This window comes from Phycodurus eques, chromosome 7 (genome assembly GCF_024500275.1).
Source record: "Phycodurus eques isolate BA_2022a chromosome 7, UOR_Pequ_1.1, whole genome shotgun sequence".
NCBI classification, from domain to species: Eukaryota; Metazoa; Chordata; class Actinopteri; order Syngnathiformes; family Syngnathidae; genus Phycodurus; species Phycodurus eques.
In genome coordinates, this window is record NC_084531.1 from 29,802,833 (window position 1) to 29,924,690 (window position 121,858).

At 43.4% G+C, this 121,858-nt stretch overlaps 8 protein-coding genes across 12 annotated transcripts; 5 read left to right on the forward strand and 3 right to left on the reverse strand.

Annotated features, from left to right (window-relative positions):
• Positions 1–1,208: 1,208 nt before the first annotated feature.
• LOC133405426 (dehydrogenase/reductase SDR family member 11-like) lies at positions 1,209–6,715 on the forward strand. 2 transcript variants are annotated; one of them, XM_061682346.1, is made up of 7 exons: positions 1,209–1,428; positions 2,986–3,195; positions 3,258–3,352; positions 4,519–4,648; positions 5,369–5,461; positions 6,338–6,403; positions 6,507–6,715. In XM_061682346.1, the coding sequence occupies exons 1-7, from the start codon at positions 1,297–1,299 to the stop codon at positions 6,546–6,548; spliced, it is 768 nt and encodes a 255-aa protein (XP_061538330.1). In that variant the 5' UTR covers positions 1,209–1,296; the 3' UTR covers positions 6,549–6,715. The 2 variants fall into 2 exon arrangements, with proteins under 2 accessions (XP_061538330.1, XP_061538331.1); XM_061682347.1 differs by lacking the exon at positions 5,369–5,461.
• Positions 6,716–10,231: 3,516 nt separating this feature from the next.
• proca1 (protein interacting with cyclin A1) lies at positions 10,232–15,890 on the reverse strand. Its single transcript, XM_061681745.1, has 4 exons — positions 15,461–15,890; positions 13,626–13,758; positions 12,553–12,687; positions 10,232–12,465 (listed from the first exon to the last, which is right to left on the reverse strand). Exons 1-4 carry the CDS (start codon positions 15,726–15,728, stop codon positions 10,401–10,403), a joined length of 2,601 nt encoding a protein of 866 aa, XP_061537729.1. The 5' UTR covers positions 15,729–15,890; the 3' UTR covers positions 10,232–10,400.
• A 2,511-nt stretch (positions 15,891–18,401) lies between these two features.
• zgc:174895 (uncharacterized protein LOC100126024 homolog) lies at positions 18,402–19,182 on the forward strand. The gene is made up of 2 exons (XM_061682240.1): positions 18,402–18,455; positions 18,562–19,182. The coding sequence occupies exons 1-2, from the start codon at positions 18,402–18,404 to the stop codon at positions 18,901–18,903; spliced, it is 396 nt and encodes a 131-aa protein (XP_061538224.1). The 3' UTR covers positions 18,904–19,182.
• A 1,034-nt stretch (positions 19,183–20,216) lies between these two features.
• Positions 20,217–27,007, reverse strand: rab34a (RAB34, member RAS oncogene family a). Its single transcript, XM_061682101.1, has 11 exons — positions 26,743–27,007; positions 25,461–25,540; positions 25,152–25,243; positions 25,008–25,073; positions 24,270–24,371; positions 24,101–24,165; positions 23,932–23,983; positions 23,287–23,368; positions 22,963–23,053; positions 21,808–21,915; positions 20,217–21,703 (listed from the first exon to the last, which is right to left on the reverse strand). The coding sequence occupies exons 2-11, from the start codon at positions 25,533–25,535 to the stop codon at positions 21,633–21,635; spliced, it is 804 nt and encodes a 267-aa protein (XP_061538085.1). The 5' UTR covers positions 25,536–25,540; positions 26,743–27,007; the 3' UTR covers positions 20,217–21,632.
• An 814-nt stretch (positions 27,008–27,821) lies between these two features.
• Positions 27,822–35,040, reverse strand: tlcd1 (TLC domain containing 1). Of its 2 annotated transcripts, none has more exons than XM_061682478.1 (4): positions 34,620–35,040; positions 32,414–32,496; positions 30,047–30,129; positions 27,822–29,873 (listed from the first exon to the last, which is right to left on the reverse strand). In XM_061682478.1, the coding sequence occupies exons 1-4, from the start codon at positions 34,920–34,922 to the stop codon at positions 29,431–29,433; spliced, it is 912 nt and encodes a 303-aa protein (XP_061538462.1). In that variant the 5' UTR covers positions 34,923–35,040; the 3' UTR covers positions 27,822–29,430. The 2 variants fall into 2 exon arrangements, with proteins under 2 accessions (XP_061538462.1, XP_061538463.1); XM_061682479.1 differs by having other exon boundaries at positions 27,822–29,826; positions 34,620–34,907.
• Positions 35,041–38,059: 3,019 nt separating this feature from the next.
• On the forward strand, positions 38,060–46,506 carry nek8 (NIMA-related kinase 8). 2 transcript variants are annotated; one of them, XM_061681262.1, is made up of 15 exons: positions 38,061–38,182; positions 38,836–39,041; positions 39,299–39,531; positions 40,719–40,850; positions 40,928–41,136; positions 41,587–41,666; positions 41,761–41,936; positions 42,073–42,220; positions 42,358–42,434; positions 42,939–43,056; positions 43,129–43,279; positions 43,580–43,743; positions 44,624–44,776; positions 45,479–45,637; positions 46,419–46,506. In XM_061681262.1, exons 1-15 carry the CDS (start codon positions 38,136–38,138, stop codon positions 46,445–46,447), a joined length of 2,082 nt encoding a protein of 693 aa, XP_061537246.1. In that variant the 5' UTR covers positions 38,061–38,135; the 3' UTR covers positions 46,448–46,506. The 2 variants fall into 2 exon arrangements, with proteins under 2 accessions (XP_061537247.1, XP_061537246.1); XM_061681263.1 differs by lacking the exons at positions 45,479–45,637; positions 46,419–46,506 and having other exon boundaries at positions 38,060–38,182; positions 44,514–44,715.
• A 5,303-nt stretch (positions 46,507–51,809) lies between these two features.
• On the forward strand, positions 51,810–85,154 carry traf4a (tnf receptor-associated factor 4a). Its single transcript, XM_061681264.1, has 7 exons — positions 51,810–51,952; positions 73,722–73,773; positions 75,688–75,792; positions 77,222–77,383; positions 80,138–80,299; positions 81,675–81,830; positions 82,152–85,154. The coding sequence occupies exons 1-7, from the start codon at positions 51,810–51,812 to the stop codon at positions 82,782–82,784; spliced, it is 1,413 nt and encodes a 470-aa protein (XP_061537248.1). The 3' UTR covers positions 82,785–85,154.
• A 451-nt stretch (positions 85,155–85,605) lies between these two features.
• On the forward strand, positions 85,606–118,963 carry tada2a (transcriptional adaptor 2A). Of its 2 annotated transcripts, none has more exons than XM_061681572.1 (15): positions 85,606–85,793; positions 111,763–111,869; positions 111,945–112,004; positions 112,505–112,596; positions 112,688–112,845; positions 113,387–113,475; positions 113,700–113,772; positions 113,848–113,911; positions 114,951–114,994; positions 116,701–116,811; positions 117,845–117,916; positions 117,992–118,124; positions 118,237–118,280; positions 118,397–118,476; positions 118,775–118,963. In XM_061681572.1, exons 1-15 carry the CDS (start codon positions 85,751–85,753, stop codon positions 118,958–118,960), a joined length of 1,356 nt encoding a protein of 451 aa, XP_061537556.1. In that variant the 5' UTR covers positions 85,606–85,750; the 3' UTR covers positions 118,961–118,963. The 2 variants fall into 2 exon arrangements, with proteins under 2 accessions (XP_061537556.1, XP_061537557.1); XM_061681573.1 differs by lacking the exon at positions 85,606–85,793 and adding an exon at positions 109,901–110,037.
• The last annotated feature ends 2,895 nt before the right edge of the window (positions 118,964–121,858 follow it).

A 121,858-nucleotide genomic window follows, 5' to 3' on the forward strand; every position in this document is an offset into this window, starting at 1 on the left:
AATAAAAGAAAAAAAAAAAAAATGGTGCCTTTTTGTCAAGAAAATATTGAACTTTTTTTGAATGTATTTGAGAAAAGAACCTTTTTATTGTTGTCTTTAATTATTTTGTTGAAAAACATTGTAGCATAATAATATATACAACTTTAAAACATGTGATCTTACTTGTTTTTTTTGTTTTCTTTCCTTCACATTTGTCACAGTCTGCTATTTCCGTCATGACAGCCAAAGCCAGCTAATCACAGTTTGTCGACCACAATCAGCTACACTCCCCTAGTTAAGGTTTTGTCAACGGTGCAATCGGTGTCAGAGTGTTGGACTGTCACGCGTGCAAGGCACGACGACACGACCCCGTGAGAGTTCTGCCTTGACGCATTTGCCTGTTTTCCAAAGTCAATGAAGTGTGAGTTTCCCCTTTCTGCTCTCTGTGAATCGTGAATTAAGACAAGAGTGAAATCTGAGTCTTTTGTGACTTGCTATCTGTGGGTTACGGAGCATTGCATCACTTTGGCACAAGACAAATTCCCAATCTTTAAAGCCTCACCCGCTCGACCGTGAAGTTGACTGCTCTGTATCCTGGCTGTGAATTGAGATGTGTTACAGTTGACTTTAAGTCTTTATTAAAATCCTTTCCAACTATTCAGGGGGTTTGGTGTACTGCATTTGGGTCCGCCAATCACGTTCGCTTTGTGTCAATATTATGACATAAGATACAAACTCACAATTTGCAAGTGGCTCATAATGGAGGCCAGTCGCACTGAAAATGAACATCCATCCATTTCTCGTCACGCGGGTCGCTGGCGTGCTGGAGCCTATCCCAGCAGTTCAGGACCTCGGGCAAGAGGTCCTGAACTGGTCGCCAGCCAATCGCAGGGCACACATAAACAAAAAAAAACATTCGCACTCACATTCACACCTACGGGCAATTTAGAGTCTTCAATTAATTGGTTTTGGGATGTGGGAGGAAACCGGAGTGCCGGAGAAAGCCCACGCAGGCACGGGGAGAACATGCAAACTCCACACAGGCGGGAAAAGCTGAATGTCTGTGAAGTTTATGTTCATTACCTTTAAGCAAATGAACAAGTGAGGAAAGGTAAAAGTGATAAAGTAGAAGTACGTATAATAATCCTGTAGAATTCGTACTGTTCATGAATGCATCACAGTCACATAAAAGAAAATGGGCGTGGCTACTCGCGCGCTGCCTTCACTTGTTTACGACAGTAGTAAAAAGTCGGAAAGTTGGCCTTTGCTTAACCGCAGTCTATAGACCGTGTCTCGGCGAAAAACACGCCGAGTGTGATGGAGCGTTGGCGGGGAAGAGTGGCTCTGGTCACCGGAGCCTCGGTCGGTATCGGGGCGGCCATTGCCAAAGAGTTGGTCCGCTTCGGAATGACAGTGGTGGGCTGCGCGAGGGACGTGGACAAAATAAAGGTTTTCTTTCATCTATTTTCTTTTCAACTCGAACAATTCGACCCAAAAGTGGCAATTTTGGAGTTTTCCGAGAAAACGTCTAAAGTCGTGGTACGTGAGCTTGCTAGTATATGCTAGCTTGCTAGTACATGCTAGCTAGCTCACAGTTGGAATTGCTTCAAAACGACCGAAAGAAAAAGTGGCATAAGGTCTAAATATGAAATACTCTAGAAAGTAAATTCACGGTTGTTTGTCATGGTGCGTTCAAGTTCTGTTCACTTTAATTCAATTATTAACATCTGGTTAAAAATAAAACGCAGAACATGGATGACCCTTGTTAATTAGTTACCAGTGTAAGCAAAAAAATAAAGGGACCAGGATTGTAAAAACATTTCTTCTTTCCTCATAATGTTGTGTCTCCAGAAACGCAACTTTTTCGCGTAGTTTGCCGATTTCTATTTTGAAAAAAAATGTTTATTCACAATAATATTCCAACGATTTTCTCCTGAAAATTAAATTCATTTCAAACTGCATTTCTCAATGGGGGAAAAAAATTCGTTTTTTGTAACCCAAATAGGATTTTTCTTTTCTTATAACGTATTATACGTTTTAAAAAGGAGAAAATGTTCACTTGAGAAAATGTTATGTCAAGACTGTATCAAATTTACATGTTTTTATATAAAACATACAATTAAGTAAATACATATCATTTTGTACAATTCTTAAATTTTCATTAGAACATTTTTACATCATATTTTCGGTTGTTAAATATTAGCATCCGTTTTGTGACAAAATGTTAATTTTGTAATATGATTTTCTTTTAGAAAATGCAAAATTGCTTGAAAAAAGTTTTTATTTTTTCCCCCAATAATCTAGGTGAATTTTGTTGTACCTGTTACGATGACAATTTAGACATTCTTATTCTAAAATTAAACTTTTTGTCATACGTAATGTAGGGCTTGAACGATATGGATTTTTTATTTTTTTTGTTAGGCCGATGCCGATTCCAATATTTGGCAGAAACAAATTCTGCTTAGCAATTAATCGTTTCATAATACAATAATTCAAAAAGCTTAAATCAAATAACTTTCTCCTGTTTGCCGTTTGGTTGTATACGTGGTGGATTTAAGAAGTTTTTACGGACTGCTCAAAGCGATATCATGCTCAGGAGCGTCTGCAGCATGAACGGAACGCGTCGAGCCGCCGTTGTTGTTGAATAACGACCGGCGATAAACGGACGTCATTGTCTCAGGAAAGATGGGAATTGACTGAATTGAGTCAGAGTTCCATCTAGTGGACAAGCGGCACAGGGATCATCATTCTGAGTGACTCCCGACACTGAACAGCATTTACTGTTTCATCAGAAAGTAAGCGTATATCTGCGCGTAATTGGCAAAACTCCGGCCGATTGTGATTATTTTGAAAAGGGTTAATATCATCCCCTAGTACAATTATTCTGTAGAAACTGTAACCATTTTGTAACTTGTGTTGACTTCTTTTTGGAAATCTACCGACTGGTTTGTTGTAACTTTACGATGGTGTCCGAACCACGTGCCCCGCGTCTCGCCCCGGCATCAGTCGGTGGAGGCCGAGTGTCGGCGCGAAGGCCTCGGGGGCGTCCTGGTGCCGCTCGGGTGCGACCTGAGCAGCGAGGAGGACGTGGTGTCCGTGTTCGCCGCGATCAAAGCGCAGCACAAGGGCGTGGACGTGTGCGTGAACAACGCGGGCGTGGCCCACCCGGAGCCGCTGCTGAGCGGCAAGAGCTCGGGCTGGAGGAACATGCTGGATGTAAGTTGACTCCGGGACATCCCGTCCGTGCGTTGGTGTCATCGCGGGTCGTTTCCATGCAGGTCAACGTGCTGGCCTTGTCTATATGCTCACGAGAGGCTTATCAGTCCATGAAGGAAAGAAATGTGGACGACGGACACATTATCAACATCAACAGGTACTGCTGCAATTGGCGCCATCACACACACACAAACACGCACGCGCGCGTCTGTGCTGGGATGCCAACTGAATTTGAAATCATTTTTATTTTAAGTTCATTCATTGCAATTGTTTCAAGGCATACTTGGAATGACATTTTGTTGTATTTAAATGAATCTTAATTAAAAAATGCAATATCTTTTAAAATATAGATTAATGAATATACAAACACCATTTAATTTATTATTTTAGTTTATTTATTTAAATTAAGTTTTAAAACATGTTTCACATGTTGATTGCCTTTTTTAGAAGGATTTTAAAATATTTTCCATTAAAGTTTGTTGTATTATGTTTTATTTCAATTATATTAAAAATATTTGTAATTAGCTTTTCTATTTTGTAATTTGAATTACATTTGATAATATTTTACAGTTGGAATTTTGTATTATCTTACTATTATTTATGTGTGTTCAAATGAAATTTCATATATTTGTGCCCTCTGGAATTCAGTTTTAAATTTTTAAATAAAAAAATGTAAAACAAACTAAAGCATTTTTCCTTTATAATCTTTTATTAATACAATTACATTTGTATTTTTTTCAATTGGAATTCAGTTTTAAAATTTTACATTTTTCAGTTTAAAATAAACTTTGAAATATGATTCTATCAGAATATATTATTATTATTTAAAATACGTGCCAGAACATTTCATGTGTTAAAATTTTTGTTTTACTTTAAATTAAAAATGTTTTCCCACTAGACTAAAAAAAATAAAATAATAATCTACAATTAATTTTGATTACATTGCGAAACATGTTCCCATTGTAATACGTTTTTTGTTCCTTCAAATTATTTACTTACATTTAAATTTGACATTATATTATAAAATGTTTTTTCCATGGTAGACATATTTTTTCTGAATGTAATTTTAGGTTTGAATTGAAATGATAGATTCTTGCAAAACATTTTTCAATGGTACGTTCATTTTGTTTTCATCCTTCATAATGCATCAATTGCGTGACTTTTATGTTTTGATTCCAACACATTGTCATAACCGTTTTTGTTATGAACTAATGAACTACCTACTTGTGATCTCCCTCCATCACCAAACCCGCATGTACTGCGTTTTGATGATGACGACATCCTCACGTGTTCGCGCCCACAAATGCGTCACTTGCGTTGCAGCATGGGCGGCCACCGTATGATTCACAGCGCCGACGTGCACTTCTACAGCGCCACCAAGTTTGCGGTGACGGCGCTGACGGAAGCCCTGAGGCGGGAACTGCGGGAGGCGCGCACCCACATCAGAGCCTCGGTAGGACACGAACGCGCTCGCGCGCGTTTTCCGCCACTTTTGGCCTCTTTGACTCAAAATTGGCCTGAAGAAAGAAACGCAGGAAAGGGAAGGAAGGAGCAAAGTGCACAACTACTTCCGCTAGCTAAATGGTAACACATTATCGGAACGGCTAAGACGGGCTAACGATTAGCATCTCTTATGTATCTATTCCGCTTCTCCTCACTAGGGTCGCGGGCGCGCTGGAGCCTATGCCAGCTATCTTCAGGGCGAGAGGCGGGGTATACACCCTGAAATGGTCGCCAGCCAATCGCAGGGCACACATAAACAAACAAGCATTCACGCCTACGGGCAATTTAGAGTCTTCAATTCACCTAGCACGCATGTTTTGGGGATGTGGGAGGAGACCAGGGTGCCCGGAGAAAAGCCACGCAGGCGCCGGGAGAACATGCAAACTCCACGCAGGCGGGGCCGGGGATTGAACCCGCGTCCTCAGAACTGTGAGGCAGATTTGCTAACCAGTCGTCCGCCGTCACTATACGTTTATTAAATTACAAAAACATTACAATATTATTTTTTTTGGGGGGGGGGGGCTGGAACGTATTAATGGCAAAACCAGTTTTTTTCAATGAGAGCCTGACAAAAGCTTTAAAAATAAGCAATAAGAATATTAACAATATAAAACGATTTGATTGTAATCGAATGTCGTCTGGGTGACAGTCGCTTGTTTCTCTTTTTCAGTGTATTTCTCCTGGTCTCGTAGAAACTGAATTTTCTCTTCGGCTCAACAACGGCGACACTGAAAAAGCAGCGGCCGCTTACTCCAAATATAAGGTAGCGTTGTTATTTACATGTTCAGGTGTGCCCCAAGTTTTCTTTTTCCCCACTTACGAGCTGGCGCTGTGATTTATTTTTCTGCTATGTGTTGCAAACCAAAAATGTGAAAAACCCGGTGAATGGAGGTCCCATTGAAATGAATGGAGCTGCCATTATTCTATTCCAGGCTCCTAAAAAAAAAAAAAAATACAAACACGTTTTGAAGTAAAAACAGAAATGACACTCTTATTGTATTTTACGTCATAAAAACAAACAGTAATGACATAACTGAATAGAATATAAATAAGCAGCTTTGGATGCATTTATTTTATTTATTTATTTTTTTGCTTCAATTCAATTGACCTTGGTGCTGCTGCTCCTGGTGTGGGCGGCTTGGCCAAATGGGGGCAATGTAATACGAACGTGCAGATGCGCTATACGCTCAGGCGGTCAAAACTCCTGAGGAAGCCATTCTTTGCCGAGGATAAAGAAATGTATACCTGTGAGTATTATCGTATTGCTTGTCTACATGTGTCGCGTCACCATTTGTGTTCAAATCTCCGTCGTTTGAAGGGTTGCAACGCCACGATGCCGATGCTGTTCGTTAGCGTGTCGATGCCGTTTTGCATTGTTTGTTAGCACAAAGCTAAATGGACTTATCGAAAGCAAAGCATATACATAACGTGGAATTTTCGTCGTCGTAAGTTCAGTTTGACAGTAAACCTCGGCTGTGTGTTGAGTTGAGTTCACTGCCACCGTACGGCACTCGTATCTCAAAGTTGTCGCTCGCAAGTCAAAGCAAAAAAAAAAAGTCCTGGGATACTCTGGGCCGTGGTATCTCAGGGGGACCTCTGGACCTTCATGTCGCATTTGACACGATTGTTCCTTTTACAGCCACTGGAGGCCAAAGATGTTGCTGATGCAGTCATTTACGTCCTCAGCGCCCCTCCACACGTGCAGGTGTGTGCGTGCGTGCGTGCGTGACCTTCACTCCTTTAAGCATCACGGAAGGAGATAAACCTTCACATATCTCATCTTTTTCTCTTGTTGTTGTTGTTTCCAGGTTGGAGATGTTCAGATGCGACCCGTGGAGCAGTTGATGTAGCCCACCCGAGGTCATCTCCAGCAACAAAAAAAAAAGGTCCTCATTTTTACACTTAATCGCATCATGAAGCTAAAAGTAAATATCATTTGCAGTTTGAAAAATGTCAAAAAGCAGAAATGTACTGACTGCTGAATAAAAACCACAGAAAATGTCAACATTGAGCAGAATGGTGCGTTCGATGTCTGTCGTTTTTTTCCCCCGTTGTTGTTATCTTTTCTGTCATGTAGATAAGTCACTTCCCTCCACTGATGAGCACAAAAAAGGCTGTCAAGCATGCTGTATCTTTGTTAATGACACACGTTGATAGCTTTATGAGGCCTCATTGGGGGGAGGGGGGGGGGAGTTGTAGATAAATAAAGTGCACGAAACGTACTGAAGGCACAGCACAATGACTTTGCTCCTTAGTTTTATTATTATGAATTAATACTATTGCTCTCACAAAAAGTGGTCACCGCAACGGACAGCTACTCAAACGGGTCTTTCTTTGATAGGCGTGATGTTGAAATAAGGCTCGAAATCGGTCAAAAGGTGTTTTCAAAACGCTCAAGTCTTGATGACAAAGTTTCCCAACAGCGCAGCAAGTCAAAATGATTTTCAATATGCGTCCGTCTTGATTCCAACTTTTGCATCAGTCGCTACGGTGGAAAGCGAGTCAAAAGCTTCTTTTCTCGAGTCTCGGCGTCAAAGTTGCTCATCAGCAACTCTTCAAAAAGTTCAAGTTAAGCATCAGTTACGACAGCGGACGCTTGCGTGCCGTCCCGTAGACTGCCACCTGCTGGTCAGCTGTCGTTGGTTAAAATAAATGTCGTGACTGCTGTGCAAATATGACATCAAGATTCACGCGTGAGTGTTCTAATATAGATGTTTTCGTGGTATGAATGTTCCGTTTTGTACGTGCCGCGGTCCTCCGAGTAGCAGTCCGGAGGGTTCACTGCGTTGACTCAACAGCGGGAAGTAGCGGGCGTTTATTTGAAAAGGAGTACAAATGCCTGCTCGAACGTCGTCTCTCCAAAGTCAGCCTTGAGGTCAGTTTGAAAATATTGACATCAAGTTCGATTCATTTAGCTTTTTTTTTTTTTTTTTTTTTTTTTCTGTCAGGAACTCAAATGTAGTTATTCCTTGTTTGTCCATTTCGTGCTTTCTTAAGTTTTATTCTTTTCCTGCATAAACACAACAAATCTGCTTTCCGTTGTGAATGGGATTCAAGTATACAAACACATTTGCCCTTGCCTTTATCTCATTAAAGTTGTTAATTGATTCATTGTAAATTATGAAATATCTTAAACAATTTGACATCTACATTTACCATGTTTTTTTTTTTAAATTGATTGGTTAATGAATTTAAGAAATGAGGACCGATCATTAAAATAAACCTTTTTATTTCTGGCATTTTTAAAATATGACTTTATTGTCAATATAAAATATTAATATTCTTAATGAGCATGAAATTAGAAATTCTAAATACATTTTGAATGTTATTTCTGAGATTTGTAGAATGAATTAATTTATTGATTTTTGTATAAATTGATCTCATTCATTTGTTGTAAATAGACAATTTTACACCTTTTTATTATTTAGTTTTTATTGAACTTGTTTTGTTGCTTTAATGTTAAACAGTTTGACATCCTTTGGTGCTTTTTATGCGTCGTTTCCAACTGGGGCTGTTTTTAAAGTTGAGTTGAGATGCTGACTACTAAGACGGTCATTGTATTCATTTCATCAAATGATTGTAATTAAAATCATGCCATCAAATAATTGTCGTGAATTGCAATCGACTATTTATATTCATGATGTGTAATTAAAGTGTATTCAAGTGATTCAAGTGTATTGCGCATAAGCATGAAATGACAATTGTACAAGAATACGTAACTGTTTAAAAACAAACGGTTATTAAAGATTCAATGCAAATGTTCGAAAAAGGTAAATACGACTGAACCGTGTGTGTCGTTGGTTGGGTGATTAATCGGTCGGTCGTCAGTTTGTTTGGTTACTTGGTCGGTTCGTTTGTTGGACGTTCAGTCAGTTCGTTGGTCAAGTATTTTACTAGTTGGTTACTACTAGTCAGTTGGGTACTTAGTCGATGTATTTTGGGGTCTGTCAGTCGGTGGGCCGCGCTGTAAAAAAAACAGAACTATGCTACGGAAACCGCAGTCTTAAGTTAAGGTTGGTCAGTTGGTTGATTGGCTGGTTGGTCGATCCGTTGTTTGTTTCATTGGGTTGTCAGTTTGCTGGTTAATTTATTGGTTGATCTGTCAGTCAGTTGGTTCCTTGATTGGTTGTTGGTCGGTCCGTTGTTTGTTTAGTTATTTGCCCGGTTGGTTTGTTGGTTGGTTAGTCTGTTGTTTTGTTGGACAGTTGGTTGTTTAGTTACTTGGGTGTTGCTTTGCTGTTTCTTTAGTTAGTTACTTGGTTGGTCTGTCATGTGGTTAGCTGGTTGGTTTTATTAGTTAGTTGTACAGTCAGTTTTTCAGTGAATTTGTCAGTTCGGTTAGTTAACCTAGGAAGAATCGCTTCAAGTTTGGTGCGAATCCAAATGAAGACCAAAAAAGTAGATTTCGCTTTTTGGGCGTTACAGTCCACTTGCATTGTGGCCAAGTGGGGCCAGTGACCCGGAATGGAACCAGCAAATGGCGCAGTGGTGGAAAAAAAGGCTGGCCGTGTTTGGCAGTTAGCACCCACTGGAATTGCAAATTAGCCCCTCCTACAGCATTGCACAGCATTTCAAATGAGTCAGACATTTTTCGGATCGTTGGCTGCTTATTTGCTTGCCTACCAAATTCTGGCACGATGTTGGAATAGAAATTCCTCTGCTCGCTCTTAAAAAAAAATAATAAATGCCTTTGTTCCTTTGTTGTGCCAAAGCTACTTTGAACGCTTGGGTGTCTCACAAAAAAAAAAAACACTCCAAAATTGATTATGAGAGACTTTTGCACAGAAGATCACCCCATGCTAAATCCGCTAGCCTCGCCTCACTGCTGCTAATTGCGGAGGTGACATGACAGACAGATGGTTCATGTGTGATAAGTCTTAGGCAGGCATGTGAGAGTCAGCTGAGCGGCTGGATTCGGTCGGGCGTCTTTGCCAGGATGTTAGAAGGAGAAAGTAAGACGCTAAATCTGTTTGGGGAATGTGACCTCTCCTCCAAATCACACGGAGGGTGGCGAGCGCAAGGTCAGGGTCCGGCTGGAACAAAAGAGCCCAGTTCATTAAAATGGTCTCGCCATCTCTGCGTGCATTTACTTGGGGGGAAAAAAAATGAGGTTAGAGGAAAGAGAGAGTAATGCGCCTTTTGAGGCCACAGCTGCCTTGCTCGGGTGTCGCGGGTATGCCCCAGCCCCAGTCCCAGTTTCCATGCTTTCGTGCCGTCGATTCCTCACACAATGAACTATAGACCCTTTCATTTGTAAACAGTACCATAAACGGCGCGGATAGCAGAAAGCGATTGGCTAACCGCCGACCTGACCTGAACTGAAAACGAAGATGAACACTTTTTGTGTTTGGGTTTGTCCTGCCAGAGATGCCCCAAAAGGTTTAGATTTGGATTTGCTTCAAAAAAAATCTCAATGAATCCAGTCGAATTTAGATGTTTCACTTCATTCAGTCTTTTTCTTTTCTTTTTTAAATTCATTACATCAAGTATGAAAGCAACAACGATAAAACCTAAACGGAAGCACCAGTTGTACTTACTGGTCAGCTTTATTCACAGCACGCACAAATACAATATATGAGCATCACAATACAATCAAATATGATTTGTTGTCCATTTCTTTGATTTTTCAATATTGACGCTTCAAAAGATGATCCCGTTGGCCTTAACGTCATCCATCAGCAAAGTCAGCTAAACGGCAAGTGTCAATGTGGTCTGATGACCAGAGCAGCTTTTCTTCCCTTCTTCCGGGCAAACTGCTCTCTCGCTCTCTCCATCGACCGCTGCATGGCGCTCATTTTCAGGGTGGGGGGCAAAGTGCTTCTCGACTGTCCGACTCTCTCCTTGGCAGGGGCGGGTGTCAACGTCAAACCCGGGACTTCTGAAATCGAAAGTCCACGTTGAATGTCGGTGGACGTAGCTTTCCTCCCCGGCTTCTTGGGCTTGGTTCTCCTCGTGTCGCCAGTTACTGGGTCAGGTGGTGTGGTTGTCGTGAGACTTTTCAACAGCGCATTTTCCGAAGTTGCTTTCGTCCTTTTATTCCTCCGACCCCCTTCTCTGGACCGTTGTCTCTTCGGAACGCTAACTTTCAGAACCCCGGCTGTAACGAAGTCCGGACTTTGAGCGAGATTAGCGGTGAGCCCCGGCGTTGTGCTTTGAGCGCCTGAATCCAGCCGCACTTTCCTCTTTTTCTTCCTGCCCTTCTTGTCTCCTTTCTCTTGCGATTGGTTTCTTGTGACGTTGGGGGTGCCTGGAGGGCCGAGGACAGGTCGTCCCTCAACAGGGCGTTGTTGTTTGCGTTGTGACGTCGGGATGGAAGTGGCGCTCAGGTTGCCGGTGGAGTCGACTACATGTTGAGAGATACCGATGGCGGGGATGGAAGTGGCGATGGACTCTATCACAGATTGCGGGATCTCCTCATCAGGGTGCTTTCGTCCGGGTTGGGATGCCAGGATTATTATACTGTTGGCGGCCGAGTCTACACTAGGTCGAAAGATCTCTCCAAGGCGTTGACGTTCGAGTTGCGAGGTCACAATGGCATGAAGGTTGTCGGTGGTGTTGACTGCGGGTCGAGGGATCTCCTTTGGAGAGGTCACAAGTTCTTTCTCCTTTCTCTTGCCCTGCCTCGGTCGCCTGTGTTTCGACGGAGACCCACCAGGAGGGCTTATTTCTTCTGGTGTCTGAGGTGTTGTGACACTGAGGTTGTCGATGAAATCCGGTGCAGGCTGAGGGATCTGTTTGTTAGGATGTTGTTGTGATGTCACTATGGTGGGGATCGAAGTGGCACTTGGGTTCTCTGCGGAGTCTGCCGCAAATTGAGGGATCTCCTCAGGGGATGTCGCAAGTGCCTTCTCCTTTCGTCTGCCCTTCCTTGGTGGCCGTGTTTTTGACAGAGACCCAGGAGTTGGACCAGTTTCTTCTGCTGCCATAGAAGTTGTGACACTGAGAGTGTCGATGTAGTCAACCACAGGTTGAAAGATCTTAGCAGTGCGTTTTAGCGACATTGGGGTGGGAATGACACTTAGGTTCTCCGTTGAATCAACGTCAGGTTGAGGGATCTCCTCAACAGGGTGTTGTTGTGACTTCAGTACACCAGGAAAGTTGTCAGTAGAGTCGACTGCAAGTTGGGAAATCTCCTCTGGGGAAGTCAAGGGTACCTTCTCCTTGTTCCTTCCCTTCCTTGGTGGAGACCGAGAAGGAGAACTGGTTTCTCCGGGTGTCAGAGTAGACTTGGCAGTCTCCGTCAGTGGTTCATCCTTCATGATGTCATTGGAAGGCCCTGTTTGACCCTCACTCAGTCTTTGTGTGCCCGTCTGGTGGTCGGTGATGAAGTTAGTCACAGGGACGTCTTCTCGTTGTGTTTTTCCTCCTGAAGGTGAAACTGTTCCTCTTTCTTGGACTTGAACTTCTTTCTGCTTTCTTTTCCACCCTTTTCCCCGTTTCTTCTTCTTCTTCTTCTTCTTCTTCTTGGCGTTGTCTTTCTTCTTCTTTTTCATCTCCGAGCTTTGCGAGTCTTTGTCGGAGTCGGCGGTGGATGTGGAGGAGACTGTGGCGAGCACCTTGATGAAGTCCTCGGCGGCGCTGACCATGTTACCGAGGGAAGGGCCCTCGGGGCCATACAAGGTGGCTTGCGTTGCGCTCTCCTGCTTGTTGTCATCCTTCCTCTCGGGAGGAGCTCTGGTCAACACGTCAATGACGGCGATGCCGCCGTAGTCGTACGGGATAGCCTCTTTTACCACGGCAACGGGCAGCTTCTCGTACCGTTTGCACCTGGTGCCGTTGGAAGGAAAGGCTACGTGAACGTGGAATGCGGGAAGAGCATGTGGTGGAAGTCCAATTCGAGCAAAATATACTTACAATCCGTACCAGTGGCGCTCTGCACACTGCTCCTCGAAGACGAAGTCAAAGCAAGGCGCGCCGATCACGTTGAAGAACGCCTGCCCGACCACCCTGGAGGACGTGTCGTTGACTCGGCGCAGGCAACCTCTCAACCTGTGGAGCGGGACACGGAAATGATGACTCGCAATCCGTTTTGGGTGTCGCGAGGAGCTGGAGCCTATCCCTGCTGACGTGAGGCGGACGACGTGCTTTCGGTTTCTTATCCTGTTCAGGGTTGCCAGGTCGCTGGTTGCTGGTTCGAGGCGGACAAATCTCATGAGAATAGACAGATTTATTTGTGCTTGAAGCAGACAATTGAAGTAGAAAAAAGTAAATGGCACTAAGTTGGGCTTAGACCCGAGGTGGGCAAATTACGGCCCGTAGATCAAATGCTGTGTCTAATTTGTTAAGAAACCATTGCGGTTTTAGGGGAATATGACATCAGCTGTCACTTTTCGACCACGCATGCTGATTATGCTCACCGCCAATCAACACAGGAACTGATGGCTACGGCTCAGCGGTTAAAATTGCAAAACATCTTTATCTGACAAACTGCCATCCAAGATTCAGTCACACAAGACCGTGAAGCAGCGCTACAGGAGCTGCAAATCCCAAATGCGATGCTGTCTTAAAAGAGAACTTCAACTCTCAAACCGGATGAGTACGGATCCCAGCTGAGCGATGAACACCTCGGATGACTTCTGAGAATTGCCACAACAAAACTATCACCAGACTTTTAGGCACTGGCAAAAGAGGTGATCAACAAAACAACACTGTTCCCATTCAAAGGAAATCAAACTATTAACACTACAATGCCTTGTTTGTTTGTTTTGTTTATTTTTGATATGTAAGCATCTGGTCCTGCTTTGGCCCGTCTGTCAAATTTTAAAAGTCAATGTGGACCCTGAGCCAAAAGGTTTTCCCACCCCTGCCTCGGTTAGACTATCGTGACATAACAACTGTGACGGTATGACTCCTCGTCATGCTTGATTTGATTTTATTTCATGCTTTTCGGTGCTGTAAGGTTTTTTTTTTTTTTCTTCTGGACTCACGCCTCGTCGCAGTCACAGTGACAGATGGAGTACCACTTGAAATTGGCGTAGCCGTATTTGGAGGAGAAGGCGTGGATGACGTGGGGACAGTGGTCGTGTGTGCGGCAGCAGCGGTCCGTCTCCTCAAATTCCCCTAAAAAGACGACAAGAAATGCAGCCAGAGTTGCAAAATACAGCTGATAATAATCATGAACTTAGACTTTTATGGCTGCAACACGTTCCCAAAAAAGACTGAGAAAGTGGAGGAATGCTCAACAAACACCCGTTTGGAACATCCCACAGGTGAACAGGCTCATTGGGAACAGGTGGGTGCCGTGATTGGGTGGAAAAGGAGCTTCCCTCAATTGCAAGGAAAGATGAGGCGAGGTTCACCTCTTTGTGAACAAGTGCGTGAGAAAATAGTCCAACAATAGTCAACGTACAATTGCAAGGAATTTAGGGATTTCATCATCTACGCTCCATAGTATCCTCAAAATGTTCAGAGAATCTGGAGAAATCACTGCATGTACGCGGCGAGGCCGAAAACCAACACGGAATGCCCGTGACCTTCGATCCCTCGGGCGGCTCTGCATCAAAAACCGACCTCAATGAGTGAAGGATCTCACCACGTCGCCTCAGGAACACTTCAGAAAACCAATGTCGGTAAATACAGTCGGGCGCTACATCCGTAAGTGCAACTTGAAACTCTACAATGCAAAGCAAAAGCCATTTCTCGACAACACCCAGAAACGCCGCCGGCTTCTCTGGGCCCGAGCTCATCTAAGATGGACCGAGGAAAAGTGTTCTGTGGTCCGACGAGTCCACATTCCTAATTGTTTTTGGAAATTGTGGACGTCGTGTCCTCCGGGCCAAAGAGGAAAAGAACCATCCGGACCGTTATGGACGCAAAGTTCAAAAGCCAGCATCTGTGATGGTATGGGGGTGTGTTAGTGCCAATGGCATGGGTAACTTACACATCAGTGAAGGCACCATTCATGCTCAAAGGTACATACAGGTTTTGGAGAAACACATGCTGCCATCCAAGCAACGGCTTTTTCATGGACGCCCCCGCTTACTTCAGCAAGACAATGCCACACCACATTCTGCACGTGTTACAACAGCGTGGCTTCGTCGTAAAAGAGTGCGGGTACTCGAATTATGCATTATGAAGCGTAAAATACGACAACGGAGACCCCGGACTCTTGAACAGCTGAAGCTGGACATCGAGCGAGAACGGGAAAGAATTCCACCTCCAAAGCTTCAAGAATGAATGTCCTCAGTTCCCAGACGTTTATTGGATGTTGTTCAAAGTAAAGGTGATGTAACACAGTGGTAAACATGACTCTGTCCCAGCTTTTTTGGAACGTGCTGCAGCCATAAAATTCTAAGGATTATTTGCTAAAACCAACCAGTTAAATATAGGTTGAACATGGTTTGCAAATCATTGAATTCTGTTTTTATTGGCTTAGCACAACGTCCCAACTTCATTGGAATTGGGGTTGTATTTAGGCCGGGTATGCTCCTGTATTTTAACGTTGTCATTACAGTGGTACTTGGGAGCCAATTATTTTTGGGGGGCTGGTTTTTGGAGTAAAAAGTTTGCGAACAGTTGTCTAAGGTAAAAGGAGTGGTGTAAGACGTAAAAAAAAAAAAAAAAATTAAAAAAAAAGAAATGCACTTCCACTTTTCTCTGACAAAGCATTAAGGAACCATTTATTAATGGCAGACAGGCTATCAATACATTTAGAAAAGATCCTTCGTTCATAATTTGATATTGAGAAATATGATGAGTTTATTTTTGTTGGAAGATATTATTTGTGTGTGTCAAATGTAAGTAAAGTAGTACGTGGTCTTACCTAACTGCTCGTCATGGTCAGCCATGTTTCCAGCGCCACACCACAGCGTCCCGGGATACGTGAAGCCTCTTTTGGATCTGGTCCTCGCCTCCGGGGGACCCCCGGGCCCCCTCCTCTCGGCCTCCGACTCCGCGCGCGCGAAAGGCGCGTCCCCCGCCGCCCCGCCGCGCCCGCGCTCCGGCGGCCTCCCTCGGCTCGGGCTGACGGCGGCGCGGACCGCCAGCTCTCTGTCCAGGTAAGACAGAACCACGAAGACGAGCCACCGCATGGCCGAGGGCGAGGGCAGGGGGCGGGCGACGCTCAGCCGGTCTGGGGGCTTTTTAGGGCTGTGGACGCCCTCCCACTTGTGGGGTGTGACGATTAATACTTTGACCACACTAGGAGGAGTTAGCTTCTTATCGTCTAGATTCAATGTGGAGCTGGATGTGAACACGGGTGAGGGGAAAGCATTGAATGCACTGACAGTTGACCGTGAGTAACCTACTAGCCCCCCCCCTTCTCCAACTACACGCCCCCCCCCCTCCTCACTACTAACCAGTATTTGGGACACTGAAAAGAAAAAAACATTACAAGTAGAGAATGCAATTTGTGTGGACGTAGCATGTGAATGCTGAAAAGTTGAATCGAAATGCTGCGGAATGAATTGAATTGTTAAAATGTAGAACGTGCGACGTGGAATGCTTTGAATAGGTCGAGAAAGGTGGGAGGGGGGGGGGGGGGAGGTCGATGCAGTATGGAAAAGATCTCAGAACGGTTTTGGGAAATTGGGGAGTCGGAATAGTTCTCAAGATGTCCTGAATCAGCGGAACAGTTTGACGTTGGAATCGGTGAGCAATGTAAAGATACCGTATCAAATATATCGGAATTTGCGAATTGTTAAAAAAAAAAAAAAAAAAAAAAATGTGCAGCGTTACGGGAATAACAATAATGGGGAAAAAACGTACACTTAAAGAATTATTTTTTTAAGGAAATGTAACTTTTTTTTTTTTTTCAAGAAAATAAGCTCCAATCTTCTGTAATTTAGTTATTTTTTGTTCAAGAAAATGAGCTTTTTTTTCAAGGCGTAAAAAAGTTGCAATCTTACGGAAAGTAGTTTTGTTTTTCTTTTTTCAATGTTTTTTTTTTTCCCAAGAGAAAAAAAAGTTATCTTTCAGACGGGTTTTCTTTCCCCCAAAAAAAAGTTGTAGTTTTTCTCTAAGAAATAAACTACTCTTACAGGAAATGTTATTTATTTTTAAATAATAATGTTATGCAAAGGAATTAAAAAAAATTCCAAGACGTTGTAGTCCTAAGACAATAGTTGTAGCCCCCGCCCCCCCACACACAAAATAAACTGTACTCTTTTTTTTTTTTTTTTTTTTTCAAGAAAGTTGAAATATTTTTTCCAAAGAAAAAAAAAAAAAAAAAGCTACAATTTTCTTTCTCCTAAAAGGACTTTATTGACATTGTATATTTTCCTTTTTTTTTTTCCTTTTCAGTCTGACCCTAGTATTAGCATTAGCACACATTAGCAAACCCCCCCTCCCTCCAAAGTGGAGATTTACTTTGGGAGCACTCACGGAGGTCCCCGCTTCGCCATGGAAACAAGCATGAATCGGCCATGAGCGCCATCACAATGCAGGACGGAAGAAAAAGTCTTTCTTTTCTCCTGTTGTGGAATGTGCGCGGGGCAAAAGCACAGCGAGTGTAAACATGCGGCGCGCAAGTGAAGCACAACTCTCAAAACGGCGCTGATCTTCAAGCACGTTTCACTTCGTGCGCTCAATGTTGGAGATGGAATTATTATTATTATTATTATTATTTTTCTGTTTCTGCTTCACATCTGTGTTGCATTGGAGTCCCACGTGGGAAGTGCTGTTCCCGACTCCGCCGCGCTCTTTTGGGCCTCGGCATTGCTGAGTGTGCGAGAAGGGAAACAAATCTCTTTCCTATCGTCATCTTTGTAATCCAGTGTGCGGGCACAGGATCAGGATCGGGCGCAGGCTCGGGCGTCAACCTCTCCTCCAGCCACAGGAATCCGATTGGCGGAAGGCGGAGGCAAGTGATGTCAAATCGACAGAGGCAACATTCGACTGGGGGCAAGTGTACGCCAATTGTACTAAAGTGATATGTACCGCCCCCTAGAGGACAACATTAGGCAGTGCATTTGTGCAACTCCCCGTGGGCAAAAAAAAGTGTTGTTTTTTGTTTGTTTTTTTAAATCTATGAGAATGAAGTCAGAATTGTTTAGATTGTTTTGGGAGAAACAAAAGGCATTTTCTTGGAGGGTAGTTTACATTCTATTATGCAATGCATAATTTCTGAGAATGAAGTTGGATTAAAAAAGTATTTTCTTTCTTTTTTTCAAAAGCCATTTTTTTTAAAGATTAAAACAATTATTGAACCTTTATGAAAGTAATATTTTACTGAAAAATCTGCATTAAAAAATATTTTTCATGAGAATAAAGTTGTATTTTTTTTCCAAGCGTCGTCGTTTAGAATTTCAAAATGTTGTTGCATTCTAAAGAAAACTGTAGTTGAAAACATTTTTCAGTTGTTCAGGTCTGTCTTTTGAAACTATCGATTTTTTTTTTTTGTCGTTTTGGAATTGATTGCAAATGGTCATTTATTTGTTTTTATTTTTCTAAAAGTGCAATGTATTTTTTTAAATTGGATTATATTTAGTTTTCATATTTTTTTTTGTCAAAACATTTTTGAAGCATTTCATTTTGAACACATCTTAAAAGAGAAGTCATATTTTCCAGGAAAATGTTCATTTTTAAAGACATTTAGAATGTCTTTTTTTAATTGTATTCGGTTTTGCCATTTTCAGACGGAAGGCGCCGCGCCTCTTTGAAGAATTTTTCCAATGCGAATGAAGTTGTACTCCCCCCCCCCCCCCCGCCCCCCCCCCGATATTTCTTGTTGATCACCGTTCCATTGACAGCTACTGAACTTGACAATGAATCGTCCCATCCGTCACCTGCGCCTTTTGATCGGCTACGAATTCAGACGGGTCTGAGCAAGTGACGACTCAAATGTGCGCTCTTGTATTTGTCGGACTCCTCGGCGAGCTGCGCGCCTCCCTCGTGACTGCAACGAGTCCGAGTTACTAATTTAAGCGTTGCGGGCAGCCCACCTCCGAATCCTTTCAGCGCCATGGACGTGTTGGAGCGTCCCAAAAGCCTGGTACCTCGCTCTCATGGCCCCCCGACGCCAAAGGAGCGGCGTTCGCCCGGCTGGACCCGTCCAGACTGCTACTGCAACTCGCAGGTAGTGTCACCGCTCGGCGGCGCGCAAACGACACGGGAACGCGCCGACTGAGCGTCTGTGACCCGTCCCAGGCCCTGGCAGACTGCGTGGAAGACATGCTGGGCCCCTTCCGCCACGACGCCATCGACCTGGTGGCCGGCATAGACGCCATGGGGATTCATTCTAGGTGTACCGACTTGACTTTAAAATAAAAACATACTCCGTTCCAATCTGGCGAACTGTGTGAAAGTGTGAAGCCCAAGATGCCGTTGATGCGTATTTGTTGCTTTCGGCTTTCGTTCGGTGGTGAAGATCGACACGTTCGGGTTCGGGTTTGGCCCGTGAAGTCTGTACTTCTGCTTGACGCCAAAAACAAACCTGTCAAGGGTTGGAAAAAAATAAGCAACATAAAAATAAATATAGAAGAATCAAACATTGACAATAATTTGTATTTTTTAAACAAACAAAACAAAACAAAATATTTTAGAAGAATCCAGTCAAAAAAAGTATATATATTTTTTTTTAATTAGTGAAATGTTTTTTTGTTTGTTTAAAAAAAAAAATACAAATGCTGTAATTTTATGAGGATATAGTTGTTGTTTTTCTTAGTTTTTTGGTTCTGTTTTTATTCCCCCCCCCACCCAGGAAAATGGGTCGTCTTATAACAATAAAATCACATTGAGCCAAGAAAAAGAATTGGAAAAGTTTTAATATTGCAGCATCACCATACCAACGTAGAGTTAAAACAAAAGTAGGATTTAAAAAATATATATATATCTTTTTGATTTTTAAATCAAAACAATGCATTTTTGAAAATAGTCAAATGTTTTGAGAAAGTTGTTTTCTTGAGATTTGTTTTAATCACATAAGTCATTATTGAGGGGTCCGTCAGTCAGCACAGCACAACTTTATTTCACTATTGCATTTTTATCAAATTATAATATTACCATTTTTTTTTAATTTGACAAATTTTGGAGGGGGAAAAAAAACCCTACTTTTTTCCTTGTAATTGAATGACTTTTCTTTTTGTCAAAGTCAAATGTTTTCTCATACTAGGGACACATTTATGATCCTAACATGACCATATTTTTTAAAAACAAAAAAATACATATTTTTGTCTCATACAATGACGACGACTATACCCTTGGGGAAAAAAAAAAGTTTCACCCTTGTAATTTCCTACCTTATTACCTTCTCTTCCTGAAAAAAAAAACCAAAACTTTTTCCTCACCATTTAACCACTTTCACTGCAATTTGGTTCATATATATAGTAATCATATATATGTATATATGTGAGTGGTCGGTGCCCGTTTTGTACGTTTGTTGGGCAGGCGTCGCCGCCGTGGCCACGGAGAACACCGAAAGAGGCAAGTGGATTAAAGACAATTACAAGTGCTCGCACTGCGTCCCTGAGGAGCTCCAAAGGCAAATCGATCAAAAACATTTGGACTCCTTCAAAAGCTTCACGCCACATTCATTCATTCATAGAATACATTGCAATGACTCGACCGCATGTCCCGCCGCATTCCTTTCAAAGAAAACATTTTATTGAACGTCATGTAATCATGCTATTAATACGTGGGAACATTTCAAAACGTGTTCCGTTTTTAACACTCATTGGCAACAAAAGAGCACGTTAGGTTTAGCTCACTCCATAAAGTTACCGCGTCCCTTTTACGACGTCATACGGCAAACCTTTCAAAAATAAAAATGGAGGAACAAAAAAAAGCAGGTAAATAGTGGCTTTACTTTGTATATGCGATATTTGTTCACGAGCCAGTCCCTCAATGATCATGTTGACTCTGTCTCAATTTCCACCTCGCATCGAGCCTCTCTCATGTGAACGCAAGCAAGCAGTGTATATTTCAAAAAGTACCCTTTTTCTACGCATTTTGTTCACATGTAAACTGTGATCTACGTCGTCACCCAAAAGGAACACTCGGGGGGAACAAATCTTGGATGGTCGACTTCAATTGTTGTTTGTGCCGGCAGAAGTTGTCAGCGTTATTTTGTGCATTTCCTTCGAATATTGTCTCGGGATGTCCGCGTTCGCACTGGTTTGGTTAGCGGGAAAATAAGACAATTCCATGGGTACCTGAATGCATCACAACAAACCAAACGAGTGACGTCCCCGCCTCTTACTGGTCATGATGAAATACTTTTTTTTTAATAAGTACATTTTTTGAGCATTTATATAAAAACAAAACAAAAAAAACAAATACACCAATAAAGTATTTTTCTTTTTAGAAAGTCTGTTTTTAAAGCAATCTACTAAATAGAAAAACTAAGTTTCTTTATCTTTTTTTTTTTTTTTTTTTGGGAAATAGTAGTAATGTTTTTCTTGAAAAAAGAAAATGTTCAACATTTAGGTTTTTTTTTTTCAAGGGAAAAAGTAGCACACAAGTATATTCAAGTTTTCGAGATGTGTTTTTTGGGGTTTGTATTTTTGTAGTATTATTTTTTTAGAAAAAAAAACTTGACACTTTAAATAATCAGGAAAAACACAGTACTCTTACAAGAATGGTCATGTTGTTCCACGTTTCGCAAACGAGTCAGGATAAACCTTTTCCTGTTGACTTCCTTGTGACCAATAAGAGAAGAGAAGAATGCCACTTGGTTCGTGTGCTGCATTTAGGCGCGCTCGGAATTTTTAACGTCAATCGAAACGGGGAACTCATTTTTCCCAATTTGGACCGGAGAAAGTCAACGACCGCTCCCGAGATCGCCTCACTCTATTGGGTTAAAGGCAGTTCTTGTTGCTTTTTCAGGCTTGCGATTGGCTAAAATGGCACTCGACGGGCTGAAAATATGATATTCAAACTCCCCACGCGCGCGTGAACTCGCGGCGTGAGGAAAAGGGGTCTTGGGGCCGGGAAAATGTGAGCGCGCCTCGCTCCTGCGTTCCCCGCAGCTTGCGAAGCGTCTGCCTTTGAACGCGGCGTCACTGACAGCAGGCCGGCTGCTGCTTCTTCTTGGACTTGGCGTACAGGTTGCTGCTGTTGCTCTGGATTTCTGCAAGGAGCACAAATTTGTGACAGGCTTGTACGCAGCTCACCCGACGGAGAAGATGTTTTATTTGTATTTTTTTTCGGGGGGGGGGGGGGGGGGGTACTCACTGATTATGTTGCCTATTTGCCTCGTTCCGCTCTTCTCCAGCTCGGCGAGAACGTTGATTTCGAATGCCAGCGACGCCACCCGGAAGAAGAACTCCTTCACGTTCTCCCCTGCAAGCGCAACAAGTGCGCGCGCACATATCGAGGGTGTGGTAATAAGGTCAGGGGTTATACCGCTTGCTTGGATGGCAGCATTCTATAAAGATGTCTTCAAGGCGCGGTGTATATTTTTGAAAGGCAAAAAAGTATCAAATACACAAAAAAACACGGACGGGCATTTGTTGAGAATAAAGTTATTATTATTCCCCCCCCCCGAAGATAAAGTAATAGTCATACAACAATTCTTGTCTTCGATCTCGAGAAAAAGCACCATTTTTTTTCAGCAATACAGCAGAACCTCAATTCACAAAGGCCTCAATTATCGAACGATTCCATTTACAAACCGCAGAGCGAACGTTTCACTTGTCCATTTTATGCCAGGCAGCGGCGCCATTTGGTGCCGACTTGTCGTCAAGGAAACAAGCTGCGAGCCAAGAAGTCCAGGTCAAGCGGATTTCACGTCTTTCCACGTTCTTCACGATTGTCGCAACCGCTTTGTTCAACTCGAGGGGTTTTGTCATTTCCGGCTGGCCGCGAAGAACCCGACGTGACGCTGTTTGGGCGCGTGCCGGTCGCGGCGCGGAAAGGACGGTTTGTCGCTGCACATCCAATCGCATCGGTTCCCGCGTGGCCTGAACCCGTACTGGCTTCAAAATGCGAGTCTCCGCTCTGGCGACGCACGGCGAGCGGCCAACGGTCGCCGTTACGACACGGCATCTCGCTTCCCCAAAACTTCAAAACCTTTCTTGTCGCTTGCCTGTACTTGATTTTTAATCGATTACCCTATTTCATGTTTGACATATAGTTTTGTACACCTTTATAAAGTGTGCAAACGTTTACTTTTGTTGGAGGCTGGAGACAATTTTCCCCGTTGACCTTGTTTCTACTGGGAAAATGATGGTCAATTTTTAAACCCCGTTGAAGAACCAATGACATTTGTTAATTGAGTTTCCACTGTACTTTTGCTTCTCCTCCAAATGCCACCCCTTATGAATTTCCATCTCGTGGCACGGTCGCTTTGATTTTGCGAACACTCGTCCACCCGTAAGTGGCATTCACCTGTGAGCGACGACAGCGTCCAATACTCTGCCCGCATCTCCTGCGCCACCTGGAGGGCGTCCTGTTCAATCAGAGAGTACTGGGCAGGAGACTGCAAGACAAACAACGTCCCGTCAGACCGGTCTCCAATTAGACGCCTTAAATAACGACTGCTGAGACTTTTGTCCAGGCAGGCAGGCAGCCAGAATATTCGGAGCGACACGGCTCCCAAAACAAAAGTCGAACAAGAAGGTGTCGCCGGAAGCTGCGCCACGCGGTGCCAGGAAAAGCTCGCAAATCCACAGAATCGCGTCCGGGACGGTGGCGAGAGCGCGGCGGACGTACGCTCATGTCTTTCTTGGTGCCGACCAGGAACAGCTGGACCGCCGTGGGGTCGTTCTCTCGCAGGGCGTCTTCGAGCCATTGCCTGAAAAGGAAAGCACACCGACGACAACTCCGCTAGTCGCCTCGTGTCGCGTCGCGCCGCGCCGCGCGCGCGCGAACCCTAACCCACCCGAACCGATCACAGCCGAACGCTAAGACGGGAGTAACCGAGCTTTTTGAAACCGAGAGCGAAATTCCCTTTCATCATGGCGCCGTTAATAATTCCTGACAAACATTTGCGTGAAGACAACGACCCACGTGAACGATTTCTCACGATAATTCGGACAGCGATCAATATATAATGATCACTTGTGCAAAAACGTCCCGAGATAATCACGACGTCCCGTCGCCGGTGAGGGCGCCGCATCGGCGACGCTTGCCCTAACCTAACCCGGCCCCATCCCGACTCGCAATCACGCTAAACGGCCCCAACCTAACCTCACCACAACTCACCCCCAACCCCATACTTTGGATTTTGTATCATTACCCTCGATTTAACCCCCCTTAACCAACCCCAAATCCAAACTGCAGCAATAAACCAACCCTAACGAACGCTAAGCCAAACTGCGAGAGAGAGAATGAGCGCAAAGTCAACGCAATAGTTACCTGCTGTGTTCCAAAGACTTCACGTCGGTAACGTCGAACACGATAATCACGACTGCAAGAAAAACATTGTGACATACACGACACACGTACGGACAGACCTTTTCAGAATCTTTGACACAATAGCATCGTAGTGAAAAGGTTGGATCGGTGAAGGTCGCCCTTCGCTCACCCTGAGCTCCTCTGTAGTACGTGGACGCGATACACTTGAACCTCTCCTGACCCGCCGTATCCCACCTTAAACGAACCGAGAGGGGGGGGGGAAACAAAAAAAACAAAAAAAACCCACGGAGTTACGGCGGGATGGCGCTCCGGCGATTCCTTTAGCGGCCGAGACTTACAGCTGCAGGCTGAAAGGAACACCGAGCACCTCGAAGCGCTCCATCTCAAAGTCCACGCCGATGGTGGCCTTGTAGTTCTTGTCAAACGCGTCCTTGCAAAACCTGAGCGGGACAACGTGCGCGCTGTTGGAAATCGTAGGCGAATGCAGAGTGCGCTATTGTTTGCAATTCGGACACCCAATCCAGAGGCGTCACAGTTAATCGATGAATCGAAATCTCTTTCACTTCCAATTGTCTGAATCCTCTGATTTCAGCCTCTCAACGGAAAATATTCCGACTTCTCAAGTTATTCGTGAAAGCTTATCGGATCATCTTTTGTTGGATCAAAATAAGACATTTGCAAACATCCGCCTTTACCTTGGACAACAACGATCGACGTTTTTTTGTAGATTTTCCGACATGTTATGGACCACGCCAGGAACTGAATCATAAACAATGTATGGAGAAAATAACATACCGTATTTTTCGCACAATTATCGACACCTTATGATATCGTTTCACCTTGTTTTCACAGTGACCGCCGCAAGAGGGCGCTCTAGGCCCGTGTATCTGTACCTGCTACTGCTGTACCTCTGAAAATGGATTAATTTCAACATTAGCGGCAGGCAACGTCGTGCAAAGTCAGCTGAATGTCGGGGAAAAAAAGATTTAGCAATAATCTTTGGCGCAAAAAGCATTTTTCCCCCCGATTAATCGATTCAGAAAGCACTCGATAGTGACAGCCCTGGCAAATCTCACCTGTTAATCAGACAGGTTTTGCCCACGGCCAAGTCGCCCACCACGATCACCTTGGAGATTTTAAACCTGCGGAAACCAAGAAAGGCGGCGTCAAGCAGCGAACGCCTCGTCGTCGTCGTCGTCTTTCGGTGTCCTCGAACGCACCCGACCGTGCCGGTGCGCCGCTCCTGGCACGCCGCCTTCACTTTGGGGTCGAAGTCGCGCTCGACGTGGAGCGCGGCGTCCTCGCAGAAGCACTACCGCAAGATGCGTGGATTAGGGGAATGTTTTAGCAATTATTTCATCATCCTTCCATAACGCTCACTGTCAAATTTGACAGCAATACAAATTCTTTCACCCTGAAATTTGGTGACTGTCTTTTTTGTTTTGTTTTTTGTGTGTCCCCCCCCTCCTCCCCCCTCCCCCCTCCCCCACTATCTTTTAAGAGCGGTGTTGAGGATGTAAGCGTTTTACGTGAGGCAGCTGCGGGATGACGCGGTCCTTGCGAACGGGCGGGAACACGCTCATGGTTGGACCTCGTGTCGACATCAAGCCTGGTGGTGAAAGTTTTTGGAAGAGAGGTGTTGAGTACGCCAGGTGTATTTTGTTTTGTTTTGTCACACCAAAAAGACTAAACCCTCCAAGTACCGCAATTATCACCAACTTGAAGATACGCAAGGCAAAGTCAAAATTGTATGCGACTAAATGTTTCAAAACAATGTTTCCAAGATGAAATGCAAATGTATCGAATTCAAAAGTTAAATACAACCGAACTGCACTTCGGCAATGATTCTTTCAAATACCACTAGAGGGAGCCCAATCTGCAGCAAGCCCGAAATGGTGTATTTTCTCAAATAGCGCCCTCTGCTCTTATAAAAATCATTGCCAGGTTCATTGTTCACGAGCAGACGTGGCATCTGTAAAGCTGACGTTCACGGTGGGGTTCAAATAGTTGCGGTAGTAATCATACAATCGCTAGTGATTTTTTTTTTCCCTGTCCAAAACACAGAAAATGAAGGTGTTTTTTTTCCATGATTAGATTAAAAATAAAATCCACATTGTGTATTTTATTTTTATTTTTTGGGGGGTTTTTTTAGGCAGTGATCATCAATTGTAAAAAATACACACAGCTCTGGAGAAAATTTAAGAGAACCAACTTTACAAAAACTTGGATTAATGGGGCATTCAGGTCCTACAGGGAAACAAAAGAGCAACAAAAATGAACCGATCAAGATTTGGTTCGGCTCCCAAAAGGCATCGAGACCACTAGCGTCGGTTGCCATGGTGACGCTAACAGACCAGCGGCGAGTCGCCCCTCTTCAAATTTTGCCTGGCTCCGAAAAGTTGCCAAATGTATCCGGCACAATACACGACGTGAATCAGTCGCAATATTGTCGAATTGTCATTTTGAAAAGACTTTCGATGTGTGTGGTCCTCGTCTCAAAGAATGCTGCGGTTGGGGGGCACGAAAACGCGTTATTTTGTTATCAACGACAGAAAAGCAGACAACTTTAATCGGTTTATCATCTTAACTTTTAAGCCTACTCCTCGTCGAATGTGCTGAAGAAGACTCATTTACGAAGTTAGTCCCTTCCAACTAACGGCTTTTAAAGGCAATATCGCCCCAAGTGTGTCTTTTTGTAGCGCTATCACACATTAAAAAAAAGAACACTCGTAGTTTAACACGTAAGTGAACGTAAAAAAAAGAGGAAAAAAAAACCCGAGTCTGGCAAAAAGAGAAAAAAAAAGACGATACCTCAGCGAGACGAGGTGGTGGTGGTGGGGGTGGGGGTCCCCCTCCTTTTTTCCTCTCTTTAAGCTCCAAATGTCATTCAATGCGCGGCCTGCACGGTCGTGCTCATAGCAGCAGTGGCAAATTGTGGCTTTTTATGGCGAATGTTGGCGACGAATGCTGAGGGGGGGAGAAGAAGCACGAATGGGACCGAAAATCTTCAATCCAAGATTCCATTTCGGCGCAGCATAGCGCGTCCCCTGCTGGACGAATTGAGAAATTACCGGAAGTGATGTTGAAATGAGGAAGTGCACCAGACGTGACGTCAAAGGAAATGTTATGGATGTTGACTGAAATATAAGTAATAAAAGTTAATTATTAATACATTTTAATTGTTCATCACGTATATTTATCATCTACAATGGCTCTAAAATGTATTTATATTCTTATATTTATTCCCCAAATTCGGCCGCGGGGGCTCTGTACTACGGCTCTGTTCGAGGGGCGAGGGGGACGCGACGTTCAAATCCTACAGGAAGAAAAAAAAAAATTCAGAATATACTTCACCATCCACTTTAAAAACGTTTGGTTATTGTTGTTACCATGTTTCCATTTAAACGTTAACGTCCGACATGTATATCGTATATCACAATACTGGCCAGTGTCCACTATCTTCATGAAGTGGACATTGGAAGTATTTGAATACACTAAATTACGACAATCGGCGATGCTAACCTAGCCAATCCGGCTCGCCCTCCACCGCTTTACCCCGTTTCAAGTTGTTTTTTTAAAAAAATATATAAAATAGTATAAACTATATAATGTATTTGATCGTTAGAAAGGCCCAAATACACGTACACGTAAGTCGTTTGTGAGCATACCTTTGAACGCTTCCATGTTTGTGCTGTTACCTTCAACTAGGTGTGTGTTCTAACCATATAAAGCCAAACCTCTTATGAAACATTATTTTCAAATCACTCCAATGTATGTGGGATTATAACTGCATCACACTGTGACTTCTCTGGAGCTGTATAAGGGTTCTAATTAATGGAATAATGACAATTATGTGTACAACAGCACCAGAAACACAATTAAAACGCAACATTTTTTTTATTAAGCAAGTTTAATTAGTAGTTTCACTCCGAATCAAAACACATTTGTCGTCACTTCATAGGAACACACATTATTGTCACAGTCGAGTGTTTAGTGATTAAACAACAAAATGGCATCAAAGCAATTTCTGCACTAACTCGAACTAATTTGTTGTGTTTTTAAAAGGCACTGCTGTACAGGTCAGCTATTCTATCTTCATTTCAGTCCGTGCACTTGTCATTGTTAACTTGCTTGAAATCAAATAACAATGTAATATTTGGGTGACGGCTGATTTATGGCATCATTTTGGGATAAGTGAAACGCGTCTTAGCTCGAATGTGCACTTGCGGACGTTCAGATCAACATTTGACAGACATCAAAAAGGTAAACATTGTAAAAATGTGGGAAAACAGGAACACTTATTGCAGACATTCCAGACTTACGACCTGCGGGTACCCTGAAAGACACAAAAGAGGAAAGCGCGGACTTTTCCATTTTGGAATTCTCAACTGGTGTCTGTGTGCTAAGCTAACAGCTAACAAAGAAGACAGAGGACATATCACAGAAAAAGGACTTTTTATGGCCTTTACGCAAACACTTGGGCCTGCAAAATGCCAAGTGTCATATCGGAAGCTCGGTGATGGATGAAGTGCTGCCGCCACGAGCGAAAACGCACTCAATGCTTTTATGAGTTTTGATGGAGGCTCGCATGCGCTTCGCCACTCCCAAATCAACTGGCTCCGCCCTTACTCATCACGGTTAACTGTAAAGCCGTTTTCACGTTGGCACACCCAGGTCATGGGAATTCGCAAAGGCACATATTGGGGGGGGGGGGGATAACCCCCAAAAAGTATTCAATAAGCGGGGATATACCGCCAATAAGCATTTTCGGGACAGGTTCCTCCCCCCCACGCCACAAAAAAAAACCTCACACCCACGGGCAATTTAGAGTCTTCAATTAACCTACCACGCATGTTTTTGGGATGTGGTAGGACACCGGAGTACCCGGAGAAAAGCCACGCAGGCACGGGGAGAACATGCGAACTCCACGCAGGCGGGGCCGCGATTTGTGCTAACCAGTCGCCCACCGTGCCAGCCACTCGATATGATTGATTTCAAATGTATAACATGCCGTACGTAAACATGAACATTGGATATGGTCGTCTTTGGTAGCTCTTGAAGACATCTTGTGTAAAACAAACGATAGCGTCTATGTTCAATATTTCCACAGGCACTTCGCCATTGGGCTCCGCCGCTCACCTGAACCGGAAGGAAGTGCTTCGGACTCTCTCTTTTGCCCAATGCGCAATTTGGTTGCACATAAGCTCTGTATGACATAGGCAACCGTTGCCTAGCCGTGTTTTGGGAGAAAGGCGGAAGAGCCGGCAAAACCCAAGGAGAGCCGGGGTTCGAACCCTGAACAATCTCGAGCGTACGGCTTGTGTGTGAACCGGTTGTAAATGGTGAAAGAAAAATGCATAAAATCTCATCTTTGAGGTTTCGAGTGTTACGCAAATATCAAAAGGATCCCAAGACGTATTCAAGCAAGCATCGCAACCACCGAATTCAGACTTTGCACCATCTCCAGAATGCTCCAAACAGCTACAACAAAGGCGTCGCTCAATCGGTGAGGAACTTCTTGGAGTCGCGCGTGCCGTTGCGGTCCGCGTGGCCGCCGCGCCAAAAGAAGTCGGAGCAGATGAGGCGGTAGAAGTAGACCAGGATCATGACGTTCATGACCATCATGGAGGCCAGGAAGAGGAAGGCGTTGTCCAGCCACGAGTAGTTGCTCCCGATGTACCAGGTGAGGTACAACTGCGGCGCCAGGCGGAAGGACACGAAGGTGCAAATGTTGAGCACCTTGTTGACGCGGTAGGCGGTCGAGGAGGCGGCGCCCGCCAGCTTGAGCATCAGCCGCAGGTGGAGCGTCACGCTGTTCACCTCCACGAACAGCGCCACCACCGCGCCGCCCACGTACAGCTGCGTGTAGAGTGCGTACAGGAAGCTCCAGATCACCTGACAACACAGCGGAGGACGGGCATGGGCGTCACCGGAAAGCGCCGCTTCATTGTCCGTACACATCGAAGCAGGTCAACAAGTACCCCCCAAAAAAAGTTCGCTATAGTTTACGCGAGCAACTTGAGCTACTCTAATTATATAAATCCATTTAAAAATGGCACTTTTGCCGAGCCTGGTCCAAATGTGAATTGTAACGTGTATTGTAATGTTTTCTTACAAGCGTGTGGTGGATGAGGAATTCCCAGGATTCTTTTCCGTGTCCCGTCAGGATGATGTCTGCCGCGTCTTGCACAAAATATCCTGAGAGGTGACAACGGACAAAAATAAGCGTGCATCATCAGCCGCGTGCTCTTCACATATATTTTCTTGACGTTTTACTCGTCGTATGTACGCCGATTATGGCTCCAGTTCAAAAAAATGAAACATTTATTTTCACGTTTTTTTCCCTATTCATTTTTTAAAAAATATATTCTGTTTTTCCTATTTTTTAACTGTACTGAATTTGATTTCCCCCCCATCAAAATCTGCACTATTTAGTACTTTATTATTTTCTTTTATATTAGTTTGGTTCTATTTTTAATGTTTGATTTTTCCGACTTTATATTTTCTTAAAAGTAATTGTAGTCAATTTGTTTAACTGTATTCACACTTTTAAAATGATTTTTTTTTTAATTTAATTCTGTTTTACTTTAGTTGTTCATACTGTCTAAATTGTTGTTCAAATGTCCTATTTGATTTTGTCAATTTATTTATGATTTATCTCTCTGCCAAATTTGTCTGTACTATATTAGTATTTTATTTTGATTTCCCCCCCCCCCCACTGTATACAGTTTACACAACAGTATATTAGCATTTGATGTATTTTAAACATTTTCCTTTATTCGTTATGCAATTGCGACTCTTTTATTCTAATGTTTTTGTATTGAACATATTTTTTTTTGCACTTCATTTTTAATTGCGGACGACAGCACTTATCTCGTGACGTCGGTATCTTGCTAATCTGGTGTTCAGGTTTAAATTGTTACATTTCGCAAGCGCTTCCACCGTGAATAATAACCCTTAATGCATTACTGCATGTTCAGAAGTAAACATTTGACAAAAATGACCAAACAGACTTCCTTCTGGAGCTAATGCTACTAGCGCTAATTGTGTCCTTTTGGTTATGTGCTTTGGCTGCAGCGGTTTGGAGTGACTGAGAGTCTTTTTGTGCCTGGGAGCGAGTGGCACGCCGCGACCAACACACACACACACACACACACACACACCAACAACAAGTGTGCCATTGCGTGTGTCTGCGTGTGTGTGTGTTAACGAACAACACAAGTGAGCGTTGTCAGGGGCCACACCTCCCCAGATTTGCATCTTCGTGCTTGCGCACAAGACGCACCGCGGCAACAAGCTCCTGTTGAGTCTTGGGAGGAATTATCGTTAGGTGATTTGAGTCGCCGCCACTTTGGTGGCGCTTGTGAAACAGGTGAGGGGGCGCCACCCGCCCGGGAGGGTGCCGGGAACGCCTACACGCCCGAGGATAACGACGCCTGCGTGCCATCATTTTGTTCTGACACAATAACGAATAGACGCAGATGCGACATAAACGACCGCGAAGCACCTTCGGTGTCCTCATCAGAATCGCTCCATGAAAATGGAGCAGAATCCGAAAACTCTTGAGGCCTTGTTAGAAGTGGCCAAACATTTGCACACATCCCACTACAATGATAAGTCTCCTAAAATGTGTTTCCTTCATTGTATACATTGTTTTCCCTATTCATCAGATGTACTGCTCTGCTAACTACAGTGTGTGTAGTAAGTGTTTTTTTTTTTTTTTTTTTTTTTTTTTTACATGGTTTTATTGTCCCACATTAAGTTATGTGACAAAACAAGTCATTCTATTTTCATAATCATATTGAACATTTGACTCGTCTTTGAAATTACTGTCCATCCTCGGATGGTTTCAGTGACATTTTGTCAATCTTCAATGGAGGCTGAAGCAGGAGGCGGTTGCAGGATAAATATGTATTTGTGGTACGTTCGAAACACCGGATGCCAAAGGAACTATTTGCGCGACGTCATTACGTAGAAAGTCAAAACAAGTAGGCAAAGAGGCGCAAATTCGTGCCGGGCAACACGTAAAACGCGTTTGACGTGATGCGAGGCGAACAGGGACGCTTGTAGGGAGGGCCGGGAGCCGGGGGCACTGCTTCATTTATAATATTTGCTTGATGTGTTTCTACATAATGCACAATTTGTAAAACAAACCTCTAAAATGAAACGTGTATATATTCTCAATAGAATACCACATTGACTTTTTATATTTCTAATTGTACAATCTTTGTACAGTCAGCGGAGGATGTCGCCACTTCTTAAAAATCTAAATTGCGGCATTCATTTGCCCTACTGGAATGCAATAAGGCTTTGAACGCCTCTTTCGGAACTAAGAATAAAATAATAAGAGCAACAGGTGGATCCGTCTGTGAGAAATGTGGTGGGAAAAAGCGTTCCCAGTTCTGGGAACGCTTTGCAAAATTCCCCCGTGAAAACTGGAAGGCTGAAGTCAGATGCGGGCAATGACGATGCGTTCACTGACCTGTTGAAACGCACACGAGCAGGTAGGACAGCGACGTGTGGTGAGAGTGGAGGTCGCTTATCGTCTCGGGCCAAACCAACGCACTGTGGGGGCGGAAAACACTGCTTTTAACACACAATAAATAATGAGTTTAATACATCTTGGACATAATAATGATAATAGAAAATGTATCGTAATAATAATGTTGCATTTTGGGGGAAAGTCTTTTTTTGTTTTAAATGTGATGCTACACGGAAAAAGTCTTAATTCTTCAAGGAAAAACAAATTATACATTTTTAAGAGAGAGAAAAAAAAGAGAAAAATCTGTCTTTGTAGTTGAAGGGAAAAAAGTCTTGATTTTTGTCAGCGTAAAAAAAGTTTTGCGAGTTTTGAAAGCTCAACTCTTCAAGAGAAAAAAACTGTCGAGCACAAAAAGGCCATTTTTTCAAGAATTCTTTTCATCATTGTTGGGGGGGTGGGGGGAGAAGCACACTCAAAAGTCCTATTTTTTTCAAAGAAAATCTTACATTTTTTATGAAAAAAAAGCTTACATGTTAAAGAAAAAAGTTGTCATTATTCAAGAAAAAAAGTATATATTTTTTTTTTTTAGATAAGTAGTAATAATTGTTTAAGGAAAAATGTAACTGGAGTGGTCTCAATTTTTCAAGGAAAATGTCATAATTTCTCCCAAAAAAACCAGTCTTAATCCTCAAGGAAATATTTCAGGGGGCAGTTTTGAATGTTTTTCTGTTAAAAATCCAATCTTCCTGGAGAATGTGAACACTCCTCCAGTGGTGAGTCACCGAAAAGTTTGTCTTTGGCAGCGGCGGCAGCAGCAGGTTTTTCCGGTCGCTGTCCGACCAGCACGAGTCGGACTTGTATTTCAACTGTTCCGCACTGCTTGCAAACTTGGAATGAGCTTTTTTTTTTTTTTTTTTTTTTTTTTTGGGGACTCGTGAACTCGACTAAACATGCCCGCTTTGACACATACAGCACATGACTGGACAATGGTGCCCCAGTGTCCCGGACGACGTACACGCGCGCGCGCACGCGCACACCCTCTATTTGAGCAGAAGTACAGATATTTTGCTGTGGTGGGAAGTAACAAAGTACAAATACTTTGTTACTTTACTTATGTAGATTTTTCAGGTGTCTGTACTTTGCTGAAGATTTTTTTTTTCTGAACCCTTAAAAACATCTACTTAAATATAACCAAACAAATAAATAAATAGGGGAAAGAAAGTATCGAGGTCTGTTTTCGAATAGGAACAGAAAAGTGCTTTGCGCTTTCTAATAGTCAAAGACTCCGACAAATGCTACATTCCCGTACAGTACGATCATTTCGCCACTTCTGCTGTGACAAAGTCTTCGCAAATGTAAGAAATATTCAAGACATTTTGGATGTTGAGGCTTCATTCTTGTTTGCGTCCACTCACAGATGACATTTGCATAAATGAATGACGTACACGTGTTTCACTTTTGTCTGAAGACAGCAGCCGTCAACAACAGAATATTTCAAACCGAGCTTGTCGTCATGCGCGTTAGCCTAGCATACACAGGAAGTCAGCTAACCTGTTTTCCGGGATTTTGGTCACGTGACACTCTGCTCCCAAATTCGTAATTTCCCCTTCTTCTTTTTTTTTTTTCCACGTCGAGCGATATTTCAATCCGATTGTTTGTGGCCACGTTTTAGCTGCTAGCTGTTCGTTAAACCAAGCTAGCTCGCGGCTAATGTGATTTTTGGACGTTTGGAACAAACTGGCCAGGGACAAATTGTGACGTTCAGGTCAAATCCATTTCGGAACAAAAAAAAAAATATATCCTACGTCATTTTCTTGGCTTTTATTTCTTCAGAATGTTACATTTCAGACCAAAGTATTTCCCAACTGACCCGGACGTAGCATGGAGTCCAATTGTAATATTTCACTTCTTGTATTCGCCTCCAATTGTGTTGCATTTTCAGTCATCGATTAGCAGACACGTGAAGACATTTATTTATTTTTATTTTTTATTTTTTTAAATATTATTTCCTCCCCCCCCCAGCTCGAACGCTCTATTTTAAAAGAGTTGAAATCTTTTGCCACCATTCTTTTGACAAAGTAAGTTTTCAAATGTAGCGAAAAACAGATTGTGGCTACTTTGCTGCTCTTTTTGACAAAGTAGCTAAGCGGACGTTTGTTCTCAAATGCAAAATCTATCGAAGTACTTGTAAGTGTTGTCGTCGTACCTCGAGACGGCCCAGGTCCCGGTCACGAGCGAGTGCACCATGGACACGGAGAGGTTCCTCCACTTCCACGCTCGGAAGTCGTCCCGGAGCACCGCCGCGGGCGGGGGGAGCTTCCGCACGAGCCCGTGGACCACCCTGAAGAGCGCCGAGAAGAGCACCACCGACGCTCCCGGGTGCCTCTTGAGCACCGCGACCAGGGCCTCCATCCTCGCTCGCGGGGTGGGGCGGGTGGTGCGCGGAGCTGGCTGCGAGCGGACTGGAGCCCGACTTTGTGTCGTCTTTTCTTTTCCACTCCAAATTCATAAAAAGATGAAGAAGAAGAAGAAGAAGAAGAAGATGCGGGCGGGGGCACTCGCCTGTTGCGCCCCGCGTCGTCGCTCTCCGCTCGGCTCCGAGTGAAGGAGGGTGTGGGCGGGGGGCGGGGAGGGGAGGGGGGCAGATGGAGCGTCTCGTCTTGCGTGCACACAAACGCAAGAGGGAGGCGCGAGACACGACGGACGACGTTCGCAACGCGCACAAGGACTGCCAAGTGGATCAAAGGCACGCGAAATCACTTTGAAGGTTCCACCTCGCAGGACTTGCTGCGCCGCTTTGCGTTTGAATGACAACGACTGACTTGTCAAACTGTTTTCGCACAAAGTAACATGGAAAGACCGCGCCTGGCTCTCCGCGTGAACCACAAAGACAGCAGCGTAGTCGGCCTAAAGGCCCGACCGAAGCGTCGCTTCGTGAGTCGCCCAACGGCACGGCGATTTGAAACGGGTCGCAGCCCATCGAAATGCACATTTCGCTCACCCTAAAAACACATCGCAGGTTTTCATGCGAGCGAGGGAATGGACATACAAGTACATTTCAAGTATCAAATGCTGTCTTTTACATCAAGACTTAACTATATGTATAGATAAGAATCTACTTGTGTGTGAAAAAGCAAAGCGTGCGGCCAAACTGGATAGCCGATCACCCGACGTTCTGGCGCAACGGTCGCCCTTTAATTCAAAATCGCACCTCAATAAATGTTGAAAACCAAAAATGTAAATGCCCAAAGTTCAACGCCATTGAACTGTACGCAGACAGTGGTTCTTTTGCATGCCACGAGGGGGAGCTCGCGTACGCCACGTGCTACCACACTTTTGAGAATCACTGCTGAACAAAACAACCCACGCAGGCACGGGGGGCGGGGGGGGGAGAACACGCAAACTCACCACAGGCGGGGTCGGGGATTGAACCCCGGAGCTCAGAACTGTGAGGCAGTAGTACACAGTGATAACACAATTAAATAGAATTGTAAACAATTAAACCGTTTTTTTTTTTTTTTTTTGGCATCATGATAATTCAATGGGCATTGTGCTGTTCCTTCTGGCGTGTGTGATTTGGCCACCAGGGTGCAGTATACTACATGCAGACAGAATACGCACTGTTGCATTGAGTATGGAAGAGTAGCAGATCGTCGCAAGTAAACTGCAAACATATGAATTGTGTTTTTCACAGCGGATAAAGAATATATGACTGCATGAGTTGGTTCAAAGTTTTACGACCACTTTAAAATGCTCGGTTCGATGCTAGGCTTGTTAGCGCATCTCTAGTGTTTTTTTTTTTTTTTAATGCACTTCAAATTAACTGTGCTAGTATCCCCAAATAATCGCATTTTATATTTTGCTTCACAAGGCAGTATGAGATCTTTTTGATGGGCTGAACAAAATAATCCACCAGATGTCAGCAAAAGCGCACGTTGAGAAAAGCTGGTTGCTCTAAAAGTGTGCGGTTCTCCACAAAACCGCTAGGTGGCACATGAAAACTGCAGAAAGGGCTTTTTGCTGGAACATTCTCACTCACTCAGTGATCGTCAACCCGGGTTAGGGGTTTTAAAGATATGCTTAGAGGTTCAAATTAGGGTTTCAAATCCGGGGTTAGGGTTTAAAATTGGGGGTTCTAAACAAGGATTACGGTTTCACATTGGGGTTTTAAAGACAGTGTTAGGGGTTTAAGCCTGGTTCAGGTCTCAAACTCAGGGTTAGGGTTTCAAATGAGGGTCTCGAGTCTGGGATAGGGTTTCATATTAGGCTTTGAAGTTTGAGTTAGGTTTTCACATTAGGATAGTATTCGGGTTTCATGTTGAGATTTCAAACTTGGTCAAAGGCTAGGGTTTCCATACCAGGGTTATGGTTTCAAACAAGGCCCAGGGTTTCGCATTGGGGTCCCAAGCCTGCGGGGCTATATGTTGCCTAACGCGAGAGGTGAAAAGTTGACACTGAGCATTTGTTATGATCACAAGCAACACCAAATAACCTTCAAACGTCCCGTGTGAGTTTCAGCGCGGCGCCTTCCCCGATACCGGCTGTCGCATTGTCGCGCGCTCAAATATGTCGCCGGGCCGGTCCCCGCGGGAGGCAATGTCGCAAACTTCCTCCAGGTGCTTTTTCTCGAGATGTTATATTCCTGAGAAAGAGGCGAGCCGGGCTTTCTCAAGCCGCCCCCGCTCGGCTATCTTCGGAAGCAAGAAGCTATAGCTGCGCTAAGCCGTCGTGGCGCGCTTTTCGATGGCGCGTAATAAGTCGTGTTCCTGCACAGACGTTTCTTTGTCACGGCACAAAGCGTTGATTGTCCAGCACGCTGTCTCCATTTCACATCACTTTCCTCCAGACGGCACCCAAGTAGGTGGCGGCCGTTTTGGGTTGCGTCCATCTCCATAACATGAAGCTTTATCAAAACGATGTCACATAGGATTCCATTTCCTCCAGACAGCACTGGAAGTGGAAGTCAGCCTTTTTGTTGGCGAGCGCTGTTTTTCAGTTAGCAAAATTGAAGTGATCTATGAATTATGCTGTGAAGGCGATCATTTTGCAAATTTTGGGCGGGTTTTGGGGGCGTCCCGTCTGGCGGGCCGTAAAATACAGATTTTCACTTTCATTATTTTTTTTCTTGAACAAACCCCTTTTCTTGGAAAAATAAAATTTGAATCTCTTATTATTTCCATTTCCTCCCAAAAAAAAGTTAATTTTTTTTTATGTTCCAACAAGTTGGACTTAAAACTTTTTTCCATCAAAATACAGATGTATTCCACAAAAATATGATGTAATTCTTGTAAGATTTTCCCTAAAAATAAGTAAGCTTAAGCGTAACATTTGTTCGAAAGAATCACTTTTTTACATATTATTTTTATATTATTATATAATAATAATATAAAAATAATATGTACTAATATCATTATATATTATTTTACACAATATTTGTATTGCAACAAAGCATGACATAATAATACTGAATTACAATTCATTATTTTTAAAACAATGTGAATATGCAAATACATGAGTGTGTCAACATAAGCGCGGAAAAGGGAAATGCAATTGTCTGTAGTATAACGATGTCAAATAAAAACAAACTACACACAATAAACCAGCCCCGAGAGGAATGAGCTTGTCTGCGCTTCGCCTGTTTTGATCCTCGACGCTTCCCGTGGCCACGGGCTCAGGTTGCCAAGGGAGACGGCGGAAGTGTTTGATCGCCGCCTCCGCCGAGATGGAGAAATATGAGAAAATCAAAGTTGTGGGAAGAGGAGCATTCGGGTGAACCGAACGGCGTTTAAAGCTACTATTCACGCTTGTCTTAGTCCTCACACTCTTTATTTGAGTATTCACAGAACGAGAGTAGACGTGTAAAAGTCCACGCAGTTGAGTCGAAAAGGCTCGGCTGCTAACTGCTAGCTTGTTTTGACGACATATGGATGAGAAACACTTCTTAATATGATTTACACGTCTTCTACATCGTTGAAAGCGTTTTTTTTTAAAACGGTGTTTGCCAACTTATTTTCACTCGTATTTTCATTAAGACTACAACTCGCCATCGAAACAAACGACACACTGGACGCAAAGCTAATCTCATCAGTGAACTTCTTTTTGTGATGTACTTCATATGTTATTGGAACATTAGAATATGGATGGATGGATGGATGGATGTTTCACATTATTTCATGTCATACACAGGGTTGACACCCGTCGGTTTACACAAAAAGAAATAATGTGGAAAAACGTTTTAAAATTACATATTTTTTCCTGGCATCCATCCCTTGCTGACTTTCTTCCTTCAGAACAGCCTTTTATTCTTGCATCTTTCCACGCTTTTCTGCCTTCCTTTCGGGCCTTCCTGCCAAATTCCCATCTGGACTTTTGACGACCGTCGCTTCAAAAGCTTGTTAATCGACACCCGAACTGTCCGTCAGGATCGTCCACCTGTGTCGCCGGCGCAGCGACGGCGGCTTGGTGATCCTGAAGGAGATCCCAGTGGAGCAGATGTCCCGGGACGAGCGCCTGGCCGCTCAGAACGAGTGTCAGGTGCTGAAGCTGCTCAACCACCCCAATATCATCGAGTACTACGAGAACTTTCTGGAGGACAAGGCGCTCATGATCGCCATGGAGTACGCGCCGGGTAAGCTAACGAGAAGTACGGCCGACACGGCGTTCCGTCGTGAGTGGATAGTCCCAAAAAGTCACAGGAGGGCTGCCGTTTTGGGTCGCAGCCGCCATTTTGGGGCTCGATGACTCTCGGCCGCGCCTACGAATTCGTCTTCAATTCTGCCCCCGAAGCCAGTTTGACTCGGGCGTGGGCGGAACTCGCCACCGAAGTCTTCTCGGCTTGACGTGACTCTTAATAGCTCTAAATAGGATTTTTATGTTGACATGCAGGCGGCACCCTGGCTGATTACATCCAGAAGCGCTGCAACTCTCTGCTGGATGAGGACACCATCCTTCACTTCTTTGTGCAGATCCTGCTGGCCCTGTACCACGTGCACAACAAGCTCATCCTGCACAGGGACCTCAAGACGCAGAATATTCTGCTGGACAAGCACCAGATGATCGTCAAGATCGGTGACTTCGGCATCTCCAAAATCCTCGTCAGCAAAAGCAAAGCGTACACAGTGAGTGAGCAGCAGTATGCGTGACGCCATTCTGCCAAGGAGTGGCAGGGCGGGGGGGAAAAAAGAAAAAAAACAACGAAATAAAAGTTGCAATCTTCTGAGAATTTTTAGAGATTTAAAAAAAAAAAAAAATCTTTCAAGAATAGACATAACTTTTCCCATATAAAGGTGATATTACTGCAAAAATCGTACGAGAATAGTCTTTTTCCAAAAAGTGATGATACGACAAGACGATTTTCTTCAGCAATAAATGTGTATTTTATTTATTTTTATTTTTTTAATGAAAATGTTAAAAATATTACCTTTGTGTATCGAAAAAACAAAGTTGTGTATTGTTGAGAAAAAAAGTCATCATTTTGTTGAACATTTTTGGGAAACAAGTTATGTTAAAAGAATTAAACAAAAATATATTAAATTGATATTATTGAGAGAATAAAGTTGTATTTTTATAATATTGATTTTCTTTCTTCTATTCATATTTTTTTTGCGAAAAAAGTTGTGCATTGTCATAATTTGTGTCAGTGAAATTTTTTGGGAAGAGAAGTTCAAGTGTTAAGAATAATTATTTTTCCAAGATAAGTGATAAAACGTTTTTTTTTCAAGAGAATTATGTTTTTTTTTGGTCTTATTTTTCTTAAAACGGACTTAGTTTTTGTTGTGTGTAAGTAGTTGTAATATTACGAGAATAAAGTTAACATTTCCTGTGAAAAAAAGATGTATAGTTTTGAAAAAAAAAAAGGATAGTTCTCAGTTGTAAAAATGACTTTTAATCCCGTCAATGCAAGCTCTTCCTCCAAAATTCAGACTTTATTCTTGAGAAAAAAAAAAAAAAAAAAAAAAAAAAAAAGGGGGCTTTATTCTCGTACTATTGCAACTGTTTTCATTAAAGAATTTAATTTCGTCTCAAGAAAAAAGTATTATATATTTTTTAAACTTCATTCTTGTCGTATTATCACTTTTTATCTCGGAAAACAAATAAGACTTTATTCTTGTGAGATTACTTTCTCCTTGAAAAAATATAAGATGCAAACTTGTTTCTTGACGGAAATCCAACTTCTGTGAATATTATTCTTGTGATAGTCTTCGAATGATCGTCGCTTCCTTTCAGTGTGGCGCGAATATGCCGCGGTCCAATTCCGTGCCATATATTTCCTCACGAAGTCATCGGAGTGTTTCTCCCCCGGCAGGTGGTCGGGACACCGTGCTACATCTCTCCAGAGCTGTGCGAGGGAAAGCCGTACAACCAGAAGAGCGACATCTGGGCTCTGGGCTGCGTGCTGTACGAGCTGGCGAGCCTGAAGAGAGCCTTTGAAGCCGCCGTAAGAAAGCGTCCCCGATCTTGAATGGCGCTCAGAAGAGCGACGGCGAGAAAAATCTGGAGAGCTTGTCGTTTCAGAATCTCCCCGCCCTGGTGCTGAAGATCATGAGCGGCACCTTCGCCCCCATCTCGGACCGCTACAGCCCCGAGCTGCGTCAGCTCATCCTCAACATGCTCAACCTGGATCCCTCCAAGCGGCCTCAACTCAACGAAATCACGGCGCTCCCGATCTGCATACGTCCGCTGCTCAATCTCTGCACGGACATCGGCAACGTCAAGATGCGCAGGTGACCGACTTTTGGGGAGCCAGTTCGCCGAGAAACATGAAATGTGCTGTACGTGTCTGTAATGAGCGGACCCACAAAAAAGCTTCAAGAAGCCGTGCCTGACATGACACAAGGAAGTCCGCCATTTTGATTGGAGCTGCGCTTAACAACCAAACTGTTTTATCCGAGAAATTCTGCAAGACTGCGCAAATCTTCCTTATTTTATATACGTTGACTTTTTACTCCGTTTATAATAAAGATGTACATGTTTTCAATACTGTACGATATTTATATTAACGTTAAAAGTTCTACAACCCCATGAAAAACAATCGCTATAAACCGCAAACTTCCACGCCACGACAGACAAGTTGATTCATTCCGCAAAAAATAGCCGGGGGAACACTGTAATTCCAAAAAAAAAACAAAAAACTACTCCGAATCCCACTGCTAGTTAAAATGTCTTCTGTCCAGGATCGAGAAACCGCTGTCCACTGTGCAGACCGGTCCGCAAGGCAGAACTGGAGGGAGAGTGCCAACCGGCAGGTCCAGAGGTAGCAAACAACAAAGGAAAAATCTGCAAAGACGCGAATTTGCCGGCGCTGAAGCACGAATGTGCGAAACACTTCAACTCCTTCATTGAAACAGACGGCTGCGGCGCGGGCAAGCTGCACTCCCTCCCGCTGTCGTCGGTGTACACGTGGGGCAGCGGCATCTCCGCCCCGCTGCGTCTGCCCATGCTCAACACCGAGGTGCTGCAGGTGTCGCTGGGGCGCACGCAGAAGATGGGCGTGACCAAGTCGGGCCGCCTCATCACCTGGGAGGTACGCCGGCGCACGTTACAGTCGGTAACTCCCCCCTCGCGCACCTGGCGACCTGACCGCCGCGCACCTACCAACTCGCCCTCGGTGTTCTTGTCGGGAAACATTTAGTAAGTCGTCGTTTGCGATGTCGCGGCAGGCGCCTTCGGTGGCGTCCGCCGAGGTCAGTCTGCCCGGCGCGGTGGAGCAGATGCAGCCGCAGTTCATCTCACGCTTCCTGGAGGGTCAGTCCGGGGTCACCATCAAGTCCGTTTCCTGCGGCGACCTCTTCACCACCTGCATGACAGGTGAAGAGTCAAGAATGGACTAGAAATAGGCTAATGGCAAGGCAGGGCCAAATTTCGTTATATGACGCACGTCAGACACGTTTACATCAAAGAGCAAATCGTTTCAGTCCAGCGCTGTGTCATGACGTCTTTTGCAGACAGAGGCATCATCATGACCTTTGGAAGTGGAAGCAACGGTTGCCTCGGTCACGGGAACTTCAACGACGTCACACAGGTACTCGCCATATATCCACGCGTATGTAGGCTAGATGTTCGATGCTGCAATGCCAAAGTTAAGTTTGATCCGGATGTGATCCAGATTACATTCGACTTGGAAAAATCCCATTTAACACGTTTCTCATCAGTTCAGATGGGAATTTGAGATACCAATGTAAACCTTTTAAGTCGCTAGAAGGTAGAATCCCATTTGTATTCTAGATCCAAGGGAACATGTTTGGATGATTTAATCTGTTATCAGTATCGGAGCAAACGATTCAAGTGATTTGGAATGAAAACATGACGGAGCCCAAAAGTCTCTGCTGTGTGTTTTCCCCTGGATTGTCAACATTTTTCTTGATTCTGCATCTTTGCTTTTGCTTTTTTAACTGAATTGGACACTTCCAGTGGTTATAACCGCACCAGCACCTCTATTACCGCTGACGTGTTGAACCAGTTTGACTCTGGAAAAAAAAAAAGCGCATTTGCCAAACGAACCTCTCTGCTCCGTTCCTCCACTCAGCCCAAGATCGTGGAGGCGCTCCTCGGCTACGAGCTGGTGCAGGTGTCGTGCGGCGCGTCCCACGTTCTCGCCGTGACCAACGAACGAGAAGTATTCGCCTGGGGAAGAGGAGACAACGGTAAGCATTTCCGGCGGACGTACTTGTGAGAACCGCTCACGGGTTGACGACGCCATCTCTTGCGGCCGCCAGGTCGCCTCGGCCTGGGCGCCCAGGACACCCACAACTGTCCCCGGCAGGTGTGTTTGCCCACCCACTTTGAACCCCAGAAGGTTCTGTGCGGCGTGGACTGCTCCATGATCATCAGCGCTGGGAACAGAATTGTGGCATGTGGGAGCAACAGGTGATACATTGGAGGGCTGGGAAGTAACCAAGTACAAATACTTCTTACTCCGATGGATTTCTCAGATGGGCAGGATTTATTTTTTCCTGATGCCTTTTTACTTTCTCTCCCCGCACATATCTGTACTTTTTCAACGTCTCCGGATGACGGTGTGATGTCAAAAAGACGTGAATAGCTCACTCAATTATATTAACTGTACTTGTAACAAAGTAGGAGTACTTTTGGCCACCTCTTGTTTCATTATATGTGTTAGCGGGCACACATATGTCCTTACGTGAGCGAAGCGCATTTTGGCCTTAGGTTCAACAAGCTCGGTCTGGATAAAATCACGTCCGGCGAGGAGCCGAGTCCCTCCAATCAGGTGGAGGAAGTGCCCTCCTTCGCGCCCGTCCAGTCGGCGCCGCTCAACAAGGAGAAGATTGTCTGCATTGACATCGGCACGGCCCACTCGGTCGCCGTGACAGGTGAAATCCGCGCCATCCTTTGCCCTCCGTTTACACAACTCAAACTCAAATTGACATTTTGAGTTTGAAACTGTCGAGAATTTTCTTCTTTTCTTCTTAAGATTAAATCTGTAAAGTCATTATTTGTTTCAATTGACCCTTTTAAAATTCTCGGGAAATACTACTTTTTACTGTCTTTCTATTTGATCTGTTTAGAATTTAGCAATAAATGACAACTTTTTCTATTTTGAATTGGTTGAGCTCAGTGGCGAACGTTTCACTTGAAGTACCACCTCCAATAATACTGGGCTCCTCATGCACCACCATCTTGACCAACATTAAAATACACGAGCGGAGAGCTTTGATTCCTTAAAAGTATCTTCAATATATCTTTTTGTAAGCTAACGTAACATTATGCACGGATTGCAAATTGAAGAAGAGAAAATGAAAAACTGTCCCAAAACCACAATTCAGTTCAAATGTATTGCACATCAAAGTGAATAAAAAATTGGACGTCAGAAAACAAACATTTCTGAAAGATTAAATGTACTTAAAGGTACTTAAGGGTTCAATAAAAATGAGCTGTACTGGATTCCCAAAAAGTTGAAGCCACCGTGACCCTACGCACAATTTGAGCATTTAATCCGGTGATTATTTTGACGGTGTTGAGAATCACTGGTTTAGATGTAGTTTTATTGTTTATCGGCATTCCCCCATACCGTATGTCGGTATGCTCTTTGCAAAATGATATGACATCATTTATTGCCAATTATTTTTGGGGCACTCCCAAGCTACGTCTCACGGTGCCCTGAGGGTTCAGGGGACGCCGGGTTGAGAAGAAACAGACGTCGCAGGAAGTTTAAAGTGGCGAGGACGGTCACCCTCGGTTCTGCCCCTCCAGAGAGCGGCCAGTGTATCACCTTTGGCAGCAACCAACACGGGCAGATGGGCTGCAGTTCCCGGCGGGGCAGCCGCGCTCCTTACCCGGTGCCCGGCCTCCATGGCATCACCATGGCGGCCTGCGGAGACGCTTTCACCCTGGCCATCAGGTCCGGTGAGTACCGCTACCAATACTTCAATTGAGACTTCGGGTGACTTCCTGGTGAGAAGGTCTCCGGTCTCCGTTTTAGGCATTGAGGTAATCGGGGAGGACGGAGGGGTGCACCCCTTCGAGCGACTTTCATAGAACGAGGGCTGGTCCAATTGATGAAAAATCTGTGGCAATAATGTAAACTCGACAGTTTTTTCCATATGGCTGAAAGTGATTTGTTGCAGATGTGCGCGTGTGTGTGTGTGTGTGTGTATGTATGCGACGTGCGCTCTGCCGGGGGTTACAGATGGCGAAATGTCACATTGTGCCAGTGATTGGCTCCCCCCCGGTGTGAAAGTCAGTAGCGGCCCACCTGCCTGCCTGCAGCTTCTGCCCATCAAGGGTCGCCTTTGTTGGACGACGGAGCCATTGTGCCGCCACTGCAGGGGAGATGGAGCCACTTTTGTGTGTGCGCGCGAGCGCGCGTGCGTGCGTGTGTACATGTCTGTTTTTGGGAACGTGCATCGGATCACACTGCCAATTTGGGAATCAAATGAATGACTGGGACCCTCACGGTAGTTGCCTGCAAAAACTAAGCCAGTGATCTAAATCAAGGCTCGAGTGTGTGTGCTCACTTTCTTACTGCCTTCTGGGAACGCTTGGCACAAAGTGCGCGCGTGCGTGTTCCGCGCCAACCTCTTTTCCTTTCGTCTTCCCTGCCGTCAGATGGCGAGGCGTACACGTGGGGAAAGGGCGCCCGAGGACGCCTGGGAAGGAAAGAGGAGGACTCTGGGATACCGAAACCGGTACAGCTGGACGAGAGCCACCCGTTCACCGTGACGTCGGTGGCTTGTTGTCACGGCAACAGCCTGCTGGCAGTCAAACGTAATATTTTGCCCATTTGCCTTTTTTTTGGAAGGAAGAACCCTGAAAAAAATGAGCGCAGTTTATCATCTCATTACTAATTTAAAACAGCTCCTCCGGGATTCGGCGGGCTTTTTTTGTGATTGTGGCGGCCTGACTTGGTGGCAGCGTTTTCTCTCATTGCGTCACCCCCCCTCGATTTTTTTTCAACTTAATTCAGTCCCCGAATCCAGTTTCACTTAGCAACATAAAAAGTCTCAAAAAGCCACGCCGCAAAAGACCTGACAGGAAGTCAGCCATTTTGGCTTGAAGCGGCCGTTTTCGGCTCATTTCGGCCATTTTCAGGGATCCTTCTCAGACAAACTTGTCACGGCGATTTCTCGAACGTTCAGCCTCCAATGCCAGTCTCTCATAACGACTTGAAATTTGGTGGACGTCTATCATGAGGAGACCCGCAAAAAGGTCTTAAGGAACCTTGACGAAAAACACAGCGGTCGTTTTGGACAGGTGGGACTACTTTTTTCCTCCGAGTCGCAGATTTAGAGAAGATGAAAGCGCATCGCCATTTAATAAGTAATAGATGTTGTTTATAATGCTCGCCGCTGCTGTTTCAAAACGCATTTTGACCTGCAGCATGGGAAGAGAACACAAGGGCCGACATTGACAGTAAAACACAACACAAAAAACCCAATCAATCCATTTAGACTGTCTTGGCTCTTATTATTGGCGTATTGATTGATTGATCATTGGTCACAAGTGTTGTTCCTCATGTCCCATTTCTCCGGTTCCCTGCTTGTTCCAGCTTCGCTCGACGAAGCTGTCCCGAGATGACTGCGTCCAGAAGCCGACCCGGTCCCACTCGGAACATCCCCTCGGGGACCTAACTGGCGCTCGTGCGTCCCCTCAGTTTACACCACCAACGAATAATATGAAAACACCTCCAGGAAATGAGTGGGAGAACATGATGGACAGCTTCCACTCTTCAGGGAAGACTCGGGACGACAAGATGTAGGCGTGTGTCTGTCGGGATTTTGGTTTTATGCCCTGGGAACAGAAAAGGGAAATTCCCGACACTGTTCCCACAAAGGATACACTTGTTCAAAATGTTTTTTTTTTGTGGAGAATTGAGATTGAGGTATCACAAAGGGGTCTCTTACTGGGGTAAATGTGGTGACTCACATTTATATATATGTCAAACCGAGCAAAAGAAAACAAACAAAAAAAAAAGCCCCGACAACACGCAAATACGTCATGTTTTCAAACATAGCTACACGTAATTACATGTGAAATGTTGCTTTCAGAACACATTATTGTACAGAACCAAGAGCTGCAGTGTGCATGCCGCGTCACTAATAACAGGCTGATCAGTTATTCCTGATAACTGCCACCTTGATCAATAGAAATAAAGAGAATGACTCGAAATAATCCAGTCCCAAAACATTTTTGCATATACAATCATATGAGTGGGGACATTTTATTTGAATGTAATGAATGCAATAGACGGGTCTCACCAGTTATTTATGGGGACCACCGCCTTGCACAATACAAACAACCACAAATAATCCACTGTAATCAGAAAAGTTAAGAGTGTGAATGAAAAAAACGGAACGAGGCAAGGGCCACTTTGATATGCTTCAGCTTTTATTGATTTAAAACACTAAAATGCAATCATAAATCCACATCCAGAACCAAAAATGATCAATCTGTGCCCAGCTGACCCGATGATTCCGAGGCGCCCCTGACCAAAATGATGCGTGATCGTTGAAAAACAATTAAGTGAGAGATTGGAACAAATATCTCCTCTTCTGCCTTGCCGCCGAGTGTACAAAGTTAAGTTCTGCGGGCCTCTAAAAATGGACGGCGAGGCCGTAAATGGCCCCGGAGTCATAGTTTGGACACCCCTGGCCTCGCATGACAGAAGCCATCAGGGCGCCGTCCCCGCGGTGACGCCATTGTCCCGCCATTGTTCCGTGCCATGTGCGTGACGAGCCACCAAAAGGCCCGTACGAGTGTAAACCGGTTCCGGGCCCGCCCCCGCAACGCCGCTTAAGCCTTCCCATCAACGACGATGTTTACAACGCGCAGCAGAAAGAACAGTGAAGTGTTTTAAGCTTGTCGTCAGTCGAATGACCCGCGCTGATGCGTGCTGATCCCCGGACGCACTGCTCACATTGTGCTTTATCGGATTTGTCGGTCCAAGCCGGAGGCCGGAAGTACTCGCGCTCGGTGCTGAAGCATAAGCGCAGATACTTTTGTAAATGTAGAACTCTGAAATAAACTCCTTTTAAAGTACAGACTCGCAATTGTACTTAAGTGCAAAAGTAAAAAGTAACGCGTGAATTATTCACATGGACTTCCGGGCTGCGGAGGCTCAATAATTGTTAATGTCAACAAAAGCTTCCGTGTCATTTGACAAGGCAGAGAGAGCCATTGAGAAAACAGGAAATGCCGCGAATGATGATTTTTCTTGAGGGTGTGAAGTTTCAGTCAAAAAGATGTTACGTGAGGTAAACTGCTTAAAAGATGATGTTACGTGCAGTAAATTGCTTCAAAGATGTTATGTGAGGTAAATTGCATAAAAGATGCTCCGTGAGGTAAATTGCTAAAAGGATGATGTTTCCTGAGCTAAATTGCTTAAAAGATGATGTTACGAGAGGTAAATTGCTTAAAAGACGTTCCTGAGGTAAATTGCTTAAAAGATGTCGCGAGGTAAATTGCTTAAAAGTTGATGTTACGAGAGGTAAATTGCTTAAAAGACGTTCCTGAGGTAAATTGCTTAAAAGATGTCGCGAGGTAAATTGCTTAAAAGATGATGTTACGAGAGGTAAATTGCTTAAAAGACGTTCCTGAGGTAAATTGCTTAAAAGATGTCGCGAGGTAAATTGCTTAAAAGATGATGTTACGAGAGGTAAATTGCTTAAAAGACGTTCCTGAGGTAAATTGCTTAAAAGATGTCGCGAGGTAAATTGCTTAAAAGTTGATGTTACGAGAGGTAAATTGCTTAAAAGACGTTCCTGAGGTAAATTGCTTAAAAGATGTCGCGAGGTAAATTGCTTAAAAGATGATGTTACGAGAGGTAAATTGCTTAAAAGACGTTCCTGAGGTAAATTGCTTAAAAGATGTCGCGAGGTAAATTGCTTAAAAGATGATGTTACGAGAGGTAAATTGCTTAAAAGACGTTCCTGAGGTAAATTGCTTAAAAGATGTCGCGAGGTAAATTGCTTAAAAGACGTTCCGTGAGGTAAATTGCTTAAAAGATGATGTTACGAGAGGTAAATTGCTTAAAAGATGTCGCGAGGTAAATTGCTTAAAAGACGTTCCTGAGGTAAATTGCTTAAAAGATGTCGCGAGGTAAATTGCTTAAAAGATGATGTTACGAGAGGTAAATTGCTTAAAAGAAGTTCCTGTGGTAAATTGCTTAAAAGATGTCGCGAGGTAAATTGCTTAAAAGATGATGTTACGAGAGGTAAATTGCTTAAAAGACGTTCCTGAGGTAAATTGCTTAAAAGATGTCGCGAGGTAAATTGCTTAAAAGACGTTCCGTGAGGTAAATTGCTTAAAAGATGTCGCAAAGTAAATTGCTTAAAAGATGATGTTACGAGAGGTAAATTGCTTAAAAGATGTTGCGAGGTAAATTGCTTAAAAGACGTTCCTGAGGTAAATTGCTTAAAAGATGTCGCGAGGTAAATTGCTTAAAAGACGTTCCGTGAGGTAAATTGCTTAAAAGATGTTATGTGAGGTAAATTGCCTGAAAGATGTCGCGATGTAAATTGCATAAAAGATGTTCCGTGAGGTAAATTGCTTAAAAGATGATGTTACGAGAGGTAAATTGCTTAAAAGATGTCGCGAAGTAAATTGCTTAAAAGATGTTACGTTAGGTAAATTGCTTATAGGATGAAGTTGCCTGAGGTAAATTGCTTAAAAGATGATGTTACGAGAGGTAAATTGCTTAAAAGACGTTCCTGAGGTCAATTGCTTAAAAGATGTCGCGAGGTAAATTGCTTAAAAGACGTTCCGTGAGGTAAATTGCTAAAAGGATGATGTTTCCTGAGGTAAATTGCTTAAAAGATGATGTTACGAGAGGTCAATTGCTTAAAAGATGTCGCGAAGTAAATTGCTTAAAAGATGTTACGTTAGGTAAATTGCTTATAGGATGAAGTTTCCTGAGGTCAATTGCTTAAAAGATGATGTTACGAGAGGTCAATTGCTTAAAAGATGTCGCGAAGTAAATTGCTTAAAAGATGTTACGTTAGGTAAATTGCTTATAGGATGAAGTTTCCTGAGGTCAATTGCTTAAAAGATGATGTTACGAGAGGTCAATTGCTTAAAAGATGATGTTTCGTGAGCTAAATTGCTTAAATGATATGTGAGGTAAATTGCTAAAAGGATGATATTTTGTGAGGTAAATTGCTTAAAAGATGTCACTTGGGGTAAATTGCTTAAAAGATGATATGTGAGGTAAATTGCTAAAAAGGTATCGCGTTAGGTCAATTGCTTAAAAGATGATGTTCCGTGAGGTCAATTAAAGGATGATGTTTCGGGAGATCAATTGTTACACGAGGTAAATTAAATGATGATGTTGCGTGAAGTAAATTCAAGGATTACGTTACGTGAGGTCAATTGCTTGGAAGGCAGACAGAATGCCAGCTGTAATTTACATTTCAACAGGTAAGTATATTCCAAAAAATATATAGTGTGTGGGAAATTCCTTAAGGGACTGGCTCATTGACCTTTCTTTTGCTCGGATCGATGGCACAGACGTGCTGCTCCGTTAACTTAGAAATTGACAGCAGGCTCGCCGTTACGTTTCGCTAAGTTACTCAAAGAAAGACAAGGCAACCGAATTTCGATATTTATCCATTTATAAAATGTCTTCCACGCAAGTCTGTTACTTCCGAAGTGGCTATCTCGACCTCGCGATCGTCTCCGTAGATCTATTTACAACATCCATTCCATCCGTCCTCTTTACCCTCCGATTCTGTTGGCTTCATTTTGACTTGATTTGATTTATTTTTTTTAAGGAAATAGGGGGAGGGGGAACACTTATTGGAAAGTATTTGTACTTGGTTACTTCCTAACAGTAGCACAGGATGACGTGCTGTCTTGGTTACAAAACATGTTTCTCATACTTCTTGACTGCAGTAAAAAAAGTCCATCCATTTTCTATACTGAAAAAAAAAAAAAAAAGTCGAGTCCATTTTCTATACTGCTTGGATGAATCAACGATCCATCTAATGCGTAATCCAGTTTTCATGATCACTACGTTGACTAAAATAACCTGCCACGATTGTGTGCTGTGGTCCCCGTGCCTTAAAAGTGTTGTAATGGAGCATTTTAGCACCTTTTTTTTTTTTAAATATAAATATTGTGCATGCTTCTCTATTACCATTGTTCCCCCGGTGATGATGTAATGATGATGTAATGCACTAGCAATACAGCAGGTGAAAACTGGTCTGCGAGCGTGTATGTATATGTTTGTGGCAATCATAGATAATAATACTGCGGCCATAAATTCACGTGTGGAGGTTTTTACCGTTTAATGTGCAAAAGTGAAGACATTGTCACTCATTTGTCCGCTCCCTTGTTTTGCAGCTCCACCTCTAGATGGCGCTGCGAGGCCTCTTACTTCACGAGGATGCGTGAGTCTTGTTCCGTTCTCCTGTTTGTATTTTATGTCATAATTGCAATTAAATGGGCGTCCTGCGCGCGCCTAATTGGCTCGCGCGGATTGGGAGCCTTTCGGCAAACATGGCACGGGCTTGCGCGGACGAAAAGCGCAATTAAAGAGGAGATCAGAGGGCTAAAATGGTGCGAAGGGCTTCTTGACTCCTCCTGCTCGGCGGAGGAGGCGGGCCTCGGTGCACCTAAACAGTCGGAGGGTTGTGTCCTCGCCTCAGTCTGTCACCAGCGAACGCAGCGCAACCCCAACCTTCACCCCCGCAGAAGTCCGCTTCTTTTCCCTGCACGTTTCAGCTCCGCGTCCATTTTTTTTTTTTGTATGCCGGAGGGGGCGAGACGACCACCCCGGAGAGCGATCCGTCGGTCGGACGTGATATGAGCCCTGCATCGGCGTGAAGCGCGCGAGAGGAGCCGCAAGGACAGGGACTTGCGCCAGGCCGACGACGGAAAGCCCGAGCGGAGCCGAGCCGAGCCGAGCCGAGCCGCCGCCGCCGCCGCCGCACAAGGAGCCACGATGCCCGGCTTCGACTACAAGTTCCTGGAGAAGCCCAAGAGACGCTTCCAGTGTCCGCTGTGCAGCAAGGCCATGCGGGAGCCCGTTCAAGTGTCCACCTGCGGCCACCGCTTCTGTGACACCTGTCTGCAAGAATTCCTCAGGTACGCCTCGGTTCCTCTCTCATGTGCGCGTGGGATTGTTTGGCCGCTGCAGTTTCGGTTGAGCTTCGGTCAATAAAGAGGATGCGCGTAGGCGTGTCCTGCTCACCTTTCCACGGTGTTTTGTTTACAGCAGTGCCACGAGATAACCGCGCCGGATTCCGCTGGCTTCTTAGGCCCGTGGCACTCGCACACCAAACGTGCACCGCTTGGGTGTGCAGTCTCTTGTCATTGGGCTGGTGAAACTGGTTAGCTTTAAGTGTCATATTTTTTATTTTAATTTTTAATTTTTGCGGGACTGTTAATTCGTTGTGTTATCATGGAAACCTTAACAGTGTGCTCTCTAAGAAAAAACGAATAATCTGTAAGTGTGCAGTATGTATGTGTTTGTGTCAAAGGTTGTGTTGACACGTGTCTGTTATGGCACCTGGAGGGTGGTACTCGTAAATGTTCGATGGTTTGTGCTAATGACACCTGACTGTTAAGGCTCGGCCTTTTCCGTTTCCCTAGAATCGGCTTAAAAGCACAGTGTCCTATGAACGGGATGTCCCACTCAAAAGTTTCCGTTTCTGACCTTTGACACCTGTCTGTACCCTTTGGGGATGCACGACCATGGAATTTGGATTAGTTTGAGATCGCTATGTACGCACTCTAAGAAAACGAGTACACGATTGAACATTGGAGTATATAACGTCTTGTTATTGGAGCGGGTAGACTTCAGTGTTTTGTTTGTGGTAAACTTATACAGTAAATGTACCTTTGCATTCCCGTTTTGAATCCATATTTGTTTCGGTACGGTGTCTGGTCGATGTTGTGGTAGCCTTTTAAATGTTCTGTTGACACTTGACTGTTAAAATAGTTCCTTTTGGGTTCCCGTAGAATCCATGATAGGTTTTGGATCAGAAATGCAATCTACGAAAAAAAGAAAAAAAAAAAAAAATCATGATGATACCTATACCTGTTTTGCTTTTGCTTTGGAACATACATTTACACAATTACACATACATACACCTTTGGGAACATACCTGTAGCTTTTTTTTTTGATTTACATTTTTTTTTTAGTCCTTGAAAACAGAAGCACGAGTTTCCTTCCAGTCCCACAATGCTCTCTTTATAGGGCACATTAGTGTAGATTCTACCGAAATGGCCTCCTGGCGAGCGTATCTCATAATTGTTTGACGGTGCGCTAACATGCCTGCAAGCTTTCGGGGGTCATTTTTGCATACACTTCTTCTGTTAGGTCGATTTCTGAACCCCAAAGATAGCCGGCGTGCGACCAGAACGCTGTGACCTTACAGCTACTCCATATGATCGATATCGGCAGCGATCGGCAGCTCTCACTCCTGAATGATCGGTATCGGAATGGCCAGCATAAAAGTCTGATCGGAGCGCCCCTATTCATGCGTGAACATGATACCTTTCTATGAAATGACCCTCCATTCCCAATATGGAATATTTCTAAAACTCACAAGCCTCCATTCCCGTGAAAATTCACCAGGAAATTGTCTACCCCTTTGCAAGACTATTATTAGATAGTATGTTCACTAGCTTGCTAAATACAATCTTAGTACATTTACAGATGAAAATAGACTCCTACTGACATCTATAGTTGAAGGTTAAGTAGCTTTTTAGAGGTGATCTTGCATGCATTTCCGCTTGGAAGATGTCCACCGATGGACTTCTTTGGCCAATCAAGACAATCCTGCAATGATTGTCTTTTGTTTGATCCCCATGTCTGGGATTTTGCCCTGAGGTGGCCCGATAGCGAGTTGTGTGAGGATGAGGAGGTCAGACTGGGCCAGTTCAAGGCGTAAGGGAGGGCGGCGGTTGGGGGTAGTCTTGCCTCCAGCCCAGGATTAGACGCAGAGACTCCCACCGCGGAGAGCACTGAGGGGTCTTTCACTCGGCGGTCAGACAAGCCAACGCCAGGCTTCACTTGATAATCTGCTGCTCAACCAGTAGAAAAAGACGTCTTTGTTCATAATGGCGCTCACGATACTGTATAAACCATGCCTAAAAGTCCGTAAACTCAACCAGTCGTACTGTCCCATGAGGTGTCCGTTTGTTAGCTCAATCGTAATGCACATTAGTTTTAGCAGTTCATATTTTTGTACGCAGGCACTCAAATTCCTTGGCAAGTTGGGGGAAAAAATAGCCCCCAACAGTAGGGCACTCCGGTTTCCTCCCACATCCCCAAAACATGCGTGCTAGATTGATGGAAGACTCTAAATTGCCCGTAGGTGTCAATGTGAGTGCCGATGGTTGTTTGTTTGTATGTGCCCCGCCATTGGCTGGCGACCGGTTCAGGGCGTAGCCCGCCTCCTGCCCGAAGATGGCCGGGATAGGCTCCGGCACGCCCGCGACCCGCGTGAGGAGAAGCGGCTCGGAGTATGGATGGATGGATGTCTATCATAACAACATGCACGAAAAAGTCTCCAGGTGCCATGCTGGAAGTTGAACAGGAAGTTGGGCATTTTGGTTGTCAAGCAGTCATTTTGACCACTTTCAGGGTTCATACTTTTTTCAAAGTCTTGCGAGGGAATTCGTCGAAATGAGCCCCAGTCGGCAGCACGTATACTTGACAAATGGCTTGAATTCTATTGTGCATTTGTTTAATTTCTTTAATAACTGGAAAAACAGATGTGGCCTATCCACAACAAATATTTTACATATACTGTATTTTTAATAACGTTAGGCTAAAAGTGTTATTGCCCAAGTCATTTTGGAACGTTTTCGGAAAAGAAGAAAAAACACAACAAATGAGAAGAGTCCACCTTTGCAGATTATCAGGAGCTTGATTACTTACAATCCTTACAGACATAAATAAAAAAAAGCTATTTTTAGCGAGCATATTGCTATATTTTTTTGCTATTATGACAGTCGGTTAAAAAATGATGCTAATTGGGCTAATGATACTTGTGATTATTTTAAGTTTTTTTTTAAATTGTGACATTCAATTGTTAGTTTGCATAAATAAACTTGTGTTTTAGTTAAGATCACTTTTTTTTTTTTTTTTTTTTTTACCCTTTAGTTACATAAATATCTAGACTTATCACAGTTATTTTTTTGGCAGTCCACAAATGAGTTGAATCTTCTCGTCCGCTTGCCCTCTGTTCAACCCTCGCAACTCTTCTTGTTTTTAGCTCACCGCCGTTTATTCTACTGAAACCAACTTTTAAAAATACAACAAAAAAAAAAGAAAATCTTAAAAACTCATCACATGCAAAAAGTTTTATAGGTTGTAAGAATGTTGCGTTTTTTTGGTTGTTTTTTTTTTGTGTGCGCTGCCGTTCCGGAAGGACGCATTGAGCTCAGCCAAACTGGTTTGCTTTTGTTTTCATCATCATTATATAAAAAAAAAAAAAAAAAAAAAAAAAAACAACTCTAACTTTGACTGTAACTCTAACCGGGCCTTGAAGTCTCAAGACAGCCTGAGGGGGGGCGGACTCACCAGCGAGTACAACCTCGCTTGGAAAGAGGAACGCGGCTGACAATTAGGCCGTTGAACCGTTGGGGGCTTAGATAAGCGAGAATACAATGACGAGTTTGTGATGAGCTGTCAGGAAGCGCGGCTCGCGCTAAGCTAAACGCGTGTTGAAAACCAGAACCGGGAGCTGAGCTAACGCGCGTACTCCCACGGCTAGAGTTAGCCAACCTACGAGTGTCTGTCTGGGAGTTGAGTGGCTGCGTGCTTGTACTGGGGTCAGGGGGTCAGCGGAGGTGTAAATAGGATTTAGCGGCAGTTTGCCCTGCATGCCTGGATCATCCCAGCGTGACGTGCGGATCTGGGGAAGTAGGCTACCGGGCAATATGTCATCCAGGCAGAGCTGCAAGCAGCACTTTGGCAGATTTAAAACAAAAAAAAAAAAAAAAAAAAAAAAAAAAGACGCTTCAAGCTATTTATTGCCACCGCCAGTTCACGTTCACTGTCAAACTAAGCATCAAACAAAGACCACTACATACTGTGTATCTCAAACAAACCACACAGCTTTGCCTTTCAAATGGCCGCTAGCTTAATGCTAACACACAATTCCAAATGACATAGATGGGATAACGAAACTAGCATCGATGTAATTCCCTTTGGGACTAACACGTAAGAACAAAACTGTCACGGAACGTAACATGAATACAAGTTGCTGCGTTCAAAGCAAATGAACCTTTGGCCCTGAAAATGTCAGCTCCATTGAATAGGTTGAATCAACATTTTTTTCCATGCCTTCAATGTATAGAGTGCGCGTCAGCAGGCTACAGAAGTCGCCAAAGGTAAAATATATATATATATATTTTTTACCCACACACACACACACACACACACACCCAAAAACAATTGATCTATTAAATCGATTCATCGACCAGCCCCACTCACAGGCAAATATTCTTTTTCGTCTGCGAAAAAGGACTGATATTCCTGTAGCTTTCTGAGTCACTTAGTTGTGAAACTCTTCTTGGTGTGCGTTTCCATGTCTGTAATATACTGCTTGCTTTTGTCAGGATTATGCCAAAAATGCATTTTCCTCAACTATATTTAAGTTCCCTATTAAGAGCCACCATTCAATATAGTAAATTCTTGAAATTTCGCTTTTTGAAAGATTTCCGCCAACTCCACCTAAAATGTTCAAAGAAAATGTGATCGAAAAGTCCAACTTGGTGATGCTGATTGTCAGCAATTTAATTAGCGGCGCGTGGCAGGCGAGGGAGGGCACCTGCGCTCAGTTGGACGGCGTGCCCATCTGGTTTCGGAAGGACGAATCCCGGCCAAGTTGGCTTGCGCCCTGCCACTGTTGTGCAAGCGGCGCCATCCTCTCCCCGCTCTCGATCCAAAGCGGCGCAACATGCCGAGCCAAGAATGCCGCTGCATGGCATTGCTGCCACCTTAATCATCCTTCCGCCGCTTAATGCCGCTCAACCGACAGCCTCTCTGACTCATTTTAAACCTGTAATTCTAACCTTAGCTTCGCCTGTGACTTGTTATTTAACTGAGCTCCACAGTCTCCCCTTAGCTGTAGCGCTCCATTTTCTTACTGCCCTCAGTCTCCCCTTGAATAAAATCTGTGTTTGCTATAGACAGTAAATATGAGAGAGCCTTGTTTTCCTCCATTGTACTTGTTTAGCATGTCCTGTAATTTTTGCTCCACAGTCTCCACTTCACTGCTGTGCTCTGTTTTCTTGCTGTCCTCAATCTCTTTGTGGATAAAATCAATCTCCTTACCGTGGACATTAAGTATAGGAGACCTTTGTTCTCCTTTGTTGATATTTTTTTGCATCTTGTAATGACCATTCCTTTGCGCCACAATCTCCATTTTCTTGCTGCCCTCAGTCTCTTCTTGGATAAAATCTGTCTCCTTGCATAAACGGTAAATACAGAAGGACCCTCATTCTCCACCATTGTTATTATTATTTGTATCTCATAACTGTCGATCCTTAGCTCCACAATCTCCACTTTGCTGCAGCGCTCCATATTGTGTCTGATGCATACAATGGAGTTTGTTTTCCGGAGTGTCCCGCGGTACTATGTAAGAAGACTTTGCCAAACTCATGCGAGTAGAGCCGTGCAACGGTGAGGCGGCATTAGTCGTCGTGCCTTGGCTCTTAGCTCCCCTTAGCTCCACAGTCTCCATTTTGCGCAGGGCTGTTTTCTTGCTGCCCTCAGTCTCCTCTTGATTAAAATTGAAAGTCACATGCTGAGAAATAAGTCCAACAGCCCCCTGTTCTCGTGACCCCGCACCCAGTGAAAGAGTCCCAGGGGTGCGCGACCGCGGAGACTGACAGAAGTGTCCCGTAATTGCTGTGGCCGCACCGCGGCGGCCGAGGACCCCACCCGATCAATCGAGGGGCGGGATCGGGCCCAGGGGTCCGCCCGAGAGCAGCCCGGCGGACGGGACACGTCCCACGGCCCCACCGATGCGCCCCGACAACTGGCCACCCGGCGGGGGCCGCGGGGCCCGCGATGCAGCCAGTCCGAGCCCGGCCCGAGGGCGGGAGAGCGTGTGTGGAAAGGAGGGCGGATCGGGGCACCCGACAAGGGAACGATAATCGTCGTTGGCCTACTTAGCATCGGTTATTAAACAACAAGTCAACACTTTTAGTGCTGTATGCTCCCTTCAAAGCGCGTCACGACAAACTACAGTTTCCTTCGAGAGGCGTGAAACGCTACGCGGGAATTTTTCCCACAAAGAGCTCAGCGTGTGCGTCTGCTGATGACTGAGCCTTTGTGCAGTTGCATTTTAGCACGTGATGCTAATGGGCTGCCTTTCCGCTCGAGGTGCTGTGAGTAAGCGCTCTTCCCCAGATTCAGCACACGTCGTGACGATAGAAGCCATCAGTGTGACACAAAAATGCGATACAACGCCACACATTTGTGCCACGCGCATCATTCAGAATCGATATTTAATCGAATTGACACAAACACAAACATTTCCGTAAAATACAACACACTCGCCAGAGATGCTCATTATTGATGGTTGTGCAGATGTGTTTTGCTACTTCAACTTGACTCTCACAAGTTTTACTCTGACCAACCAATCAGAGGATGGAAAAATAGATACATTATATATTCTAGTTTGAAATGTGATTGGTTAAAAATAAAAGTCTCCTCGCTAGTACATACAATCATGCCTTGAGATGCAAGTTGAATTTGTTACGCTTGTAACACAAAACACTCTTTCGCCATGAGAGTGTTCCGGCTTCCCCCAAAAACCCAAGAAAAAAACATTTGCAATGTGTTTTTAATAAGGAAAATAGCACTCTTGGTAATGACATCTTTAAACAGTTTGTGCACGATTTAATTCTTCACTTCAGTTCATTGTGCCGCTCGCTCCTTTTGGTATGCCTGCTTCAGTAAGATGCAACAATATTAAGTCTTTTTTTTTTTTTTTTTTTGCAGAAGATAAAAGAGTATTGTTCTATTGTCTGCCTACATTGTTGCTCCACCATTTGTGTTCAAATATTGTGTTGTTAATATTCTTGTTTAAAGTGGCCTTTCCAAGCAGACTTAGCGTTTGGTCAGACAGTCATTTTCGTTGCTACATACAGCAGAGGCTGAAATCGGATTGGACAAAAAAAAAAAAAAAAAAAAAATCAGCCAAGACAAACGCTACAAAAATGAAGACAACAGATTGTTGGGAATAAATGAATAGAATTTCCTGGGACAAATATTAGAATTTATTGAAACTGCTGATTTCGTCCCAATTCCAAAGTGGGCCAATCGGAGGCGTTTTCACTGACCAATCAGCCACTTTGTTCTTTTTATATAGCCACCGCTTAGCGTTACTTACTCTCATTAGTCCCAGAGGTGCGTAAATGCCTTCGTTAAGGCTTCTTACTGACATATTTATGCTTTATGAATTAGTTAAGGGAGAGAAGAAAAGCTTTTTTTATTGCCAGGCTGCGCACAATCCCAGAGGTTGTTGTTTATCGTCTCTTCTCGCTAATGACGCCTGCGAAGTAAATAAGCGTAATGGCTGTTTATGTCGTGCGCATTGGGTGTTGCGTCTTCAGCGTTCGCGGTGCCATATAATGCGCAGTGCAAGTAAATGGCTCACTATTTTGCAGAAGCGAAGGCGTTCGAGCCACTTATAGGTTGGTTGGTGCTTGCCGCGCCATGCGAACATTTTAGAAATAAACACGTACGGTATGCTAACGTTCGTTGACCCTGTTGCTGGGCTCAGATGTCTGTCGTCTCCACTTTGATGCAGTGCTCCCGTTGCCCTGCTGCCCTCAGTCTCATCTGCGATCAAATTTGTTGAATTTGAAATTTCCTCATTTTTTTCTCTTAATTAAAGATACAACAATCAACGACTAAAATTGAAACACCTGGAATATATTGCAAATCTCGTAGCCGAGGATGCTCAAGAGAGTTGAAAATGTGCCTCGGCAGCTGCGCGCGTTTGGTCCTCAGTGGCCGTCTGTGCGGAAGCGACAGACAGACGGACATTCAGAGACGCTGAGCCACTCATTCACGAGCCCGCCCGCAGGTGTCCCGCCCGAGGCCGCGCCGGCGTCCGGGTGCGCTTCCGGGAGGGTGGACTCTGCGCTTCCGGAGACCTCGGTGAAGCCGCACAGAGATGTTCTGTTCGCCTCTCTTTAGCGAGCGCCAGTGAACGCCTCTCGTGACGCTTTTTTTTTTTTTTTTTTTTTTTACCCCGACCGAACTCCTCTGTGACACCTTCAGGGTAGGCTTTACACGATCAGGATTGAATTTTAAAAAACGATAACCGATTTAAATGACCTGTTCATTTACTGTACATACTTGTGTACTTAATTGCTCAAAAAAGATATTTACAATAAATAATGCATCCTTGTTCCTCAATTTATGCCAGTGCGGCATAGTGATAGACAGAACAAATGAATGGTCTTCTATTAGATGGCACGAAGTAAATACAGTAATTCATGCATCCACGTTTTGTGAAATTTTTGTTTGTTGGTGTGGCTGTGAGATTTTTCAATTGTAAAAGATGTTCCTTGGCGCCATAAAGGTTGAAAATCACTGCTCTAGACAGATCGTGTATTCTTATCAGTCAGGTCAAACCAACATTACAACGTGACAGAAATAATGGGTGCTAACCTACTGGAATTCAATTTATTTTTAATTAAGTGACTTTACCCACACCGAAACTTTAGATCATGAACCGACAGAACGGCGGCATGTTTACGTCCAACCGTTCGTGCTAGCAGTAGCTTGCTAGGCAACATAACATTTCATTGCCTGCTTGCGAGCCGTATCGTGCTAAAAGTACGTGAACATACCTCAAGCGAGCCTTAAACCAACGTCCTCTCCTGTCCTGAGCGCCGGTGACCACCAACACACGTTTTTACTCATTTTGTTCTTACAGACGCACGGCGCGATCCATTATTGTTGCCGTCGCCACGGTAACGCGTGAAGCCCAGTGATGGGAAAAAACGGGATGCGGTGGTATCGGGAGACAAGATTTTATTGCAGTAGTCTGACATAGTGCGATCGTGAAAGAGCAAATTTGCATTACGTGTTGCATATCTCAGATGTGTTGTCTGTTCCGGACCGCCGACGTGTTTTTTTTTTTTTTTTTTTTTTTAAATAACTTTATTGGCCGTCAGATATTTCCAATACTACGTCAAAAGACACGCGACAAGGCTGAAAGTAAACTAGATTTTTTGGATTCAAACATACTGTGCACGCGGCGACGCGTTGTGAATGTCTGTTGGGGAGCCCATCGATGACATCATTGATCGGATCGGCGAATTATGATATTAAAGCCGATCAGCATAAAATGCTAAATATCGGCCCATACCGACCAGCCCGATAAAGTCGGTGTAAAGTCTACTTCAGGACCGCCTTGAACGCGGAAACTCTCGTTTGAAAGCCCAACCCTTGAAATTCTAAGTCCGATCCAGGCTTGAAACCCTAACCCTTGTTTGAAGCCCTAACCTAAACTAAACATAAACTTAGCTTGAAACCCTTACTCTTGTTTTAAAGACTAAACCTTCCTTGAAACCCTCATTTGAAACCTTAACCCTTGTTTAAACACTTACTCGAAACCCTAACCTTGGCTTGAAACACGACTTTTAAACAACTCTTTTTCCTGAAAGATTAAACCTAAATTTCAATTCCAAACTCTTGTCTGAAACTTTAATCCCGTCTTGAAACCTTAATTTAACGGCCTAACCCTGTTGTGAAAGCATATTTTGTAAGCCTAACCTAGCATAAAAACAAATCCGCATGCGTGTCATAGGATGCAAAAGCAGCGAATGCGAGCACATTCCTGAGGAAGAAGCAAAGGTTGAGCAGCGCTTTTTAAACGCACGTCAAAGTAAAAAAAAAAAAAAAAAGTAAGTGGATCAAGCTGTGAGCTCACGTTTGTGAACGTAATCCAAGCCAGGCCAGGAAATACCCAAGATCTCTGTTTGACGGCCAAGAGGAAATGGACATTGAAACCCGATAGGCGGCCATTAGTCGTGTTTGGAGGTAATCGCTGAAAAAAGCTAAACAGCAACTCCAAATGTATACTTTCCCACACATTTGGCCCATTTAAGTCAGCTGGATGTTGCTTCCAACTGAAATGCTCTGTTTTTGTTGTTCTCGTTTTGCTTATTATCAAGTGGACATTAAACAAAGTGGGGGAAGTAGAAGAATTGCGATGACCCCCCCCCCCCCCCCCCCCCGGGAAAAAAAAAAACAAAAACACACCAGAATAGACCAGAAATGCAAAAGTATGACACAAAAAAGAAATAAAATCGACACAAATCTAATGACAAAAGTATTAAACAAAAATACAAAACATTAGATGAGAAATACAAAAACCATTAGACAAGACATAACAAAAATATTGGACTAAAAATATTACACAATTATTATTATTATTTTTTGAAAATCAAACAAATGTGGAAAACTGTCTTTTTTAACAACAAATAGAAAAATATGAGAATATTTGATGAAAAACACAAAAAACAAGAAGTCAAAACATGTGACAAGAAATACAATATAGAGGTATTAGACAAGAAATATAAAAATATTAGGTGAAAAATAGGAGAAATGAAGTAAAAAATATGAAAAAGGAAAGAATACAAAAACTATCATTTGGATTTGCTGTTGTGGCACGCACTGCATGGCAGAAGCTAGTAAACAACTACTACTCTCACAGATAGCAACGATAATTACATTTTGAGGCGTTAATACTAATTCAACTCATTCTAGCACATTTGATCAGTAAACCATTCCATCCCCGTTAGGCCGTCACTCTTATTTCCGAGAGCCGACACGGGCGTCGTCATGGTGCTTGGCGTTCCAAACCGCGCGTGGTCCAGCTCGACTCTTCTCGAGGGCTGAGGTCCGTTCGGGCGGGGCGCGAAGATGTTGAGCAGCTGTGATGATGACATCGCTGAGTGAATGCGTCCACACAGCTGCACACGGGCCACGTCGGGTTATTTTCCTTTTCCGACCTTTTAAAGGCATTCCAAATACACTTTGCACAAAAATGTCGGGATATCGGGCTTTCGATTAGAACTTCAGGATGAGTCTCGAATGCACTATAGCCTTAATAAATGAACTTGATTTGACCTTCTCTAAACTTTTTAATGACAGTCCAACTGTTGAACGTTTCACTTCTCTAACAAGGCGCCGAGCGGCAAAGTTGTAACTCGGGTCGGATTTTCCCGATAAAAAAGCGTCGCGTCGGCGCCGAAGCAGAACTAAACCAAAATTGTCATTTGATGCGCCCTAAACGCTTTGACCTTTTCATTCGTGGGCAGTTCGCGTCTGGTGTTGACTTCTGAGCTGAACCTTGATGGCCAAGCGCAATGACTCCCCCCCCCCCCCCGGCGATGAAGAGGCGGCTCAGTGTTGTGACTCACGCGCGCGCCACACCTGAGTCACCGCAAGTGGAACATGTCCAATGGCTGCAATGATTGACTTTTTCACGCACCGAACCACGCCCCCGTTGTGGTATATAATGCGTCACGCGAAACTTTGTGTGATCTGAATTGACACCCAAAAAATCCGAGTGACAGGTGATGACTTTTTAAAACGCCAGCGAACCTAGTGAGGAAAAGCGGTACAGAAAATGGATGGATGGATGTTTATAATAGTTATGATTATTTGTTTTTTCAGACATATTTCTTGATTTAAATTCAAATAAAACAAATAAATGACAATATTTAATTGCATTTTAAAAAATCGGAGTCATAGGAGAATTTGTTTTTAAACATTTAATTACAATTTGTCCTCATTGATTTATTAAATTAATTTTAAATAAAATCTGACCGATGGGGATAAGGCTTTTTTTTCTTAATTTAAATAAAGAGAAATTATTTCATTAAAAAAATCTGAGTGATAAATAAGTTTTTTAAAATTTGAGTGATCGATACTTTAAAATGTTATGTTATTTTTTGTAATAAATCATTTAAAATATTTTTTTTAAATCTAAGAGATCATTTTTACTTAAAAAACAAACAAACATTATATTCATTAAATACAAATGTAAACATCTGTGTGAGGGTGTGAGGAGATAAGACTAAAAACATAATTTATTAGTTTATTTTTTTAAATGACTGCTAGGATACAAAACATTTTCTTGGTTTGAATTAAAATTTCAAAACGATTTGACGATTCAAATCATTTCCCGTAGTCTCAGCGGCTCTGCCTTCATCCGACGCCATAGGCGGCTTTGTTTACTCCTATACGGCTCCGTCTTCTGCCACCGGGAAGTACAGTACGGCACATGCGCGGGACGTCACGGTGAAAAAGTCTATTCCAAAATAAAGCGAGCAGCCGTGCATGCGGTCCTTTTGAATGGGTCCGTATGCATGCCTCAACTTGTCCTCGTCTATCAGGAAAGCATTCCAGCAACGCACTGGAGCATCTTGCCACACGCGCGCACACACACGGACCTCTTCCAGTTGCCCCCCCACCCATCGGAGGCGCTTGGCTAGTGTGTACACGTGCCTGGTATGTGTGAAATAATGGAGTTGGTGATAAAAGTGTTTCTCGGCAAGTTTGCAATGCGACTGCGTAGCTTGAGTTGGGGTCAGAGAGCGGATCAGGCCGCATGGGTGCGACACAGCCTGTCGTACTAATTGAAGCCCCCCCCCCCACCCCATGTCTTGTGTTTGTGCTGTGCACAGGTCATTGATCACGCTGAGGAAAGCAGACGTGCTCGCGGCGGCGCACAAGTGCTTGAAGTCCCACGGAAATTAGGCAGCCGGGGTGCGCTTGTTTTGTTCCGTTTTCTTTTCGGCTTTTCTGGAAGTGATGCTCGAAAACAGATGCTGACTCGATTCATATTGATGAGCAGTAGTTAACAAAACAATTCTTGGGACTTACTTGTCCAAGTCTCAACCAATTTTGAGGTTTCCCCATTGGAAATAATTGAAACAGTGCATGCTTGTGCTCACGAGCGACAAGGGATGGGAATCGAAATGGGATCCAATTCCAGCGGACGATTCTGGTTATTGAGTCCGAATGAGTGATGACATCGCATGCAAGGAGTGCATTTTGGTTCTGAGCTTTTCCAACATGGCGTTTGTTTGGTTATATTTCATGCACAAAGGTACCTGGGCTTAATTGTGTCACAGAAACATTTTGTATTATCATGTCATATTATGATAATGACATCATTGATATCATGTATCATTAGTTCATTCTCTCACCCAATGAGGACCGATAAGAGAATCGATAAGGAATCGGATCGATAAGCAGTATCGATAATGGAATTGGAATCGCTAAATTCTTATCAATTTCCATCCAACTTTTGAACTTCTTAAAAATATATATTAAGTAGGGCTGTATGATAAGGCCTTGAAATAAAGTCCCTTTTTTTTTTTTATACAAAAATGCCATTTCCGATTTTGTTTTTTTTCCCCATCAATAAATGAAAAATCAAGTTTTTATTTATTTATTTTTTTTCCCTCTTTTGGTATATTGTTAGCTTAATAGCATAATTACCAAAGTCATTTTTACCTTACTGTCACTATATATATATATATATATCTATATATATATATATATACTAATGTGCTGGCTAAAACAATTTTTTTGTTTTGTTTGCGTAGATTCTCAATTATCAAATCATGGTAATCCCCAATTGTTCACTGGAAGCAATTAGATTATTGTTTATTGAATTTGTTGTTTTTTTCTTGTTTTCCTGAAAATGTTCAAATCTGATTTCGGCAACTATGCTATTAGGCTAACGATATGATTTATTTGTCCTGAAAACAAACGGGCTTTTTTTTTTGTATCAACTCCACTAAAAAAAAAAAAAAAAAAAAAAAAGAATATTGTTGTCTTTACAGTGTGAAAATAGGATTTCCCCTTTCCCTTGTGGGGAAACTAAATGTTTTATTGGCACAATTGTGGAAGCTGAACTTGTGCGTGTCCAAGGGGATCTTCTGGGAGGCAGGCGGAAAGCTCCGGAGGCTGGGGGGGGAGTTGGGGTGACTCGGCACCTGTCCCCAGTGAAAGGGTGAAAGGCTCCTCTGTGGGGCCCAACAGGTGTGGTCAGAGCAGTTAAGCCCTTCAGCTCATGAATCGTCATCATTTATCCAAGAGAGCCCCATCAGACTTTGCTTTTGGTCGTTGCTCACTTCCTTTCCGGCCCTTTTCTTTTCTTTTTTTGTCTCGCTGCCAAAGGCTCCTCCATTTTGTTCCGTCTCACGGGGCTTCTTTATTTACCCGGAGGTGGCCGCTCAACGGGTCCTTTGCACTGACGCGTCTTTCCGGCTTGCCGCCCCGTCCTGAACAGGGAAGGCTATTGATTATCGATGGGGTCCCGGGAAGGACGGCAGGTGCGCGGCGGGCCCGCAGGATGAAGGAGCGCTTGTTTTGTGGACGCTTTGATATGTTGGGAGACAAGCAGTCACGTTGACGCGGCGCAATTTATGTTTCGTTTTATTGTGTTCACTGCTGATTGTTGAGCATTCTAAAAATCCTTTTTCCCCACTTATGGCCACAAACAGGAAAAAAATGGAAGAGAGGAGGCCAGCCACTTCATCTTGTGTTTTAATGAAATGTGTTTGTGTCTTGTAACATTCAAATTGAATATTTTATTAAAACATTAAATATTAAATGTAAAAATGACATAACACATTTTCATAACTTTTTTTGTGAAATATTTTTTACATTTAAAAACATCTTGTATTCATCTTGAAACATTTCAATTGAGAAAAATTGATATTGAAGTTATTTTATTAGTTAGAATTTTAAATAAAGCATGCGACAAATTTTCATCAAACCTTTTTTTCTACAAAATTGTTTTTAAAATAAAAAGTGCGATGTCGTATAACATTCAACTTTTCATCCATTGTTTTTATTATTGAAGAAAATAGTATGCAATTTTGAAACATGACCTTTTTCTTGTAAGCTCTTGATGCAGGCCAGGTTTGATTGTTTTTTAAATGTTTATTTATTTATTTATTTATTTTTTAAAAATTGAAACGTGACAATAAAAAAATGTTCAGCAGGCCACAAATGGCCCCTGGGCCGGACTTTGGAGACCACTGTTCTAGATTGTCAAACTGAGGTCGTGTAGCCAAAGCTTGAGTGTTTGCAAAATAATTAGCAATAAATGAAGTGGTATCATCTTAAAAAACAAAACCAAAACAACAACTCAGCTTTGGGCCAACTAAAGGCGCTGCTGATATGATTGTGATGTATCATCTCATAAATCTGACAACCCTGCATGAATAAAGTTTTAGTACAAAGGGGGTATTATTATTATTATTATTATTATTATTAAGAGTCGAGCCTTGTTTCTTCTGTGATTCAATTCATAAAGAATGAATGTGTTAAGTCCCAGCCCTTAATATAATACAGGAACATCAAAGCCACTGTCACTGCACTCGCCACATTTCATCCCCAAACGCACTTTCTGTTTTCGCGGAAAAAGAAAAAAAAAGACAAATCACATCACGTATCCCACGGTTGCTCCCGGCAACAGAGGCAGGTTGAGGAATTCACACCGGAGGAAAACAATGCAGCCGAGGTGCTCGGAAACAAAGGGAGGCGATTTGGACGGAACAAAGAAATGGCATCCGCTAGCCAGGCTGGCCAGTGGACGCGTGCTGCGGGGGGGCGGCGTTCCGCTTGGGGGGCACTGATGGATTTGGACTTGAAGCCCACCGATAAGACACACAAGACTCACTTGCGTGTGTGTGTGTGTGCGTCGGGGTGCAATCGTGCACGTGCGTTTGTGGCTTTGTATGTTTGCGTACTGTCTGCCAGCTGCTCCCTAAAAAAACATCACTCCTCCCCATCCAAGTTGCCATGGAGACCGAAGCACAGGACCTCAAAATTGCCCGGGATGTGCACACCTCACATACCAGCATGCAATCATAAACAGTACGGTATGTACTGTATATGGGTATTTCAAAAAAATAACAAAACAAAATAGCTCATGTTTATGCGAAACCAGCACAAATACGGACACTACAGCTGATGCTCGCGTCGGCCGATCTCACACGAGCAACTACCCCTCGGCGATTGTTTTCACAAAAATTCATCTGATATTTTTGGTGGACTTTTAACAATATATATAGTTTTAGTAGGGCCTTGAAAAAAATCTTTTTCACAAAAGTATGATTTGATTGTTTTATTGAATTGTAATTCATTTGAACTTTCATGGACTTTATATATTTATAGTATGGCAAGCATGAATAAATTAACACCAATATTCAATTTGGCATTAACATGAAATAACGATCAAACCTGCTGATTCATTTGAAGGCCAAAGAGGGTGTCGTTTTCCTTCAACGCCGTCCGTCCGCGAATGTTGGCAGGCGGCTCTCTTTAATAGGCCAGGCCATGGCGTTGGCACCCGGACGCCAGCATTCCGCCGGATTAGCGTGGCAGCGGCACAGCACACATCATCGCCCCCCCCACCGCCCACATCCCCCCCGAGCTGCCCTCCGAGGCCCCGGCTAAAATTAGACGCGCCATCTGTGATGAAACAGCCAAATTTCACACGTGCTCAGCTCTTGTTCTTTGCGAACGAGAGTAGTTGGGGGGAAGCATTACCGTGTGGAGTTTGGCGCCTTCTTCCAGTCATGGTGACACTTTCTCACGGGACAAAAGCGCATTGATCACAGCTCTTATGAAGCGAACTGAAAATTGGAATAAATAGATAAATAGTTCCCTGATGTTTACGCAGTTTGGAATTGGTCTCTTATTGGCCGCCGGATTAAAAAAAAAAAAAGACTAAAATAACCGATGGCAATATGTGTCAAAATGCGGATTATCTCTACGCAAGCAGCTAATTAGCATGGCTAACATCACTTGGTTTCCACAAGCGGAGAAGTAGCGACTCATTTCCTGAGAAGGACTTTGACTCTTAGACTACCTTGCACGCTTGAATTTTAAACGGTGACTAAAAATAATTCGTATCATTAAAAAATAATACGTCTTCAAGGTAACGTACAATAAAAACGTATAATTAATGCGGTAGCTTGCCAGGCCCCGGTAGCCCGTCCGGAGCTAAATTAGCCTTGCGTAGGCCTGACGGCGCCTTTTTTTCTTGATGGCCGACTTGCGTATCAAATGTAACTGCTCAAATGAGTTTAAATCTGCCTTTTGAGTATGATTTTGTCCTTGTAGTTGAAACCTTTTGTGTCATCACAGTCGTAATTGTGCTCTGAAGTACTGTTTCTGGGAATGCATGCAACCGTTACTAAAACCTCTGTAGCCATCTCGAGGAAGGGGGAAAAAAACAAAAGTGAGCTACATGACTCAGCAGAAATTGCAACGTGTCTCATAAAACGTGTGCTGTTGATGGTTGAGCTGGACAAATGTAATTATCGGATGGCTCTTTACCCCTTTTTCATGGAAACATAACCAAAACTTTTCTTTTGCTAACCGTTTTAAACGTTTCATTCATTTGTGGAAGCGAAGCTCATTTCTTTCACGCTTTGCACAGCTTGTAGTAATACTCTTGTTTTTTTTTTTGTTTTTTTTTCGTTAGGTTTGCTATATTGGTCCGCATTGGCTCCCGGGTGGAGTTGGAAGCCAGGGAAACGGGCCAGACATCCACACACACACACACACACACACACACACACACACACACACACAGTTGTAGTACAGCCTTTCTTCCTTTCTTCCACTTGCATCATTTTTTTTCCTTCTGCTGGCAAAGCAACAAAATGAAAATAGACTTGATACAATAGCAGAAAACCCAGATTTCCCGTGTAAAAAATGTGCACACTGGAAACTCATCTTCAAAGATGTAGTAGTAGGAGGAGATGGTTGACAAAGAAAGCTATCTAGACAGACTGCTACCTGGCTGAGATCGTAATGTCTTTCACTTTCGCACATGGGGCAGCAGAATGCGGCTTGTTCGCCAAGGATATTAAAACAATTGGATGTCGGTGATGTCAAAAAGACCTTGTCTGCTGCATTCTGTGCGTCTCGTCGGTACAATTTGCCATCTTTCTTGTAAGGAATCAACTTTAAAGTCAACGCTCGTTGTTTTCCGAGAAACAATTCTATATTTGTGATCACAACGTGACCGCGTTCTTTCAAAGTGTGACAGAAGTTCCAATGCTTATCGGAAATTCTTTGTATGCTGGATGTCTTCTTTGTACAATCTTTACCATTTCTTGAGGCGAGTTAATCAAAAAGGCAAGTCTTGCTGTTTCCAAGTCAACAATTGTATGTTTTGGGATCACGAGAGCGCTCAGTGTGACAGAGCGTCCACCTGTAGGCTGATTTAAACGAACGAGAGGCCGCACAGGCCGCGGGGTGAGGGAAGCGTGTCGGGTTGCGCGGGTGAAAACGCCACCCGAGCGCAGAAAGCGACATTGGACTCTTGTTTTGGTGGCTACTGCCCTGCCTCGCTGGACACATCATTAGGTACACGCGACGCAACGATAACATCGCTCAGGAACGATCAGGACACTCTTGCAAAAGAGATTTTGAGTTTCAGTGAGGTTTTTCTTGGCTGAATAAAGATGAATAAATAAGGTCGTATGGTATTATAGCTTCACCTTTTCCACATTTTAGCCGCAAAAGTCTACACGTGACACACCATAATAGGTATTTTTGATAAAAATAAAAGACTACATGTGGAAAAAAAGTGAAGTACTGCGAATACAGTTCACCTGGAAAGAACTCGCAGTGCTTTCCTTTTCTACATTAAAATTTTTTTGTTGACATTATTACCTCCTAATTCCAAAATGGATTCAATTCATTTTTGCCCCACAAACCTTTGCGCGCAAAACACCCCATAATGACAATGAGGGAAAATGTGTTGGACACGTTTTTGCTTATTTATTAACATTACAAAACTAAATGCAAAATGTGGGAAAACACTTTGCGGCTGCACTTGTGTTCCGTCCCAATGCGGAACGTGGACACACAAACGTGAACGGCAGCTGGATTGGGCGAGGGAGGGATTACAGCGACTTAATCTGAGTCGGGGGGGGGGGGGGGGGGGGGGGGAATCCCGAGAGGAATTGAATTCCCGCAGTCGTGGGTCTGCAGTTCTGGGTTTGATTTGTGTTTGTAAACGTTAATCTAGGTTGTAACTGGAGGAGGCTTTGAAATTGGAGCGTGTGGATGTAGCGATAAGCAACGCATATTATGTTGGACACGCAGCTGGTTGCCTTGTGTGTACAAGAATGGAAAGGCAGATATTTTCTCTCGGCATGCGCCAAACGAAAAATGGTCTTCAATTTCTTTGTTTACACGTGTGAAGCAGCACACGAGGGTCACCAGATTAATTGTCGTTGGACCGTTGGTGTTTTTCGGGTGGTGCGTTCCATTTTGCAGAATTCAGATTGAGACGACCTCTTGTATGTTTCTCAAGTTCAGAGTGGAATTCTCGGAGGATGAAATGTGGACATTTTTAGGTATGACATCGCTGTTAGTTTTCATAATGTGTAAGGTGAACATAGAGGCCAGGCGTGTTGTCTCACTTCCTGTTTGCGGATCGCACGCCGTCGTTTCTGCCTTGCGTCGTAGTCTCTTACCGTTTCAATCAATTATTTTCAAATAATCACATTGGATTTTTCATTTTGCAATAGTGCAAGGGGTCACAATTCACGAGTCATTCTCCAAAAACGTACAGAGTAAATGTAAAAGAGTAAGCGTAGTGCAGTACTAGCCACCTCTAGATGGAGGCCATCCAATTGTTTGAATCATTGATTTCAGGCTTTATTAAAAAGCCTCATCTGTCCTTTCAATTTATCTTTCCCAATCTATTCCCTTCCCGCGTTCCCATCACGTCGGAAGCAAGTGCGTCAGTCGGACCTTCCGTCACTAATGTGCTGTCACGGAGAGGCGACCAGTGAGGGGCCCGACGAGAGCGCAGCGCTATGATCCGGCCTGCGGCGCCAATGTGCGTTTGCGGCGCACGAATCGCGCTGACAGCCTGTGACGAGGCTCTTTTCGCCCGTCTGCGTCATACAAACGCGGGGGTCCGAGCAGGACGGGGGGCCCTCCGGCTCTGTCCTGCCTACACTTGCATCACGATTCCCCGTCGCTTCGAATCTGTATGAAATTCTCTTTTGTCCCTTTGCTATTACGACTGTTCAGTTCAGAGACAGGAAGTTGGCCTCTGTGGTTGGAAGAGGCCATTTTAGCCTCGTTTTCACCATTTCCAGGAGTCCTTCAAAGACAAATCCTTCCGAGCCGTGAAACGCAAAACTCATCAAACTTTGTAGCAAGAAGACAAAACGTTTCTTTGAAGGAGCGTGCCTTGGAAATGGCCAAAATGAGGCTAAAATGGCCTCCGCCATCCGACTTCTTGAGACTTTTTTTTTTTTTTTTTTTGTTCTGGGTCTACTCACGATAGACATGTCCACCAAATTTCATGCTCTCAAATGAAACAGGCTTTGGGGGATGCATTTAAAAAAAAAAAAAAAAAAAAAAAAAAAAAGAATTCCCATCAGTGATGATTCAGCACAATCACGAGTCAGCACTAACTACAGGCTTCATGGGAAGCGCTTAAAGGTACAGTCGCGCAGCAGTGACAGTGGCTGCAAGTGTAAATAACTTCACAGTGCTGAGTGGACTCTCCTATCCCGCTAATCGATTGACCTTGTTTTACAGCCCTTCGCGGCTTGTCAATTGGTCGCCGGGCTCCCGGCTGACACAGTGACCTTAATGGAAGAGAATTACGGCCGCGTCGCCGCGCATTAACCTCCCTTCCCCCTCACGCTCGCACACACCCTGCTTTCACAGCAGCTGGGCCGAAGTACGCACGGTCGCATGCGGCCGCTCAGGTGACGCCGCAGCCAACCGCATCAGAGGAGGCCAACGCCGACTGCTTCGTTAGCTCGGACGTCCTTTAGCCGCACGCAGGCTTTCGGCTGCTTTTCACAGCAAAGCCACACAACAGCAGCTCTCGTTTTGGATCTCGTTCTAGGGCGTACCCAATATCCTCGGCCCGGGAGGACGTGTTCCGCTTCCATTGAGATCAGCATCCGAATCGATTGTTCAAATTCTTTTGAGTGGTGGTGTTCAACATTTCAACATGAAATTTGGTAGTCATGTGTACCGCCACAAAAAAGTCTCAAGAAGACAGGCTCAAAAAGACACAGGAGGTCTGTCTTCCCTCTTGGCTGGAAGCAGACATTTGAGGGACATTTCCAGTGGTCCTTCAAGGAGCAACTTGTCTCCAAGTCGTGAATTTTGTTGAAAATTCAACCCACGAAGCCGGAAGAAGTTGCCTTCAGCTCGTCAATTTCTTTTCTTTTTGAAAAGTCCAGCCCCCTGAAGCCTGTTTCACTTAACAGCGTAAAATTTGGTGGACGCGTCCATGCTAAGTAGACCTCCCAAAAAGTCTCAAGAAACCATGTCGGAGAAGACAAATCATTTTGGCCATTTCTTGGCGTCCTCCCAAGATCAACTCATCCTCGATTTTCCGGTTTGATTGCCACCAAATTAGGAGCACGTCTACCAGAAAGACGGATGACGCCAAATTGCCAAACATTGTAGTTTTTTTGCCTCATTACGTGTTGGCGCGGAGCATGACGCCGAAGTTTGGTGACTGGCCCTAAAACGCAAAAAAAAACGGGCTGATTGAATGCAGCACATTGTTCTGCTAAGCCTCACTTTGTGTGTCCGTGCGCATTCACAGAGCAACTCTGGCGCCGCACGCGTGTGTCAGCCGAAAGCCAGAAGGAGATGAAAGAGCAACCACGCACGAGGCTCAAAGTTCACATTTTATTGAACGCAGCGTTTGCGCGTGATTACGTCCTTAAAATGAAATCCAAAAACCGAAACGAAGTCATGCACCTTTTTTGTTCATGTTGATTGATCCAAAATTCAAAACTATTTGAATATAACCTTATTTGCTTCTTGTTGTTGCAGTGAGGGAGTCTTCAAGTGTCCAGAAGACCAGCTGCCTTTGGACTATGCCAAGGTGGGACAAACTTCATATGCTTTATTCTATTCTCCGTTCTTTGATCTGGCTCACGGAACATTTACATTACCAAGAGTCCTGTCATATTTGCTGCTATAACTCCACATTTTCTTTCACAAATGTTTGCATACCCTTGTTCTATATGCACCTCCAATGGCGATACAGTGGTGCCTCGGAAATCAAGGTAGCACTTTTTCGAATGTTCTATTCCATTGGTCGTAGTGTGGAAAGGTAGCGTGATTGAAACAAACAAAAAAGGCTGTCATTGCACGCAAAAAGACAAGGCAGGCACAACAAGCTCCCTCAGATTTTGCCTCGGGGGAGGCAGACGTCGTTACTTGTAGTCAGCGTCTTTCCCACTTGACGCCAGCGTGCAAATAAGGGCTCGCTGCGTGTGAACCGTGCGTGCGAGACTTTTGCCGCGCCGACAAGTATCCGCCGCCGCGCCTCGTCGAGCTTTACGACCCGGGCTGACGACGACCCGGGCGCCCGCTTTATTAAGTACCCTTGTTGCGCGCCGTTTACTGCGGCGCCAAGTGACCCCTGGTGGTCTACTTTTCGGCTCAGTGGAGAGGTGCGGTCAAGTGTTAACTCTGCAAAGAAAGAAAGTGATGATGGAAGCCAAATGTTACCTGGTTTTGCTGCAGTTTGCTCCATCAGGACTTGTTAGGTGACACTTAATTGTGATTTCTATTTTTCTCTCATTCACGAAGTAGAATTAACACTTCACACCTCTACCTGGATTGGACGTTTTTAGTTCTTGATTAGGTTTGAATTATTCTGTTTTTTTAAAATCCAACATAGGAACAAGATTCCGTTCTCAATAATGAAGTATGGCACACAGATTGAATGTTTTATTCTTGAAAATGTTTTGAATTTTTTAAAATGTTATGTAAATCAAAGTTGACGCGAAAGCATAGACTTGACATACAGTACTTTTGTTTTCTTTACATTTTTATTACATTTTATTTGTTCATATATTTTTATTTAGATTTTTTTTTAATTACTCAGATTTTGGTTTTACATTTATGTTTACATGAATGTTTTAGTTTTGTTTTTTTTTAGATTTGTTTATTTTTTAGGTTTCGATTTTTTTATGAAGTTGTTTGAATTATTTCAGATCTTACATAAGTACTCTAAAGACATACTGTCAACGCGTGTTAAATTGTTTGTATATTTATCTAAATATTAAACACTTTAAAACTGACTGACTTTACAGCATCCAATTATGCATTTTGTTCAAATGTTATGCGGTTTTTCTAGACATTTATTTCACTTTTTCATTATTAAAAAAAAAAAAAAAAAAAGCGGTGGAGAAAAAGTTTAGGAATTAGAGCGTTAAATGGAGAGGGTCATCGGTAAAGAGTGGCTGCGCTCGTGGGACCATGAAAAACGTTCGCTTCTCTTTGTTTCACGTGATGTGACATTTGGCCGAAAGTGGCTTTTCTGCTTTCCCACTGAGGCGAGCCGAGCTGTAAATCTCGGAGCCGAAACGCTGGGACGTGACTGTGTGCTTCTCAGACTGGACAGAGTTTGCGCATTGGTCCTCGTTTGTCCAATCCAAAGTGCTCACGATATTTAAAATATCAGAAGAAATTGAGGGAAGAACAAGAGAGGAGCTTTGTGTGAGTGTCTTGTCCAACAGTCTGTGAAGTCCACACTTTCACAAATTTGTTTGGCCCCACAACCTCCCACATTCAAGTTGTAATTGCTTTAGTAGCACGTGGCTCATTGTCCAAGGCTATTCTCTTTCAAACTGTTCGAAGGTTAAACAATCACATATTTGTGATCACCAGGTAGTTCAGTTTTTAGTATCAGCGTGAGTGGGAAGACTTTGTGTACTGCAATCTGTCTTCTCTGTACAATCTCTCCACCTCTTGCAAGGAATGAACTCGAAGGGCTGTTGTTTTGCAGATCTACCCGGACCCGGAGCTGGAGCAGCAGATTTTAGCGCTGCCCATCCGCTGCATCCACAGTGAGGAGGGTTGCCGCTGGACTGGCCAGATGAAGCAGCTGCAGGTGAGATTTTCCACTGACCGGATTTTCTCTAGTCCCGCTCTTTATTTCTCTTGTGCATGGTGGCGGTTATCACGGATAACTGATTGGGGCGCAGCAGTTTCAAAGTTAGAAACTTTCCATGGGAATGAATCTGAAAATTGTAGGTACAAATGAAATAACTCAGGAATTTACACAATTCAAGATTGGTGCTTAATAGGCAATTAACTATAGTTGGGAAAATATATTTTGGCATAATCCTGACTAAAACAAGCAGATTTCATGCAAGCGTGGCGGTGCCTTGACAAGCGAGTGCCCCAATTTAGAGTTTTTCGAGTTTCAAGTCATCGCTTGGATGATTTTTTAATGTATTTATTTTTTTGCTACGCGTTGTGGGACAATACTTGCGTTACTGAAGCCCACTCGTAACTCTTCGGGTAAAGTGAAAACAATAGATCAATTAATTCACTGCGAGACTCCAAATGCCGTCGATGGCAGTGAATGAGTTAAGTTACTGTGATGCCCTCGCATGTAAGTCGGGAGCGCTATTTGCATGCATGTCTGCTTACGACAAAACAAGATTTTCATATTCATGCACAATTTCCAGTTGTTTCCCGTGGAACATTTCCAATTTGGAATATTTCCCAAATGTCACAGCTAAAATTCTCATGGAAATGTATACTTTATTTTAATTTAAACTTGACTAAAATTTACCAGCAAGTTTCCAGCCGTATTAAGAGGCAACTTTTTCATTTTGTAAATTCTTGGTTTATTCCCATGTATTTCAATAATTTGCATTGAAAGTTTCCAATTTGGAATATTGACAAAATTCCTCAGCCTAACGTCCAATGGACAGTTACTGGAAACATTTACGGAAACCGTCTGGAAACTTGATGGAAATTTACCGGACATTTTCACTCCTGTGACGAGTCAACCTTCAATTTCGTAAATTCCTGGTTGCTTCCCATTAATTCCCAGGATTTCCATGGCAACTATCATATGAATAGAATTCCAAACGGGTGGAAGCTTTCCAGAAACTATCCGGTAAATTTGCATTTGAGAAATATTCCAAATTGGAAACTTTCTGGTATTTGATTTGGTCATACGCAGCCCTTTCCCACATGTGAGGGCATTCCAGTACCTTCATTGCTTCATTATTTCTTTCAGTCAACAGTACACACTGTACTTGTATGAAATCTGGTTGTTTTAGTCGGGGATAATATGATGTGTCACTATATTTAAGTTCCCTATGAATTGAGTTTTGTACATTTGTGATTATTTCCCATTTTTGTCCCCCATACATTCAGATTCATTTCCATTGGAGGTTTCACATGTTGCGACCCAAGTGTGCCGTGGATCTTTTTGTGACTATGGATCACTTCCATTAGTCGCCTTTATTTCTATTGTGCAAAGTTACGGGGACTAACCGGCGACCCTCTGTTACCTCCGGCAGGGGCACTTCTCCACCTGCGCCTTCAACGTGATCCCGTGCCCCAACCGCTGCTCGGTGAAACTGACGCGCCGCGACCTCCCCGACCACCTGCAGCACGACTGCCCCAAGCGCAAAGTCAAGTGCGAGTTCTGCGGCAGCGAGTTCACCGGCGAGGCCTACGAGGTATAAAAAAATAAAAATAAAAAAAAAAACAAAAAAAAAAACACGCCGCGTGTTTTTCTTCCCTCCTCTCGGGTCCGGTTACACCTCGTGTAGAGTAAACGAGCCGAATGCGTATTGAAAAGTGCTCCTTGTGTTCGCGCGCCGAGAGACTCATCTGTTTTGAAATAACCTGACTGAAGCCTTTCATTGCTCACCTTGCCCACCTCTCTCATATTTACTGTGGCCCTGTCTAAGTGACTGCTGTTAATACACGAAAAGAATAATTCACCTTAACCCGGGGGTGTCCAAACTGCGGCAAAGAGGCCATTTGCGGCCCGCCGTTGTACAACCCCAATTCCAATGAAGTTGGGACGTTGTGTTAAACATAAAGAAAAACAGAATACAATGATTTGCAAATCATGTTCAACCTATATTTAATTGGATACTGTACAAAGACAAGATATTTAGTGTTCAAACTGATCAACTTTATTGTTTTTAGCAAATAAGCATTAACTTAGAATTTTATGGCTGCAACACGTTCCAAAAAAGCTGGGACAGGCTCATGTTTACCACTGTGTTACATCACCTTTTCTTAACATGCAATAAACGTTTGGGAACTGAGGACACTAATTGTTGAAGCTTTGTAGGTGGAATTCTTTCCCATTCTTGCTCGATGTACAGCTTCAGCTGTTCAACAGTCCGGGGTCTCCGTTGTCGTATTTTACACTTCATAATGCGCCGCACGTTTTCAATGGGAGACAGGTCTGGACTGCAGGCAGGCCAGTCGAGTACCCGCACTCTTTTACGACGAAGCCACGCTGTTGTAACGTGCAGAATGTGGTTTGGCATTGTCTTGCTGAAATAAGCAGGGGCGTCCGTGAAAAAGACGTTGCTTGGATGGCAGCGTATGTTTCTCCAAAACCTCTATGTACCTTTCAGCATGAATGGTGCCTTCACAGATGTGTAGATTACCCATGCCATTGGAATTAACACAGCCCCATACCATCACAGATGCTGGCTTTTGAACTTTGCGTCCATAACGGTCCGAATGGTTCTTTTGCTCTTTGGCCCGGACGACACGACGTCCACAATTTCCCCCAAAAATTTGAAATGTGGACTCGTCGGACCACAGAACACTTCTCCACTTTGCATCGGTCCATCTTAGATGAGCTCGGGCCCAGAGAAGCCGGCGGCGTTTCTGGGTGTTGTTGATAAATGGCTTTTGCTTTGCATAGTAGAGTTTCAAGTTGCACTTTCGGATGTAGCGCCGAACTGTGTTCACTGACATTGGTTTTCTGAAGTGTTCCTGAGCCCATGCGGCGATATCCTTTACACGCTGATGTCGTTTTTTGATGCAGTGCCGCCCGAGGGATCGAAGGTCACGAGCATTCAGTGTTGGTTTTCGGCTTCGCCGCTTACATTCAGTGATTTCTCCAGATTCTCTGAACCTTTTGATGATATGATGGACCGTAGATGATGAAATCCCTCAATTCCTTGCAATTGTACGTTCTGGAACATTGTCCTTAAACTGTTCGACTGTTTTCTCACGCACTTGTTCACAAAGAGGTGAACCTCGCCCCATCTTTGCTTGTGAATGACTGAGCAATTCAGGGAAGCTCCTTTTCCACCCAATCACGGCACCCACCTGTTCCCAATGAGCCTGTTCACCTGTGGGATGTTCCAAACACGTCTTTGATGAGCATTCCTCCACTTTCTCAGTCTTTTGTGCCACCTGTCCCAGCTTTTTTGCAACGTGTTGCAGCCATAACATTCTAAGTTCATGATTATTTGCTAAAAACGATCAAGTTGATCAGTTTGCACATTAAATATCTTGTCTTTGTAGTGTATTCAATGAAATATAGGTTGAACATGATTTGCAAATCATTGTATTCTGTTTTTATTTATGTTTAACACAATGTCCCAACTTGATGGGAATTGGGGTTGTAGTAGTAGTAATAATAATCCACTGTATTGTAGTGGGATACAGTGCCACTGACCACCCGAATATCCACAAAAATCGCTCTTTGTAGGGTGCGACAGCACACCCTTTTTGGAGTTCTGCTATAACAAAATGCGTTATAATTGTTAAATCATTCCTTTAAAGACACAGTCCACAAGCTGCCATCTATGGTAACGGCATCTATGGCACTTAATGTGCTCTCTTGATTGGTCAAGCGGGTAATCAAAGGGCAAAAGGGAGCACTGTGACCTAGCTTGAATTTGGTCATTAATCAGCACCTCTGTGGAGATCGTAAACAACAGCCATAAAATAGTCACCATCTTAAAAAATAATCATCTGTCATCAAGTCTGAGCGATAAAACATGAGGTGAAAGCACACAAAAGGACAATTGACCAATTAGAAGAAAGCAGGTTATGGGCCACATTATTAGGGACACAGTGTAGACCATTTTGTAAGGGGGGGAAATCCAAAAAGCAAAACTTTGAATCATTTTTATTAAAGGGAGAAAATAAATCGTTCATCATCGGAAATTGCATTTGTATTGAAGAAAAAACAACAACAACAATTCTCCCATCAATAGTCCAAACGTGCAATGGTCCACCAGAAGGTCTGGTGTAAAGTTGCCTTGGATCGAGCGCTCGTATTAGATGTCATTAGATTTTCTTTCGGTGTACCTAATGAAAAGTCTGCTGCATGTCTCGGTTCCTATATAGCATGTGTGCTGTGTTTTTGCCATTTCTTTTTATGCCGTATCTCCTAAGCTCATACTGACTGTCTGATTCTCTCTGTGTGTGTGTGTGTGTGTGTTGTCTAGAACCACCAGGGCGTGTGTCCCCAGGAGAGCGTCTACTGCGAGAACAAATGCGGGGCGCGGATGATGCGTCGCCTCCTGTCACAGCACAGCATGGCTGAGTGTCCCAAGCGCACGCAGCCGTGCAAGTACTGCGGCAAGGAGTTTGTCTTCGACACTATCCAGGCGGGTTTGCGTGCCCACGACACGGATCTTATCGAGCCGTTCGTGCTCAGACTCGCCGTCTAAATCCCTACTCGCTATTCGCATTGACAGTAACGAAATGACTAGCTAATCGTTACTCCTTGTACTATTACCAAATAAAGACGTCGTTGTCCGACAACACGGGGTTTGTCACAACACCAGAAAGATAGGAGCTGAAGCATTTTGGCTTGCACCTTTTCGCAATCACACTTATTTGTTGTTTAAAATGGCATCGTGGCCGTGGTCTGTGTTGCGCTGTCTCTCTGCTGTAAAATGCGTACATCAACGCTGACTGGCTGGCTGGGAGCATCTGCTTCTACTAGTCTGCTAGTTAGCTTAGCTGCCAGTTAGCAGTAGCTGGCTAGCTGTCGTCAATAAATGGAGCGATCGCTCATTGCCCGCAGCCTCTTAAATATCCACATGCTTTTTTGCGCCACCGATAGATAGCAGGCGGGTCTGTAACGTATCCTCCGCAATCAACGTGGGTCTCACTGTATTTCTGCAGGACAAATGAAAAGTCTCCTGGAGGACGAGTGTGTTGTTGTTGTCGTGGGCGCCGTGATCCATCTTCGACGCCAGACCGTGACAGCTGTTGTTTGGATCCCTGTCTCGTATACACATGTGCCCTCAGGCTAGATAGTACACATCTCATCCCCATCTCCCGCATTAGTAATAAGGTTATGGTTCGGAGAAAATAATGGGACACTTAGAGGAAGTGTGCAAGCCGTAATTTCAGTTACGAGGCTGCTTCAAATACGCCACTGCTTGAGTGAAGTTAAAAAATGTTTGTTGATAGTAGTTTGTAGCTGCAGTCCAGTGCCTAAGTGCTGTTAGTAATCGTATTATCTGCTATAAAAAAACACAGCATTACATTTTGTTAATTTTGTGCTTCTGTATTTGCAGTCGTAGTGTAGCTAGCAATCTGGTGCAAGTACTTTTGTGGGGGCTCCTGAAGCGGTGGATGAGTCGAGTCTTTGAACAGACGTATAGTGAGGGTCTTCCGGGAGTTTGGTTTTTCGGTGTCAGTCGACCTTGGATGGAGGTTTTTTTCGCTGCTGTTGAACTGCTAGCCTGAAGCGGAGCTGATAGCTAGCTAGGAGAGAGGCTAGCCGCTAGCAGCTGGGGAGTTAGCGTAGATCCCTAAAAACTACAGTAGTGCTTCAAATAGGAGTGAATTCTTGACTGATAGGCTTTAACGGTAGTCAACTAAAACACACTAACCCGTAACTTACCAGGAATATAGGAAAAGTGTAGACTGCTTCAGTAAGCACAAATAGCGTAACATGAGCACAGTTGTGAATTTGGGCTTGTCCCAATGTGAAGTAATTAAAACCAGTTTATTTCTTGACATCCACAGAACCACCAGTACCACTGCCCTCGCTTTCCCGTCCAGTGTCCGAACCAGTGTGGCACACCCAACATCGCCCGCGAAGACTTGGCCAACCACGTGAAGGACAACTGTGGTAGCGCGCTGGTTCTCTGCCCCTTCAAGGACGCCGGCTGTAAACACAGAGTAAGTCAAATGTCTTCTTTCAGTTAACCAAATGTGATTGCTGGGCAAGACTATCTTTCACGCCTACCTGTTGAAAAACGTACTTGACGAATATATAGGTAGATGGCAGAAAACGGTTAGATTCCAGTTGACGAATAAAAACAAATGAGTTAATCATCCATTAGTTACTGTCAGACAAGCTGTGAATACATTTTGAGGAGTTATGTCATTCATAATTTGATATAGACCATTATGATGGGGATGCTCTCGGCCCATACATACATACATGCATGCAAAATGAACCGTATGTAAGGGTTAACCAACGTCCGTCTTGTTCTCCAGTGCCCCAAACTGGCCATCGGCCGGCACCTGGAGGACACCACCAAGTCGCACCTGACCATGATGTGCAACCTGGTGGGACGCCAGCGTCAGGAGATCCTGGAGCTGCGGCGGGAGATGGAGGAGCTGTCGGTGAGCCACGACGGCGTCCTCATCTGGAAGCTGAGCGACTACTCGCGCAAGCTGCAGGAGGCCAAGCTGCGCAGCAACCACGAGTTCTTCAGCCCGCCCTTCTACACGCATCGCTATGGCTACAAGCTACAGGTGTCGGCCTTCCTCAACGGCAACGGCAGCGGCGAGGGCTCGCACCTGTCCGTCTACATCCGCGTGCTACCCGGCGAGTACGACAATCTCCTGGAGTGGCCCTTCGCCTACAAGGTCACCTTCTCCATCCTGGACCAGAGCGACCCGTCGCTGTCCAAGCCGCAGCACATCACCGAGACGTTCAACCCGGACCCCAACTGGAAGAACTTCCAGAAGCCGTGCAGCGCCCGCAACTCGCTGGACGAGAGCACCCTGGGCTTCGGCTACCCCAAGTTCATCTCGCACGAGGAGATCAAGAAGAGAAACTACGTCCGCGACAACTGCGTCTTTGTAAAGGCTTCCATCGAGATCCCCCAGAAGATCATGGCTTGAGGGGAAGGACTGACTTCTTGACTGGTAAACCTGGAACACTTGGATAACCCTTTAGATACTTCCTACCTGACTGACTGAAGACCTCCGTGTGTCAGAACCCACAAGAAAAAACGCCTTGGAAATCAAACAGTGCCTAGAAGTTTATCTTTTGCTTTGTAATCTCCACACGCAGATTATGGACATGATGGTATGAACCCAATGGAAGGGGGTGAAGGGTTTCACTCTCCACTTAGAGATTGAACCTTGGATGCAGTGGAACTCAAAGGAGAGAAGGCAGAAGCCCGCCTGCCTTGCGTTTACATGCTCTTGTAGCCCACTGCGCTCATGTTGTAGGTGCAGCTCCGTTCACCCTTTATGCAAACGTCAAGCAAAGTTTTCCAGACATAACGGCTCCCTACTAAGAAACCTTGTTCTTCTACATAGTTGGACCACACATCGCATCTTCCATAGTTGTCCGCTCCCCTGCCCCCATGAGGTTTTACGCAAAAACAATAAGCACCTTGTGTTGGTCTTCAGATGAGAGCCCCCTTTGGTCTGTTTCCATCTGGTTTGTCCCCCCCTTTGGATTATTGAAGTAGAAATCGAGAGACTACGACTCTGAAAAGAATTCTGGCTTCTGTGATTAGAAAAACATCTAATCCAATCAGGTTTGTCCCTTAGCGGAATAATGTTGACCATTGTCAATTTAGCATGTTAGTTCGTGTGAAGGATGTCTCCTTTCAGTAGGGATGGGCATAGGAATCAGATAATCGGTAGGATTTCTCACGACAAGATCATATATCTTTTAAAAATTCAGCCCCTGAAGCCAGTTTCACTTGGCCACATGACATTTGGTAGGCATGTCTATTATGAGTAGACCCATAAAAAAGTCTCTGGAAACCATTAAGTCGCAGGAAGGCTGCCATTTTGGTTTGAAGCAGCAATTCCTTTGGTGTTTCAAAGACAAATTTTCCGGTTGCTACCAGATTTAAATCACATATACCAGACAAAAGGGTGAGACTAAATTGTGAAGATTTACGGTTTTCGTCAGTGCATTTGGCAGAGCGTGGTGGCGAGGTTATGTAACGCGACATTAAATCACGGAACTAGTAATAACAAACTTTCCGAAAAACTCAGCCCCAAAAGCCTGTTTCACTCAGCAAAATGAAATTTGGTAAACATGTTTATTATGAGTAGACGCACAAAAGAAGTCTCCAGGATGCCTGTCATTCTGGTTTGAAGCAGCCATATTTGCGTCATTTTTTTCGAGGTTTCCTTCAAAGACAAACTGCAAATAGAGATTTTGTCCAATTGCTGCCTAGTACAAATGACTTATACTATACAAATGAGCAACATTAAATAAATAAATTAGTATTTTCGTCATTGCATGTGGGCAGAGCATAACGACGAAACCACCGATCAGAGAAGGGAGCGACCTCACATGGCTCGTTGGTTCTCTGGGATTGGTTTTGTTTTGTGAAAAGAAAAGGTAGCAGGGGGGAACCGGACCAGAAAACATGAACTTCTGCATCTTTAAGAGGCCAGTCGGACCAGATAGCGGGATCAAAACATGCATTTAAAAGTGTAGGAAAAGCCATGTGGCCTTTTTATATATACACTGAGCTCGCATGAGAGGGCAAACGTAACACACGTGCATGCTTCATGTGCTAACACCCGGACCACATTTTGTACTGTAACCTGTTCTCTTGAAAATCGCTTCATAACTATTTTGCCCCACCCCTTTTATTTTTGGAGAGTTTTCAAACTTTTTTTTTTATCACTATTACTATTTTTTTTTTTTTGTAAACGGAAAATGTGAACGTCACATGTGGCTATGCTAACCTGTTCAATGAGACGATGTGTTGACATTTAGTTGTGTACATCGAGATGCTCTCCATCACAGCGCCACCGACTGGACGGAGGACTGTAAAATGTACATTGTATACGTCATATACAAATACAGAAGCACATTCTGTCCTTTTCCTAACACACAAAAACACACACACACACACAAGCACATACGCACACAAATATACACACTGAGATTCTCTCATAATACCAGCTGATATTTTACAGTGATTTCAAAGACGTTTTTGTACGATTCTGTATTTTTGAGAAAAAAAAAAAAAAAAATCCTTTTTGGCTGTTTTATACTTTTCGGTTGGAGAGTCGGGGTCAACTCGGAGATTCTGTATGTCTGCCTGTCTGTGTGTCTGTCCGTGCGTCTCACGTGTTTGAGCCTCACGTGTTCTGTCTGCATTATTTTCCCCCTAAAAAAAGTATTTATTTTAAGGCGCCGCCAGTTGACGCAGAAAATGTTTTAACGTGTCGTTTGATGAGTGCTTGTCAATTTCATAATTGAAATAAAAATACCATATACTGTGTTTTAAAGGTGGCTTTTAATTGCATTTATTTCATTTCGTACAACTGGCGAGAAGACTTTTTGACAATTTTGGATTGTCTCGCCCAAAAACATTGACAGCGATGATTGACTGAACGCATAGCATAGATACTGTTCCAAGATGACGGCCAGCAGACGTATGCAAGAGCTGTACTTGTTGCCTCAGTAAGGAAAGTCACTATTGGCTGTCTCCCCCCCCCCCCCCCCCCCCCAAAAAAAAAAACATCAAATGAATGATGACATCACCTTAATTTACATTCAGATTCATACATTTTCATACATCCCCGTGAGGTTGACAATATAAACTTCAGATATTTGATTTGTTACGTCTTTTAGGGGATCTTGATCGACAAGCAGATCGGGTAAACACACCGGCCTCCCCGATTTTCCTCACAGGTGTGTGCGCATGCGTCGTTTTGACCGAGAGGATGTTGACGGAAGTGAGTGTTTTGCCGCCATTAGAAGAAGCTAACTAGCTAAATACACAACGGCCAGCAAAACTCACACGACTGAAACTACAGAAAAATACCAATAGTCCCAAACCTCCAAAAAGTGAGTATATAGAAGAAAGGGTCGGTGAGCTAAAATGAAAAACGGCGCTGATGGAAACACAAAAGCACCAATTGGCGGTAAGTTGTTGAACCAAATGTTGTCTTTAATCAAACTAAGATTTCATGTCACACGATAAGTGAGAAATAGACGATTGAAGGAATGCTGCTCTTGTTTTGTTAGTGCCGAATTTGGGTGTTTTGATTACCCCCCCCCCACCACCCTTTAAATTATTTGTTGATCATTGACTAGTACACGTTTATAGGTCACATTAATAACGGAGGAAGTTTTGAAAGGATTTCTCTTGGTCTCGTTTTAAAATCCCCAAAACATAGCATTTAAAGAAGGCTGTGTAGACGTTTTGTACCCGCTGTATGTGTCTTGTTCTTTCAACAACGTTCCAAAGTATGAGTCAAGTTCCTGCAACGCACGAGTCCTCCCCACAATTCAGCAGGACTCCACCTAAATTGTAAAAAAAAAAAAAAAAAAAAGCAAGCCACATCATTTCAAAGGTTTTCAAGAACCGCAACAAGTCGCGTGTATAATTAGACGAGTTGAAAGGAGGAAAGCCTCTTGATGAGCTCCAAGCAAAAAGCGGTAGCAGGCGGATGTAAATCAGCGTTGCAACAACTCAAAAGTCACAAAGGAGGAACGAGGAGCGGACGAGATTGCGACACCCGTTCTCGAAGCACAACAATCTTGCTCTTGCTTAACATGTCACGAAGATTTATGATGGGATTTGCAACACAATCTCAAGGCGTTGAACTATTTGAGGTGAATTATTTGCATGATTATTTTCATTAGGGGCCGAGCAGGACCTCTGCAAGGGTTTTTGATGGAAAAATACACTTTGGAGCATTAGTTTTCTTGTTTTGCAAAAACCTTTTCACTGTATAAAATGTTATAAATGTCATTATTTTTATTTGATGTTTTCTTAATTTAGTTTCTTTTTTCAGCATTATGATGCATTTAAGAAAACATCTTTATTTCTATTGTATTTTTTTTTTTTAAAATCATCTTTATTTCCATAGGATTATGCAGTTTTTGTCACTAATTGTATTTATTACAAATTTAAAATAGTTATATTTAATTTGATTCAATGATTGTGCCCTGCAATTGTCGGGCAACCAGTTCAGGGTGTGTCCCGCCTCTCGCCCGAGGATCGCTGGGATAGGCTCCAGCATGCCCGCAACCCTTGTGAGGATAAAGCGGTACAGACAACGGATGGATGCATAATGATTGTCATTGTATTTTTTTGTCATTTAATTTTTCTCAGAAAATACATCTTCATCCTCAATAGCATGATGATGTTTTTGTTTCATTTTGTTTGAAGTCAAAATGCACTTAACATATAAATACGCACACAAAAAAGTCATGATATCCTTGTAACTTGATGTATTTATGATTCTAAAACGAATCCAATGGTCTTAAAGCCCTACCGTTGGCCTCAAATCCTAATTTGATGCCCAAACCCCGTCACAAAACCCTACTATGAAATGCTAAATCTGGTTTGAAATGCTAACCTGTGCTTGATACTGTAATCCTTAACTGGAACCCTAATTTGAAACCGTAACCAGGACTTCAAACCTGAAGTCTGTCTGTCTGTCTGCCTGCCTGTCTGTGTGTGTGTGATTCAGGAAACGCGTGTGTGTCTATGTGTGACCCCCTTCTACATGCTGTTGTAGGATTATCTAAAAAGTAATCCCATTACTCAGACAGACTGCAGTACACGCACGCGCGCGCGGGCACGTCTGCAGTTGAACGAAACTGGCCGTGCGGCCGCGTCAAATTCCTTTATGACGTCGATTGCATAAATGCCCCTCCCACCGCCACCCCCCCACCCCCCTCGCCAAATTCATACAGCATGTCTACCTTCTACCTGTACACTGCATTCCACATGTTTGCATTGTGCAATATCGCCTCGTTTGTGAAATATTACAACTCAAAAAGAAAAAAGAAAGTTTTTGGTAACCTACGGAACATTTGAAAACACACAGCTCTAAGAGAAATAAAATGCAAACGCATTGATTGTACTGAGTTAAATACAGTTAAACTGAACTAAACTAATGTACTGTACCGGATTTAAAATAATAATAATAATAATAATGAAGTTACACTGTATCATTATGCACAGTTTGTAGATTGAATTGAGTGCGTTTGCGAATCGCAGCTCTCGCTTCTTGCCACATTGTCGTCTTGCGCTGGTGTTGGGCTGACAATGTGAGGATGAACGTAAACCCGCTGGCGAGTCTTTAAGAGCCTTTAAGTAAGGCCTTTCTGTGGGCGCCCACTGTGGAACCCATAATCTGCCCCGTGCTAAAATAAAAAAATAAAAAAAGAGACCACATGGAGCACAGCACGCGGGCCGAAATAGAAATAATGTACGTTTTGGGTGCTATTTATATCCTTTCTTTTGTTGTAAAATGTATGTCATGTGATGTTTGGACGTGAATGTAGTGTTTCCAGTCAGGCCGTTTTGAGTCATACAACAATATAATAAAAACTTTATGTAGTCAACTGTGATGCTCCAGAAACACAACTTTTTGTATTCTTTGTGTCCGTGCGTGCGTGCGTGCGTGCGTGCGCGTCGGTATACATTATTTTCCCGGAGAAGCAAAAAATGGCGCAATCAGGAGAAGTGGTGATGTTTGTTGTCTCACCGTTTGTGGTGTAGCGTTTCGCATAGCTGACTTTCATACATCTGCATTCCGAACTGTCGTGTGGTGGTTCATATAGTTTACTCTCCTTTTAGTTACCATGGAAACTGTTGATAATGTAGTGTTTCGCATATCGTACGTTCATGCAGCTGCATTCCAAATTCTGCCATAGTAACCATTCATACTGTAGTGCTTCACATAGCTGGATTTCATGCAGGTAAATTCCAAACTATTGTAATAGTTTATGTAGTTGACGTTGATGCAAGCTGCCTTCCGAGCAGTACCGTTGCTGCCATTCCTATTGTAGTGTTTCACATAGCTATTCATCAGGCTGCTGTGTTCCAAACTGTAGTGTAGTGGTTTACATAGCTGAATTTCATGCAACTATGTTCCAAACCATACTGTAGGGGTTGACATCGTTGACGTGGATGCATCTTGGTTCTGAAATCGGCAACGGGAAAGTGTTGGTAATCCAGAGGTTCACATAGCTGACTTGTAGTCTTTATTTGCGCACACGTAAATGATTAGGAGGCAAGTTTGATTTCGTGCAGTCTCCAATGAATGGATTAAAGATTAGCGGATTGAAGGCTTCTTTCCATTTTTCCCAGTCAATCCTATTGACGGCGTAATCCCGTGTTGCTGCAATGATGTCTTCTTGTGACTTTAATCCTATTCGAACCACTTTCATCATCATCATCATCATCATCATCATGGGTCTATCAAGATTACATGATGGAATACAGGACTGGCTTTGACGCCTCCAGACGGGCGACTGCAAGCGATCTCTCGTCATATATATCGATTATATGCCGTAAACACTGGATTGAATGAGACGACGTCAACTCAGTAAATCTGCGGCAATTATCCGTTTTTTTCTTGTTTTTTTGTTTGAAGTGACGGAAAAAAATCGCCAGTTTTCCACTCGCTCTCGACTTGATTGGAGTCGTGTGAAGAAGAGGAAGTGACAAAGATGCAAAATCTGGAACAGATGGTCAGATTATCCCCGAACCGTAGCGCTTAATGCTAGCGCTGTTTTTTTTATTTTTTTATTTTTTTTAAAAAATTATTATTTTTTTTTTTTTTTTAGGTAAAAGGGGAACAATAAGACCACACGATACTTTGTGTCACTGTACATTATATTATATATGTTTGCATATATTCTACGCTCATTTTGGTTACTTTGCACGTCAAAATAGTACCACGTGATACACAAAAATAACAACGTGGCATTGAACGCCTGTGAGCCATAGTAATTCAAATAGCTGACATTCATACATCTGCATTACGAACTGTACTATAGGGGAGTATCCTAGTGGTTCATGTCGCTGATTTTTATGCAGAAGAATTCCAAACTATATAATGGGAGCCATTGATAGCGTTGCAGTTGACAGAGCTCAGTTTGGTACAGCTGAGTTCCAAATACTGACGTAGAAAGCATTGCTCGTCCAGTGGTTCACATAGCTGACAGTAATGCATCGTCGTTCCAAACTATATTGTATTGTTTCACATTGTTGACTTATATTCACTTGCTTTCCAAATAGTACCATGGGACTGCTCCGTTCCAAACTGTAGTGTAATGGTTTATCGAGTCGACTTTCATACTGCTGTGTACCATAATCTACCATGGGAGGCCTTACTAGTCTAGGGGTTCACAAAGCTGACTTTCACGCATCTGCATTCCAAACTGTAGTGCATTGGTGGCGTCCACGCAACTCGGTTACAAACTATAGTGTAGTGGCTGACTTTAATGCATTCAAACTGTATTGTAGTTGTTGACATAACTGAGTTTTGCACATCTTCTGTTCAAACTGTAGAGCAGTGGTTCACACATCTGTCTTTTATGCATTTGCATGCCAAACTACAGTGGAGTGGTTCACATTGCTGGCTTTTATGCAGTTGATTTCCAAACTGCACCATCGGAGCCATTGCTAGTGTAATGTTTCACATAACCGACATTCATGCAGCTAAATTCCAAACTGTAATGTAGTGGTTCACATACTGTAGCTGACCTTCACACACCTGCACCCTTTTGGTGCCGAAAAGTAGTACTGTACAGATTTTGGTACTCTTCGATGTATTAAAAGTGGAGGTAACTGGAGCACAGTGGCTTCACAGCGTGTAGTAAGACACACAGCAGCACCCCACACCCCCTCCTCCTCCTCTTCCTCCCACATCTGTGTCACAAAAAGACTTGCTATTTTTCATATTCTTCTTATTATTAGTCATTTGGCATGCCAGATTTGCCACGTGTTGTTTGGTGTGAATTTCCTTCATGGTTAAAAAAAAATCTATCTCGCGTCAGTGAGCGTAGCGGGTCAGTTGCCGGGGTGAACGCGGCTCCCTTCGGCCAAGCGGGCCCGTGATTGGCCGAGGGAGATGAATTTCTGCCAATTGGAAACAGTCGACGTGTTGTTGCCGGGCCGCTCCAGCTGACACTCGGGCTGTCGTTTGTTGCCGTTATTTATGGAGGCCTGCTCGGGTTGAAGAAGGTCGAGTGACGCCTAAGTGGAAGGAAAATGTTCAAAATGTCGCTTTTCAAGTGGAAGTTCAACTTCAAAAGGACGCGCACACACACACACAAACAGGCTGCTCTTAATCGACTAAATACACGGTTAATAATATAGAGACATTTTTAAAAAATCAGAACATCTTATACAAAGTGACGGATTTAAAAAAGGTGCCCTTGCTAATGTAGCTGTTCACCTAGCAGACTTTCTTGCAGCCGTTTCAAACTGTCGTGTAGTGGTTAAATAGCCGACTCCATGAAGCCAAACTGTCGGAGTCACTGGTAGTGTAGTGGTTTGCGTAGTTGACTTTCATGCAGCCAAACTGTACCACAGGAGTCCTTCATAGTGTAGTGGTAAACATAGTTATGTTGTTATGCAGAGAAGAGTGCCTGACCGCCTCATGATATAAAATGTTTGAAAACAAACATTTCTTTCACGATTTATTGCCTGGAAAATTCAATACAACTGAACTGTACCGCATTGTAAAAACAAAATCAAAAATACAAGGAAAAGTAGAATCCACAGTAACACGCACAGTTTTATTCGGCAATTGTTTCACGTACCACTAGAAGGAGCTCACAAACACGAGTGCGACTCATTTCACACTTTAAGAATCACTTCTTTAGTGTACCGGCATGTTTTTACATCCCCCCCCCCCCCCCGTCGCGCGAGCCGACACCTCGCGGAGTAATCGAACAGAGCGGGCGTGCTTGAACAATGGACTCTTAATTGCTTTCCGCCCATTCAGCGTGAGCGCTGCCAATTACGCGTGCAAAGCGAGAATGCGCGGCGAGCGGATGCCGTAAGGGAATCGGCGTCTTGACGCACGTCAGGCATCCGGCCAACTTTTGCGAGCCGGATTTTCTAATGCGTAGCTTGCGATGAATGGCTTTCATCTGCACACGATTATGTTTAATAGGATACATGTTGTCTTCAATATTTTGGACAGGGAGTGAATTATTTATTTACTTTGTATTTCTTTTTAGTTTACCAATGCTGCTTTGCTTGATTCTGGTTTCTGATTGGATAAAAGGGCAATTAGGGGCTACCGTTTTGTTTGGCGGGCGCTCGACAGTTTGTTACATTCAATTGACATTATTTTTTAATTTTTTTTGTGGGGGTGGGGAGCTTGTTGCTTTTTGTTTTTGACATTCAAATGTCACTTTTTATTTGGATTTTTTTTTGCCCAGAGTGAGATTTTCTTTTCCCCTTATTTTTGACAAATTCAAATGTCACTGACAATATTTATTTGTATTTTATTTTTCATTTCAATGTCACTGACATTTGGGGAAAAAATAGAGGGAAGTTTAAAAATCCAGATTTTTTTTTTTTTCCCCCCCAATAAAAATAAAAATGTGCTTCATATTTAAAAAATGTTGACGACTCCGGATTTGGTTTTCTCCTCTTCCTGCTAAAACAGAAACACCAGCGCAACATTTGTACTTTAATAAGAGGACTTGATGGGACTAAAATGTCATTTAGTTTTGTCGTGTTGGGTGGGGGAATTTTGTGGCTCGGGAGCGCCATCCGGGTTAATAAATCAGGGAGGGTCCCGCTAAAGTTTCGCAGCCACTCAGTCATTTGTCACCGTGGGCGGTTGCAATCTCAATATATTCTTTCTGTGTACGTGTGATGCAAGTCAATCAAAAAAAGTCCAACTTAAAAACAAATGTCATTGAAATCTTATCCCACTCAAGCGCTCCTAAAGCTCCTTCAATGAATCCAACGAAACGAGCAGACACGAGGTCCTTTCTTGCAGACTTGGTGCATGTTAAGTGTTCGCAGCTTTTAGAATCCTGCTCCAGTCTGCCTGCTTCTGATTAGCGCTTCCCCCCCAACCCCAACCCCCACCCCCCCCCCCGCACGCGGGCTTCAACGAGGGGATGCCGAGGCGAGGATCCGCGCTGAGGTTTTCTCCGGCGCGCGCCAACTTGTGATTATTGCTCTTTTTTTTTTTTGTGGTAATGATCGAGCTGAGCGCTGCCATTTGCAGGAAATGTGGCGCAGGGAGATTGTAGGTGGAGCGTAAAACTGTCGAGAATCATCTGTTTTTTTTCCGGGCCGAATTGTGGCGGCAGTGGTCCCGTTCTGGTATCGACATGTAACTGTACAGTAGTACCATGAGTTTCTCAAATGTGGAGTCCAGTGTGGCCCTGTTGAATGGTAGTCGAACACATTTTGTTGAAGCAGCCTCCTGGTTTTCATTTTCTAAAATGTTCTCGTGTGGTTGTCGTAGGCCAGTGTCTCTTGCTCTGACCCCTCGATGGCCGCTTTGCAGCGGATGTCCAAGTTCCTCGCTTCGAGTCTGTTGCTAAGGCGCGTCTTGACCTCGGAAAGAATCATCATCTTCAGTTGTTTGGGAATGTGACTTTCAGGGCCACCTGTTCCTTTTATGGAGTCTGTCATGCCACAAATTCTTAGTTATTATATAGAATTAGTTTTCCTTGGATTCTTAGGGCCTCTGGTTCTTATAGTCTCGAGATATTTGGGTCTCTGGTCCTTAATGCCACTGGTTCTCAGGGTATCTGGCCAATTGGCCTCCACTGGTTCTTAGAGGCACAAGTTCTCCTCTGGTTGTTAGGGCCTCTGGTAGTTATTGCCTCTAATTATTTGGGCTTCTGTTTTTTTGTGGTGGGGGTGGGGGGGCACTGCACCTCTTTGGTTCATAAGGTCACAGCCTGTAGTGCCAGTGATTATTAGGGGAATTACTTTTGCTCACATTCTCAGGGGCTCTGGTTCTTATGGCCACTGCTTTTTAGGGCATGTGGTTATTGTGACATTTGGTTTTAAGAACTACTGGTACTTAGGGGCACTAACTCTCTTGTGGTCTCTGGTTCTTATGACCACTGGTTCTTAGTGTATCTGGTTCATGCGACATTTGTTTATTAGAAACACTGATTCTTCAGGACACAAGATCTCCCTCCTCTGGTTATGAATGTTTCTTTTTCTTATTTCTGCTGGTTCTTAGGGTATTGTGACATTTGGTTTTAAGAACCGTTGGTTCTTAGAGGCACTAGTTCTCCACTGGTTCTTAGGGCCTCTAGTTCTTTTCATCTCTTGTTATTGGGTCCTCTGGTTCTTTTGTGCACTATTATTTAGGATGTCTAGTTCTTGGGGGCTTTGGTTCTTAGGGCTGCTGGCTCTTCTGGTGACTGTTATTAAGGTTTCCGGTTCTTGTATAGCTGTGGCCTTTAGAACCAAAGTCCCAAGAATGAGAGGTCCTAATTCCAGGAGTACTAGGACCAGAGGCTTCAAGGACAAAATACTTTTACAACCAGTAGCCTTGAAGTTGTTGGAGCATTTGGTTCTTAGAGTCTCTGTTGGCTAGGGGCAGGGGTCTCAAGGCCACTGGTTTTAGTCTTCAGCCCAGAGGTGGGACTAAGTCAAATATGGGCATGTCATCATTGAGTGTCAAGTCGTAACCTTCAAGTTTGAAGCAAGTCCCAAGATACTGTAGCAAAAATCGAGGAAGTCGAGTCCCGATTCAATTTCAAGCAAGTCGAGTCAAGTCATGACTTGGGCTAAGCAAGTCGTCGCTCACATCATACAATCTCGCTCGAATGACACGAGTCGAGTGAGTCGAGTCCCTCCGCCTCGGCGTTCAGCCTGACCGGACTGAGGTGCGGGGAGGTGACAAAAGACGAGGTTCATCAGGCAGCACTGTTGGGTCACCGGGGGAGGCTTCCATCACCGCCGAGGTCCGTCCTGGTGTTCCTGCGCCGCTGGTCTCCAGTTTCAGGCACATGGAGCACATTAGCTGCGAGTGGCGCTTTTGCTTTGTTTTCTCTCCAAACACAAAATGCATTTAAGACTCGTTGTCGCGGGACGCTGGCGCCGAGACCTCGGCTTGTAAAGCTGCCCGAGGAATGTCGCAGGCTTTTCGTACCCGTTGTAGCAAAGTCGGGGTCAACTCTTACGGTGGCGTTTTGTCATGGAAAGAAGGTCGGAAGTCACAAAGTGCAAATACTTTATACGGTAATGGTGATAGAGTATTATCGAGTGCTATTTCCCTTATTTTTAAAAGCTTACACAAAGTACAAATATTTTGTTCCTGTACTTGAGTAGATTTTTAAGGTATCTTCACTTTTAGACATTTGAAAACAGTTATGTGGACTTCCTCCTTCTTACATTTTCAAAATAGGCTCGCAACATTTTTTTAAACGCCGTGACAACGACAAAAAATGCAACGTTGTCTCGAACGCATCATTTGAAAGCCGAGCCAACGCTAGCTAGCGCTCGGTTTAAAAAAAAAAAAAAAAAAAAAAAAAAGAAGTTCGCGTGACGTGTCATGCGATTCTTTTTGTGGCAAACGATTTTGTGCGCAGACAAGTTTTGGTGTTGTGCCAAGTTTTCAGAATGGATCTTGTATATAATTGACAGCAAAAAAAGCCATTTTGTATTTGTTACATGTTTACTTGTAGTCACTAAGTACAGGTGTTGACTCAGTACTTGCACTTTTAGCAGACCCTTTCATACTTGTACCTCAACTCAAGTGCAGACTGTGAGGACGTGTGCCCTAATTTACAGCCTTTGCGCATATATATAAAAAAAAAAGAATGTTTTCTTCCCATGCGTCATTCTACTCCTAAATCTATGTCATGAGAACATGTTATGTAGCATGTCTGGGAGTATGCATTGCTGAGTAGTGCTGTATGTGCAGTAGCGTGTTTGGTACTATATAGCTGCATAGGAGAATGAGTATTTTCCTGAAGGCTTCTTTTGCAATGACTTTTTTGTGACCTCATAGTTTTTGTCTCGTACAGTATTTGCGCTTGAATGGGTTTTTTTTTTTCGTGCACGCTTGTGACTTGAGCGTCAAAGTTTGGACGATTCACACATTCCAAAACTTTTACAAGCAGTCGAGCGAGCGGTGAAACATTAAACGGAACGAGAGATAGCGACACGCTTGCGGGCGGCGGGGTGGGGGGGGGGGTGGGGAGCGGACATCGAAACCGCGGGGGGGGGGGGGGGCTCTCCCCCACGTGTCATGTTTGCACAATGTTACACTCAAGTGCATTCACAAGGCGTGATTGTGCGGGACCAGTTCTGGGAATGTAAACTTGACGGGGGAGGCGGAAATGCTAAGGTGGCGTCGTGTGACAGCATCATTTGATTCGATTATTACGTACCATAGACGTGCTAACGAATAGCATCTATGTGGCAGTGTTCAGGCGACAGACATCTGAACACAAACGGCGCTTCAACACATGTAGACAAGACAAACTAACGATAACGGTAACAGACACATATTCTTTATGCACTGTGAAGACCGACTAATATTGCAGCAGATTACCGAGTCATGGCGCTCTTCCTCGTTTGCGTCTGCATGACGGTATTATACTGCCCCCCGATGGCCAAGTCACGCACACTAGAAGGAGCCGCAATAAATTAATCATGATGTACAAAGTATTTAATTCGCCACATTCTTTTGAAGTGTCTTGCTACTATATGTTTTGATAAAGTACAGTATTACGGAGTGCTATTTTCCTTTTAAAAAGCAATGACACATTTTATGGCACTGAAGTTGGATGACTCGCCATAAAACTTCAACTCCATTAACTCAACCGCAAGAATTTTGTACGGATGAGGCCCCTGAGGTCCGTTTCATTTCGGGAGCATGAAATTTGGCGGACGTGAGCGGACCCACAAAAACGTCTCAGGAAGCCGGCATGCCTGAAAGCACTCAGGCGGTCTGCCGTGTTGCTTTCAAGCGGCCATTTTAGGTTTGCGGGGGGACTTTCAAAGATGAACACGTCCCCTGAGACTTTTGTCTGATCGCTCCCAAATTTCAATAGCGTACACGAAACAGTTGGGTTACGTTCAATTGCCAGGAATTGGTTTCCTCCCGTTTTTGTTTGGTTTGGCGGGAACCTTTGACCAGCACAAAACAAAAACAAACAAAAGCAAAAACAAAAAAAACTAGACGGAAAACACAAAGGAAGTCGACTATTTTCGTCCGCGGCGGCCATTTTGGAATCATTTTGGCCCGCTCCGGTTTCCTTTTTAACAACCAACTCGTGGAGATTTTGTCCGACTGCTACCAAATGTAATCCACACGGCCTCGACAGAAGGGCCACGCGAAATTGCGAGGAATTTCAGGTTTGAGGACTCGCTGTAAAACACGACAACGCGACCAAACGTCTGCTGTCTTACGATAGTTAGCAAATTGACTTTGAGCGAGTCTATGGTTTGGTCCAAAGATGTTTCAGCACACCATTTTGCATTTTTGTCTGGCTTCAGTACAACCCGTGCACCCGTCCGTCCATGGCTCCAGTCAGTGTGAAGCCCGCAAATTGCTAAAAACGCTTTTATCTCCGCCGCTGAGGCTGCGCAGTGAAGAAAACGTCAAAGGCGATGTCTCACTCCTCCGTCATCTTGCTTTCATTACAGCCTTGGCGAGGTAATATTAGCCGCTTCCTGTCAACTCGGTGTCACGGGGGACACGGCGTGCATGTGAGCGAGGGCTGAACACGCACAAGGAAAATAGGGGGGGGGGCTAATTCGGCGATTTGACGTCGACCCTTTGCCACGCGGGTGACTCGCAGCACACAAAATAAAAAACATTTTTTTGATATTATTATGTAGTCATTCTTTTATGTAATGTGTACCTTTAACATTTCAAGAACTGCAGGAGCCCGACTCATTCGGTAGCTTATCTACGTGGACTTGATATAGTTTATATACGTATGTATTGTATATATAGTGAATTTTATCTGCAAATTGTATAAATTGTCGAACAGTCATTTGAACTTCATTTGAAATTGGTTTATTTAACCTTTGCTCATTGTTGCACACAACAATTTTCCTTTCCAATTTTTCTAAATATAAAAATGTCTATGTATGAATTTTTGTATTCTTTTAAATTATTTTATAGGTCTTTATCATTTATAATTACAGTAACATATAATAAATAATATTGTCTCATATTGTAATAATAACTATGTTATAAAAACTTGAATGCTTTATATTTATAATAATGTTGGAATAATAATAGAATCAGCTATAGAAGTTGTAAAATAAAATCCAACCAATTTTAATAATATATATAATATAATAATAATAAATATACAATTATTTAAATTATAAAATAAAATCCAATGTATTTATGATATATTGTAATATAAAAAAACTAAATTATGGGTAGAAAATGTAAAATAACATCCATTATATTTATAATATATAATGCTGTAATAATATATGCATGTAAAACCCTGTATTAAAGCTAGAAATAAAATCAAAATCCTATATATATATATATATATATGACTTATCTGCAGATGGTACTATGAATACATGAATATGATTTGTAAAATGAAAAATAGCATCAACATATGATGTATTAATATGATATAAATGTGTGTAAAATAAAATCGATTTTATTCATGAATTGGATTTAATTGGATTTATTTTGCAAATGTCGATATTTTTAAACATACAGTCTAATATTATTACTGTTGTTATAATCCAATGCATGAAAGACATCGTATTTACCTGTATGGACAGGATAGTTGGAATATTTCAGGCCAGTCAATTGTTAGGCGTCTCAGACCAGTCATGCTTTTAAAATCAAGTGTTCTTGCCTTCGCTTACAGTCCAGCACTGCCTGAAGATGCGGTTTCAAATTGAGGCTGACAAAGAACCTTTAGTTTCTTTTTTTTTGAAGTCTCCCTCTTAATCTTAATGTATGCTCCTTAAAGGCATGCTTGAATGAGTTTAGTGCCGAAGAAGCCCATCAAACACCTTTCGGACGAACAAGTCCATATTTTCTTTTGTTGTCACCTCCTGTAGATGCTATAGGCAGCTCCCGCACACACTGTACGCCGCCCTTTGGGCTTTGTGGCCTATTGCTAATCCGACAAAAAGGCTGGACAATCCGTTAGCGAACGCCTTGAGCGTATAGTTTTCTCCGAAATGAGCCTCTGTGAACTTGGTCACCAACTACCTTGAGGAGAGCCAGAACCAAGGGTGGATGACCCCTATAAATTGCGTGTAGCTGCGTCAATACCATCGCTCACGATTTTCTCTCAACGGAAAACAGTAGAATAAATCCGAGCCCTGATGTTCGATTTAGCTCGTTTTGAAATTATTCATCTCAGCGACTACAATCTATAAACCTTGGCAACTCTCAATCTGGGGTGTTCCTCAAGGCTCAACACTAGGTTATTTTCTGTTTGCTATTTTCATAAATAGGATTACAGACGGCAACGCTCTTCTTTACGCAGATGATACGGTTCTTTCTGTATTGCTCTTTCAACACTGCAAACTTACATGAAAATCCTCCACAAGCCTTCAACAGAATCAGAATCACCTTTATTTGGCAAGTATGTCCAAAACACACAAGGAATTTGTCTCCGGTAGTCGGAGCCGCTCTAGTACGACAACAGACTGTCAATTGTCAGAGAACACTTTTGAGACATTGAGAAAAACAGTCACCGAGCAATAAAAGGTTGCCGGTAATCAATTATTATTTTTATTTTTTTTTGTTCAATTGTGAAAGAAATTCTCTAGCAATGAGAGCAGTTTGAATGACTAATAGAGCAATCGTCCGGTGCAATGACCATCGTGCAAAGGGCGCCGAGACTTGAAGAAATGTATGCAGTCCTGAAAGCAGAAACTAAATTCGCTGGTTAATTGAGATAGATGCAACAACAAAAATGTTTGGAATATGTTTTTTTTAGTAAGAAAAATAGCACTCTGTAATGCTGAAATGTATAAAAACAGAGTGATGAAATAGTTATATAGCATGTAAAAAATCGAACTGTATGTGCTACATTGCGCTGCTCCTTCTTCTGGTGTATGCGTCTTGGCCACCAGGGATCAGTATAATGAAGACGTATACATGGACCTGGTGAAAACTTCAGTAAGCTGCATAATGCAGCAAAGAAAAACAGCCAAATGATGGCTCGTATCTTGAAAAACTTCAAATTAGGGTCGCTTGTACTATTCCGTTTTCATGTTTGGGAGGCTGAAATCAGAGGATTTGGCGTTTCTCAAACCCATAATTACAATCTTTCGCTTCCTTTCCTGCGCAAAACGTTTGCCGCAAGAACGATATCGTAAGGAATTTTGTGTTGAGTGTTGCCATTTGTCAATGAATTTCCTGTCATAATGCTTGAATGCAACCAGAGTTTGGCACTTTGCTTATTTACAGTTGAATGTGAGGAGATGATCGTTTGCTTATAAGTTGCTTTACTCCTGAACAATTTCTGAAATGATGCATGACGGTCACATGTAGAGGTGCCGTTAATTGAATAACTGACAACAAATTGATTTTCAAATTAATCAACAACTATTCTGATCATTGATTAATGGTTTGCAGACCTCCTTTAACTTCAAATTGTCAAAATCCGGGGAATTTCAGGATCTCAACGGTAACTATTCTCTGGCCTCTGTGGTCCTCCATGAATGCAGACTGATTATCTTTGTGTTTAATCAAAATAAGACTTTTGCAAGCATCTGATTTTACGATGGAAAATAATAAATACTTTTTTTTTTGACGTTGCCGACCAAACCAATGAGAGGAATCGCAATCAATTTGTTTTGCGTGTATATTCTGCACTGTCAATTTGAAATCATGTCCTGTTTTTGAATAAAGGGATGGACATTTTTTTTTTTTTTTTTAAATGATTGAGTTATTTGTATAATCGTTAGTTGGAGCCCTTGTCACGTTTAATATAGAAAACATCGACACGGGCGGCCGCGTTCGACCCGCAGAGACGCCAGAAGCGTCAAGTTGCGACTTCAACTGTCGCTTTGACTCCTGCTCACAGATGGATGGAGGGCTCTCACCTTTGAACCCTACCCTCGTAAGGAGGGGGCCATATGTTGTCCTGACCTGCGCCCGCCCATCCCCCGACTGCCACCCACCGCTCGCAGGAAGCCCACCTCCGTGGATCTTGACACCAGATGTGATTTACGTAACGGCGGCCGACCTGTCCAGATGAAGACGCGCCACGCTTGTAGCAGTGAATAACACATTTGGATGGATAATGCCCTCATTTATAATCCTCACCTACTGGATTTTTTTTCCTAATCCACAGGATTGATGGTAATCTGTAAAAAAAATGACATAAAATAAATGCAGGTGCCTCCTGCATATCCACTCACATGACTTCAGTCATCGGTCAACAAAAAATGTGAATCCAAATCAAATTCAACCTTCACGGCAGCGAGCTACACAAAAGCCTGAAAAAGGGGCACACGAGTGGCAATACGACAGTGTGACAGCAGCGTGTCGCACGAAATGATGATTTAAAAATAAAAGTACAAAGTGAGAAGCACAGTGACAATGTGACACAGCATGACAGCAGCCTGAAAAAGAAGCACAGAGATACCCGAAGAAGTGTCACAACCGTGTGCTCCACGAAACCCCGATGATAAAGAAGCACATGCCGAGACAGCGGAAAAATAGGACTTCAGTGTGCCTCACAAACGCTGAAAATGAAGCACAGAGCGAGTGTGTGACACTAGCGGCGGACAAAATTGTGAAAAACAAGCACAGGAGAGAGCGCGTCAAAGCACGATGGCGGCGCGCGACACCGAAGCACAGAGTGGGAGCAGCGAGCGTCTGTTTTTTTTTTTCGAATCGTGTCCAGCACAACATAACTGTGTGACGTCAGCAGTCAGGCCATTGGCAGCGCGTCGCGAGCGCGGTCTCGTTTCTTTCTTGTCACACCTCGTAACATGGAGCCCTTGGATGTGCACCGTCGGGCCGCTTCGACGCACTTTGATGAGCTTCTCACACACGCGCGAGCGAGATTGTTTGCGCCAGGTTGTGGCGATCGCAACACACACGACGTCACCACATACAGTACATTAGATGCATGTTATATATATCTATATCGATATCGATATAGATATAGATAGGGTCGCGGGCGTGCTGGAGAATATCCCAGCTATCATCGGCACTAGTAATTTTTTATTCTTGAAAAATACACTTTTAAAAAGAAAATACAATTACAAAAAAATAAATCCTGTAATAACTTTATTGTCACAAGATTACTGCTTTTCTTGAAAAAGAAAAATCTTCTTGAAGAAAATTACTATTCTTTATTTTACTTTATTCTCATGACATTATCAGTTTTCTTGGAAAAATGCAGCTTTCCTTTAAGGAAGTACGACTATTCTTGAAAAAGAATTACTTTTACTGTTTTCCTCAAAAAAAAACAAAAAACGATGAAAATAGTTTAATTCTCGAAAATTACTATTACTGCTCTAAAAAACAAGTTGCTTCTTGTAAGACTTCTGGCCAAAAAGTTTTTTTTCTTGACGAAAATGCGACCTGATTTTCCAAAAATGCAACTTTTTTACATTTATTTTTAATATCGTTCTTTCCTTTTCAACTTGTTTTGCTCATGAAAAATATACGACCAAAGTATGACTTGTGGAATAATTCACAAAAAAATTCACGAGTGTTATTCAAAACAACAACTTTTTGAAAACATCTAAGTTCTTGAGGAAAATACGACTGTATTCGTCGCACGAGCTGCCAGAACGAGGCTGAAAGCTTTATTTTGATAACAATCTTAAAGATAGTACAACTTAATTCTTGAAGAATGCAACTTTATTAAGCTTGCTATGCTAACATGTCACGAGATACATGAGCTGCATGGGGAAATGCACTTTTTTTATGCAACATTCCCTCATCTAGTTTGTCATATAGAGCGATGTTGTCCAAATTGTGCACATTTGTCATTAGGTCAACATGGTAGTATATGGTGGTTTTTCACATGCTGTACAAGTATAATGCAACAAACACATTTGTCTTACGTATTTACATTTCATCATGTTTTTTTTTTAAAACAATTTATTTTAGTCCTGTTGATGCACTCATTCAAAATTAAGAAAAGTCATCAAAATGTAATGAGTTACGCTACTTTGAGAAAGTCATTGAACTAGTTACACTACTATTACATTGTCAACAGGGTAACTGTAATTGTAACAGATCACATTTCCAAAGTCATCTACCCAACACCGGTTAGTAGACCTTTTCATAAAGAGAAAGAGACACAAAAATTAAATAAAGTGACCGGAGACAAATTCCTTGTGTGTTTTGGACATACTTGGCAAATAAAGATGATTCTGATTCTGATTCTGATTCTGATTCTACATGACTCCGCAGAAATGGCCTCATCAAGCTAATTGGCACACAAGGTAAGTCCTCTCACCTGGTTTTCATATTTTGTCAATATATTTAGCCCGAGTGAAGTATGTCACTCAAACCAACGCAAGCCCTTGACTCATATTATTAAGAAAAAAGATAGTAAAATCAAAGTTTTATTGGTTTATTGCTATATATGGCGAAGTTTGATCTTGACCAGCTGGCATAGCAGCTAACACAGCTAGCAAGTACTCGAGCAAAAACTCTAAACATTTGCGTCACTCTTACTGCAATTAGAGTAAGACTCAAATTCAATGAGTAATCATTTGTAATAAATCATAATTTGTGTGCGTGTGGCAGCTTTTGCTTCCACGGTGCCGAGTGTCAGGGTTCACTATTTGTACCACACTTACACGTATTATTTTTTTTATCTGGGGAAATAATGTCCTCCTTTGGGGGACTTCTTTTTGTCTTAAAAAAAATTTAAATAAAACTTTCTTTTCATAATATGACAAGTTTTTCTCAAAAGTACTCAAATTTTTACTGAAAGAAAATATGCATTTTTTTTCTCTCCCAAGATTCCAACTTAATTTTCGAGAAAATAATAAGACTTTATGCTTGTAATATTGTGAGATTTTCTATAAAAAAAAAAAAAAAAAAAAAAAAAAAGCGGTTTCCTCTGATGAATACATTTTCACCTGTGGAAATGTATTTCACCTTCTTTTAATATGATTTTTTTTGGTACTTTTCAGTGTTGCCAATACTCTTACACATGGTCTCGAGTAATGGGGAAAAAAATGATTAGTGTATTTTCAAATTTGTCCGATGCTTTATTGTTAATTTGATCATTCTGTTCTTTCCAGCCCGGTGCTAACATTTAGCATGTTTTGTTAGCGCAAACCATCACCGCTCCACAAATGTCATACTTGCCTTGTGAACTTTGTATGGTCCCGGTCAGTTACCTCCATTCTGAGCCGACTTGTTCGTGTGTTTGCAGAGATTTTATTTCCAACCGTGAGAATCCATTTCATCCTTGAAGATGCAAGCCACGTTTAGCCAAGATAATCAATCACAGAGCATTATGGAGGGCTTAATTCGCGCATGTGCCCGCGTCGTATTTACGGCGGTGGCTGTCGTGTGTTTTTTCACGATGCAGCCTTGAGTGAAAATACGACTCAGTGAGAAAATAATCCGTTGACGACGCATGAAACATTTGTAGCGCGCTCATTTGTGCGGCGTGTCAACAAAAGAAACAAAACCCACAGTAAAACAACTGATGGAACATAAAGCAGATGTGGGAGGCATGCAAAAAGCAATCACAATAAAACAATAAGAGCAGATAATGTCACAATCTGCCAAACTTCATGTTGCTAAGGGGCCCATGACTTGGGGGCGGAAATAATATATATATATAATAATAATATTCCTGACCTTTAAAATGATTGCTTTAACCCAACATGGATAACTTCCAGTGTCGTTTTATGCCTGGCTTCTTGAGATGTTTGGTGGGTCTCCTCATGATGGACATGTCTACCAAATTAGATTTTACTAAACGAAACTGCTTTTCGGGGCGCAGTACTTTTTTTGGACTCCATGGGGTCATATCCAAAAGGGTCATTCGCCTTAAAGGGAAATGACCCTAAAATGGCAGCTTCAAACCAAAATGGTCAACTTGCTTGCTTTCTTGAGACTTTTTTTGTGCGTCTATTCATAATGGGCATGTCTACCAAATTTCATGTTGCCAAGTCAAACTGGCTTCAGGGGCAGATTTATTATTATTATTATTTTTTTAATTCTAACAATGCCAATAGTTTGGGTTTCACGCTGCAAAATAGTAGGAACACCTTGCAGCGCAGCAGAACACAGGAAAAGTGAATTCGCTGCCTCTCATTCTTCTTGCGGCCTCATAGACAAACAAAACTGTGATTTTGTGTCACTCACTGCGCCGCCCCCAAAATCAGCCACAATCCGCCGAGTCAGGGAAAATGTCCTGCGTGCAACACGTCGGCCAGCCGAGTGGAAAAAAATGCGTCGAAACGTGCACAGCGGTTGAGTTGCGTTGAGTACGCGCGGAGCACGTGCTAGTGAATTTGCGACGGCCTCACGTGCCGGAGGCCGGGCCAGTCCGAGGGCGTTCGGTACGTCGACGTCGTCATCCTGTTTGGCGGCAACGAGAAACATATGCTGCTGACTTTTCGCTCGCAAAATCAAACATAAACTCACGTCCGCCAAATGATCAGCAAAAATGTCAAAATCGTCTCGCGACGCTGCAAACCAAAATGTCTTTCCCCCACACGGCTTCTTCAGACTTTTTTTTTTTTTTTTTTTTGCACGCCCCCGCGTGATGTTACATGTCTACCCAATTTCATGTTTCAGGAGGTCTAGCCTGGGTTAGGGTTTCAAGTTGAGGTTTAAAAGTACGGTTTTGACTCAGGTTTAGGTTTTTCAGGCCCTGCTAGGGTTTGGAACAAGAGTTCCAAAACAGCTTGATGGGTTCTATTAAATCAGAGCAATCCAAATCCAACTGAATGTTTTTCCTGACCATTTTGCTGTTCTTGAATGTGCTTCTAAAACGGTCTACTTGTCATCACATCCATCCATCCATCCATCCATCCGCGTATCCTGACTCGGGTCGCGGGCTGCTGGAGCCTATCCCGGCTATCTTCGGGCGGGAGGCGGGGTACACCCCGAACCGGTCGCCAGACAATCGCAGGGCTACTTGGAATAACACTGCCCCATAATTTAGTACTTTATTACTTCCTTACTTTATTACTTGACCCTTCACGCGCCGATGACAAAAGAGTTGAGCCTGCGTAAAAACTTTCCACTTTGTCCCCTCGGCAACCCCCGTGCTTTTAGTCCTCTCCATTCTTTAACGCGACACGTAGTAGGCTTCAGCATTCTTCTAGCAGATCACGGCTGGATTTGCTCTTCTGGCTCAATGGGCCACTGGGAACGGCACTAAAGCAACCAAAAGCCCGTAGTGTCCCACTGACTGATGCGTTGTGACGTTGTTGTGCGAGATTCACTCTGCTGTAAGGAATCACCGAGCGCAAAGTTCACACAGGTCGTGTGTGTGTGTGTGTGTGTGTGTGTGTTCATATTTGGGCAGCTCACTGGACTACGCAACCCACTACTTAGCTGCAGTGTAAACGTTTTACCAATAGATGGTGCTAACAGAGTATCACATGGTCATAGGGACCGTGACTTGCATTGGTTTAAATGTCGATATCACGTTGAGAAAATGTAAAAGTATTGTTTATTGTTCATTTATCCATTTTATTTGTCTTTATATATATATTTCACATTGTTTTATGTGTTAATCTGTGCTCATACTCTATAAATTTTCTTTTTCTTTTTTTGGGGGGAGTTACCTTGAACAGATTAATGGGATTTGCATTATTTCCTATGGGCAATGTTGCTTTGGTTCTGGAACAATTTGATTTTAGTTCGACTTTGGAACGGTAAATTGACGAATGCGGAACCGCAAATATGCAGGGTTTCACCAAACTCTCCCCCAGCCCTCCCCCAAAGCACATTTTGTCACATAATAAAAGAGCATGTAAAGAAAACTGGTTTTAGGAGGTTAAATTGAGCTGAAAATCACACGCTCACACACACACACACACACACACACACACACACACACACATGCAGTAGTGTAATCATGCACCTTTAAGGGGTCTGGCCTAGTGAGCGAGGTCGGGAGCTCTGCCTCCAGCGCTGATTGGCCATTAACGTCACGGTCAGTCTGCCTTAACGTCTGCTCCATACTCCTTATGAGTGTTTTCATTTTGTGTCGGTTGTTGGCTGTTTGTCATGTTCAATAAATGTCTGAAAGTACATCTGTGACCGTGACGAAGCAAAACACGGACCAAGCGGCGGCTGGGGTCTTAGAAAAACTCCCAACTGCACGATGTGGGGCTGTAGCAGATTCCGCACCACCACGACAGAAAGTCAAGTGAGGACTCAAATAGTTAGGCATGGACATTTGCCCAAGATTCACGGTGCCGCCTGAGGTTGAGCCCGCGTCTGGCCAACATAACACAATGCTCATTATGCGGTTTGTTTTCATACGCGGGGGGGCTGGCTTGTTGCTGGTGGGCTTCTATTTTTCCTAATAGCATCAAAGTACACGACAACAGTCATGACAGTTTGCTTGGAGATTGTTGAGAGACGATGTCATCCATCTGAAAAAAAACCGCACGATAATGACTTGAAAGCAAGGAGTATGATTTCAAGACGGGGTTAGCGTTTGAGACTAGACTTTCAAGATACAGGATTAGGGCTTGAAACAAGGGTTAGAATGTCAAATTACAGTTTTAAATCATTTCAGAACTGCGTTTCGACCACGTTTGTCCAGGTACCCACCGAAACATGCAAGTGTTGGTTTTTGAAGGGTCATGCTGGATCTTGAAATAGTGAAGTCAAACGGGGGGCCAGTGTGGTGAAGGACCCAAGCACCAAACACCAAACCACCAGAATAGTTGGAAAGGATTTTAATAACCAATTTAGGATCAACTGCGACAGCTCAGTTCAAATCCAGGATACAGCGCAGTTCACTTTACAGTTGAGCGGGTCAGGCTTTGAAGATTGGGAATTTGTCTTGGGCCAGAGTAACGTAAAATGTTCTGCAATCCACGGAAAATAGATGAGGAAATGCTCGGATTTCACTGTTGTCTTAATTAGAAAAGAGGAAACTCAAATCTTGTTGACCTTGTAGCAGAATCCCCAACAGCCACGGGACAGGAACAGGCAAACGTGATAAGGCGGAACTGTCACTTGGTCGTGTTGTAGCGTCTTGCGTGTGTGATTGTTGGAGACTAGAAAGTGATTGCCTAATCAACAAAGCCTTAAATAGGAGGTGTCTCACTGTGGCTAGAAGAATGGGCTTTCACTTGAATAGCGCTTTTCTACCTTCAAGGTACTCAAAGCACTTTAACGCTGTCTCCTCGTCCACCTACCGATGACGCAGCGTCAGGAGCAACTGGGGCTTCAGTATCTTGCTCAAAGACACTTCAACGTGGTCACGAGGGCTGAGGGTCAAGCCCACAGCCTTTGGCTTGAGAGACGACCACCCGAGCCATGCCGCCCCACGTATATCCCGATTGGCTGTCTGTCATGAAAGAAATGGCGGACTGTGACAGAACATCAACATCGTCGCAGTGAAAACTGAGTAAAGATGAACACAATATCAGTTCCAAGATCAGGACAAAATACAGTGAAGCATGCAGCTGACTTTTTTTTTTTCTTTTTTCTTTTTTAATAAACACAATGGCCTCGTTCTGTTTGCCAAGGGAGCTCATCTAAGATTCAAAACTTCAGCTCTGTTTCTTCTTTCCGGAGCTTCGGTTTGCCTTGAGGTTCAGGACGTTCGTGCGGCTGTTGAGTAGACGTGTCCGTTCTGTCCCGAAGCTCATCTTTCCAAAGTCTCAGAGGGAACTGGTTTTTTTTAAAGGACCTCTCAGCCTAAATCAATGTGACACCGCCTGGAAAAAAATGATGTTATTTACAAGATGTGTGATATGGACAACATGTCGTTTACAGTAAGAATGATCGTAAATAAATACTGTTGTTCGTAGATATTTAAGTGGTGTTAAAGAAAAAATACACTGTGACTTTTTACTGACCTGTCGTTCGATATTATAGACAATTTGGGATATTCTTGGGCCCGAGTCATAAGAATGTAAAGTTCCACGAAAGGGCTTTTACGCTGACTGCCGACCTCCACTTGGCTCGAGCGCTCGACCTGAGCCATATTGACGTCATGCATTGACCAGGCGACTCATTTCAGTAAAGCCTCGCGTCCATTTCAAACAACGCCTAATCTTGTTGCAGGACATTTCCATGACAGGAGCACTTAAAAGGTGTTTGTGTGTGCCAGATGCCCTCCTTTCTTGCGAGGGGCCCCGCTATTCAAACGACAGCAGCTGGGAAGTGCTTTTCTAGAAGGGGGGGGTTAAGGACGGAATGGAGGCGGGTGGGTGGGGCGCATTGTATGATGTGGCACACTTCTCCATCGGAGAAACCTCAAGGCAGGGTGTTGCCGGTGGGGGGTCGTGGGCTTTCACACTGGGTGTGAAGGTACAGCGGGAGCGGGCGGGGGGGATGGCGTCTTGTGGATGGAGAGACAGCAGCTTGGCCGCAAGGCGCTGATGTTGTTGTGAGGGGCCAGCGCAGGGGGGGGCACACATGTCCACATGGCATGACATCATAACCAACATTGTTTTCATGAAGTATCAGCAGCTGAAATTGTGCATTTATAAATCTACATTATTTTTGGAATTGAATATGAATAGTAATGTAATCAAACAGGTTAGAATGTACAGTATAATCTATATTCTTATATTGATATTTGGGGTGTACCTTAGCAATTAATATGACCCCTTATATACTTTGCAGGTCAAATAAAAGAGCAATAAAAATATGTGAAATGTTTTTTGGGTTTTTTTCACCATGCAATTTGCTAACTTTTCCGTAAGTGCCCCCCCCCCACCCGCCCAAAAAAAGAAATTTACTTATTTAAAATAAGTAAATTAAATTAATACTAATTATTATTAATAATAATAACTTCATTTTCTCTTAACTATAGCTTGAGGGTTATTGATTATCAGTCAGGCTAATAATACATTTTGAAAAGATCTGTAGTTCATAATTTAATATCGATTGTGAGGGTAGTCGAAGAACAGCATGTAGGGGTTGGAAAAAAACATTTTTTAAATTATTATTATTGATTTATTTTGCTTCAATCATGTGGACAGTACATTACACCGAAACTTAGAAGTCTATTTTTCTCCGAGTGCAAAAAGGAACAACACTACCATCGAGTGGTCCAACTGAAAACGATCGCGATTTCATGTTTTTTTTTTTTTTCCTGCTGCGATCCGTGCTCGACTAGTTTGTACTTGCTTGTGGAACCCAACAACAGGTCGGCGTGCCGAGTCGAGAAAAATCGATCACGCCGGAACATCACTTGTGTCCATTTCGGCGTCGTTTGTTCCCCCTTTTCTCAAATAGAATCCCAAATATAATCACATGGAGCACCTTTCCTCTTTCGGGAGTAAGTTGTGTTTTTATACGAGTCACGTTGAAGCGTTTGGCAGTCGTCACGATGCACAACAACCGAGTTATCATTGTTATGCTAACGTTAGCGTAAGGCGAAATAACGCTGTACGTTGTTTCTTTCACGTAACTGTTTAATTGGAAAATGTGTCCCTTAAACACTTTTTTTTTTAATTGAGTGGTTGGAAATATGTAGTAGGTTTTATGTTGTGGAGTTATGGTCTGCCAGCCACGTAGCATTAGCACAGTTGGCTAGTTCAGTAGTTTTTATGCTGTATTGTCTATTGCTTGTAAAGCCACTTTGCAGAACATAAATCTGCATTCGATTTTAAAAATGGACACACAGGGTACGGCATTCATAGAAGATGAGTTCAAATAATAGTAGTTAAAATATTGAAAATGCGTGTAAAACAATTTTAGTTTTAACAACACTCGTTGTTATATATAAATTAGATTCTTTACGTTAATGTTATTTAAATGTATGATTAAAATCTGAACTTGTATTTTGTTTTATCCGGGCACTCCGGTTTCCTCCCGCATCCCGAAAACGTGTGTTACGTTCATTGAAGACTCGAAATTGCCCGTAGGTGCGAATGGTTGTTTGTTTCTATGCGCCCTGCGATTGGCTGGCGACCGGTTCAGGGTGGACCCCGCCTCCTGCCCAAAGTTACCTCGGATATTTACTCAATACAATGAATGGACTAATTATACAATAATGATTAAAAAAAAACAAAAAAAAACCCCGCTAAAAGTACATGCGAAAAGGTTCCTTTTTACTCAGAATAACACGATTAATACATTAATTAATTTGATAAGTGAGTCAGAAATATTAGGGGAATACGGCTAAAATATAGCAACAAATGAAATAATAATAATCCATGCTACTTGTTGCTGTATTAGAATTTCATGTAATTCTAATTTATCAACCAATTATTTCCAAATAAAAAATATTTTATTATTGTATGAAATGATTGCATCAACAAATTATTAGATAATGAATCAAAATACATTTTAGAGGAGAATATGGCTAAATTAATGCAAGCAATAAAATAATTAAACAAATATTTGTGCTATTTTTGCATGATATTATTAACAATTCATGTAATTATAATTCATCAACTAATAAAATGAACTATAATAATTTGAATATATTAAAATAAAAATATAAAATAAAAACAATCTTACATCATATTGTTCAAAATCCATCCATCCATTTTGTGAGCCGCTTGTCCTCACGCGGGTCGCGGGCTGCCGGAGCCTATCCCAGCTATTTTCGGCCAGGAGGCGGGGTACACCCTGAACCGCTTGCCAGCCAATCGCAGGGCACATACAAACAAACAACCATTTGCACTCACATTCACACCTACGGGCAATTTAGAGTTGTCACTTAACCTCGCACGCATGTTTTTGGGATGTGGGAGGAAACCGGAGTGCCCGGAGAAAACCCACGCAGGCACGGGGAGAACATGCAAGCTCCACACAGGGATTGAACCCCGGTCCTCAGAACTGTGAGGCAGACGCTCTAACCAGTCGCGCACCGTGCCGCCCTTGTTCAAAATCATTTAACAAATTATTCATTGAGAGAAATAAACCTCAAAATGAATCACGTTATTTGAGCAAACCAACTTTAGGGGAAAATGCGACATCAATGTAACAAATATTGCATCATCGCTGACCTCCACTGAACGTTGGATGCCAATTATGTCGTACTTGTTCTTCTCAGACGACCCCTTCGATAAGCCGCCGTGCAGAGGCTGCTCGTCGTACCTCACCGAGCCGTACATCAAGTGTGCCGAATGCGGACCTTCACCTTTCCGCCTCTGCCTCCAGGTGACGACATGTCCACGTCGAGTTGAACAGGCTTCCCCGGATGCCCAATAACCTCGTTTCTTCTATTTTTTTCAGTGTTTCACCAGAGGGTTCGAGTACAAAAAACATCAAAGCGATCACAACTATGAAATTATGGTAAGTTATGAGGGGGCCATCGGGGACCCCGTTCAGGTTGACCTTTTTCATTGTGTTTATTTATGTAACCTGTATTTTTCCGGTTAGAACATGACGAACGGTTGCGTATTTACCGTATCGCTCTGGTCAGCCATATTGACGTCATACATTGACCACAATAATGAAATGCTCTCACACACGTTCCTGGAATTATCTTCGCTCACACTACTGAAATATGCGTTTCAGTAGTCGTAAAGAGAGCAGTTTGGAGGAGCATTTTAGTCGTGTGTGTGTGTGTGTGAGCTAATAAAATTGCAGTGGTGTGTTGGAGTGTTTCAGTACTTTCTGTCAAGAGTCTGACAGTAGTGTGTGAGAGTTTTTCAGTAGCAATAGAGCTTGCAGTCGTGTGTCTTTCAGTCGTGTAAATGAGTGAAAGAGATGTCAGCAGTGGCCCGTCCTTGCACGAAACACCAGAACGAATCCCCAAAGTCCGTTTCAGTCCAGTTCCTTCTCGTCTCCAGACCTCCGACTTCCCCGTTCTGGAGCCCGGCTGGACGGCGCAGGAGGAGATGGCTCTGCTGGAGGCCGTGATGGATTGTGGCTTTGGGAATTGGTCAGTCAAGTATCGATGATGATTATTGATTATTGCTCCCTTTTTGTTTTTGCGTTCCTTTGCTTGCTGTTGATGTTTTTGAACTCTGTAGGCAGGACGTGGCCTATCAGATGCGCAGCAAAAGCAAGGAGGAGTGCGAGAGTCACTACATGAAGAACTTCATCAACAATCCTCTCTTCTCGTCCACGCTGCTCGGCCTACGCAAGACCAAAGACGCTCGCTTTGCCGACAGCGCCATTCCTTTCAAATGTCAGTTACAGTACACTAATGCTTTCTGTGTCAATCTGTAGACCTTTCATAATGTTTGGAAACAAAAGGCGCCGGCATACCTGGCACTAACTGATTAACTTGGGGTTAATCAGGTTTTCAAATTTTCCATAACTTCTTTATTTCGGAATAGGGCAAGGAATAACAACTAGATTATGATTCGCTAGTCATTCGTTATCGGCCGTGCAAATAGCGAATGTGGATTTAGACGGCGAGTTTGAGCCCAAACTGTCACCAACTGATATTTTGTCCTTCCACCGCAAGGAAACCAATGTGAATTGATTTATGGCGGCTGCATGTTTTGACGTGTGCCGTCGCCATCTAGCGGTACGATTCGGACGTACAGGCACTCATCTCAACGCACCTCTATGCATGTCAGAAAGAAAAAAACACGCGTAGTACACGAAATGTATCTATTTGGGTTTTGAGTTTTACATTTTAAATTACAATCTCCAAATGTTCCTTTATATTTCAAATTTTCGTGTGCGTCGCCGGTGCATAACAATAATCTTCATCCCAGCAGCGAGCGAGGACCCGCCTCGGCCCACCTTTGACTCGGTGCTTTCCAGGGACATGGCGGGCTACATGCCGGCCAGAGCCGACTTCATAGAGGTGAGACATTTCGGATGAGCAAGTCAGAGGTTTGTTTTGATGGCGACCCGCCTCTGACTGAAGTCCAATTGATGGGGTGACTCCCACTAGGCAATGACTCATCCCAACGTTTACCTTTCACTCTGACGTTGTTGTCAGATACGTGGGACGATGACTAATCAACTGCATGCTCCGCTCTTATTAATAATTCAAATAATAATCATCATCTCTGTTTGGCCGCACAGGAGTTTGACAACTATGCCGAATGGGATCTGAAAGACATCGACTTTGTGGACGATGACTCAGACGTTCTGCGCGGTGGGTAGCGCGTGACGACGGTCGAGGCTCGCCAACACATCATATTGTGATATGATATTTTGGATGGCGTTTCAGCGCTCAAGCTGGCCGTGGTGGATATTTACCATTCGCGTCTGAAGGAGAGACAACGCAGAAAAAAGTAGGTTTGCAGCACTCTGTGATGAAGCCATCTCGTCACTAGGTGGCGTCCTCGGCACAGTCCACGAATCAATACAAATTGACTCATCAAGGGAAGGCTGATTTTATGTTTAAGTTTTGGCTCCTCTCAATGTAAAAAAAAAAAAAAAAATCATAGTGACCATTCTATTAGACCATTCATTGAACATTCAATAAAAGCGGAATAAGATTCAGGAACTTGCATCCAGGCCTTAGGGATTCATCAATAGGTTAGAAATATGTAAATGTCTTTCCTTGGCTTTATGATCCACATTTTTGTCATCTGCGGTTTTCCGCAATAATCACATTTTTATTGTTTACACAACTGGTGATTACATTTTGGGGTTTTTCCTTACCAAACCCCCCAAAAAAACGCTTCTGCCAATTATGCAGAATAATCGCTCTCTTGCGCAATTGAAATCAACACAACTCGAAATCATCCGCAGAGTCAAAAAAGAATTCCGCGGCACGCCCAGCCATGTGCCGCCACGTTGTCCATGTCAGATAATTAATTGGATTGCTCCTCGAGCCAGTTATCCAGGTTAACTGGCACCTTGTACAACAGAAATCACCCCAATGACTAGAAATAGTCCAAAAAGAATGCACGCCTCGCAGGGCCTCATGTGCATGTACAAGTCTGCGTCATGTGATTCGTAAGAATATCGTTGTTTTCGCCAGTTATTGAAATGAGCCACAGAGTTTAAAAAAAGTAGTCCACGGCGCACAATGTCTGTGTCGTATAATCAATGCTCCTGGTTCCAGTTTCGTGCTCAATAGAAATATATTGAATAACTACAATTAATCTGCATAGTAAAAAGAAGTCTGCGGCTACCTGCGCTTGCATCAAATAAACAACGCTACCATTTGTCTGCCACTCATTCATGATAACCGCCACCTTAGAAGACACACAAGAAATCAGCGAAATAATATTAGTCACGTCGCGCACGTTGCTGCTGTGTTCTGTTGAAATGATCACGTGCTAAAAAGTGAGCTATGTTTTTCTTTTTGGGTTTGTTTTCCAGGATAATTCGCGATCATGGACTCATCAACATGCGCAAATTCCAAAGTGAGTTAACCGCTGACACACACACAGACACACGGGGTTGCTATGGCAACAAGCTAACAGCCGAGCGCCCGCGTGACGCCGCGTGTGCGTCCACACGTGTTGCTGTGCTTGGTCTGTGTTAGGAGGTTGAAGTTGTGCGCTTATGATTTATTCATGCCCCCCCCCCCCCCCCCCCCCCCCCCCCCCCCCCCGCGGCATCGCTCCTTATCTCTCGCAGCCCCCTGGAGACAAAAGACAAGTCACGCTAGCCGTCGAGCTGCCGAACGGTCGTCATGGAGACTGTCAGAGATTGTGTGTGCGTGCATGTGTTTCTACTTGAGCCCGAGAAGCACACACACACACACACACACACACACACTCTTCTGTCTAACGCCCCCTCAGCAGCTTTCGTCTCCGGAGTGTTCTTCAGCTCAAGCTCAGAGGTGGCCAATGCGCAACAAACTGAGATCACAATTTGCTCAAGGTTAGCGCACGAATGAGACCAAGAGGAATGTTTTTTTATTATTTTTTTTTAAAAGAGAAAAAAATAAAAACACCATTAGTGTGACGTATAACCTGTACAAGTAAATTAAAAAAAATCTCTTTTGGATGTGTTTGCACAAGTGTGCACACCCTCTTATGACGGAGGTGTTCAGAATGAACCAATCACGTTCCAACTCATGTAAATGGGGGTCAGCGCACACCTGCCTCCCCTTTAAAATGCCTTTAACCAAAAGTTCAGATGTTCTCGCAGGCTTTCCCTGACATTTCTGTCCTCCCGTCTTACAGCACAAGCCATTTTCTCTTTGTCCTCAACAAAAAGACATCACATCAAATTAGCTTGACTAGGGCGCACTAATAGGACAACTGACTTACTAGTAATGACTTTCCACTACATACTACTTACTGTATGGCATATTTGCATACTAGTAGAACAACTGGCTTAATAGTTGGAGGACTACATGACCAGTGAGGCAAAACTGTGTACTAGTTGACATTTGCGTGCTACCACTGCTACTACGACTAGTGAAGCTTTAGATGTTAACTGGTAGAATTTGATAATGTCATGTCTGTCAAATAACGGTATCAAGTCAGGTTGATGCTTTCAAATTAGAGTTTCCAACCTGGGTTGGGGTTTCACATTTGGATTTCAAAAAAGAGTTAGGGTTTCAAAGTAAGCTTGGGTTAGGGTTTCAAGACTGAGTTGGGGTTCGAAACGGGTTTGAAATTAGGGTAGCAAAGATTTCAATCCTAGGTTTGGGTTTCAACCCACAGTTCGGCTTTTAAATGAGGGTTAGGTTTCCAAAGTCGGGTTTCAAGCTTGAGCAAGTTCAGGATTCAAATGAAGGTTTCCAGCCAAGGGTGGCATTCCAGACTTGGGATAGGGTTTCAAAACTCCTTTTTCAAGCGAGGGTCGGGTTTGAAATTGCGATTCCTCTAGGGTCAGGGTTTCAAAGGAGGGTTTCAAACCTTCAAAGTAGGGCTTCAAGTAAGGGTTACTTTCTTTTTTCCCCCCTAAATAATATGAATTTTTCTAAAACGATGTTTCTGTCCAAGTCAGTGACTGAATCCATTGTGAGATGATATTTACTTGAACGTTTCAATGCTGCTTTGTTTGTGGCCGATTTTTGTTTCCTTCGCTTCTGACGAGGTGTTAAGCTCGCGCGAGAGCGCCGGCATTTGTGTTCCTACTTCTCACTGCGCTCTCTCGCATTGGTCTCTCGCAGTCCAGGAGCATTGCTACCCGAAGGAGGTCCAGGATCTCTACGAACTCATGAGACGATTCGCCAGAGTCACCGGACCTGTTGAGCACGACAAATTCATCGAAAGTCATGCGCGTCAGTATCGCACTCAAAACATCACTGGGATATGTTTTTCCGTACCAAAACCCTTTTTTTTTTCAATTATCGGTAGGGCCCAGATAACCGATTAATTGTCCGAATAATTTAAAAATATATATAAATAAAATAACTTCTTTTGGGGTCCCTTCATGCTTTCAGCAGTAAAGATATGAATTCCAGGAGGAACAGTGGATTGTTTTTACAATACTTTGTCCTTTAGTATATTTAACTACAACAACAGAGAGAAAAATCTGCCAGTTTTTTTAAGCTGATTTTTGTTTGAATGCCTTTGTTTTACGTTGTAATGTGTTATATCACCAAAAAAATGTAATCCAATTTTTGTCGATTTAAAAAAAAAAAAAAAAAAAAAAAAAAAAACGTCAATGTCGGCCGATGAAATCAATTGATCGGTGTGGCGCAAATTATAATTCTACAGTTTTTTTTTTTTTATAGTGAATGAGAATTTAATTTTTAAAAAGGCCTTCTTTCACATTCCAAATTCAAACTCTTGCACACTTTTCACAATCAAATGTAAGAAATACACCTTTATCTCCCCCTCACGTCTCACATTCAACATTTCTTGAAGTCATTTAATTGTACAGCATTCCAGTTGAGCGTCACTTGGCCAGCCGTCACGTGCAATTTCCACAGGAATTGCTTTCTCTAGTTTACAATAATATCCAGTACGCGATCCAGTTTGCATCCATTATCTGAATGCGGGAAGCCGCAACAGCTTTGGGCACGGCAGTTTCTCGCTGTGGCAAATAAATGCTGCCTCTACTTGCCTGCTCCAAATTTGGAAAGTTGAGACATTTCTTTTTTTTGATTTGATTTGATTTTTTCTCTCCCACTCGCGGACCGCTCCCTGGTATTCACGTTGGTTACACCACGCCTGAAACCTCACCAATTTATGCCAGCACGCTGCCTGCCACCAGGCATTTCTACCTACACTTTACCTTTTAAAAAAACAAATCCCAAAAGTTAAATGTATTGCTTGTGGTTTGTATATTTATTGTATGTGTCTTTGTAGTGGAATTTGAGCTGCGACGGGAGGTCCGCAGGCTGCAGGAGTACCGCGAGGCCGGGATCAAGTCTTTCTGCGGTGAGTCCCGGCCCGAACGCGTCGCGCCCCGCGTAGCGACGTAGCGCCTAGCGGCGGTGTGTCTGTGCGGCTCAGGCGCCAAAGTGTACGACCGTGTGAAGCGTCTGCGCGAGGACGAGCGTCGCAAGAGGACCGTGCTGTGCGACGTGCTGCAGTACATCCACGACGGGCGAGCCTGCCAGCAGTGGCTCAGCAAGCAGGCCGCCATGTAAGACGCGCACACGCTGCGGCCGTCTACCTGCGTGCGTGCGTGCGTGCGTGCGTGCGTGTGTGCGTGTGAGAGATTATTAATAGCGTGACTTTAAATCTCCCGACTGCAGAGACGCTGGCATCACACCGGCCGTCGCGACTATCACGACATCAGGTGCCCGATTATTTCTGGTTGTTCGTTTCTGCCACGAGAGAACGGTCGCGTGGATTGTGAAACATCAACGTACCGCGCGACCGACCGAGAGTGTTGTGTTGCGTGTGTTTCCATAGCAACGGGCAGGAGGAGCGCCCCTCCCCTCAACCTGACCGGACTGCCCGGTACGGAGAAGCTCAACGAGCGAGAGAGAGAGGTACGCCGGCCTGTATGGTAGTAGGGTTTCGAATTGGGATTTCAAGGCAGGTTTACGGTTTCAAATTCGGGGTTCAAACCTGCGTTGGGGTTTCAAATTATTGTTTCAAGACAGGATTAGGGTTTCAAATTGAAATCATAGTTTCTAATTATGGTTTCAGGCCTGGGTTAAGGTTTCAAATTAGGGTTTAAAGCCCGAGTTAGGGTTTCAAGTTGAACAAGCTTGAACAGGTATCATCAGATGTCGTGTATGTTCCTTATTATTGTTGTTGTTGTTGTTGTTGTTGTTGTTTGTCCAGTTGTGTCAGGTAGTGCGTCTGGTGCCGGGCGCGTATTTGGAGTACAAGCAGGCCCTGCTGGACGAGTGTCGTCGTCAGGGCGGCCTGCGATTGGCTCAGGCGCGAGCGCTCATCAAGATCGACGTCAACAAGACGCGCAAGATCTACGACTTCCTCATCAAGGAGGGAATCATCACCAAGGCCTAGCGGCATCGAGACGCCCGCGCGGTTTGTGGTCTTACTTGGCCGTGCGTGTTCTACGCCGCTTCGGGAAATTACGATGCGTCCCCAGCGTCCTTTCAACGGGCCCGCTTCAACTCGGACTCGCTTTCTGGGCGTACGGCGTCCGTAAACACGAGCGCTGCACGGGAATGGGAAGTTTCTGGAACGTGGGCAGTAATTGTCATTGGCAAGTTGAGCTGGAGAATTTTGGACCTGTTTCTAATTGTAAACGCTCCATGGGAACGAACAGGAATTTCGCTGGATTAAACCAGGAATTTACAAAATTGAAGGTTGGCGCTTAATAGGGGTGGATACTTTCTGGTGAATTTCCATGGGAAGTTAAGGTAGCAAATTTTTGAAATAGTCCAGATTACAAACGTTCAATGGAAATTTCTCGAAGTTATCAACCGGGAATTTCAAAGTTCAAAGTTGGCTCACACTAACTTTCTGGTAAATTTCCAGAAAGTTTCTGATCAAATTTCACGAGGAATTTTAGCTTGGGGAATTTTGAAAATATTCCAAATTTGAAACTTTTCATGGAATAAAATCATCCATAAAGTTTCTGGACATTTTAGCGGGGGAATTTAGGGGGAAAAAAACATCTAAATTTGAAAATGTATATGCTAATTAATTGGGAATTGTTGGTAATTTCGTGGAATGATCTCACACCCCCTCTTAAATAGAATGTTTGTTTTGGTCGTAATGTCATAAGCAGACATACATGCCAAACAGAGAGAGCCGTCCCTGCGAGAACATCGTAGTACCTTAATTGCTCAATTTTATTTACATTTTTTTCTACTCCAAACTACTTTTGACTCTCAACACAAAGCAAAAAATCAAGCAAGCGATGTATCAATGCCTCAGTTGTCGTTTGTCAGTGTTCCTAGTTGTGTCCTCCAGATGGCGCTAGTTCCCCCCCATTCAAGGCGTGAAGCAAAATTTGGCATCGTTTACCATTTGCTGCCAAGTAGCAAATATCTTGCATCGTATTTCGTGCATTTCCATCTGTCGATTTTGATCAATTTTCTGTTTTTTTTTTTAGTGACATCTCCCACAAGTCCACTTCAACACGCCTTTCGCGCTCTTTCGGGCCGCCCTTGTTGCCGTGGCAACCATGCACGCGCAGTCTCACACACGTCGTCGTGGCATCCCTCCCAGTCTGTGCGCGTTTCTAGTCAGTGACCGTATTTTTCTATCGCCGTGGCAACCATCTTGTCAGCGCGCGCGCTTCGCGGCCAACCTCCTCTCGGCACACCGCACGACTGTTATTTAACAACAGCGGTACCTCGGCTTAACCTCCGTTTGTTGTACAACTTTACATTTTATCATTGAATATTAACTATGTATTTTTTAACGTGTATGAATTCATTCTCCGCCTTGGCCTATTCGTGAGCTAGAATCCAACCGTTTAATGCTCCTGAAATGTTGACATTCATCCATTGTTTTTCAGCGGGTAGTCACGGACGACAGTCTCGCCCAGCCCCGCCGTGTGTGTGAAATTCAGGCTTGTAAACGACTGTCATGACAAAGAGATCCCTACAGACGGCGACGTTGCATCGCTCTGCGCTTGAGAGCCGCACGTTTGGAGAAGAAGATAAAGATGTAGGCAGTGAATCTCAGCTTGTCGTGTTGATTAAGAGGGAGAAAAATGACCAACACGATGGAAGTCGGACAAGTTTCGGCACCTGACACCCCAGCAGTACGTATATGTATGGTCGAAACAGAGCACGTGTCGCGGTAGGTAGCAGAAAGTGAGAAAAGGTGACGCAGTTCATGGAGGGAATGACAAACGGCGTGTAAAAGAGGGGGGGGTGGGTAAAAAAAAAAAAAAAAAAAAACTGGCAAGAAAGAAGAGTCCAAATGCTCTAAAACGGCTGGCAACGCTTTGCTTTGAAATCAGTGGGCAGTGAATGAATTATAATCAAACAAAATAATAAAATGCATGCGAAATTAAAAGTAGCTTGATTGGTTACTTTTTGCGTGATGACTAACTGGCGTGATTTGTGCTTGGTGGAGATGAAAAGCGGTTTGGAGTGACGTTGAACGATGGGATTATTGCACATTGCAATGCTTGTAGATTCTTTTTGGGTTATATTTATAAAAAGCAGGATGTCTTCGTACACTATATCAGATGGGATTAGGTGCGTCAAGGTCAATTAATGTCATCCGACATGGCTGCGGGTGCCGGTCGTCATGGCGACAGGCGCCGTCATCTCTCAAAAGGCTGACGTGTCATGTCACTTGCAGCTCGATGCTGGGGGGGCTCCGCATGGCTCCGTGCTCCATCCTCCTTATTTTATTCCTGCGTAGTTTTACTTTCATTTGATTGGACAGCGGTTAACTCATTTTTACACTGATATAACTTTTGCTCATTCATATTTTTATTTTTACTTTTCAAATCAAAGTTGAGATGAATGAATCCTTTTTGTATTATTTCACGAACAAACTGCAAAGCAAAACCTATTTAAATTTTGAAAACTGAAATAGATTCTTTCAAATAGAAAATTGTTTCATTTTTCAAAAAATGGTTTCATTTCATTTGAAAGCAAAAATTTTTACTTTCTACTCTTTGTCCAAATTTGAATTTGAATTTAGGTGATGACAATAAATGTAAAGGGGAAGTCAAAATGTAATGTTTTTTATCGAACGTTTTGGTTTTAACGATAACTATTTTGGTATTAACTACACGAGAAGTCGAATTACAGTACAGGTACATCTCAATAAATTCGAAGACTGTCCAAAAGGGAGTTCAATTGGAAAAGTGAGACTCAGATGATACAGTCGCGCTACACACACTCAGTTTGAAATGGTTCATCATTTTCTTTGACGTGTAATTATGATTTTTTTTTTCTAGAAACTAGGATCTTTTTTTGAACAAACAAA

Coding starts and splice junctions, on each gene's coding strand:
- proca1 (XM_061681745.1), bottom strand. CDS start 15,728: ATGCGGTGGCTCGTCTTCGTGGTTCTGTCTTACCTGGACAGAGAGCTG. Junction 12,688..13,625: donor CACTGTGACTGCGACGAGGC/GTGAGTCCAGAA, acceptor CCCGCTCCACAG/GTTGAGAGGTTGCCTGCGCC. Junction 12,466..12,552: donor GAGCGCCACTGGTACGGATT/GTAAGTATATTT, acceptor CAACGGCACCAG/GTGCAAACGGTACGAGAAGC.
- zgc:174895 (XM_061682240.1), top strand. CDS start 18,402: ATGAATCGTCCCATCCGTCACCTGCGCCTTTTGATCGGCTACGAATTC. Junction 18,456..18,561: donor TCGGCTACGAATTCAGACGG/GTCTGAGCAAGT, acceptor TACTAATTTAAG/CGTTGCGGGCAGCCCACCTC.
- tada2a (XM_061681572.1), top strand. CDS start 85,751: ATGAAAAACGGCGCTGATGGAAACACAAAAGCACCAATTGGCG. Junction 112,597..112,687: donor GATTGTGGCTTTGGGAATTG/GTCAGTCAAGTA, acceptor TGAACTCTGTAG/GCAGGACGTGGCCTATCAGA. Junction 116,812..117,844: donor ATTCATCGAAAGTCATGCGC/GTCAGTATCGCA, acceptor GTGTCTTTGTAG/TGGAATTTGAGCTGCGACGG.
- rab34a (XM_061682101.1), bottom strand. CDS start 25,535: ATGTCGACACGAGGTCCAACCATGAGCGTGTTCCCGCCCGTTCGCAAG. Junction 24,166..24,269: donor GTTCCTTTCAGCCTGCAGCT/GTAAGTCTCGGC, acceptor GGTTCGTTTAAG/GTGGGATACGGCGGGTCAGG. Junction 23,369..23,931: donor AAGTCTTTGGAACACAGCAG/GTAACTATTGCG, acceptor TTTCCTTTTCAG/GCAATGGCTCGAAGACGCCC.
- nek8 (XM_061681262.1), top strand. CDS start 38,136: ATGGAGAAATATGAGAAAATCAAAGTTGTGGGAAGAGGAGCATTCGG. Junction 41,137..41,586: donor GGCAACGTCAAGATGCGCAG/GTGACCGACTTT, acceptor TCTTCTGTCCAG/GATCGAGAAACCGCTGTCCA. Junction 42,221..42,357: donor CTTCACCACCTGCATGACAG/GTGAAGAGTCAA, acceptor CGTCTTTTGCAG/ACAGAGGCATCATCATGACC.
- LOC133405426 (XM_061682346.1), top strand. CDS start 1,297: ATGGAGCGTTGGCGGGGAAGAGTGGCTCTGGTCACCGGAGCCTCGGTC. Junction 3,353..4,518: donor CACATTATCAACATCAACAG/GTACTGCTGCAA, acceptor CTTGCGTTGCAG/CATGGGCGGCCACCGTATGA. Junction 6,404..6,506: donor GCGCCCCTCCACACGTGCAG/GTGTGTGCGTGC, acceptor TGTTGTTTCCAG/GTTGGAGATGTTCAGATGCG.
- traf4a (XM_061681264.1), top strand. CDS start 51,810: ATGCCCGGCTTCGACTACAAGTTCCTGGAGAAGCCCAAGAGACGCTTC. Junction 51,953..73,721: donor TGTCTGCAAGAATTCCTCAG/GTACGCCTCGGT, acceptor TTGTTGTTGCAG/TGAGGGAGTCTTCAAGTGTC. Junction 77,384..80,137: donor TCACCGGCGAGGCCTACGAG/GTATAAAAAAAT, acceptor TGTGTTGTCTAG/AACCACCAGGGCGTGTGTCC.
- tlcd1 (XM_061682478.1), bottom strand. CDS start 34,922: ATGAATTTGGAGTGGAAAAGAAAAGACGACACAAAGTCGGGCTCCAGT. Junction 32,497..34,619: donor GGGACCTGGGCCGTCTCGAG/GTACGACGACAA, acceptor CCGCCCCCACAG/TGCGTTGGTTTGGCCCGAGA. Junction 29,874..30,046: donor TCCTCATCCACCACACGCTT/GTAAGAAAACAT, acceptor CGGACAATGAAG/CGGCGCTTTCCGGTGACGCC.